The 144,179-nt window shown below is 36.7% G+C and overlaps 3 protein-coding genes, 1 long non-coding RNA gene and 2 other non-coding genes across 7 annotated transcripts; 3 read left to right on the top strand and 3 right to left on the bottom strand.

Annotated features, from left to right (window-relative positions):
• The first annotated feature begins 9,720 nt into the window (after positions 1-9,720).
• On the top strand, positions 9,721-10,163 carry LOC117337806. The gene is made up of 3 exons (XR_004534904.1): positions 9,721-9,785; positions 9,892-9,956; positions 10,063-10,163. It is a non-coding gene; the product is annotated as an uncharacterized LOC117337806 (long non-coding RNA).
• Positions 10,164-28,790: 18,627 nt separating this feature from the next.
• LOC117337028 (ubiquitin carboxyl-terminal hydrolase 10-like) lies at positions 28,791-61,344 on the bottom strand. The gene is given in 16 exon segments (XM_033897776.1): positions 28,791-35,461; positions 36,147-36,212; positions 38,552-38,696; positions 40,943-41,035; positions 41,583-41,708; positions 41,870-41,976; positions 44,257-44,368; positions 49,037-49,108; positions 49,478-49,553; positions 53,385-53,494; positions 54,399-54,490; positions 55,231-55,303; positions 55,305-57,232; positions 58,037-58,082; positions 58,498-58,602; positions 61,271-61,344. Coding segments are annotated over 16 exon segments (3,360 nt in total). The 5' UTR covers positions 61,289-61,344; the 3' UTR covers positions 28,791-35,270.
• Positions 61,345-61,440: 96 nt separating this feature from the next.
• Trnaq-uug lies at positions 61,441-61,512 on the top strand. The gene has a single exon. It is a non-coding gene; the product is annotated as a tRNA-Gln (tRNA).
• Positions 61,513-62,270: 758 nt separating this feature from the next.
• Trnaq-cug lies at positions 62,271-62,342 on the bottom strand. The gene has a single exon. It is a non-coding gene; the product is annotated as a tRNA-Gln (tRNA).
• A 239-nt stretch (positions 62,343-62,581) lies between these two features.
• Positions 62,582-135,018, top strand: LOC117337620 (WW domain-containing oxidoreductase-like). Of its 2 annotated transcripts, none has more exons than XM_033898688.1 (9): positions 62,582-62,695; positions 64,246-64,310; positions 64,464-64,521; positions 65,143-65,321; positions 65,905-66,100; positions 66,568-66,753; positions 68,159-68,417; positions 68,561-68,764; positions 134,575-135,018. In XM_033898688.1, the coding sequence occupies exons 1-8, from the start codon at positions 62,601-62,603 to the stop codon at positions 68,756-68,758; spliced, it is 1,236 nt and encodes a 411-aa protein (XP_033754579.1). In that variant the 5' UTR covers positions 62,582-62,600; the 3' UTR covers positions 68,759-68,764; positions 134,575-135,018. The 2 variants fall into 2 exon arrangements, with proteins under 2 accessions (XP_033754579.1, XP_033754577.1); XM_033898686.1 differs by lacking the exon at positions 134,575-135,018 and adding an exon at positions 80,431-81,218.
• Positions 73,456-90,345, bottom strand: LOC117338524. Its single transcript, XM_033899878.1, has 6 exons — positions 90,135-90,345; positions 88,582-88,723; positions 76,502-76,959; positions 75,859-76,434; positions 74,186-75,763; positions 73,456-74,087 (listed from the first exon to the last, which is right to left on the bottom strand). Exons 1-6 carry the CDS (start codon positions 90,343-90,345, stop codon positions 73,456-73,458), a joined length of 3,597 nt encoding a protein of 1,198 aa, XP_033755769.1.
• Positions 135,019-144,179: the final 9,161 nt, after the last annotated feature.

The raw sequence follows: 144,179 nt of genomic DNA, 5'->3' as shown, positions 1-144,179 counted from the left end.
TCTTATAACTTCCATTCATGATGCTTTTCCTAATTAATATACACACTTCATTTCTCTCCCTGCTCTATTAACGCTCACTGTGTTGGAGTGTATTATATTATAATTTTTATTCATAATGTATAATGGACTCTTTTACCTTTTTACTTATTGGCATGCATAAACATGACGCCAATGAGGTTTTAACATTACACTTAATAACACTTTGTCTGAGCTGTACAATTTAAAACGTCTGTACATCTTATCTGTGACGAGTCGCTTTAAGATTCTTGGCCTAGTATCTTAATATTTCCTCTGTGTTGTAGACAAGTGTTACGTGCCTAATTTTGTTTTCTGTGTACCTTTACATCGTATGTTTATATTTACTTATACTCCTTATGTTTGTGGCCCTTACAGCTCTATTTCTCTATTTCTCTGTTGAAAAATAATGATCATATGATGCGTATTGTTTATAATACTCGAAACGTAAAAAGATCATTCTTGTATATTTGTCTTGTAACTGTTGCTATTAGTTTTGACAGTGTCCTATTAGAGTAGTACTATGTCAATAACTTGTATGCCTATTTCCCCTTATCACTTACACTAAATTCCCTATAGAAAGTTTGCTGTTTAATAAACAAAAGAAACACCACATTGTCTGCACACAAGGTTAACTTTGAGCTCTTAATAGAATATGGCAAGAATGATAGAAATATCTTCAGTGACGATTTTTCGGTATCAACTTTTCAATATCCAGACACAAACTCTGGGATATCACAATGTAATCACTTCATTGTCGATTAGGTTGTACACCCAATTATGTATAACAACAAATGTATGTGTAAACCAATTATTTACTTATGTTTAACTATCTTCTATTCAATGATTTGACAATGGTTATAACGTTTTAGTGGACAATAAGCAAAGAGTTTATATTGATTCCTCACTACATGTACCCTTCGAAAGATAATATAACTAAACGATTCCCAGTATCTTGATTACTATTAAGTTGTGTCTCCTTTTTCTCTATGTCAGATCTAATCTATCGTGATACGATGACGCTGGGTTATAAATAATATCACCCAAATATGGGTATCATGTATAACCTTTTATGGTATGTGTGTGCGGTTGTCTTACTTGCAGTGTCAAGGTCACATGTAACGCTACGACACGGGAATGGCGTATCATCCGGTACACTATTATCACTAGGACAAACACGTGATCATTATATTGTGTAGACCAAATATTTTTGAAGCAGAATTATCAATAAACTTTTTTTAATGAAGTTCGCCTAGGAATTCGAAGTGGATGTACATTATACATTAAATCAAGTATTTCTATCAGGGGAAGTCATATATCAATTTCTTTTTTATTTTTGAAATTAATAAACGTGCATATATTTTACTCGATATTCTATACTTGCAAATTAGATTGTTAATTGTAGATATGATGGTTTATTATATGAAACTCTGTGAATGTATAATTCAATATATAAAATTTATAGTTTGATATATAAATCGGTAGACTAGATAGTAGAAAATTACAAATGAAGATTAAATTGTTTAACATATAAGCTGTAGATAAGATTAATTAATATACCACTGTAGATTAGATAGTTATATGATATATCACATGGTATATTATATTTTTACATAATATATAACTTTGTATATTAGATGGTTTATATATCAGTTTAATTTATGAAATTGAAGAATATATGGTTTGATGTATAAAACTGTACATTAGATATTTAAGAGAAATGATTATAAAATAGTTCAATTATATAAGTTTCAGGAAAAGCTGTAGGTTAGATTATTGAATATACAAAACTCTAGAATATACAATGAGATGTTTCTATATATGAAAATTTGCAGAATATGTTGAATATAGAAAAGTCTAATTGCCTGCCCATCGCTCAACCCAGATTATCAGACTCGTGCTAATTAGCTATAATGGTAGAATGAGTCGTAACTGACAAAAAATTGACTATATTATAACGCGTTAGTTAAATGCGTTTGCATATGATTAATAATTTATGTATTTGGGTTTCCTTATAATTATATGTGTGTGGTAAATAGCTATGTAAATTGCATAACACCGTCTGATGAAGACGACAGAGCATTGTCACTTAATTGTCTAGCCGATTATGAAACTTTAATAAATAATAAGGCACCTGGCTAAATCACAAGTGTTGCGTATCACAAAATTTGCTCTGACGTGAATAAATCACAAAACAAATCTAAACGAAACCATTGTATCGACGGACTAAATTCTATGAATTATCAAATATTGGCTAAAGTTTTCATCAAAAGGGCGCAGCGTAATCTATTTCATGCGAATAGAAATGGTATGAAAAGTGTAATCCAAACAGCAATTATATATGTACTTCCTTCTTTGGTAATGTTTGTAGATAGAAACGACACGTCCAAATGATATGGTTTTATTGATTATGTTCGTTTCACCTTTCTTCTTCTTCTTCTTCTGCCATTTTGCGTTTTTCATTTGTTTAGACTTAGTGTTGATGACAACTACTATAACAACAAATATTTGATGAACGCCATGTCTTCGATACTGAAACAAAGTGAATAGCAACATTGAGATACAATCGATACCGGACAATGCTCCTATACTGTCAAGCTATACTATATATGTGTGTGTATCTCATGTACTTTTATTGATCTTGAATATTGTCTACATCTCCTATACTGTATATCAAACACGAATATTGTCTACATCTCCTATACTGTATATCAAACACGAATATTGTCTACATCTCCTATACTGTATATCAAACACGAATATTGTCTACATCTCCTATACTGTATATTAAACACGAATATTGTCTACATCTCCTATACTGTATATTAAACACGAATATTGTCTACATCTCCTATACTGTATATTAAATAAGAATATTGTCTACATCTCCTGTACTGTATATTAAACACGCATATTGTCTACGTCTCCTATACTGTATATTAAACACAAATGCTGTCCATTTCTCCTATATTGTATATCAAACAGGAATGTTAACGGTTTTTCCTATACTGTATTTTGAAAATTGACTGTTGTCCATATCTCTAATACTGTATATTAAACAAGAACATTATCCATATTTCCTACACTATATATTACACTCGGACATTGGCTACGTTTCATAGACTGTATATCAAACACCAATATTATCCACATCTCCTATAATGTTTATAAAGACGGGTATTTTGAATATCTCCTTTACTGTATACTATTCACGAATGATATATATATCCCATATATTAAGAGCAAAACGACACCAGTCAATGTAGTAGTATGCTTATTCTACATTGTCCATATATCCCCATACTTCATTCCACGAATACCCCCACCATGATATAACTGACAGTAGATACACAACAACTACCCCATCAAATTCCTTTTATATGTTTTTATCATTCGTACATTATCATTTCCCCATAGAATACATGGATTTTACGTAGTCAGATCTGTTTGTTGAATTGTACTAATATGACTAGGAGACGTAAGATTAACCTGTTAGCTAAATTGTATTAACCTGACTAGGAGATGTAAAATGTTAGTTAAATTGTACTAATATGACTAGGAGACGTAAGATTAACCTGTTAGCTAAATTGTACTAATATGACTAGGAGATGTAAAATGTTAGTTGAATTGTACTAATATGACTAGGAGATGTTAGTTTAACCTGTTAGTTAAATTGTATTAACATGACTAGGAGACGTTAGTTTAACCTGTTAGTTAAATTATATTGATATGACTAGGAGACGTAAATTATACTAATATGACTAGGGGACATGTCTTATAGCTACTATAAATGATCAAAAAAGCCACGGGAAAGATGAGTTATGTACCATTGCTTTGATAGGACGTTTGTGGTTTATCTGTCTGTATTCTATATCTAAATTACAGGTATAATGATATGACTAGGAGACGTCAGCTTCACCTGTCACTAGAATCAGCAAAATCTAGGTGTAATGAAGAAATAATATATTAATCCTGCTTTATGTTAACAGTGGGGTTCCCATGACAATTACAACGTATTGATTAGTGTACGTGGGTGTTAGAAATGTCCCGATTGCTCCAGATCAGGGACACAACTTTGATGCGTTTTAGGCGTAAACGGCTAAAATAGAACCACAAGAACTCGGGTAGTCTTTAATATTTAACAGCTCATGTGTGAGAAACAGTGTATACACGTGGCCTAGATGTGACACAAATGTGAATCAATGATTGTAAGGAATATGCAAGTCAGTCGTGTATGTAAACACTTTGTAAACCAACATATCTTTAGTGGTGCAAGCCTTGTTAGTTTGATAAGCAAATCCATCTAGTGTATGTTAAAAGCATTATATGAGTGTAAATCCAAAACTATGACCGTCAAGTATCAAGATAGACACAGAAAGACAGGAAAATTTTACATATCGGTAGATTTCATATATTTCTTAAAAAATGGTTTTATATTCAGATTCAAGTATTTGTTAAAACGCTCATACTTTCAAAAATTGGTTCCGGGAAGTTAATGTCACAAGTATAATCGTAAAATGCTGACAAAAACAAGATGAGGTGCACGCTGAACAAATTGTTATATTACATAATTGTAAGTCCACACATTCCTGTACAATGTAATGATATGTCATGCATACGACAGTAGGAACCGAATGGGAACCTGAAACATGAATACACTGTGAAGAGTTGTGAACGGATTTACGTTGATTGCATCAGAAAGAGTAAACCAAAAACAACAGTTACCACTAAAAATAAATCTGTTAGCGAGTCGAGTGAAATGCCAATGGGTATAATACTGTGACGTAAGTAGGTCAAGAATGAAAATGTACTAAATAAGGTTTTGATGATAAGGTACGTTATAAAACTAAGACATTATTTCATCAGAATATTTAGTGCTTAAAAATACAGCATTACGAGCAGTGTACTACAGACACTGTAGCGTAAATGATGTTCTTAGTCACCAGTGTATGCCGGGTTAGTAATAATTTATCAGATACAACACATGATTTGATATCATTGATGACGTGAACGATAACATGATTTATTTTTAGATGTTCAGTTTAATTGCCAGTTACATGAGTGAGAATTCACCGATCGGTTATGATTTTGTACAAAAATACATTAGCATTTTTATACGTTTATTGTGACACTGCAAATGGTAAAAAACCTATGAACGTACGACGAATCTAATGTGAACAAAGTGACATAATATTACAAGTGTAAGAATCTAATATTGTATGGCGTGGACGTAAATGTATTATTTTCCAGTAAACACACTTGACATCATGCGCAAGATAATAATTTATATATACATGTATCTATACAAATGTGTTTTACCAGTATTTGAAGAACTTTAACATGTGAGAATATTGTTAAATTGTACAAGAAATTATATTGAAAGAACTACTAGAGCATATTGTCAATTAAAAACTGGTCTTATATCTCTTCTCAAGTCTGGTGCTCACCCTTGTGCCCTCAACCCTCTCACAGTAGCTAAATTAGCTAAAATTTAAGTTTATCCATCTGCTTTATTTTGATGCGAACGGTTACTTTCCAAAACAAATGTCTAATTCTGGAACGAGCTTAAATTTGTGCTGCTAAAATCTATCAAAAATCTTTTTAAAAGAATTAAGCAGAACAGACATGTGGGTAACATTGCTTGGCTGAACAAGTACTGAGTCATACATTAATATGATGAAATTATTATATCTTGGTCGAATTTATGGTATGGATAGAATATTTCTTACTAGATTTTTAATGTTCAATGTTAACACTGGAATGCAACAGGGGTTTATGCCCGATATTATACGTATCTTGAGGAAATATTCATTGTATGAAATTTTTGATTATTATATAAAACCATGGTCTTATCCAGGAAAGGACAGAAGAAAATGCACTATTAGAACGTATGATAAAAGATAACGATTATTTTTCAGATTTAAGCCCATTAATTGTAAGCTTGAATCGCATTGATTATGGAAACTAGTTATGAAACACCTCTAATATTATAGATATATTAATTGTATTCTTAGAGTATGTGTACGTTCTCGCTTGAAAAACAACATAGAATTATGTCATTACTGTGGTATGTCGTGCAGTGATATATCATAATACATATAATTCTTCACTGTGATAAAACTGCATATGTTAGAGACGAATTATGGTGCCATTTAATCAGAAATACGGGCATACATTTCTTTATACTATTACATCTACATCATTCATCAGACTTTGAGTTAACTTATATGTTTTTAGGAAGTACATTTAATTATGACCAAAAAAATGCATATTTCAGATTTATGATTTTTTTATCAAATGTTTTAAACAATCAACCACTTAATTATCAATACTTATCCAATGCCTTTTACTTATCAAATAACTATGTGCACTTGTGTGATCCTCGTATTATGTTGTTTGTACTTTAAAATTCTGTTGATGAAATCTTCATTAATTGGAGGAAATAAAAATAAAAATAATTGTGACCCTGTAGTTGGTAAAAAAAAAAAATCTGATGTACTAACTACGAATATGATATAAACAAAGCTATATAATATAGCTACTGTATATTACATGTGTAAAAATTCAATATTGTATGACGTGGATGTAAATGCAACAACATTAATTTGTCACGTACAGAAATACAATGATGTAATTCTGATATATAACAAAACAATTGATTTATAATGTTTCAAAAAATGTAATAGTATAGTCTGGTTGTTGCGCTAGGACCACAAACACATAAAAACAAAATAGTTTCGTTAACTAAAGACATTTACAACCTGTCTAACCGGATATCACCGGGACCAGCATATTTGACCGGTTTTCACAGGTGTCCGGTTTAATAAGATCGGTAATAGTCAGCATCTGAAAAATAGGTTTTGAATAAAGTTTAAAACAAAGGAAATGTACATTTCAGATAGAAAATTGCTTACTACAAGGGAGGAAACGTATATTGATAAATATTAGATAATATAACTAATATTTACCTCTATACTCTGTTCAGTTTTGCGTAGAAATAAGTTATGATTGAATTTTAATTTAGCTGTTGAGTAATATATCAATGACTGTTAGTATCCCGTGTGTTAAAGTGTAAGATCAAGCGGTTGAGACAGATAATGCCCGGGGGAGTATAGTTACAATACAACACGAATGCCATGTAAACGTTTAATACCTCATATCAAATCCGGCAAATTGAAATCCATATAAAAATCAAATGTACTCCATAGATGTGTTTTACTAGATGTGGCATTATGTATCATACCACACGATTACTGTCAACCATGTACCGCTGTTGATGTAAGTTCTTGAAGAAGAGTATGCCAAACAAGTATCGCGATTATTTCAAATGAATCTTAAATCAAAATATCATAATAACGCTATATTATATTGACAGATAAGGCCATCCTTCCACATGATTTATATAGTCAATATATAAAATCATCACATACCAAATGTATTATGAAAATGTATTGCCTTATAAGTATGAATGTAGATTAAACGTTAGCATAACTCAAATGAGAATCCAGGTCAATATAGTCATCACTTTATCATAAACCAACAGAATCAGATTAAATACAATTATCTAATTTGTGTAATTGATTTTACTTTGTGTATTCTAAAATTAATATAGTAAACATGCCAATATTTCCCCATGATAAACAATTGACAATCAGATCATAATTATACAAATACATGACTGGAGATAAACATAAATGAAATTCATGCCACATTTTAAATTCTTAGGAAAAGTGGTACCGACTCGGAATAAACCGTCTTTCATGGTTATTTCTTTTTAATTATTTTCTTTTTAATATCTTATGTTAAGATTAACTTTGATTTTCACGTCGTCCCCTCACCTGTAATGTGCAGGTGTTGCTAATTATGGTAGTGAGGTGGCCATTACTCCATTCTGTAAGGTGTAGCTGTAACCAAGGTTGGTAGTGAGGTGGTCATTACTCCATTCTGTAAGGTGTAGCTGTAACTAAGGTTGGTAGTGAGGTGGCCATTACTCATTCTGTAAGGTGTAGCTGTAACCAAGGTTGGTAGTGAGGTGGCCATTACTCCATTCTGTAAGGTGTAGCTGTAACCAAGGTTGGTAGTGAGGTGGTCATTACTCCATTCTGTAAGGTGTAGCTGTAACCAAGGTTGGTAGTGAGGTGGTCATTACTCCATTCTGTAAGGTGTAGCTGTAACCAAGGTTGGTAGTGAGGTGGTCATTACTCCATTCTGTCAGGTGTGGCTGTCATTTAGGTTGGTAGTGAGGTGGTCATTACTCCATTCTGTAAGGTGTAGCTGTAACCAAGGTTGGTAGTGAGGTGGTCATTACTCCATTCTGTAAGGTGTAGCTGTAACCAAGGTTGGTAGTGAGGTGGCCATTACTCCATTCTGTAAGGTGTAGCTGTAACTAAGGTTGGTAGTGAGGTGGCCATTACTCCATTCTGTAAGGTGTAGCTGTAACCAAGGTTGGTAGTGAGGTGGCCATTACTCCATTCTGTAAGGTGTGGCTGTAACCAAGGTTGGTAGTGAGGTGGCCATTACTCCATTCTGTAAGGTGTAGCTGTAACCAAGGTTGGTAGTGAGGTGGCCATTACTCCATTCTGTAAGGTGTAGCTGTAACCAAGGTTGGTAGTGAGGTGGTCATTACTCCATTCTGTAAGGTGTAGCTGTAACCAAGGTTGGTAGTGAGGTGGCCATTACTCCATTCTGTAAGGTGTAGCTGTAACTAAGGTTGGTAGTGAGGTGGCCATTACTCCATTCTGTAAGGTGTAGCTGTAACCAAGGTTGGTAGTGAGGTGGCCATTACTCCATTCTGTAAGGTGTAGCTGTAACCAAGGTTGGTAGTGAGGTGGCCATTACTCCATTCTGTAAGGTGTAGCTGTAACTAAGGTTGGTAGTGAGGTGGCCATTACTCCATTCTGTAAGGTGTAGCTGTAACCAAGGTTGGTAGTGAGGTGGCCATTACTCCATTCTGTAAGGTGTAGCTGTAACCAAGGTTGGTAGTGAGGTGGCCATTACTCCATTCTGTAAGGTGTAGCTGTAACTAAGGTTGGTAGTGAGGTGGCCATTACTCCATTCTGTAAGGTGTAGCTGTAACCAAGGTTGGTAGTGAGGTGGCCATTACTCCATTCTGTAAGGTGTAGCTGTAACTAAGGTTGGTAGTGAGGTGGCCATTACTCCATTCTGTAAGGTGTAGCTGTAACTAAGGTTGGTAGTGAGGTGGCCATTACTCCATTCTGTAAGGTGTAGCTGTGACCAAGGTTGGTAGTGAGGTGGTCATTACTCCATTCTGTAAGGTGTAGCTGTAACCAAGGTTGGTAGTGAGGTGGCCATTACTCCATTCTGTAAGGTGTAGCTGTAACTAAGGTTGGTAGTGAGGTGGTCATTACTCCATTATGTAAGGTGTAGCTGTAACCAAGGTTGGTAGTGAGGTGGCCATTACTCCATTCTGTAAGGTGTAGCTGTAACCAAGGTTGGTAGTGAGGTGGCCATTACTCCCATTCTGTAAGGTGTAGCTGTAACTAAGGTTGGTAGTGAGGTGGTCATTACTCCATTCTGTAAGGTGTAGCTGTAACTAAGGTTGGTAGTGAGGTGGCCATTACTCCATTCTGTAAGGTGTAGCTGTAACCAAGGTTGGTAGTGAGGTGGCCATTACTCCATTCTGTAAGGTGTAGCTGTAACTAAGGTTGGTAGTGAGGTGGTCATTACTCCATTCTGTAAGGTGTAGCTGTCATTAAGGTTGGTAGTGAGGTGGCCATTACTCCATTCTGTAAGGTGTAGCTGTAACTAAGGTTGGTAGTGAGGTGGCCATTACTCCATTCTGTAAGGTGTAGCTGTAACCAAGGTTGGTAGTGAGGTGGCCATTACTCCATTCTGTAAGGTGTAGCTGTCATTAAGGTTGGTAGTGAGGTGGTCATTACTCCATTCTGTAAGGTGTAGCTGTAACCAAGGTTGGTAGTGAGGTGGTCATTACTCCATTCTGTAAGGTGTAGCTGTAACTAAGGTTGGTAGTGAGGTTGCCATTACTCCATTCTGTAAGGTGTAGCTGTAACCAAGGTTGGCAGTGAGGTGGTCATTACTCCATTCTGTAAGGTGTAGCTGTAACTAAGGTTGGTAGTGAGGTGGCCATTACTCCATTCTGTAAGGTGTAGCTGTAACCAAGGTTGGTAGTGAGGTGGCCATTACTCCATTCTGTAAGATGTAGCTGTCATTAAGGTTGGTAGTGAGGTGGTCATTACTCCATTATGTAAGGTGTAGCTGTAACCAAGGTTGGTAGTGAGGTGGTCATTACTCCATTCTGTAAGGTGTAGCTGTCATTAAGGTTGGTAGTGAGGTGGTCATTACTCCATTCTGTAAGGTGTAGCTGTAACCAAGGTTGGTAGTGAGGTGGTCATTACTCCATTCTGTAAGGTGTAGCTGTAACTAAGGTTGGTAGTGAGGTGGCCATTACTCCATTCTGTAAGGTGTAGCTGTAACCAAGGTTGGTAGTGAGGTGGTCATTACTCCATTCTGTAAGGTGTAGCTGTAACCAAGGTTGGTAGTGAGGTGGCCATTACTCCATTCTGTAAGGTGTAGCTGTAACCAAGGTTGGTAGTGAGGTGGTCATTACTCCATTCTGTAAGGTGTAGCTGTAACTAAGGTTGGTAGTGAGGTGGTCATTACTCCATTATGTAAGGTGTAGCTGTAACCAAGGTTGGTAGTGAGGTGGTCATTACTCCATTCTGTAAGGTGTAGCTGTCATTAAGGTTGGTAGTGAGGTGGTCATTACTCCATTCTGTAAGGTGTAGCTGTAACCAAGGTTGGTAGTGAGGTGGTCATTACTCCATTCTGTAAGGTGTAGCTGTAACCAAGGTTGGTAGTGAGGTGGCCATTACTCCATTCTGTAAGGTGTGGCTGTAACCAAGGTTGGTAGTGAGGTGGTCATTACTTCATTCTGTAAGGTGTAGCTGTCATTAAGGTTGGTAGTGAGGTGGTCATTACTCCATTCTGTAAGATGTAGCTGTAACCAAGGTTGGTAGTGAGGTGGTCATTACTCCATTATGTAAGGTGTAGCTGTAACTAAGGTTGGTAGTGAGGTGGTCATTACTCCATTCTGTAAGGTGTAGCTGTAACTAAGGTTGGTAGTGAGGTGGTCATTACTCCATTCTGTAAGGTGTAGCTGTAACCAAGGTTGGTAGTGAGGTGGTCATTACTCCATTCTGTAAGGTGTAGCTGTAACTAAGGTTGGTAGTGAGGTGGTCATTACTCCATTCTGTAAGGTGTAGCTGTAACCAAGGTTGGTAGTGAGGTGGTCATTACTCCATTCTGTAAGGTGTAGCTGTAACAAAGGTTGGTAGTGAGGTGGCCATTACTCCATTCTGTAAGGTGTAGCTGTAACTAAGGTTGGTAGTGAGGTGGTCATTACTCCATTCTGTAAGGTGTAGCTGTAACCAAGGTTGGTAGTGAGGTGGTCATTACTCCATTCTGTAAGGTGTAGCTGTAACCAAGGTTGGTAGTGAGGTGGTCATTACTCCATTCTGTAAGGTGTAGCTGTAACCAAGGTTGGTAGTGAGGTGGTCATTACTCCATTCTGTAAGGTGTAGCTGTCATTAAGGTTGGTAGTGAGGTGGTCATTACTCCATTCTGTAAGATGTAGCTGTAACCAAGGTTGGTAGTGAGGTGGCCATTACTCCATTCTGTAAGATGTAGCTGTAACTAAGGTTGGTAGTGAGGTGGTCATTACTCCATTCTGTAAGGTGTAGCTGTAACTAAGGTTGGTAGTGAGGTGGTCATTACTCCATTCTGTAAGGTGTAGCTGTCATTAAGGTTGGTAGTGAGGTGGTCATTACTCCATTCTGTAAGGTGTAGCTGTAACCAAGGTTGGTAGTGAGGTGGTCATTACTCCATTCTGTAAGGTGTAGCTGTAACTAAGGTTGGTAGTGAGGTGGTCATTACTCCATTCTGTAAGGTGTAGCTGTAACTAAGGTTGGTAGTGAGGTGGCCATTACTTCATTCTGTAAGGTGTAGCTGTAACTAAGGTTGGTAGTGAGGTGGTCATTACTCCATTCTGTAAGGTGTAGCTGTAACCAAGGTTGGTAGTGAGGTGGTCATTACTCCATTCTGTAAGGTGTAGCTGTAACTAAGGTTGGTAGTGAGGTGGTCATTACTCCATTCTGTAAGGTGTAGCTGTAACTAAGGTTGGTAGTGAGGTGGTCATTACTCCATTCTGTAAGGTGTAGCTGTAACCAAGGTTGGTAGTGAGGTGGCCATTACTCCATTCTGTAAGGTGTAGCTATAACCAAGGTTGGTAGTGAGGTGGTCATTACTCCATTCTGTAAGGTGTAGCTGTAACTAAGGTTGGTAGTGAGGTGGCCATTACTCCATTCTGTAAGGTGTAGCTGTAACTAAGGTTGGTAGTGAGGTGGCCATTACTCCATTCTGTAAGGTGTAGCTGTAACTAAGGTTGGTAGTGAGGTGGCCATTACTCCATTCTGTAAGGTGTAGCTGTAACCAAGGTTGGTAGTGAGGTGGTCATTACTCCATTCTGTAAGGTGTAGCTGTAACTAAGGTTGGTAGTGAGGTGGCCATTACTCCATTCTGTAAGGTGTAGCTGTAACTAAGGTTGGTAGTGAGGTGGTCATTACTCCATTCTGTAAGGTGTAGCTGTAACCAAGGTTGGTAGTGAGGTGGCCATTACTCCATTCTGTAAGGTGTAGCTGTAACTAAGGTTGGTAGTGAGGTGGTCATTACTCCATTCTGTAAGGTGTAGCTGTAACCTAAGGTTGGTAGTGAGGTGGCATTACTCCATTCTGTCAGGTGTAGCTTACTAGGTTGGTAGTGAGGTGGTCATTACTCCATTCTGTAGGTGTAGCTGTAACTTAAGGTTGGTAGTGAGGTGGCCATTACTCCATTCTGTAAGGTGTAGCTGTAACTAAGGTTGGTAGTGAGGTGGTCATTACTCCATTCTGTAAGGTGTAGCTGTAACTAAGGTTGGTAGTGAGGTGGTCATTACTCCATTCTGTAAGGTGTAGCTGTAACCAAGGTTGGTAGTGAGGTGGTCATTACTCCATTCTGTAAGGTGTGGCTGTAACCAAGGTTGGTAGTGAGGTGGCCATTACTCCATTCTGTAAGGTGTAGCTGTAACTAAGGTTGGTAGTGAGGTGGCCATTACTCCATTCTGTAAGGTGTAGCTGTAACCAAGGTTGGTAGTGAGGTGGTCATTACTCCATTCTGTAAGGTGTAGCTGTAACCAAGGTTGGTAGTGAGGTGGCCATTACTCTATTCTGTAAGGTGTAGCTGTAACCAAGGTTGGTAGTGAGGTGGTCATTACTCCATTCTGTAAGGTGTAGCTGTAACCAAGGTTGGTAGTGAGGTGGTCATTACTCCATTCTGTAAGGTGTAGCTGTAACCAAGGTTGGTAGTGAGGTGGTCATTACTCCATTCTGTAAGGTGTAGCTGTAACCAAGGTTGGTAGTGAGGTGGTCATTACTCCATTCTGTAAGGTGTAGCTGTAACTAAGGTTGGTAGTGAGGTGGTCATTACTCCATTCTGTAAGGTGTAGCTGTAACCAAGGTTGGTAGTTTGGTGGTCATTAATGATATAATGTAGTAAATCTCATACCATATTAGTGAGATGACGAATACAAGTCATACTGAAGGTAAATGACTGTCACGTTGCGTCACTGAAAATTGTAATTAAAGTGAAGGGTAAACACAAACAATCAGGACAACAAATCTTGTTTATTTTTAATATCTAAATAGGTTTAGAGCTGGAAAAGGCGAGATTCCGAATAGCCCTCAATCACTTACTTTCTGTATCTATGATTACACTCGGAATATATACAGAGAAATATGCTTGTACTTTTCAAACATGATTGTCACCTTTTAATTCATTTAAACAGTGACATGTTCAAAATGTACATATGAACATAACGTTCTTTTGAAAATCAATATTGAAAATAATCAAGTTTATGGAATTATGCGTTTTACACCACCCAATAAATTGTTTGACATTTTACATTTCGACCCATGATCAATATCTCGTTGCATCACTCACGAGTCTTAGAAGGATGAAGCAGCTGATATTAATAATTTAGTTTAGTTTAATATTTGGCTCTACTGTATTTAGCTCTCAATTTGTTTTAAAATGTGCTTATAGCTGTTGTGCTCAGACAAAATTTCGTAATATCTATTACTTTTTTTCATTATCTTTATTTACTTTTGTCATAAAATAAACAATAAGATACTAAATGTTGTTGTCTATATATATGTATAAGATATCACCTGTTCAAACAACGATACGGTGTTACCTTGTCTACCAACACAAAGATGATAAAAGTGTAAATAGGTGTCAAAGTAACCGGGTCACGTCTGCGAACCATCAGGTGATTCTATGATGTACGTAAAACAATCATTGCGAAATAGATAACAGTAGGCGGGTGGCGTAGAGTCCATTTTCTTTTCAAACAATAACATTTTTTGTTTTGTTTTTTGTTTGTTTAGTTGGGTTTTTTTTCAAATAATCAAATGAACATTAAAACAGAAGCTATTAACATCTTACATTTTCTGCAGTCTATAGAATAGGTTTTAGTTGTGAAAAAGTTAGTTTAGGAAATATTCATAAGGACGTTTATATTCTTGTTTTAGTCGGGGACTACGTTTATTTACATCGGAACATGCTATTTCTAGGTTGGGAAATATGTTTAGGTTTTGTAAAAAGAATGTACTTCATGATAAACAACAAAAATGCTATCTTCTTTAGTTGACGGTGATCATGGAGTCACATGTGTAGATTTCGAACTGGCAGGTCAGGTCATCCTTCTCTAGTGAAGACAGTGGGCACTGATGTCATATGTACTCATATCTAAGGTCACAGAAATAAACATTTTTTTAAAGAATTTGGTTTATGATTTGTATTTTTCGTCAATATTTGAAGGTACATTAGATATCAATCAACCTCTACTCTGACTCTTTAGTTCGGTATTCAAATATCCTCTCTCCTTCCCACCCAAAAGGTGTTCGATCAATAAAAACTTCAACCCTGAACATCAATGATTCAATGCTTTTTTTATCGTTAGTATCAATTTGATAAGCAACAATAAGTTACCAATATGAGTATTTCTAAACATTTTGTTACTATGAAGGAAAGAAGGTTTATAGATATTCCCAAAGGAGAGTCCAGACAAAACATAATGGCGGATTTGGCAAATACTGCGACTGAAAAATAGATTAACTTAAAACCAACTACGAGTTTTATTAGTGTGAGGATGTACTGCTCACTAGTGTAAAAAAAATAAATGTATCAAAACTTGTGTCTATAATCCCAATAAAATTATTCATGCCATGATTACGCAATATATCAGATTCGTTTTATATCTTATTACCATGATACATCAACACGGTATTGGGTAATCACGAAGAATACCCTACCACAAAAGATTGCGAAACCATCATCAAAGCAACGAGTCGATTGGAAAAGCACTAGGTGGAAAAATAATTGTGATATACGTCCGTGTCATTATATAATAAATCATGTAGTAATTGTTGTTATTTTTCTTCATAAATTAATTTTGTACGAAAACCATAGCGACAAACAAACACAAAAAATCCAGAGAGCAACTATAATATAAAAACGCCCATCTAATTATGCATATGAGATTACAATTGTACTAACTAGCGATAAAAAAGGTAATTAGTATTCAGATTATCTTACAAAACATGGTTATTTTAATTTTTTGTCTACTTTCAGGTTTTTTCGATATAAAAACAAATGTAAAAATGACGGACGCTGCACAACACACGAGGACATCTTTTTATTACAGAAAGTATGTATGAATAAACCAGACAAGGTTATCTTATAATATTTTCAAAGGCACCATTTATGCCCAACCACACCCCCACGCCTACCTCCTATGTACACACCTTAACACAACTGGCACGGCTTTTTCTCGGCATAATTAATCCAGCATAATTCTAAAGAAACTCCTACTAAATGGATTAGATGAAAAAATAACCCTAGACTAACATAAAGAGTAAAATATTCAGCTAAACTTGTTCAAATTGAGGACTGATAATTACTCTAATACCAAATAAGTCTTTCCATGGCCGATCAAAACAAGATGGCGCTGGCTTGTACTGAAAACAATGATAATTGATAATTCTATGTTTCAATAATTCACGATGTGATAATTGACGCTATCATGATGAATACAACTCGACAAGGCATACATTTATTTATTTAGATCAGTTTCTCTGCTGTTATGAAGTTGATTCCAAAATAAAAACGACTACAAAACACTCCTAATACAGATACAATCACAAAAACAATCATTGGATAGCATTCAATTTCTCTAAGTCTCTAGTCCACTCTCGGACATATCTGCCTTGTTTTAGATGATGAAAACAATGAAAATGATTTAGAATTGTATTATCTTGTACATGTTAATCCACAGACTTGTCTTACATGAAAACGAAAAACCCTGAATGAACAAGACAAGTACAGTTAATATGAGACTTGTCATTTACTGTTATTTTTGTTAATTATGGATATAAAAACACACTATTCTGACTATAATAAAATTTCTCATGAAAATTAACATAATTACAACATTAGTGTATTTGCACGTTAATTTTCTTTAGACCATTTATGGAAAGGTCTGCCATTTTTATATAATGTTGTACAGCACATGTGGTCTTATCGAAAAAGAATCACTCCTTACTGAACCAGAAACGTAATATAAAATCGTCATTAACTGTTGCTTCTGTTAATTATCGAAGATACACTGTGCCGATTATCATTAAAGACAGTCATGAATATTGATACAACAATAACATCAATGTATTTGTACTTCAGCTTTCTTTAGATCGATAGTGTTTTATAGTTTTGATGTACAGAATCACAACAGGATAATTCAATAGATAAAATTACCTACATTTATTTGTGTTTATCAAACAATTAAACAATAATAGCATTCAACATTAAAATACACTGGAAGTGAGAAAATTAACACAAAATGGCGAAAAAAAAACATGGCGGCCTATGTCCGATATATATGCGACCTTCTCTCTTTTTCGTTGCTTTGCATTCAAAGACGCGTCCATAAATAAAGTAACTTGACCTGTTAATTATATTTTGTATATTACTAATTATGTTTGTTTTGTTTTGTTTTTGTTTTGTTTTTTTCAATTCCACTGAAATAATCATTGACTCTGGATTGGAGGTGTACATGTGCCTTGCAAGTGGTGGTTGGAATCAAGATGGCGTGTATCTCCCAAAGTGAAACAATCAGTGCTCATATATTTTCTGATCTACATCTCATTTAATCTAAATAATAAAACAAACAAGCAAATATGTCAAATGGTGTAAAAAGCGCATACTATGTTTCCATATCACAACCTTAATGCCCCAACACAACTCCAAGCCCCTTCCCCAATACACCTCAACACCCCTCCCAATCACACATTATTACCATCCGCATCATACCTGCTCAATAATTTATTGAAGTTTCTTGAAAGTAACAACTATTAAGTAAATGGAAATGAGAATTTTAGCACGGAATATTATCAAGGTTTATTAACGTGTTTTATCATTTCATGTCTGTAATTTTCCATGGGAGGGGCCGAATAACAAAATGGCGCTTGAATTGACCGAGATAAAATATTCAGTGTGTGTTAAAAGAAGAAATTCAAAACTAACAATTTTTTCATCATTTTATAAATAATATGCTATTTGTTCGGTTTGCAGTTTCAAAACAGCTTTAATTTTTTTTTACACTTCGGACCCTTTATGAGTCACATGTCCGTCTTGTGACTCGAGTGTTTCGCGCGACATTCAAAAACCGGAAACGCATGTTTTCAAATAGAATATGTTTCTACAGAATCTTAATTTTTTGTTTCTAAATGGTTTAAATTACATTTGAAAGTAACGAAAAACCTTACTTTCTAAATCATCTTTCACTAAAAGACTTGAAACTGATTTTATACGAAATGAAAACAGTAAGGCATCTGCAATGGTTTCATTGATAACCTTATCTTATGCATAACAACAGAAGTTTTATAGCTGAGTAAAATGTGTCGTTATTAACAACACTGAAATACATGTTTATTACACACTTTTAGATATGATTTAGTTGTAAATAAACAACGAACGTTTCAATGTTTAATAATACATCATATCAGGAGAAAATAGAGCTAGTTATCAATCCGACAAGTTAGTGTAACTATCACAATACAAACGATCTCTGTATCACAAATCACTATCATCAATAATATTCAGAGTGGAAGATTTATACATGTATCAAACAAAACATGGAATAGAGTCGATCGAATTGTATACACATGGAATATAATGTAGTTACTGAGGAATTAAAACAATAATTATAATCATAATGAATTTGAACTAGTCAACATAATTAAAATTAAGGCAAAATTCTGTTTCAATTTACATATAGAACATCTTACCTTTACAAACACAGTGTTATAATCCCAACCTAACAAATGACATCGTGGGTAGGCTACCAAGAAACATCAATGACCAATATTACGAAATTTTTCAAATTGTGAAATATTGACAGGATTGAAATTACTCAATCGGATGGTTACTCATAATCAGGGCACTTTCAAAGTGGATCTTATTTTCCTGACGTTAATTCACTTTTCATAAGATCTAGAGGTTGCAATATAATCACTTCTCATTATATGATTATAAGTTTTGATTTTGTAATCATGTAATTATGATAACTAGAATGACTTTGAAAGATAGCTTGGTCATATAGATATAGTGTGTTTGTTGATGTTTACTTAAATATACAATACAAGTGTGTATTGTGACCGTGACGAGTGAAACATCAAAGTAACTTGACAAAACACTTTAACAAACTAATACTTTGATTTATAGTTCTAAATATAAACAAATGTATTCATACAACGTCATCCGTTAACAAATACGTAATGTATTTTTGATACTTTTTCTGATAAACTTTTCGTTTGTAATGGGTTTTTTTTTATACCTTTTTGTTTGTTTTAGGGCTTGACCATTTGGTTTTAAGGGGGTAAGGGACACAGAGATACAAAACTAAATATTTACATGCTACATTATAAATTAAGTTAACTGTGATGTTATTGGATAAGGGGCGATAATCAGTATGTACATATCCACCGTAATAAATGTTTCCCTACTGTTCAGTTCTTCCCGTTGAACTGGCCTGTTAACCGGTTCAGCCTCCTGAAATATTAAAATCTTTTTATAGAGTCACACTAATTCAAATCACCCAACACAATAACAAATATCTAGTTGATACAAACACTTATTAACTCCATGCTTGAGTAATTCTGTGTATCTCTACTTGGTATTTGTTATTAGGAGTATAGACTCCAGTACAGGGTTCGCTCTGGGTAATATAACACCACAGTAAGATACTGTCCCGGAAATAAAAGACGTTTCTCTCAATGAAAATAATATTCAAATGAGTAAAAAAAAGAGAAATGTTTATTTAAATTTAGAAGGTATCAAGAATCAAATACCTTTGGAAATCGGTGACACGTACCCCTTGATAGTTTTTAAGGGGACATTTCGTAAATAACAAACGGAGGATAAATCAGGTGGTCGGAAAGGGGAAATACGCCCTGTACTACATTTGGTATATAACAAACGGAGGATAAATCAGGTTGTCGGAAAGGGGAAACACGTCCTGTACTACATTTGGTATATAACAAACGGGGGATAAATCAGGTGGTCGGAAAGGGGAAATACGCCCTGTACTACATTTAGTATATAACAAACGGGGGATAAATCAGGTTGTCGGAAAGGGGGAACACGTCCTGTACTACATTTGGTACATAAATTAACAGAGGATAAATCAGGTGGTCGGAAAAGGGAAATATGCCCTGTACTACATTTGGTACATAACAAACGGAGGATAAATTAGGTTGTCGGAAAGGGGAAATAACAAACGGGGGATAAATCAGGTGGTCGGAAAGGGGAAACACGTCCTGTACTACAGTTGGTATAAAACAAACGGAGGATAAATCAGGTGGTCGGAAAGGGGAAATACGTCCTGTACTACATTTGGTATAAAACTAACGGGGATAAATCAGGTGGTCGGAAAGGGGGAACACGTCCTGTACTACATTTGGTATATAACAAACGGAGGATAAATCAGGTGGTCGGAAAGGGGAAACACACCCTATATTCAATCGAAGATATATTTTAGAATTTTTCAGAATTTGGTTGGTGATTTGGTATTCTTCTTAATATTTGAAGGTACATTAGATATAAATCAACCCCTACTCTGACTCTTTAGTGCGGTAGTCAAATATCCCCTCCCTCACACCAAAAAGGTGTTCGATCAACAATTTCTTCGACCTAGAACATGAATAATTCAATGTTTTTTTTTGTTTTTTTTGTTTTTGTTTTTTGTTTGCTTTTATCGTTAGTATTAATTTGATAATCAACAATAAGCTACCAAGATGAGTATTTCTAAACATTCTGTTACGTATGAATGAAAATAAAGTTGATAGATATTCCCAAAGGAGAGTCCAGACAAAACGTAATGGCAGATTTGGCAAATACTGCGACTGAAAAATAGATAAAATAAGACTACTACGAGTTTTATTAGTGTGAGAATGTACTGATCACTAGTGTAAAAAATAAATGCATTAAAACTTGTCTATAATCCAAACAAAATTATTCACGCCATGATTACGCAATATACCAGATTCAACCATGATACATCAACACTGTATAGGGTAATCACGCAGAATACCCTACCACAAACGATTGCGAAACCATCATCAAAGCAACGAGTCGATTGGAAAAACACTCGGTGGAAAAATAATTGTGATATACTTCCGTGTCATTATATAATAAATCATGTCGTAATTGTTATTTTTCTTCATAAATTAATTTTGTACGAAAACCATAGCGACAAACACGCAAAACACACACACACAAAATCCAGAAAGCCCATCTTATTATGCATATGAGATTACAAATGTACTAACAAGCGATAAAAAAGGTAATTAGTATTCAGATTATCTCACAAAAACATGGTAATTTTCATTTTTGTCTGTTTTCAGATTTTTTCGATATAAAAAAATGTTAAAAAAATGACAGACGCTGTACAACACACGAGGACCTCCTTTTATTAAAGAATAAACCTGACAAGGTTTTATAAAGTTAACTTATAACATTTTCATTTACTATATTTTCTGGGTAGGTACCATTTATGCCCAACCACAACCCTACGTCCCTCTCCTTAACATACCTTAACACAACCGGCATGGCATTTTCGTGGCATAATTAATCCAGCATGATTGAAAAGAAACTCATACTAAATGGGTTAGATGGAAAAATAACCCTTAACATACAGAGTAAAATATTCAGCTAAACTTGTTTAAATTGAGGACTGATAATTACTCTAATACCAAATAAGTCTTTCCATGGGCGTGGCCGATCAAAACAAGATGGCGCTGGCTTGTATTGAAAACAATGATAATTGATAATTCTATATTTTAATAATTCACGATATGATAATATTGTGTTGACGTTATCATGATAAATACAACTCGACAAGGAATACATTTATTTATTTAGATCAGTTTCTCTGCTGCTATGAAGTAGATTCCAAAACGAAAACGCCTACATAAACATTCCTAAGACAATCGCAAAAAAAAACAACAAAAAAAACAACTCATTGGTAGCATTCAATTTTTACACATCAAGGTCTCTAGTCCACTCTCGGACATATCTGCCTTGTTTTAGATGATGAAAACAATGAAAATGATTTACAATTGTATTATCTTGTACATGTTAATCCACAGACTTGTCCTACTTGAAAACGAAAAACCCTGAATGAACAAGACAAGTACAGTTAATATGAGATTTGTCATTTACTGTTATTTTTTGTTAATTATTGATATAAAAACACACTATTCAGACTTTCATAAAAATTGTCATGAAAATTAACATAATTACAACATTAGTGTATTTACACGTCAGCTTTCTTTAGACCAAGAGTGTTTTACTTTTTTGGCCTAAACCTTAATGGGGGCAATGCTATAACATAATTATGTGCATCTTTATCGAATAATTAATCAATAATAGCATTCCACGTAAAAATACACTACAAGCGAGAAAATGAAAACAAAATGGCGGCCTAGAGAAATGTATATTAGTGTGATATACATTGAACGTATATGGGACCATAGTTCCTTTTCATTGTTTTATTACACACATTTACAAATAAAGACCCTATATTTCACTTTTTCTATTACTAATCATCAGGACGACCTTGTAAGGGTACCATGACACAACTATAAAGTATATTACAATGAGAGATTTTGTTAAAATTTAGTAAAAACTTAAAATGGCTCTTCTGCAAAATCATTAGCTTAACGTCTAAAAAAGTAATTATTATATCTGATAACCAGCATTGTAATTAGAACACTTTTCGTTTGAAATGGTGGCTGGGACCAACATGACGTAATTCCTGAGTTTCAAACAATTAAATGTCTTCTTCTTTATACTAAAACCTTAATCCATCAAAATAGCATAATAATCATATCAATTCACTAGAAGTTACAAACGAAACCAAAGTATCTTAATTCGTTTATTTCCTTACCTACTTTTCATTTCGATATAAGCTGAAACTGTTACAGTGGGTTTGCTAAAACAAAATGGCGAAACGATGAAAATGGCGTCAAAAAGCATTCATGTCCATTCGGTAATCACTATAGTATGCTCAAATTCAGACGATTTAATTAGTATCCCTGTTTGAAATATTAAAATGTGTCAACAAATAACGAAAACCAAATGCAATAACAAACGAACATGACATTATTATTTATTTTTTTTTGACAAAAAGAAAAACAACCCAATTTTTGGTATTGACTTTGTTTTGTTATAAAAAACAAAACCAATATGTATTATGTTACCTTCTATAATTCTACGTCCCTACACACCCCCAACGTCCCCTCCCTAACACACATTAACCACACCCTCAATGAACCTTCTCGCCATATTTAATAAAGCATAATCTAACAGAACCTCCCAAACAAAAAGGAAACCTAAACTAACACCAAGAGTAAAACTTTCAGCTTAAATTGTTCATTTAAAGACTGATTTATTGATTTTAGCATTTACTATTTTCCATGGGCTGGGTCCATCAAAACAAGATGGCGCCGGCATTAACCGAAATATACCATCCGGTTATGTTACTGTAGACGCTTAAAATTAACGATTCAACATTTCAACAAATTACGAATTAGTGTTGTACGCTGACACATGACAATCGATAATTCATGTAATTTTATCATATTCTTTTTGCTGTTCTGTAATTGATTTCAAAATGAGAGCGACCAGAAAAAAAAATATGCATACTACAATGCCTAATAGGATATCGATCTACAAACCCGAATATCGTTAAAACTGACTTGCACAGAATTCAAAATATATCATACACAAGATATGGTCTCTAATCCATTTATGGAAAGGTCTGCCATTTTTATATAATGTTGTACAGCACATGTGGTCTTATCGAAAAAGAATCACTCCTTACTGAACCAGAAACGTAATATAAAATCGTCATTAACTGTTGCTTCTGTTAATTATCGAAGATACACTGTGCCGATTATCATTAAAGACAGTCATGAATATTGATACAACAATAACATCAATGTATTTGTACTTCAGCTTTCTTTAGATCGATAGTGTTTTATAGTTTTGATGTACAGAATCACAACAGGATAATTCAATAGATAAAATTACCTACATTTAGTTGTGTTTATCAAACAATTAAACAATAATAGCATTCAACATTAAAATACACTGGAAGTGAGAAAATTAACACAAAATGGCGAAAAAAACAACATGGCGGCCTATGTCTGATATATATGCGACCTTCTCTCTTTTTTGTTGCTTTGCATTCAAAGACGCGCCCATAAATAAAGTAACTTGACCTGTTAATTATATTTTGTATATTACTAATTATGTTTATTTTGTTTTTGTTTTGTTTTTTTCAATTCCACGGAAATAATCATTGACTCTGGAGTGGAGGTGTACATGTGCCTTACAAGTGGTGGTTGGAATCAAGATGGCGTGTATCTCCCAAAGTGAAACAATCAGTGCTCATATATTTTCTGATCTACATCTCATTTAATCTAAATAATAAAACAAACAAGCAAATATGTCAAATGGCGTAAAAAGCGCATACTATGTTTCCATATCACAACCTTAATGCCCCACCACAACTCCAAGCCCCCTCCCCAATACACCTCAACACCCCTCCCAATTACACATTATTGCCATCCGCATCACACCTGCTCAATAATTCATTGAAATAAACTTGAAAGTAACAACTATAAAGTAAATGGAAATGAGAATTTAAGCATAGAAGAACATTATCAAGGTTTTTTTAACGTGTTTTATCATTTCATGTCTGTAATTTTCCATGGGAGGGGCCGAATAACAATATGGCGCTTGAATTGACCGAGATAAAATATTCAATGTGTGTTAAAAGAAGAAATTCAAAACTAACAATTTTTTTCATCATTTCATAAATAATATGCTATTTGTTCGGTTTGCAGTTTCAAAACAGCTTTAATTTTTTTTTACACTTCGGACCCTTTATGAGTCACATGTCCGTCTTGTGACTCGAGTGTTTCGCGCGACATTCAAAAACCGGAAACGCATGTTTTCAAATAGAATATGTTTCTACAGAATCTTTTTTTTTTTTTTTTTCTAAATGGTTCAAATTACATTTGAAAGTAACGAAAAACCTTACTTTCTAAATCCTGTTCTACTAAAAGACTTGAAAATCATTGTATACGAAATGAAAACAGTAAGGCGTCTGCAATGGTTTCATTGATAACCTTTTCCTTTGCATAGCAACAGAAGTGTTATAGCTAAGTAAAATGTGTCGTTATTAACAACACTGAAATACATGTTTATTACATACTTTTAGATATGATTTAGTTGTAAATAAACAACGAACGTTTCAATGTTTAATAATATACCATATCAGGAGAAAATAGAGCTAGTTATCAATCCGACAAGTTAGTGTAACTATCACAATACAAACGATCTCTGTATCACAAATCACTATCATCAATAATATTCAGAGTGGAAGATTTATACATGTATCAAACAAAACATGGAATAGAGTCGATCGAATTGTATACACATGGAATATAATGTAGTTACTGAGGAATTAAAACAATAGTTATACTCATAATGAATTTTAACTAATCAACATAATTAGAATTAAGGCAAAATTCTGTTTCAATTTACATATAAGAACATCTTACCTTTACAAACACAGTGTTATAATCCCAACCTAACAAATGACATCGTGGGTAGGCTACCAAGAAACATCAATGACCAATATTACGAAATTTTTCAAATTGTGAAATATTGACAGGATTGAAATTACTCAATCGGATGGTTACTCATAATCAGGGAACTTTCAAAGTGGATCTTATTTTCCCGACGTTAATTCACTATTTATCAGATTTAGAGGTAGCAATATAATCACTTCTCATTATATAATTATAAGTTTTGATTTTGTAATCATGTAATTATGATAACTAGAATGACGTTGAAAGATACCTTGGTCATATAGATATAGTGTGTTTGTTGATGTTTACTAAATATACTATACAATTATGTATTGTGAAAGTGACTAGTTTAACATCAAAGCAACTTGACCAATCACTTTTAACAAACTACAGTGTAATACTTTAATTCATAGTTATAAATGTATACAAATGCATTCATACCACGTCACCGTTAACAAACACGTAACGTTCTCATTTGATACTTTTTCTGATAAACTTTTCTTTTGTTATGTTTTTTTTTTTTATACCTTTTTGTTTGTTTTAGGGCTTGACCATTTGGTTTTAAGGGGGTAAGGGACACAGAGATACCAAGCTGAATAATTACATGCTGCATTATAAATGCATTTAACTGTGATGTTATTGGATAAGGGGCGGTAATCAGTATGTACATATCCACCGTAATAAATGTTTCAATACTGTTGAGTTCTTCCCGTTTAACTGGTCTGGTAACCGGTTCAGCCTTGAAATATTAAAATCTTTTTATAGAGTCACACTTACCCAAATCACCCAATACAATAACAAGTATCTAGTTGATACAAACACTTAATAACTCCATGCTTGAGTAATTCTGTGTATCTCTACTCGGTATTTGTTATTAGGAGTATAGACTCAAGTACAGGGTTCGCTCTAGGTAATATAACACCACAGTAAGATACTGTCCCGGAAATAAAAGATGTTTCTCTCAATGAAAATAATATTCAAAAGAATGAAATGGTATCAAGGGTCAAAGACCTTTGGATGTCGGTGACAACCCTTGATAGTTTTAAAGGGGACACTGGTATTTCTGGCAGGAATCGTCAATGGTGCAAGCTCTACTTTTCATCATTAAACTGCTTTTCCATCAATTATTTCGTTGGATGATACCGTCCTCCATCTGTGTTAATATCATAACATTAAACACAAAGATCAATAATGTTGTCAGACAGGGGAGATAAATCAGGTGTCGGAGGGGGGAAACGCCCTTTACTATAAATAAGATGGTCGGAAAGGGGAAACATACCCTGTACTACATTTGGCATATAACAAAAGGATAAATCAGGTAGTCGGAAAGAGGAAACACGCCCTGTACTACATTTGATATAAAACAAACGGAGGATAAATCAGGTGGTCGGAAAGGGAAAATACGCCCTGTACTACATTTGGTATGTAACTAACAGAGGATAAATCAGGTGGTCGGAAAGGGGAAACACGTCCTGTACTACATTTGGTATATATAACAAACGGGGATAAATCAGGTGGTCGGAAAGGGGAAACACGTCCTGTACTACATTTGGTATGTAACAAACGGGGGATAAATCAGGTGGTCGGAAAGGGGAAACACGTCCTGTACTACATTTGGTATATAACAAACGGATAATAAATCAGGATGTCGGAAAGGGGAAATACGCCCTGTACTACAGTTGGTATAAACAAACGGAGGATAAATCAGGTGGTCGGAAAGAGGAAACACGCCCTGTACTACATTTGGTATAAACAAACGGAGGATAAATCAGGTGGTCGGAAAGAGGAAACACGCCCTGTACTACATTTGGTATAAAACAAACGGAGGATAAATCAGGTGGTCGGAAAGAGGAAACACGCCCTGTACTACATTTGGTATGAAACAACGGAGGATAAATCAGGTGGTCGGAAAGAGGAAACACGCCCTGTACTACATTTGGTATAAACAAACGGAGGATAAATCAGGTAGTCGGAAAGGGGAAACACGCCCTGTACTACATTTGGTATGTAACAAACGGGGATAAATCAGGTGGTCGGAAAGAGGAAACACGCCCTGTACTACATTTGGTATATATATAACAAACGGAGGATAAATCAGGTGGTCGGAAAGGGGAACACGCCCTGTACTACATTTGGTATGTAACAAACGGGGGATAAATCAGGTGGTCGGAAAGGGGAAACACGCCCTGTACTACATTTGGTATGTAACAAACGGAGGATAAATCAGGTGGTCGGAAAGGGGAAATACGCCCTGTACTACATTTGGTATATAACAAACGGGGGATAAATCAGGTGGTCGGAAAGGGGAAACACGCCCTGTACTACATTTGGTATGTAACAAACGGGGGATAAATCAGGTGGTCGGAAAGGGGAAATACGCCCTGTACTATATTTGGTATATATATAACAAACGGAGGATAAATCAGGTGGTCGGAAAGGGGAACACGCCCTGTACTACATTTGGTATGTAACAAACGGGGGATAAATCAGGTGGTCGGAAAGGGGAAATACGCCCTGTACTACATTTGGTATATATATAACAAACGGAGGATAAATCAGGTGGTCGGAAAGGGGAACACGCCCTGTACTACATTTGGTATGTAACAAACGGGGGATAAATCAGGTGGTCGGAAAGGGGAAACACGCCCTGTACTACATTTGGTATGTAACAAACGGAGGATAAATCAGGTGGTCGGAAAGGGGAAATACGCCCTGTACTACATTTGGTATGTAACAAACGGAGGATAAATCAGGTGGTCGGAAAGGGGAAACACGCCCTGTACTACATTTGGTATATAACAAACGGGGGATAAATCAGGTGGTCGGAAAGGGGAAACACGCCCTGTACTACATTTGGTATATATAACAAACGGAGGATAAATCAGGTGGTCGGAAAGGGGAACACGCCCTGTACTACATTTGGTATGTAACAAACGGGGGATAAATGAGGTGGTCGGAAAGGAGAAATACGTCCTGTACTACATTTGGTATGTAACAAACGGAGGATAAATCAGGTGGTCGGAAAGGGGAAACACGTCCTGTACTACATTTGGTATGTAACAAACGGGGGATAAATCAGGTGGTCGGAAAGGGGAAACACGTCCTGTACTACATTTGGTATATAACAAACGGTGGCAAGGAGCGTCAATTTAAAATGACCTGATGACGTATAATGCTATCCTGTCCAAGTGTGTTTTTTCAGTCTGATAGAACTATAAAAATGTCCATCAGTGGTCTCGTCATTTGTGGAAATCCTTGATGACCATATTGCGTTCTATTTTAAAAAGTAAAAAAGTAAAAACTCGAGATATTGTGGTCTTTTATCATTGCGTGAAGTTTTGATAACGGAATGAAGCCGCTAGAGCGCTTGCAAATTTTGGCGTCACGTACATAGTCGACATGATTTCTAAACAAATTCAGGAAAATCAATAATCAATCGAGGAAAATCAATAATCAATCTTTGAAATAAAAAGGAAAAAGACAAAATTGACAAAAGAAGGTTTTTATTCAATTTCATTTAACGTTAACTTGGACTTTCTCTCTCCCTCTCTCTCCTTTTCTGATAGACATTCATACTTCTCCACACTAGACTACAAAACTAGCAAAAATAAGTCATTCCTTAAAAACGTTGGGAACACTGCTGAGAGATTAACAACTAAAACACCTTTCTTTTTATTACAAAGACCTCATATTTAATATGCGTCTTCATATCATAAAAATGTTTGTTTTTTTCTACCAACAAATTATCTAATAAAGGAACATAAAAATCTAAATAAAATAAGAATTGACCATTCTGTGAACAAAATCTTTTCTTTCAATTTATGATTTAAACATTCTGATAAGAAACCAAATGTAGGAACATACCATGGACAAAACAAAGACAGCTTCTTTAGGATGTAAGATTGTTATATTGGTAGAATCCACAATCGGAAAAACCACCACCTCCGGGGATAAAAAAAGGTTATGGATAGCTAGTAGAGGGGTTCTTGAATTTCCTCTCCCAGGGCAAATATACTGGTAAAAGTAAATTTTTAAGAGCATTGCATAATGTTGGTGGTATTTATAATACACTGGAAAACTAGAAAATGCTTTAAAGACATAAATGCCCCCACCCTTAAGCAACAAAACGCCACATGCAGATGCGGTCAAAGGTGACCTTCCACCCTTTAACTTTAACCAATAACCACCAGAATTTGATCAGGTGTAGAACTTGATATGATACTGTGGTGTAGATATCAACTAAATCTGTTGAGGGGCTCTCAAGATTATGACACTGATTCGAAATGGAACAGGACAGATAGACAGACAGACAGACAATGGTAGCACTACACCTCGAGCTCCCACCCTTCCCCGATAAAATGGTGCGGGGCATAAAATTAATAATTATTGGTACCTTATAATTTGGGGTCCTGTAATATCCATCGGGGACAGTACACTTATACCAATAAGAGAAAATTAGCTAGGATCATAACTTTATATGATTAGCACCCTTTTTCATCAGAATCTACTCACCGTAACGATAATGGTACCCGACTACCAGAATGGATTACACACAAAATTAACATAGAAACAAACAAGATGATAAATTACTCAAAAGATATTACAAACACCATAATTAAACATAGTTATCATGATTGATTTACCTGTCAATATAAAGAAAGAAAATGATTTATGACTAATAAGACAGTAATCAACAAATTGTATACCACAAATTAGGAGATGTAGCTTTTCAATTATTGAGAGAGCCAGTTATTAATTGTAAATCTTTATAAAAGATTTAAAATTACATAATTATGAGTGCTACACAAAAATGATTTACATGACAGGAAATTTCAATAGTCACCTCTCTTGTCAGTTAAATTAATATTTAACTTATTGAAATTTCTATAGCCATCTCTCGACAGTGAAAATTGGTATTTAATTTATCACTACTTTTTCCTGTTGTTTTTTTTTATATCCAAACCATGCTGTACACAATTTCATAGTTAATTTGGTGCAGTACTTTAATTTTCCACCAATGATCTCTGTTCCACTCTAGGACCACAAGTGTATTTACTGGAATAAATACTGTACCCCAAAGATCTCTGTTCCACTCTAGGACCACAAGTGTATTTACTGGAGTAAATACTGTACCCCAATGATCTCTGTTCCACTCTAGGACCATATGTGTATTTACTGGAGTAAATACTGTACCCCAATGATCTCTGTTCCACTCTAGGACCATATGTGTATTTACTGGAGTAAATACTGTACCCCAATGATCTCTGTTCCACTGTAGGACCATATGTGTATTTACTGGAGTAAATACTGTACCTCAATGATATCTGTTCCACTCTAGGACCACATGTGTATTTACTGGAGTAAATACTGTACCCCAATGATCTCTGTTCCACTGTAGGACCATATGTGTATTTACTGGAGTAAATACTGTACCTCAATGATATCTGTTCCACTCTAGGACCACATGTGTATTTACTGGAGTAAATACTGTACCCCAATGATCTCTGTTCCACTCTAGGACCACAAGTGTATTTACTGGAGTAAATACTGTACCCCAATGATCTCTGTTCCACTCTAGGACCATATGTGTATTTACTGGAGTAAATACTGTACCCCAATGATCTCTGTTCCACTGTAGGACCATATGTGTATTTACTGGAGTAAATACTGTACCCCAATGATCTCTGTTCCACTCTAGGACCATATGTGTATTTACTGGAGTAAATACTGTACCTCAATGATATCTGTTCCACTCTAGGATCACATGTGTATTTACTGGAGTAAATACTGTAAAAGGAATTACAGCAACAGTAGGCTCCAACAAACATACAAATGCATTCAATATTTGTTTAATATATATCTTCTTCATATATACAATTAAATACAAACTATCCATGGAGGAGTTAGTATTGATCACCTCAACACCATATTCCATTTACCACCAAAATGATAATGAAGTCAATCACAAAGGAAGGATTCATCCTCCATTTGAAATACCACACATCACTACATAACACTGCAAACCTACAAAATACTTCAATTATCAACAAATTCATCAGAAAAAATATATATTTCATATATACATTTATGATGGATACCCTAACACTAAGATTAAACTCACACCTTTCAGTATAGACAGTATTTTAACACAAAAGATCAATCCGTTGAACTTTCATCTTTACAGAGCACACAATTCATCCAGACTGTGTAAAGACAATCCGTCACACATAGACTGTACACAACAAACCTCCATCAGTAAGCAAAACATACCAACATTATGCCATTCCCTTCATATTTACATTCTACATGGTACAATAGCATAAAAATATATCTATGGATTCTGAATATATTTTGTATGGATATGGTATTACCACCCCTTTACAATGTACAAATACCTAGACAATTATAAACCTCCTCATATAGATCACCTCAAGCACTGCTTCCTCAATCATTCTTATACATAGCAGTCTACCGTATGTAGGTTACGAAGATTATATAACATTATGGCTCACATTCACATCATCATGAGGTTGTGTAACAAGTCGTGTCCCTTTAAATAAAGTTACATTATCATGAGGTTGTGTAACAAGTCGTGTCCCTTTAAATAAAGTTACATTATCATGAGGTTGTGTAACAAGTCACGTCCCTTTAAATAAAGTTACATTATCATGAGGTTGTGTAACAAGTCGTGTCCCTTTAAATAAAGTTACATTATCATGAGGTTGTGTAACAAGTCGTGTAACAAGTCGTGTCCCTTTAAATAAAGTTACATTATCATGAGGTTGTGTAACAAGTCACATCCCTTTAAATAAAGTCACATCATCATGAGGTTGTGTAACAAGTCGTGTAACAAGTCGTGTCCCTTTAAATAAAGTTACATTATCACGAGGTTGTGTAACAAGTCGTGTCCCTTTAAATAAAGTTACATTATCATGAGGTTGTGTAACAAGTCGTGTCCGTTTAAATAAAGTTACATTATCATGAGGTTGTGTAACAAGTCGTGTCCGTTTAAATAAAGTTACATTATCATGAGGTTGTGTAACAAGTCGTGTCCGTTTAAATAAAGTTACATCATCATGAGGTTGTGTAACAAGTCACGTCCCTTTAAATAAAGTCACATCATCATGAGGTTGTGTAACAAGTCGTGTAACAAGTCGTGTCCCTTTAAATAAAGTTACATTATCATGAGGTTGTGTAACAAGTCGTGTCCCTTTAAATAAAGTTACATTATCATGAGGTTGTGTAACAAGTCACGTCCCTTTAAATAAAGTTACATCATCATGAGGTTGTGTAACAAGTCGTGTCCCTTTAAATAAAGTTACATTATCATGAGGTTGTGTAACAAGTCACGTCCCTTTAAATAAAGTTACATTATCATGAGGTTGTGTAACAAGTCACGTCCGTTTAAATAAAGTCACATCATCATGAGGCTGTGTAACAAGTCGTGTCCCTTTAAATAAAGTTACATCATCATGAGGTTGTGTAACAAGTCGTGTCCATTTAAATAAAGTTACATCATCATGAGGTTGTGTAACAAGTCGTGTCCCTTTAAATAAAGTCACATCATCATGAGGTTGTGTAACAAGTCACGTCCCTTTAAATATAGTCAAATCATCATGAGGTTGTGTAACAAGTCACATCCCTTTAAATAAAGTTACATCATCATGAGGTTGTGTAACAAGTCACGTCCCTTTAAATATAGTCACATCATCATGAGGTTGTGTAACAAGTCACGTCCCTTTAAATATAGTCACATCATCATGAGGTTGTGAAACAAGTCACGTCCGTTTAAATAAAGTCACATCATCATGAGACTGTGTAACAAGTCGTGTAACAAGTCACGTCCCTTTAAATATAATCACATCATCATGAGGCTGTGTAACAAGTCGTGTCCCTTTAAATAAAGTCACATCATCATGATGTTGTGTAACAAGTCACGTCCCTTTAAATATAGTCACATCATCATGAGGTTGTGTAACAAGTCGTGTAACAAGTCACGTCCCTTTAAATATAGTCACATCATCATGAGGTTGTGTAACAAGTCACGTCCCTTTAAATATAATCACATCATCATGAGGTTGTGTAACAAGTCACGTCCCTATAAATAAAGTCATGATCACATCATCATGATGTTGTGTAACAAGTCACGTCCCTTTAAATACAATCAACTTATCTATCCAGTCTATAGTGGCCAGGCAGTGGAAACTCTTACACCTAAATGGCAGAGGTACAATTCCCAGATCAGAAATGATAATGTACCTGTCCGATGACGTGGGTTCTCTATGGGTAATCCAGTTCCCTCCCATAGAAAGATCCCCTTGCAAACTTCTATCCCTACTAACAAGCGTGATTAATATAACTTTAAAAAAACTTGTTTTGCAATTGTAAAATAAATTAAGTTTTTATATATCTAGTGGGAATAAGTTTATATATAAATGCAAAATCATAACTATAGAAATTATAATTTTGTTTATACCATAGATAATTAAACCATATTATGTATCTACAAAAGATATTAAAACCATAATATCTACCATAGATCTAACACCATGTATCATTATTGTATAGGAAATAATAACTTCAAGATACTCAATACTGAACTGATTATAATATAATTAACTTAAAGAGATATGTTCATTATGATACAGAAACTCTGGAGATAAAAAAACTGTTTACAAGGGACAAAGACTCTGTTAAGGACAAATGAAGTATAAAGGTATAAAATGACTGCATTAAACTTCTTTAAGAAAACAATAATGCACAACTTTTAAAATATTATAATTTTTTCTTTCATGACAATCCTGAAGAGCAACATCCATTAATGAAAATATATGTACGGACTTATTACTGTAACACATTTACCATATTTACACACAAACTATTGTATGCAATTAAAATACAGATAAATAACTGACAAAAATATAACCACAGTGACAATGCCTCATTAGACGGATAGTGGAAAAAAATAATAATAATAATAATGAAACAAACTTGAAATATTCCTCCCTAGTACAGGTATTAACATCTATCAAAGTATAATTGTCTTCATTAATGGACAATGTACGCACTGAAAATGCATTTGAACGCAACATACATCACCAAGTCATAAACTGTTTGCTTTATGTTGAATCATCGCCATACCAAAATAGTACACCTCTTTCAGGCACAGCAATCAGATATAAGGCAATTTATATCTATCACAACATCTCGTCACAGTACCTGTTAATTACACGGGTATCCACCAAGTTTTAACATATGATTATTACTCAAGTCACTGTCCACTTCATCATATATCACACTTCTTCATAAACAGTCTCACTGGTACATACCAAAGGTATCTTAATGAGAGAAACTAATACATATATACTACTTTTTTTCCACATGCACTCAGGGCAATCAGGACACATGTACTCAAACATCAAAAATGCAATGTACATGCTTCAGAAAAAATATCACCTTAGTGAAGGCCGCATCTATAATCAAGATTCGCAGGTCTAGTGAACTCCTGTGAAGTTAGCATTCATATCAAACTGAAAAAGCCAATGAATACATTTAGGTTTAGCCTCAGGTTGTTCATTCTTAGGAATTAAAACCTTATGTCTGTATGTAAATCAGGGCTGGAAAATGTCAAGAATCTTTAATATATAAATATTAAGTTGTATGTGTAGAAATGAAGCCTGTACAATACTAATCTGTTTATCAATTCTCAACATACATGTCTATTGTCTCTATACATGTTAACATCACATTTGAAAATTGGTATCCACTGCGTGAATTGTAAAGACATCCTTGCAATTTCATTCCAAGAACACATTTGATTCTGTTGCAATTCATCAATTTTGTATGTGACTTTTCTTCCTAACTTGGTACAACTCCAGACACCACATGTCAGCATTATCTTGTCCGTTACAAGTTGATGCTTGATCTTGTTGTTATGACACTGACTAGATCCTTGGCAGTGAGGGCCTAGTGGACATCGGTTCGCCTATAGTACAGGAGATATGGTACGCGGGGAGGATTGTACCGGAGAACAAATGGTAAGCCAACAGGCTTCACTATATTATCGTCAATGCTGATCCAGCCATTAATGGCAGGATGGAATACTGTTGTTGTGTAATGGCCGCCGCCAGTGGCCATCTTCCCATGGTGGAACACGACTGGAAAATATGAAATATAAGTCGGTGAAAACTCTCCAGATAACACCATAACAAGAAACCTAACAGGCCTATATCGCTTACCTGCTTTTCAAGCAACTTTAAAGTTGATCTAGGTCATTTATGCCGATACTAAGCTGATTACAATTTTTTACAAATCTTACAACAGGCTAGGTTTATTTATCTAAATTAATCTTGGTCATTGAGAAATCAATGTTTAAAGATTTTAACGCATTTGAACTCTGTGACCTTGAATGTAGGTCAAGGTCATTCATTTATAAGAATTGGTAACCCTTCATCCTTGAATGATACAGGTTCAATATCATGTCTCTGCGCCTCTTGGTTATTGAAAAGAAGTCATTTAAAAGAAAAGTTGACACCGGACAGCCAGATACCAGATGCCGCACCAGGGCATAAGGTCACTTGCCCTTTTTATGAAACTAGAGCTGAACACAAAGTCTTACCAAAGTCAGCAAGCAGAAAATATAGGTCACAGTGACTGTCATCCAATATACTGGTTTAGTATTTGTTCGAGTGTATTTACCTGTGTTGATGGATGAGACTTTTAGTTTAGGAAAATAGACCTAAACACAAAGTCAAAAAAAATTGTATATATTGTTTTCTAAAGCACAGAGTAATAGTTGATTAAACATACAGAGCATACCTATGAACAGTGTAATATACATACCTGCAAATAATTTGTATGATCTCTGGTGAAGCTGGAGCTTTGATTTGACATTAGGAGAAAGAAGATCTGTGGAATAGAAGACAAGGTATGACATTAACAGAATAAATAATAAAATATTCAACACTTGCTTATAGTTTGGTGTAATGTTAAAAATTACTATCAGATAGCATATGGTCCGATTTTACACCATTCTCATTGTCTAAAACATGGCCATGTGGAAGTCAATATTTTGTAATACTCTTCCTGATATTTCTGTTTTTAGTAACACAGAGTCAATATTATATATAAAGAAGTTTCACATCTAATATAATCAAAGGGCCAAAGGCCCTGAGAAACGTCAGGGTCTGAGGTCATATAATAAGAAATTTAAAATTGGATTTTAGTCAGACAGTAACATTTGTATCAGATGAAATGTCTTAATCTGGTTATTCCTATTCTATATATATTCAAGAAAACATGTATAACATATTTATCTGCCGACAACTTTCCAATAGCTGAGTATAGCTATTTCCCTATTTCTTTAATGCTTGTGGAAGATTATTGATATACTCCTGAATCAGTAAAGCTGCTTGTAAACTTTGAAAAAAATCCAACTGAACGACAAATCGGTCTATTAACAGAACATGTTGTACAACCAAAGATAAAATCCAAGATGTACACAGCCCAAGTTTTTTTATTTTATTTATACTATAAGATGTTAATTAGGCCTAGCAAACATGACCCCTAGTAACATATTTTAACTCCGATAGAAAACTGCGGTCGCGTTGTCCGACAAGACATATCTAGTTTTGACATTGACGCCAGTACATCAGTCACGGATCATAATCATTAGATTCTGCAATATAGTTTGTTACAACTTGCCTTCAATTCCTGGTGATATTTCTTGCGTATTCTAGCGACATACAAATGAATATGAAACTGCAAACGGTCATTGGTTTAGTTACATTAGACATAACCGGAAGTTATCTCGTGGAATGCTCGGGTGCATTTGACTACGTAAATAGGGTTGGTTTTAGGCTTATATGAAATGTTCCTGCATATGAACTCAGGATGAACATATGAGTCTAAGACATGTGGATAGTTTCTCTGAATGCATGTAAATTTCCATGACAATCAAACTGATTTTTTACTTTCGTTTTCAAGGCAGGATCGAGACAGAACTACGTAATCCTACGCCAACAAAATTGCATATACTGACGAGGAAAATGTTTATATTTATACTCTAAAATAGTCTAGAACACAAAAAATTCATATTTCATTTTAAATAATTGTAGTAAACACGGTTTACATCAGTTAAATTGTGTCAATAATTGCATCAAAATAGGAACTATATTAGGCTGCGGATGTATATCATTTGTATGACAGAAAAGAGGAATTGTTAGCCGGAAACAAAAGTGTCACTAACAACATTTTCCCACCACGACTATAACGGCAGGTGCCAAAGGCGTCCTGACGTTAAAAATTAATGACTTTTGAATTGGTCAATATTGTGTTATACCGACCTATTAGAATCTAAAATATTGACCTGAGGGTATGTGATTCTACAAGGTCTATATAACACCATATTGACCCCACCAAAGGTCCATAATTGATAAATATACAGTAAAGTTTTAGTCAACAAACCATAACATAATGACCTAATGTGTTCTGTTTACTGTTTTCATACATGACTGCCGCAATATAGAAGGTAAAAATAAACAATTAATAACATATCATCCTGAAACATGCACATTTAAAATACTGTCTGCGACTGATTTAATTATCTATGCCAAAATTCTGAATACACCGATTTAATAGTAAAAATAAAATGCGGAATTATTTTATCTTATGCAAAACCTCGTGGCATATCATGCAACCGATAAACTCTGACCAATCATTGTAAATCTTGTCTCAGTTGTCACACTGCGTATTTTAAACCATGTTATCAAGCATGTATTCAGCATACAGCCTATGCTCCTCGGGTCAGTAAAAAGTCATTATGTCTCCGAATACACAAGGACATGGATAAGTCGAACCATTAGATAAGTGGAATATTTTGCTTGGTCCCGTCGACTTCCAACTTATCTGAGTTTTAATGTATTTCATTTCCCTTTATCTTCAGTACAAGTCTACCTTTTGGTACTTCTGTATGTGAAAAAAACATTGACAGTTGTCAACTTTACTGGGAATACGTTCAAAACATCTGGTTGGTTCTATTCACAGGAAAGTTTACAGAAATGACTGACACACTGATTTATGGCTGTGTTCAGTCAGAATGCAGCAATATGAAATAATGTTGTAGTCAATGATCCATGAGTCAGCAACTCTTGAACATTAAAAACAATAGAAAGTCTAACAGGTTTTATATGAGTAAGCAACAAAATCCCAATAATCTATGTATGAGGAGATAACTCCAGACAACTCACCTCTGGTGATTTCCAGGTCTATGGGGTAGTCTATCTTTTTAAGGAGTTTCTGACAGCCACCATCTTTGTTGAAGACAAAATACTTGAGGTGCATGACAAGTACAGGTGGAAGTTCTTCTAAGGTGACTTTCTTTGCTACCTCCAACTGTAAAAATATTATAAAGAAAATTCTGTATTTACAATAAATCTGTTTCCACTTGTCATAAAATCCTTTCTACTACAGAAAGTACTATATTTACGGTGGAGTCACTACCATAATCCCCTGTGTAGACCCTGAAGGCTATACAATGGGTTTTTTTGTGGGCTATCTGGTGAAGTGGGCCATCTGTAAATTCTTTTACATAGAGGTGTATACATGCATACTAGATGTTGTTTTAATTTCCTTCAGTGCATATGAATGCTAGATACATATAAGTACAAAAGGCAAGGGGCCTGTATCATTTACCTGCTTCTAATGCACCTTTGCTCAGGTGAGAATATGCCATTATTCGAATATAAGAGTACTGAGATATAAGAGTATATTGATAAGTCCTCAATTAAAGATTTGAGCATATTTGACCAGTGTGACCTTGATTGTAATTCAAGGAATTTGAACAAACTTGGTAGCCCTTCACCCCAGCATTTGACAGTAACTTTGTAAGTAACTTTGGATGCCAGCAAGGACTACCAAAAATATATGGATTGTCACTTTTGTAGAAGTAAAATTCAGCATATTACCCAGAGGTAAGTTTGATCAGCAAAATTTGGACCTATGTCATTTACATATGCTTGTTACACTAATAACTCCAATATGATCAGAAAAAAGTTGCTTGACTTTGATACTTTAAATGCTTAGAAATTAAGCAATAGTTGAAAACATATAAAACAACAAAATCTCCTGGGAAATCAGTATGACTAGACTTGATGTAATAGCTGAACTTAAGCCCATGTCATAATGTATACTACTTATTTTAGCACACCCAAATTCTAGCTGATTTTCAAATTTAAACTGATTTAACAAAGCAAATTATTGAACCCATATATATATACAGTGGAACTTCGTTAACTCGAACTCGATGGGACCACGAGAAAACTTCGAGTTATCCGAGTGTTCGAATTAAGCGAGTTGTCATTTTTGGTGCAAAATTTGGTCAATATTTGTCAACATTATATAATCATTATTACTCCGCTCTGTCGCTCATCAGTTCAGTGTAAAGACTGGTCAATACATGTAAATGTGTATGTAATATTTTGTTCTGTCACTCGTAGTGTGGTGTAGTTTTGCCGATATACAGTCTCGATAAAGTTTCTTTCGCTTAGTCACTTCAATAACGATCTGACGTTCATGTCATGTTTGCAAAAGGTATAACGATAAAATGGAATTCAACTGAATAACAATTTACTAATGTTATATCAAATAACCGTTTAAATTTAACACAGATTATATGTAAAACGTAACAGAACCATTACCTTATATTGGACATATAAAATACTGTTTGATAGTCCAACTTACGATTTACCGACAACCACGCCATTTCCATGTGTATTAGCACAGGAAGTTGGTACTGCCCATGTGCGTATAAAATGTTACTGTTACTGAGTTGGCGTTTTATCCAATTTAATAGACAGCACTGACCGTTACAGTCGTACTCTGAACACCTCGGCAGTAATTACGCTATTGTTTCAGCAGTTTACAGATTTAATAGGCACCGGTGACTGTTTCATTTCTACACCTGTAAAAACATCAGCCGAGTAGATCAGAGATTAATTCCGCTTGAGCGAGCGGGTAGATGAGTTGTTGACTATCGTGTGTACTATTATCGGCGACCGCCTTAGGAAATTACCTGATGTAAGTAAAACAGTAATTTTTATCACCGACAGTTATTGTTATAAGATTTCACCGACAATTTCTTATATGAATTTATGAAACACTTATAATCGCATATAATAATCGGTAGAATTGTAGTGCCGATACAAACGGAATTTTGATGTTAAAAAAAATGTCGGCGCTTACAACCGATCGTTGTTGGACACAAACATGATACTTCGAGTTATTCGATCATTTCAAGTAGGATTTTTATTGTTGGACCAAATTTTCACTTTGTATTTTCCGAGTTTTTCGAGTTTTCTCGAGTTTTTTATACTAGGATAAAGAGAGAATTCGGCCGGGACTGACGAAGTACTTCGAGTTAAGCGGGGTATTCGAGTTTTCCGAGTTCGAGTTAACGAAGTTCCACTGTATATATATCGCTATAGAAATAATATAGAATGTATATGAAATGTGATTAAAGCAATCATAATTTAGTGCAAAAGGTTCTTGTGTGAAAAGCATGAAAATTGAATTACTACAAAATCTTAGATGTTTACAGTAAATATTTCTATTGATAGACAGATCTACTAAGTAATACAAACCTCCTGCTTTGTCTTGGTACAGGTGTAACCACTGATGGATTCCTTAATAACTAATCCCTCCAGGGCCTCCCGCACACTGTACACCTTGTCCGTCTGTACACACAATATCATACACATATTTTCTCTACTTTTAAAAAAACACACTCATCTCAACATATTTTAATACTTAACATGGTAAAATTAATTGGATCAAATAACGGACAGGCTTTTATATGTGACAAATGTTTATAAACAACACAGCACTTCAAGGGAGGTAACTCCTTTATAATATAACTGAAATACACTTACAATGCACATACAAGCAATATTTATTTATACACCATCAGAAGTTAAGAATCAGTGCTATCACCTCAAAATGTTAAGTCATAAGCAAAATCCAATGAGTAAGAGCATAATTTGTAAATTGCACCTGTATGTTCAGCGTCCAGCTGAATTATATATTTTGTACCTGCATGTCCAGCTGAATTAATACATTTGTACCTGTATGTCCAGCTGAATTATATATATTGTACCTGTATGTCCAGCTGAATTATATATATTGTACCTGTATGTCTAGCTGAATTAGATATATTGTACCTGTATGTCTAGCTGAATTATATATATTGTACCTGTTTGTCCAGCTGAATTAAATATATTGTACCTGTATGTCCAGCTGAAGGGTGAAGAAAGGCTGGAGAGTGGCAGACTCCTTAGCAGCAGATTTGAATACAGCTGACCTCATGTAGCCCACAAAGATATCTGCTATAGGGCTCTTTGAAAACATAGCCTGTCAGGTAAAAGGGCTATAGTCATTACATTGATAAATTTATGTTTTTTACGTAAATAGTTATAAAAATTTTGGTTTCTGTAACATTTAATGATGAAAAAATCCCTCAAATGAAACTTTAAACACTGAACAGGCTCACTTGAGATCTGACAGTGAAATACCTTGCGTGTAAGAGCGCTGCGTTTCTTGGGCCCAACCTGTTCCCAGGAGTCCTCAGATATCTCGGATTCAGCGTCTTCTTCATGATCAAAGCCATTAGCCTCTGCTTCTGTAATGATAAAAGAGTCCAAGGGTTACCGTAAGTAAAAGTCAGACATTCTTTAAGCTACATAATACTTCCAATGTAATAATTGATATCCAGATCCCTTTTTTCAGGCAAAAATCAGTTAAATCTATGTTATTTTGGAAATCAGTAAGCCTCCCATGAGAGTTTCTAAGTTAAGTCACCAATATCATAAATGCTAATTATAATATGTTATTATTTAGCCGTGCATTTTTTAAAGAGGATATAACTTGAAACAAGAGATCCCAGAGGGATCTTGGCGCCCACCATTGAATGATCTTTATAGGTTCCATGTCAGATAGATCTTTTCTCTACTTTTCCCTTCCTCTAAGTCTTACTAATCTGTGTAAATTCAGAAACAGCCCTCTTGTACTTTTCAAACAAGGGGAACCTATATATAAAATTTAAGATTTAGCGATAATGGCTGCCTGTCGGCCATGTTGTTTTCCGATTGGTTACAAAATGCAATATGCATAACTAGGCACCAAGGGGAACCTATATATGAAATTTGAGAAAGATCCCTTCGGTACTATCTGAGAAATAGCGATAACAAACTTCAATTGTCAAAATCCAAGATGGCTGCCTGTCGGCCATGTTGTTTTCCGATTGGTCTCAAAATGCAATATGCATAACAAGGCACCAAGAGGAACCTACATATGAAATTTCAGAAAGATCCCTTTATTAGTTTCTGAGAAATAGCGATAACAAACTTCAATTGTCAAAATCCAAGATGGCTGCCTGTCGGCCATGTTGTTTTCCGATAGGTCTCAAAATGCAATATGCATAACTAGGCACCAAGGGGAACCTATATATGAAATTTGAGAAAGATCCCTTCTGTACTTTCTGAGAAATAGCGATAACAAGAATTGTTTACGGACGGAGGGACGGAGGGACGGACGGACGGACGGACGGAGGGACGGACGGACGACGGACGACGGACGCAGGGCGATTTGAATAGCCCACCATCTCATGATGGTGGGCTAAAAATAGCGATAACAAACTTCAATTGTCAAAATCCAAGATGGCTGCCTGTCGGCCATGTTGTTTTCCGATTGGTCTCAAAATACAATTTGCATAACTAGGCACCAAGGGGAACCTACATATGAAATTTGAGAAAGATCCCTTTAGTACTTTCTCAGAAATAGCGATAACAAGTTTCAATTGTCAAAATCTAAGATGGCTGCCTATAGGCCATGTTGTTTTCCGATTAGTCTCAAAATGCAATGTGCATAACTACGCACCGAGGGGAACCTACATATGAAATTTGAGAAAGATCCCTTCAGTACTTTCTGAGAAATAGCGATAACAAGAATTGTTTACGGATGGACGGAGGACCACGGACGCAGGGCGATTTGAATAGCCCACCATCTGATGATGGTGGGTTAAAAATCTGCTATTTGGGATAAAGCAAATATTAAGACAAATAAAGATAAATTATTTGTTTCCCAGGTCATTTTTTTTAGTCTAATGAGGCAGTATTATTTATTGTCATCAAAACAAAGGGGCAACTATGTTAAATCTTTTTTAACAAGTGGCATATTAATATTTTTATGTTGCCAATAAAGTTGATCATTACTGTAAAGATGTTTTGTTTGTTTCTTGTAATTAAGTGTCCTATCAACAGCTGTCAATAAGATATATATAAGCATATTGGCTTCTAGCATCATTGATGAGTCTTGTAAAGATGAAATACTAACAACTGTATGATGCAGTTCAATGATTCACTGTATGACAAACTGAACTGAATTGTAATAATCAGTACATCTAAAGGTGTTGTATAAAGGTGTATCTTTAGTTCAGCATCTTATAAGGGTCTGACATCCATGTGCATTGCATGTTTGCTGAAGACTTTTTCTTTCAGACTAAATGAACTTTTAAATGATAATGCCTCCAACACATACTTGAAGCTGCCATCATTTGTTTTTTTCCTACACATTCAGACACTTTGAAGTTTTCATATTTATTGAGAATGCTCCAATCCAGATCTATCTCACCCTTAGATTTTGCATCAAACAATTTCCAAAGCATACAACTGCAGATAATATTCCATGGAAAAATTATTTTGGAATTTTCTGTTATAGAGATGGAAAACAGCAATAATTTGGTGGCGGAGGTGCAACTTACTAAACAAACCAACTCCTAGGCATTCTATAATTAAATCTGGCAAATCCACATTTTTATTTTTAGTTATTTTTGTGATTAAAATAGGCAGAAAATATAATAACTTTTTTTTGGCCTCAATGATGTCCATATATATGACTGTACCTGGTGTGGAGTCTTGGTTACCGTTGACCAGTTGTATGACGGAGGCCATCTCCTCGTGTAGTCCATCAAGAATACAGCTTAGGAACTCTTCAGCATCCTCCTGTCTACCCAGCTGTAAACAAAGTTATCTCCTCTTGAATTTCATTCCAAAATACAAAGGTACTCTAGAGAAAGCATTAAATTTCACAATTAAATTTAACAGATTTTTCAAAATTCTGAGGAATTCTAACATATTTTGATGTGAACATATCAATTACACTGTGACATCATCATACATCATGTTTAGACTCGCAGTGTGACATCAACATACAACATGCTTAGATACTGCTTCTCTATCACTAACAAATCTGTGCCCACAGAAACCATTATTAATTTCTAATATAATGCCACAATAAAAGATTTCTACAATAAAATCACCATCTCATTTTACAATACCTCTTAAACATACCATTACCACTCTAAGCCTGTAAACCTATCCTGAATGTTTCGTTGCCCTACAAACCTACTGCTTATATTCTGTAGGTCTGAAAACCTACCCTAAATGTCAGGTAAGCCAGCACACCTAGCCTTATTGTCTAGTTAGTCAACACACCTGACTGGTTAGTCAGTACACCTAGCCTAAATGTCTGGTTAGTCAGTACACCTACCCTAAATGTCTGGCTAGGTGGCACACCTAACCTAAATGTCTGGTTAGTCAGCACACCTACCCGTAATGCCTGGTTAGTCAGCACACCTAGCCTAAATGTCTGGTTAGTCAGCACACCTAGCCTAAATGTCTGGTTAGTCAGCACACCTAGCCTAAATGTCTGGTTAGTCAGCACACCTAGCCTAAATGTCTGGTTAGTCAGTACACCTAGCCTTATTGTCTAGTTAGTCAACACACCTGACTGGTTAGTCGGCACACCTACCCTAAATGTCTGGTTAGTCAGCACACCTAGCCTAAATGTCTGGTTAGTCAGCACACCTAGCCTAAATGTCTGGTTAGTCAGCACACCTAGCCTAAATGTCTGGTTAGTCAGTACACCTAGCCTAAATGTCTGGTTAGTCAGTACACCTAGCCTAAATGTCTGGTTAGTCAGCACACCTACCCTAAATGTCTGGTTAGTCAGTACACCTAGCCTAAATGTCTGGTTAGTCAGTACACCTAGCCTAAATGTCTGGTTAGTCAGCACACCTAACCTAAATGTCTGGTTAGTCAGTACACCTAGCCTAAATGTCTGGTTAGTCGGCACACCTACCCTAAATGTCTGGTTAGGTGGCACACTTATCCTAAATGTCTGGTTAGTCGGCACACCTACCCGTAATGCCTGGTTAGTCAGCACACCTAGCCTAAATGTCTGGTTAGTCGGCACACCTACCCTAAATGTCTGGTTAGGTGGCACACCTACCCGTAATGTCTAATTAGTCGGCACACCTACCCGTAATGTCTAATTACCGTAAATATTCGGGTATAGTGCGCACTCGCGTATAGTGCGCAGGTACGTTTTTGAGGTTCATTTAAAAAAAAAAAAAATTAACAATTTTTTTTTCAATTTTCAACTGAGCGGTAGATGAATTCTAAAGCATAAGATGATAGGAATTTGTAACTAATGAAAGCTTATTTACAATGTACCACATTTAATTGGAATCACCGGTCAGATTTGACACATTGGATTGACAGGTTGTTTACATTATACCGCCACAGGCCTAGTCAGCTTGCAAATTGTAGCGGTCCCATCTACGCTGTTGTACCAACAAAATAATTAATCCTACCCTCAATTACCTTGTGTTTTTCATGCAGGTATGATCTCTTGTGGTATCTGTCCACGAACATACAAAGCTAATTAAGCTCAATTATAACAAGATTGACTAGTAAGCTGACTGCTACGTAATGTAACACAGGCCGCCATTTTGTATACAGTACGGAAACAGGTCTGCAGTCGTCGTGCTGGTCACAACTTTTATATCAATGAATTAACATGTGTAAAGGATAAATCTATAGTGCAGACGATTAATAAGAGTACCCCGGTAGTTTTCACAGTCATATCGTATTTTATATGGCCAGATGGTCAGTGACTGCCGCACGAGATCAAGGCATTAGTGTTACCCGTGCTAATTGCGCATGCGTGCTGTTACAGCTTCCGTAAATAAACAAGTTGAACGTTATCAGTTTCTGGCAACATTCTGGATTTATAAGGTGATTAATTTAGAAGTATGAAATAACTAAGTACTGCTATATCATTTCAAGTTTTGTTTGATGTTAATTGAGATGTTATACATCGTTTTGGATCTGAATACGGGAACATGCTCAAGTGAGATTGTATGAATCCACGTAATTGCTGATAAATACACAATTTCAAGAGATTAAACATTTAAATAACTATTCATTTCTTTGATTATTTGTTAACTATTACTTTCTTAATGCTTTATATATGTTATATATACAGTAAACTCCGGTTTTCAAGAAGTCAGTCGGACCATGAAAACAACTTCGTAGAAACCGGACTTCGTGAAACACGACCAGTCTAAAATTAGTCTCGATATATATACCGTTCACCAGCTGGCTAGCTAGGCCTAGCGTAAATGTGTAAACACTAACTGTATGATCAGTATTTAAAAACAACAATCACTGGACATTTTGTTAAACTTGTTTTACATTTTGATTATTATTTACAAATTGTTATTAACACAACGTAAGCTAAACGCATGCATTGAATCATGTGTACATTAGCCTATATACAGTACACGTGTACGTATCAGTTACACAGGAAAATATACCGGCGAGCGATCATCGAACATTTTTTTTCATACTTTCGTAAAAAAGTCAGTCATTTGTTTCTGTTTTGAAGAATAATGACACTTGTCAGCAAAGTCAGAAAGTTTGGTGATACACGCAAACATTGTTTCATCGACATTCTCGCGTGACTCTACGAACATTTTTATTTTGTCAACACTGTCCACGAACTCTACGAGAGTAGTTGTTTTTTATTTCCTCAATAACATCACTCTGTGTTGTTTGTTCAGTGGTGACAATATCCTCGTTGATCGTCACAAAATCGGCAAGCGAGATTTGGTCCTCGGAGATTGATCTCCATTCATTGGCTAACGTTGCCAGAGGGATGTTGTCATCTTCGCTTGATGAGCTGTCACTCATCGAGGTCACGACCTCGTTATGCACGATTCCGGCCTTCAAAAAACAGTTACGAATCGTGGTGGGCGTGACACACTTCCACGCTCGGTATATCCAGTCTACCGCAAGTCGAAGATTGATTTCAGGAGTGAGACTTTTATCAAAACATTTCAGCAAGTATTCAATGAGGAATCGACGGTACTTCTGTTTCAAATTGTTTATTATGCCTTGGTCCATCGGTTGTAATTTCGATGTCGTGTTTGGAGGCAAAAACACAAGTTTGATTGAACTCAAACCCTCCACATGCGGATGAGCAGTGCAGTTGTCTAACAGCATCAAAACCTGACGACCCTGTCGATTGAACTTACGATCAAGTTTTAAAATCCATTCTCGGAATAGTTCCGTCACCATCCAGGCTTTCTTGTTCGCGTGGTATTCCACGGGAAGACTTTTTACATTCTTAAAACATCTGGGATTTTTAAATTTCCCGATCACCAAAAGTTTTAATTTTTCGGTTCCCGAAGCATTAGCTCCAACCAAAACCGTGATCCGTTCTTTACTTTTTTTACCCCCATGACAGTTTTCACCTTTTACTGTAAGTGTTCGATTAGGCGTCAGTTTAAAAAACAGGCCGGTTTCGTCGGCATTAAACACATTGTCTAGAGTGTAATTAGAAATGATGTCACCAACTTTATTTTTCCACTCATCCACAGTTTCCTCGGAAACGGAGGAACTTTCCCCAGAACTCACTTTGCTTGAAATACCCCTTCTTTTTTTGAAACGTTCAATGAAACCATTCGAGGATTTGAAGTCACTGTATCCGAGATCTTTCGCAAGATCCTCTGCTTTCGCGGAAAGTATTGGTCCATTGACGGGAATATTTTTATCACGCACATTGTGGAACCATTTAAAAAGCGCTTCCTCAATATCTGAGTGGTTTGCTGTCCGTAAATACTTGCGTTTTGGACTGAAAGTTCCAGTATTAAAAGCTTTCTCTATTTGTGCCCGATTTTTCAACAACGTACTCAACGAGTTTTGCGGTATGCCATAAGCCTCCGCTATGTTTTTTTTTGATTGAATTCCTTTGTCGACATCAATCAAAATTTGGTGTTTCGTTTGAAGATCCAATATCTTTCTCTTTTTCGGAGTAGCCATTTTGACACCTTCCTTCGTGTATAAAGTGACAAACAAATGAACAGTGACTTGTTTTTACAGCGATTTATATCGGGTAGGGTTAATGAGTTGTTTTCACAGTTCGTACATACAGGTAAATTATCCCGTGGGGACCCCCAGACCATATCGCACAAAGCGATAGTTCGTACATAGCGACTTCGTGAATACAGGATTAATTTACAAAGGTTTATATAGAGGCTCAGAAGGGGGTTTTTAAAGACTTCGTGAAATGCGGTATATCGTTAAATCCGACTTCGTGAAATGTGGAGTTTACTGTATATATATATATAAGTATTAAATCAATCCTGCTGTGAAAGGAAACGATCACAAATCTCAGTCAAATCACATTCATTCTGACTGGGAAAAGGCTTGTACTTGCGTATAGTGCGCAGTGGTCTTTTTCACTTGTCAATTTTTGAAAAAAAGTGCGCACTATACGCGAATATTTACGGTAGTTAGCACACTTACCCTTAATGTCTGGTTAGCTGGCACACTTACCCTAAATGTTTGGTTAGCTTGCATAACTTGCAACATCTTGTAGACATTGACTGGCTCAAACTCCTTCCCTGGGTAATATCCTGAAACATCCTACGGCCTTTTTGTGGTCCTTTAAAACAATATCACAACATTTGATAGTTAGAAATATGTTCTATCAAAGATATTTACATATTCAACAATTAAAATAGTTTAGTATTGCTTATCATCCTATCAACAGCCATGGTCATTTAATGATGACCTCCCTTGCATATTTTTGGAGTCTGCAGTATTTTCGTGTTTGTCTCCTATGATAGTACCAAAATGATGCCGAATTTATAGTGCGACCTTACTGAAAATACTAACGAAGTCACAAGAATGTGTATTTATGATTGCATCAAATATCATTTCATTTTTCGAAATCTCCTTTTTATCAACAGTACTGGAAAACTTTTCTGTAGAGATTCTGTGTTTCTATAATATTGGCTTACCTCTGTCTGTATTCCTGGCATATGGTGAGAATTCATTCACAAACTCCACCCTGTAGTAACAGATGAATGAATTGTTATCAATCACATACTTCAGTAATTGTTATCATACAACTAGCATGTTCTGTTATGTCATCAATAAATTGTTTGGCATACATTTGTGATAATGATCCTGGTCTCATAAATAAATGGCTGAAAACTGACTGATAGAGCTGAAAACTGACTGAGAGAGCTGAAAACTGACTGATGGAGCTGAAATCAGCCAGTCTCAAACAGAATCTAATTTGAGACTTTCCTTACTTTTTTATAAATGCAAGTTGTTACCAATAGAATCTAACACTCTTGTCAATGCACTACAATACACAGGAGTACTGCTAGCTCCACTCTGTTATACTTACATACAGCCTAACACAGGAGTACCGCTAGCTCCACTGTGTTATACTTACATACAGTCTAACACAGGAGTACCGCTAGCTCCACTGTGTTATACTTACATACAGTCTAACATAGGAGTACCGCTAGCTCTACTGTGTTATACTTACATACAGTCTAACACAGGAGTACCGCTAGCTCCACTCTGTTATACTTACATACAGTCTGACACAGGAGTACCGCTAGCTCCACTCTGTTATACTTACATACAGTCTAACACAGGAGTACCGCTAGCTCTACTCTGTTATACTTACATACAGTCTAACACAGGAGTACCGCTAGCTCCACTCTGTTATACTTACATACAGTCTAATACAGGAGTACCGCTAGCTCCACTGTGTTATACTTACATACAGTCTAACACAGGAGTACCGCTAGCTCCACTGTGTTATACTTACATACAGTCTAACATAGGAGTACCGCTAGCTCTACTGTGTTATACTTACATACAGTCTAACACAGGAGTACCGCTAGCTTGTTATACTTACATACAGTCTGACACAGGAGTACCGCTAGCTCCACTGTGTTATACTTACATACAGTCTAACACAGGAGTACCGCTAGCTCTACTCTGTTATATATATACTTACATACAGTCTAACACAGGAGTACCGCTAGCTCTACTGTGTTATACTTACATACAGTCTGACACAGGAGTACCGCTAGCTCTACTGTGTTATACTTACACACAGTCTAACACAGGAGTACCGCTAGCTCCACTGTGTTATACTTACATACAGTCTAACATAGGAGTACCGCTAGCTTGTTATACTTACATACAGTCTGACACAGGAGTACCGCTAGCTCCACTGTGTTATACTTACATACAGTCTAACACAGGAGTACCGCTAGCTCTACTCTGTTATATATATACTTACATACAGTCTAACACAGGAGTACCGCTAGCTCTACTGTGTTATACTTACATACAGTCTGACACAGGAGTACCGCTAGCTCCACTCTGTTATACTTACATACAGTCTAACACAGGAGTACCGCTAGCTCCACTGTGTTATACTTACACAGTCTGACACAGGAGTACCGCTAGCTCCACTGTGTAATACTTACCTACAGTCTGACACAGGAGTACTGCTAGCTCTACTCTGTTATACTTACATACAGTCTAACACAGGAGTACCGCTAGCTCCACTGTGTTATACTTACATACAGTCTAACACAGGAGTACCGCTAGCTCCACTGTGTTATACTTACATACAGTCTGACACAGGAGTACCGCTAGCTCCACTGTGTTATACTTACATACAGTCTGACACAGGAGTACCGCTAGCTCCACTGTGTTATACTTACATACAGTCTAACAAAGGAGTACCACTAGCTCTACTGTGTTGTACTTACATACAGTCTAACACAGGAGTACCGCTAGCTCCACTGTGTTATACTTACATACAGTCTAACACAGGAGTACCGCTAGCTCTACTGTGTTTAACTTAGTCTAACACAGGAGTACTGCTAGCTCCACTGTGTTATACTTACATACAGTCTAACACAGGAGTACCGCTAGCTCCACTCTGTTATACTTACATACAGTCTGACACAGGAGTACCGCTAGCTCCACTCTGTTATACTTACATACAGTCTGACACAGGAGTACCGCTAGCTCCACTGTGTTATACTTACATACAGTCTAACACAGGAGTACCGCTAGCTCCACTGTGCTATACTTACATACAGTCTAACACAGGAGTACCGCTAGCTCCACTCTGTTATACTTACATACAGTCTGACACAGGAGTACCGTTAGCTCCACTGTGTTATACTTACATACAGTCTAACACAGGAGTACCGCTAGCTCTACTGTGTTATACTTAGTCTAACACAGGAGTACCGCTAGCTCTACTCTGTTATACTTACATACAGTCTAACACAGGAGTACCGCTAGCTCCACTGTGTTATACTTACATACAGTCTGACACAGGAGTACCGCTAGCTCTACTGTGTTATACTTACATACAGTCTGACACAGGAGTACCGCTAACTCCACTCTGTTATACTTACATACAGTCTAACACAGGAGTACCGCTAACTCCACTCTGTTATACTTACATACAGTCTAACACAGGAGTACCGCTAACTCTACTCTGTTATACTTACATACAGTCTAACACGGGAGTACCGCTAGCTCTACTGTGTTATACTTACATACAGTCTAACACAGGAGTACCGCTAACTCCACTCTGTTATACTTACATACAGTCTAACACAGGAGTACCGCTAACTCTACTCTGTTATACTTACATACAGTCTAACACGGGAGTACCGCTAGCTCTACTGTGTTATACTTACATACAGTCTAACACAGGAGTACCGCTAGCTCCACTGTGTTATACTTACATACAGTCTAACACAGGAGAACCGCTAGCTCCACTCTGTTATACTTACATACAGTCTAACACAGGAGTACCGCTAGCTCTACTCTGTTATACTTACATACAGTCTAACACAGGAGTACCGCTAGCTCTACTGTGTTATACTTACATACAGTCTAACACAGGAGTACCGCTAGCTCCACTGTGTTATACTTACATACAGTCTAACACAGGAGTACCGCTAGCTCTACTCTGTTATACTTACATACAGTCTAACACAGGAGTACCGCTAGCTCCACTGTGTTATACTTACATACAGTCTAACACAGGAGTACCGCTAGCTCTACTCTGTTATACTTACATACAGTCTAACACAGGAGTACCGCTAGCTCCACTCTGTTATACTTACATACAGCCTAACACAGGAGTACTGCTAGCTCCACTGTGTTATACTTACATACAGTCTAACACAGGAGTACCGCTAGCTCCACTGTGTTATACTTACATACAGTCTAACACAGGAGTACCGCTAGCTCCACTGTGTTATACTTACATACAGTCTAACACAGGAGTACCGCTAACTCCACTGTGTTATACTTACATACAGTCTAACACAGGAGTACCGCTAGCTCCACTCTGTTATACTTACATACAGTCTAACACAGGAGTACCGCTAGCTAGACTCTGTTATACTTACATACAGTCTAACACAGGAGTACAGCTAGCTCCACTGTGTTATACTTACATACAGTCTAACACAGGAGTACCGCTAACTCTACTCTGTTATACTTACATACAGTCTAACACAGGAGTACCGCTAGCTCCACTGTGTTATACTTACATACAGTCTAACACAGGAGTACCGCTAGCTCTACTCTGTTATACTTACATACAGTCTAACACAGGAGTACCGCTAGCTCCACTGTGTTATACTTACATACAGTCTAACACAGGAGTACCGCTAGCTCCACTCTGTTATACTTACAGTCTAACACAGGAGTACCGCTAGCTCCACTGTGTTATACTTACATACAGTCTAACACAGGAGTACCGTTAGCTCCACTGTGTTATACTTACATACAGTCTAACACAGGAGTACCGCTAGCTAGACTCTGTTATACTTACATACAGTCTAAAACTGGAGTACTGCTAGCTCCTCTTTCCTCTCGGCTGTACTTAGGCATACGACGTAGGAGATCACAGAATGGTGGACAGGCCACCAAAGCCTGAAGTGTCTGAGGCAGGTCAAGGCCAACAAATGTTTCAAGGTCGTAAAAGGTACCAACATTAGCATAAATAATAATTGTGAATGAATGTCTCAAGGTCAGACACGAAACTATTGTGAGCTATCACAAATATAGATGTATAACAGTGCATTTGTACATAGACCAAACAAGAGTTGTAAGAAGACAACATAGCTCATTGAGTGGGTTGAAATTCAGAAGTAGTTTTTTTAAAAGTTTGTCAAAGAATGCAGTCATGGTCAGCAGGTCTCCAAAAGTAGCACCAATAGAAATATAGGTCTTATGACAAGGAACAAACATGTCAAATATGAAAGCCCTATCTCATACAGTTAATACAATGTAGCCAAGCCCACAAATGTAATACCAATGGAAAGGTTTGTTTTAATATTGTTTAATGTCCTATCAACAGCTAAGGTGACTGTGTGTCATTGAAGGAAAGGTCTTGTCACACACAGCACACATGTGAAAAACCTCAGCTCTAGATCTATCATCCTTAGTATTGACACAACACTGTTTTATCAAAATAACTTTAACCTAGCTGTCTATGGAGGCCGATGCTGGGGTATAGTGATAGTTTCTCTAGACTCTATTCCGGTGTCATAAAAACCACAGGCAGAAATAATCGTTTCTATGTATGCTATACAGTAATTGATATCTATATATGAATAATCTTCTTCATATGTTATATAATTAACTTTCATTGTATATTTCAACACTTGGTAAAAATCAATGACATTTGAGGGTTTGTTTCATTTGAGAAAACAATCTTACTAATTAATTTCTTTAAATGTGCCAGGTATTTGGAGGATCCATTTCTTTAGAGGATAAGAAATGATGGTGATGATATTTTTCTTACAGTTTATAAAATTTACACTTAATACAAAGTAAAGGATACAGCATTGATGTAACACCAGTTGCCACGATTGACCAGTCCACGTGGGGTCAGTCCTACCTGGACGTGACTCACTCTCAAACTACTCAAGGCCTCTATAACAATAAAGTACATATATAACATCAAAATGCCTGTTAATTTAGTTCATTTCTTGATTAAAAAATACAAAATCATGCCAACAAAATGATTTTTCTATGTTCCAGTCGAAAGGATCAATTTTAAAAAGTTACAATTCAAAGATGAAGCTCTGTCATCACAAAGAACTGACAGATTTGCTAATGAATATTGATTAAATGTTAATGAATATTGATGGAGATGCTGATTGATATTGATGAAATGCTGATGAAGAATATTGATGGCAATGCTGATGAACATATCTTCATAATGGAAATTGGAACCCTGATTGGTTAAAACAGTTATCGAAAAATATCTAGTGTTAAGTAATTTATCTCCACAAAACACTTATTGAATCAATAGTTTGACATTATATCCAATACCATAGATTATATCAAAACACTCTTAACAAGTTATGTATTAGATTAATTCCTTCAGCAAGGCAATAAATACCAGCGATAAACAATCATTTTGCCTTGCCGATTTGTCTACATTATGTGGAAGTGAAGATTTGTTTATAGTCACTTAAATGTATGTGGAACTCACCTGGAAAATTGACAAATAATACAGGTAGCAATATATAATTTTGAATACATTAATAAACCACTAGCTAGTACTTTCATCATAGCCGATATAGTGACTAGATTTTGAAATACAGATATTTTTACAGGGTCAAATGATAACCAAATAATCAGGCCATATATATTATGGTCATTATTACCTCCAAAACTGCTGGCCAGCTGGTCATCTTCAGTAGACACTGGATCATTGGGTACATTAGGAGTCTTTATTCACATTCTGCTTCACCTCGGACGGAGCAGGTGTGTTATCAGTATGAGTAACACTGTAACTTACAGGACCTGTTGTGGCTGGGGTCACATTTTTGAACAATCCAGCCCACGATGATGCTTTAACAGGTTTTGGTTGTTCTGACTGAGTTGGAGGACTAGGATTACATTCATCTGCGATCTTCAGATCGCCACTTCCTTGTTTAGCTTTTTCTACATCACTAGAGTCTGGTAATTCTTTAACTATTTTATTATCATTACTATTAATACTTTCTACACTTGGTTCTGGTGTATTTTCACGAACATGATCACCAGCTTGATAAACTGGTTCACTGACTTTGTGATAAGGTTCATCAACCTGGTGATCAGGTTCACTACCTTTTTGATCTGGTTCACTGACTCTGTTTTCAATGTATTGTTCACTAGATGACACCACTCGTTCCTCAACATGCACTGTTGAAGTATTTCTTGTTGATGAGGACTGTTTATTGTAAGTGTCTTGTATATTGATGGAATTTATTGAAATTGCAGCTGCCACTGGTGGGTTAGGATAACTAGGAACATTAAATCCGGGGGGTCTGTTTACACGTACACCTGTATTAGGTCCTGTTGGATTATTGTCTACGATAGGCATTCCATTGTTAGAACTATAGCCTGCATTACCAGCCTGTGGACCCGGATGATGATGATGATGACGATCATGATGATGTGCATGGTAAGGGTTGCCTCCCCTTGTGTTTTGTGACACACTGAGATCAGACATTTGGTGCGACACCTTGTCTACCAAATTCTGATCCACTGGTTGATGTGTGCGATGCTGAACAGTCTGTGAATTAGAGATCTGATGTGGAACATAGGGTGCAGACAAATTTTCCTGCGGCACATTATGACTACGTTGGTCCATATGATGGGAGCCCTGGGGAGATGAACTGTACGTATAATTTACAGCTGAATTCTGATGTGATGGTGGAATACTGCTCATGTTTCTGTTGATGTTCTGTTGGACAGGAGTGGGATATGATCTCAATGCCATGTTACCCATGGGTGGTGGCTGGCCATGACCAGAGAAAGAGCTTTCATGATATGTCTGAGATTGGTCCACTACGCCCATGTGTGCTCCCTCCCTTGGGAGAGAGGCTTCTCGCAATAGCGGTGGGGTATTCACTATCCCTATATGGGCTCCCTCCCTTGGGAGTGCACTTCCATCCCTGGCACCAGGAACATTCTCTGTGGTCATTATAGCAGGATTCTGCTGAGGGATAGAACCTGGATGAATCGTCTGTTGGGGATGGACACCAACCATAGTGGGAGGGGTACATTGCTGGGGAAATGGCCGCTCCTGGACAACTGGGGGAACCATGCTAACAACAGGAGGTCTCTCCTCATGGGCAGGAGGCTGTGTACGTTGTGAAACAGGAGCCTCAGCATGTCTTACTTTTGGAGGTAAAGACGGGTAATTCAATGGCATAAAAGCAAAGCTCTGTGGCGAGACCTGTCCAACTGCACTGTCTGCCCAGTTTCCTACATTTTCTTGGACAATGTCAGGATGAGACTGCCTCTCGGCCTCCTCCAACTTTTCATAATATCCAGGAGGACGTTTCTTTTTGTTCCTACGCTGTTTGCCACCTCCCTGCGACATTTCTGACTGATTTGGATCATAACCAAATTCAACTGAAGAAGCTCGGTAATTTTGCCCCTCTCTAGGGAACTGGTTTTCATAAACTTCATTCTGTTGACCACCCTGATAAGCATGTCTATCTCCTTCAAACTCTGGAGAATTCCTGGGTTCATGATTGACGTTCATATGCTGTGGATATTGTTGCTGTGGAGGGCCTTCACCAGCATGGTATTGTTGAAAGTTAGGCATAGGATCTGTATTCATATTCACTGGCATACAGTTTGTCTCAGCTGGGACAACCATGTCTCCTCCCTGAGCTGTAAACATTCAATCAGAAAATAAAGCTTAAGCATTCAAACAGCAACATTAAATTTAATTTATAATGCAGCCATTCCCTTTAAAAGAGCAAGAACCAACAATTTTTTGAGAAAAAAAAATTTGTTGGTATATTTCTGGATGAAAAAATACAGACACTGTATTGTCATTTTGTTTCAGTTATTATTTGGGGCCAAATTAAATAGCAGCTTAATTTCAATCCAAAATAGCTTATATGTCCTAAAATGTTTATAAATTAATCTAAAATCAATTATAAGTTGTTTATTGTGCAGCAGTTAAAACCTGGAAATGTAACCAAAGATGTACTTGAATAACTTTATATTCTCTACAAACATCCATGTGGCAAATAGTTATGAAATGAAGCTACTTTCCTGAAAATTAAAAATACTGCTTTATCACGTACAAAAAAAAATGTATATAATTACATGCACCTATTGTGAAAGACTTATATATAGTAACCTCCATAAGATTGTGATATCTAATTGGAACTGAAATAATCATCAGTCATTATTTTTATATTAAACAATAAAAGAGTAGGCTGTGAACATACCAACAATCAACAGGAAAGTTTGCACTGGTAATTGAGGAGTATAGACAAACTTTCACTGGATTTCAAACCAAATCAACTCTTTGACCTCTTACTATAGAAACAGAACATTTTCTTGTACTGAAGTAATTTCCTTGGAAAAAAATCATTTTCTTAATTTGTTAGGAACGATGTACATGTATATTTTAATTTATAACACAGAAGGGGATCATTCATGTTATGCGACTGTTAAACTTACCAATGTCAGGCTGGAACATTCCAGCTCTTGTTTCATCCCAAGGGAACTGTAACATAACAGAGGTATTGTATCTATTGTAACAAATTAGCACAGTATAGGGGAAGTAGGTACGAAAGGTGATAAACACTATAGTCTATACAGTGAATTAAGTATGTATACACCGAGTATTATACTTTTAATACATGAAACTGAAGTTTGAATTTTAATTGACTTGATAACTGTAGGTACTTTTGAACTGCAAATATTGCTGGAGTAATTGTAATCATTAACAGACGGAATAAAACAGTGACTAGGGACTCTAGATAATATAAGTGATTTGGGATAAATATCTCAATGACTGATACTGTGTATATGTAAGGCAGCTAGGTGTTGTCATAACAGATATCTGACACATATAAATGTTTACTACATATGTTAATTAATGAGGTTTTTTTAACAAAGAGATAAGTGTATGGACTTACCTCCACTTTCCTATCCTCATTCGAGCTGCGAGGCCCATACAGAATCTTTCTGATGTTGTTCTGCTCATGTTGGTCCAGGGTATCGAAATCCCCAAACATTAAATCCTACAAGTAAAAATATATTTCACTCTGGAATATAACATTAATTTGTTATCGGAATATTATATTAATTTGTTAATTTAGTTGATGTAAATATAATATATCCCATAACAGCTATAGTTATCAGAATATACACTGTTACATATCAGGTGTGATTCTAATGTTGTGTACATGCAAAATGTTTGTCATCTCAAAGATCATGTAAAAATTTCCTGGTTGGGAACAATCTTTGTATCATGATTATTTGCATTAACTCCTATTTGGTATTGTTCAGTGGCAAGTTTGAATCACTGGAAAATCCAGGACAATAAAATGTGGAAACATACGATTTGTGAATGGGACATATAAATTAATATTTTTTTTTGATAAGTCACCGATCAATAATGACTATGGGAGGGCATCTATAGTGTGTTGTAGCATACAATGTATTTTTGTACAGCTCTACACATGTACATTAACTTCCCAAAACAGTATACATATATGACTATCTTTGCAAGTTTTCAATATAATGCACTCTGGCCCCAAACCATTTTTGTATCACTATATATTTATACCTGTGAAAGTGAAAATATTCAAGTTTAATGGTACTGTATGAACAGATGAAAACAGATGGAAAAATGCAAGGCCAGACTGGGCTTTGAACCCGGGAACTCTATCGATTGAGCTACCTGGTCGCCGATGATCAACCCGCCCCTGTTCCGCACCACTCTTCGATTAATTCCCTCCCTTTTTAAAAAAAAAAATCTTTGACCCTGAAGACCTAACAACTTCACAACCCAGGTTCTGGTATCCCTTTGCCACCTCACTTGAAATTAAACCTCACTTGAAACAAGGTTAGGTCACCAGTACCAAATGTAGTAAGAATGGAAAAATGCACGGCCAGACTGGGATTCAAACCCGGGACCTCCGAACACTAGACGGATGCTCTACCAATTGAGCTACCTGGTCCAGTTCTGCTACACGTGTTTAGGAAAAAATTTATTGATTTTATCAAATTGATATTTAATCTCATTTTGGATGTGGGATTTTTAATAACTTAATTAAATTTATAAGTTTAAGGATAATTTACCCGACTACTTATAATTAATTCTGCTTTGAGATAACAACAAATGATTGTTGACATTATGTTCAAATAGATTGTCATAGACAACCATGAAATCATCCTTCAGGATAATTTTGGTTTGTTTTTGTTTAACGTCCTATTAACAGCCAGGGTCATTTAAGGACGTGCCAGGTTTTGGAGGTGGAGGAAAGCCGAATTACCCGGAGAACAAGAATTCCACGGAAGTGGAGGTGTCGCCTGTGTATGCGAATAATTAAAGGGTCATAACTCTTTAAAATTAGGACTTGAAAAAATAAATGGCTATAACTCTTTTAAAAACTTGCGAAAGACTTCCCATGAAATTTTGAATTAATTCCAGTAATTAAAGGGCCATAACTCTTTAAAACTAGGACTTGAATAAAAAAAAACAATAACAAACTTGTCCACAGTATTATGGTAACGAACATTCTATTTTCGCAAAAAAAATTTAAAGGGCTATAACTCTTTTAAAAAGGTCCGAATAAATTTGGTTAATGAACTTGTCCACAGTATTATGGTAACGAACCTTCCCATGCAGTTTCAAATTAATCCAGTAATAATTATTCAAGTTATTGAGTGGAAACCATTTTCGCAAAAAATTAAAGGGCCATAACTCTTTTAAAATGGTGCGAATAAATTTGGTTAACGAACTTGTCCACAGTATTATGGTAACGAACCTTCCCATGAAGTTTCGAATTAATCCGTTCTAAACTACTAAAGTTATCGCACGAAAACCATTTTCCGGACGACGCCGACGCCGAAAAGTAATACCTATATGTCTCCTTTTTCAAAGGCGACACAAAAACCACCGGCCTACAGTCAGTACCTGGCAACTGCCCCACGTAGGTTTCGAACTCGCAACCCAGAGGTGGAGGGCTAGTGATGAAGTGTCGGGACACCTTAACCACTCGGCCACCGCGGCCCCTTCAGGATAAAACATAACTTGCGTATGACTGCAGGTACTTGTGAACAGGAGTGTGATTTTTCATAAAATAATGGCGAGAAGGGAATCAAACATTTTAAAGCAATCAGATGCTTAATTTCGAAAGTTCAATTTAAACATAGACATCACCCATTTCTTTTATATATAACTGACCATTTGTTTCTTTACTCTGCAAATTGATATATGTGTGTACAATAACAGTTCAGACTCTTGTTTGCATTGACAATGATATACATCATATGTTTGATACGTCAAGGAAAGTGTCACTTGATTTCGAACACTGCTAAATGTGAAGTGCAAGTCATTAGAAAGTCCTGGTATACGTAAATACAGAAGTTCCCATGACAAATTATCTACGATATCTGCGAGCACAAGCATTGCAAGCAACCCCGATCAGCGAAATGTTATAATACCAATGCATTAGAAATTTTGCAAAATTGATTTTGGCTACACATAAACAGTTTACAAAGCATTCATAAAACAGTCAAACATGCACCCCCCCTCCCCCTCCCTTCCGCATGCGGCACATTTGTTTCAAAACAAAAGTTTATCAGTAACATGAAGAAGCGAACATCCGTGACAATGGTATTTTGAAACATTTTCCTTAATACTAATTGCGAAGGAAACGTAGTGTGATGTAATCAAATAACCTGTGTTTGGTAAGCCATAATGGGAAAGAATTTATGATGTGTCACAAAACATGCTTCTTTGCCGCCATGTTGGGTAAAATTTTCGACCTAATCGTGAAATCACTTCCGGTAGAGATGGTTGAAAAGGGAAATAACTTTATTTAGTTAATATGCATGCGCATGTGCATGCCGGTCCTATGGTGTAATGGTTAGCACTCTGGACTTTGAATCCAGCGATCCGAGTTCAAATCTCGGTAGGACCTTTTTATTTTTTTTAATCATTTCCCCCATTCTTAAATAATTGTTAACATGGTAATTTGAACTATTTTTTTTAAAGCAAGGTGAAGCAGAGACCTATATACTAGTATATAGGTCTCTGGGTGAAGGTATGCAGTTTCCTGACATTTTTAAGTTAGAGACCTCTACCTGCTATATTATTATATTTACATGCTGTAAATATAAAAGTTTACATCGCAAAAAATCATTAAAAGAAATCCTAACTCATATCAATCTACACCATCTCTGTATATTTGTTACCTATAATCTGTAGCCTCTGTTTTATATATTATTGCAATCATCCTTAGATGTCCAAGGAACCTATATATTAATTCCCTGGTAGCATCCTTACAACTAAGACTTAGGAATTTGCAGATAATTTAATAAAGTTTAATTAATCTCCTAATGATTACCTGGTTATATCACTCCCTGTGTTATATGTACCATACTATACAAAGGACATATACGTGTGAGTCCTTACTTATTTGAGACCTAATGCACTAATCATGTACTACATTTTACTGGTCTAGATTATGGATTTTTATTTTTGTATGTTAATGCCTCAAAATTTTGTGAAGAAATACCTGTTCGGATGGCGTGTTACTCCCAAATGTATCATGTATGGAAATTGTAGATAAATCTAAAATATAAATCTAAAATAAATAATTATTGTTCTCATTGAAATATATTTCATTGCCGAATAGAAAAGAAATGCAGTGGAAGAGGGGAAAAAAAATAACTTATCAGGTTCTACCGAGATTTGAACTCGGATCGCAGGATTCAGAGTCCTGAGTGCTAACCATTACACCATAGAACCGGTTATGCCCTAGATAGAAAAATATCAAATAGTTATTACTTTGAATAATATCAAGTAATATTCAACAGATTGAAAATGAAATATAATCAAGAATCAATATATTTTCACTCGCCATTCATTTTCAATGTGAAGTTGATGGCAAACATAATGTAGAAGCATAGAAATCTAATAACCGACAAACACACTTCCGGATTTTCCTAAATGACGTCACTAGATTTATCTAGTCGATTGGGAACTCCCTCCAAAATAAAAACAAAGATGTCTGCGCCTATGTTTGACACAGACAGTGAGGATGAGCTGCCACCTGGCTGGGAGGAGAGGGTGACGCTGGAAGGGAAAGTTTTCTATGCAAAGTATGGTCATATAGAAACTCAAATGAGTTTAAGAATGCTACAATGTCCACGCTATTTAGTTGCGACGGGTGCACCTAATGAGTGACCAGGGAGTAATGAGTGTCTAGGGAGATATTTTTCACGACAAGTTCACGGTCCAGGAATTCATTAATGAAGATTTTTTGATAATTTTTTCTGTAACGTACATATTATCCCATTATCTACCACTATGCAAAATCTCACTTCGATCGGACCAGTGCATATTATGAAAATGCACCGATGAAGTTGCAGTGCAGCTAGCTGCGATAACATAGCTCTGGACGACGGACGGACAATTTCTGACAGATGGTCGTCGTCAGAATCATCAATTTACATGTGTTTTTTTATCCGAGAAAATTATAATCATAGCTAAATACTACCCGATGTGAATCACATCGGGGCTTGCTACACTATCGGCAATGTCGACTTCATACACTGCCGGAGAGCAGTGTAGGCAGGGTATGAATATTCGTTCTAATGGGTATTATATAAATATATACGAGATGTATCGCACATACATATAATCCTTACAGGGATTTTCCTACAATTTTTCAACTGGGTCCAGGGTCCATTGAATTGGGAATTTCTACCACAGGTACTTGTGGACATGATTATGATGTTTTTAATTAAAATATTACATTATAGACGAGTTAATTGTTGTATTACAATCACATGCTTAATTTGTAAAAAATATATCATATTTTGGCCTTATAAATAATGTGATTTCTACGCAACAAAGTGTGACATTGGGAAAAACAAAAAATAGTGAAATTCATACTAATTTCAGTTTTTCTTTGAAGAATATTGCCTTTATATTATTTTTGATTTAATTTTGTTATCTATAGCTGTCTTTTATTTTTCAAAAGTACCTTCAATTAGTATAGGTCTTTGTAAATAAAACTTATTTAATCATTCAAAAGTGACTTCAAAATTGGGAATTTTTCTGTGGCAAATTGGGAATTTTCACAAGATTGTTTTAGGGGAATGGGTCATTTTAATGGACCCTATTTCTATTGTAGGAAAATCCCTGCCTTATGCGACCCATTTCATATATAATATTATTTGTAACGAACCACTGTGGTCTACAGATTAACTGATTAAAGTTTGAGAACAGGAATCAGATGTTCTCTGATTAGATAATTAATTTATTAATATAAATATTAGCGCTCAAAGTATAGCATGGTTTTTTTAAAGTAAGGAACTAATGTTTGTATTAATAAATTAATTATTTAATCACAACGTCCGATTCCTGCAGGGTTGGCTGAGACACAATATTGCAACAGGGTAGTATGTAGACCGCCTGACGAGTAGGTTAATTTCAGGCATACCATGTAAAATCTGTTCTTTATCCGTGGTCACTGTATGTTTAATCAAATGGAAAGCATAAACACCTACCCCTCTGCAACATCTCTTCAACCCCTGAACAGACTCACCTCTATCCCAGTCATGCAATGTACCTATCATCAAGTGTCATCCTTCATACCCGAAAAGAATAAGATATAGTATTTTTAAAAAAATGTGTCCATTTTCAGTCATGGAACCAAGGCAACTCAATGGGAGCACCCTGGATCTGGGAAAAAGAAAATTGTCAAGGGAGGTAGGCACTGCTATACTTTTTTATTGTTGACTCAATTCTTTTTGGTAATCGTTTGTATCAATAATTATAGTGCTTTATGAGGTTGTCCAACTATATAAGAACTTAGAAGGATAGTTTTATCCATATTTCATACCTAGATGTTTCCCTTTGAAGATTTACCATTTGGCTGGGAGAAGAAGTTGGCTGATGATGGAACTGTGTTCTATGTCGAGTAAGTACTGTCCAGCATACACTGGTCAAATGTAGAAACATATAAAGGCTCTAGAAACTGATTTATTTGACCACACTAACAGAATATCATATTTATCTGATATCCATGTTATATAAGGCAATGTCTAGTAATATAATAAGCCAATGTCTAATAAGACCATGTCTCGTAATAAACCCATGTCTGATAATAAGCCTGTGTTTGGTAGTAAGTCCACTTATGGCTATTGCAGTTTAGTAAAAATACTAACAAATGCCATGAATCATTGTCCTGCAATAATTGGCCCACTGGGCTTATTACATGATAAACACAGTACAAGTGAATCACAAACAGAGAACTGTTATTGTTTTAATGACCATATTATAATGGTCTTATAAAGGTTGATAATGTTACTGTGGAAAAATTAATCTTTTGTTAGTGATGATCATGTTAATAATCAAGTTAATCATGACTTTATGAAGGTTTCTAATGGCCCTCTATATAATAACTACCATATTTTGTTGTTAACGATCATGTCAGTGGTAATGTTAATGACTTTATGAAGGTTTTTAATGGCCCTCTATATAATAACTATACAGTACCATATTTTGGTATCGACGATCATGTCAATCATTTTCTTTCCAGTCATATAAACTCCAGGACAACATATACTGACCCTAGACTCGCATTTGCAGAGGAAGTGAAGAAATCAAGATTTGACATTCGCCAAAAGTTTGATGGAAGTAGCACAGCAATGCAGGTCATTCAAGGTCGTGACCTATCGGGAAAATATGTGATAGTTACTGGGAGTAACACTGGAATAGGTACTTAATGTCTGTTGTAGCCATGATCAGAGATTAGTAAATATTAAAGGATAATTTTATATTAAGGAGACTACAGCACAGATTCAGATACTGCTCATCTCAAAAATGCATGCAATGACACCTGTGGTATCAAAATAGATCTAATTTACATTAACTTATCAAATGAAAGATAATAACAGCATCCGTAAAATGATTGCTTCTAGATCAAAAGTTACCTATAGAATATAGAGGAGTAAAAGTGATTTCCTCGAGATGCAATTAAACATTTGTTCCCTTAAAATTAAAAGATAGAAGAATCCCAGATTTTTGGAGGGTGGTAGTAGCATTAAGTGCATAACTAATGGTGTTGTATTAAAATAAACAACAAGCTATACTTTCAGATTGTGAGATGCCAAGTGCGAATTTTATTTAGGATTATCTCCCTTTAACCGTAGTGATTCTCACATGGATGGCTAACAATATTTTTCAAGGCCAAAAGCTATTACCTTGAATTGATTGTGATTTTAGAAAAAAATTGCTATTATTCACTTTTATATATTACCAACAGTAAAGTACATGCTTTATAAAATTTCTGTCGCTGAAGGTTTTGAAACAGCGAGAACCCTAGCACTTCACGGAGCCTTGGTGGTATTGGCCTGCAGAAACACTGCAGCTGCAGCAGAGTGTCAGGCAGCCATATTGAAAGAACGTCCTTTAGCCACTGTAGAGGTCATGACCCTTGATTTAGCCTCTCTGAGTAGCGTCCGTGCCTTTGCTGAAGAGTATAAACGCAAGAAATGGTAATTAAAGTTACTGTTGATCTGATGTATACATGAAAGATAGACATTGCAGAATATATATTTTTTGTTATTTATTACATAGATTTTGATCAACTCTGTGTTTATACAGAGTATTTACTTTTTCTTCTCCTCACACATGTTCATGCTCAGTACTTTTCTTCTCTGTCATATATTGTTATTCAATGATTGGAAGTGATTTTCTAGGCCCCCTACATCTGTATATACTCAGTAATTGTGTGTTATTTTCTAGGCCCCTACATCTGTATATACTCAATAATTGTGTGTTATTTTCTAGGCCCCTATATCTGTATAAACTCAGTAATTGTGTTATTTTCTAGGCCCCTACATCTGTATATACTCAGTAATTGTGTTATTTTCTAGGCCCCTACATCTGTATATACTCAGCAATTGTGTTCTTTTCCAGGCCCCTACATCTGTATATACTCAGTAATTGTGTTCTTTTCCAGGCCCCTACATCTGTTGATCCTCAATGCTGGGGTGTTCGGACTACCCTACACAGCCACAGAGGATGGCCTAGAAACAACCTTCCAGGTGAATCACCTGGCTCAGTTTTACCTGACCAAACTATTGAGGGATGTCCTGGTATCCTCACAGCCAGCTCGTGTAATCGTAGTGTCTTCAGAGTCCCACAGGTGAGTAAACTGGGTCGTAGTGACCTAGAAAATCTTACTCGGATTCCCTCAATTAGTTAAACTGATACTGAGGAACTTAGTTATCTACTCAGACTTCAGGCATACTGTTTTATCTAGACCTTGGTTTTCTTGAGGGTAAACAAATATAAAGCTTTCAATATATATCAAACTAAAGACTTTTTATACACCTGTCATGTTGTCTGTCTGTCCATTCAGTCTCTTTCTAAATTTTTTGACAAATTTCTTTGAAACTTATTAGGCTTTATAGTTATGATATGATGCTGTATCTCCCTGAAAAAGAATTTTGTTTCGTTGGTTTTTAAGTTTTTTCCCTTTGTATAATTTCAGTATATTGAGTATTTGATTTTTGTCTGGCAATCTCCTCTTTCATTTTTTGATGGATCTCTTTGAAACTTGGAAGACATTATGATTCTGATATGAAGTCGCGTCTCCATGATAAGAATTCCAATTCAACTGTTTTCTCAAAAGTTATTGCCCTTTGTTTATTTTAGTATTTGTTCTTTTTTGTCCGGAGTTGTTGCTGTCAATTTCTGATGTTGAAGACTTGAGTACATGTTTTCCTCAAATTATCAGAAAATTAGATATTCACATGTAATGAAAAGTGAGATTGAAAGCATTCCAGATAGCCACCCTTAAGATGATGCAAATCTTATTTTAATGCAAGATATATTTGTTTTTTAACTCATTCATGTTGAAATATCTGTGAAGTTATGAAGTTTACACACCTATAAACAATAAAAAAGAAAAACCATTTCTTGTATTTACATTTGGACTTTTTTTTTTATTTATGCTACTTAAAAAAAATCAATAATCATCATTCATTGGGTGTTATACCCACTGATAGAACAGCCTGGCAACTGATGGAATAGAAAGACAGCTGATTACAATTGATCAGGAAAGTAAACAGAATATAATTCCACAATAACATCATCTTTTTATTCCATTTCCTTGGGATATCATTAACATGTTCAAGTCACATATTGTTTTGTATTTTTTATTCAGATTTTTTCCCACATAATCAAATACTTCTATATCATACATGTAAATGGATATATTATTATTCACATGATATTTTTGATTAGACTATATTGTTTTGATTTGCATCATATGTTATGAAAAATAAATTCAAAAAATGTAAAAATTAAAACAAAGCGTGTGTGTGCTGAATCAGGGCCAGCCTGACCTGACATGACCTCACTCACTGTCGCATTATTAATTAGCCGAAAGTTATACCCTATGGATTGCTTAATTTGAAAAAATCCTCTAAGTACAAAATTGGAGTAATCAGAAAATTGATAACATTTCAGAATTAAGATTTGATGGAGAATTTAATTTCAGAATTAAGATTTGATGGAGAATATACCTGGTGCTGATGTTTTTCCAGGGCCACCGACCTAACAGTAGAGAATATCTGTGTGGAGAAGTTATCACCAGGCAAGGCTAAGTACAGTGACCTTTGGGCCTACAACCTCAGTAAACTTTGTAACGTCCTCTTTGCTGCCCACCTCAACAAACTACTGGCTCCTCAAGGAGTTGTCTGTAACTCCCTTCACCCCGGCAACCTGATGAGTTCAAGTCTGATGCGAAACTGGTGGCTGTATAAACTTCTCGCCCTCATTGCAAGGCCCTTCACAAAGGACATGGTAAAGAACAGTGTATTGTGGTTATTCTTCTACAAAATTATTAAAAAAAAATCTGTTTAAAAATTGTACCCCTTGACCTCAATGTATTGCTAATAATATCATTCTTAATCTCCTCATTAACAGAGGATTTTTTTTCTCTTCAGCAACAGGGAGCGGCAACAACAATCTACTGTTCAGTGTCCCCAGATCTAGTGGATTGTGGGGGCCTGTACTTCAACAACTGTTGTCGCTGTGAACCTTCTAAAGCAGCCCAGGATAGCCAGCTTGCTCAGAAACTGTGGGACATCAGCGAAATGATGCTGGCATCGAAAACTTTAACAGAGAAGATGACAGACACATAACACGAGGTTAGTCATAAACCTTACACTTACTGCGAATTTCTTAACTTTTTTGAGGTTTATTTTCTCACTTACAAGAAATACTTTGATCTTGGTTTTTAAACGAACATGACATTACTGTTGGTTTATGGAATGTTCTTGATTTATATACTCATCAACTCCAAATCATTTATTTAAGGAATCTAAAAATCTTTTCACCATTTTTTTTCCAAAATGTATTTGACCTTGAAGTTGTTAGATGTGCAATACTTGGGATTCATTGTTGGAATATCTAGGCTAACTCACACAATAATGTGAAAATACAAGCCTCACTTAAAATGAGTGATTCACATAACAATAATGTGTAAATACAAGCCTCACTTAAAATGAGTGATTCACATAACAATAATGTGAAAATACAAGCCTCACTTAAAATGAGTGATTCACATAACAATAATGTGAAAATGTAAGCCTCACTTAAAATGAATGATTCACATAACAACTAGTAATTTTTGTGGATGTTTCTTTATTCTTGTATGCATATTTCCGACGGTTGATTGGGTAATTCAATTTTAGATGGATTCTGGTTGTAAAGGAACTTAAACAACATATGACCATTCTCGTCTGTTGCATGGGTGAAAATTTTGATATTAATACTGAATTCAGCATTTTGAAGAAAAAAAATTCATATGATTCATATGTCCAAGTTAGATAACAAGCTTTTTCAGTTTTTCAAGAATCTGACACTTTCACCTTTGCTGGTGTGTAAACATGTATTTCAAAGTAAAATTACTGTTTGTTTATAAAGCATGTCCTAAAGAAATATCCATAGAGATTACCAGTATGGAGTGTCCTTAAAAGTTTTATCGTTTGTTATCAATTGTTTGGGTTCAAGGATGTTGTTAATGATTTTGATGAAATGATATTAGATATTTTTACCATATCGTGTATCTGTATTGTAACAATATCTTAGACAATTGTTTTAAAACTTATCACAAATTCAATTTTCCTGATCATAAGAGGCACTGTCAAAATATAGTTCAAAAGAAAAATGATACACACTGACCTACAATGTGTCTTTAAAAGTTTTGAGACTGAAAAAAATGGCCTCATGTGGCATGTTTAACTTTAAGACCAATAGGAATGCAAAATGGCTGTCTATACGTATACATTGACATTGGTTTTTCAGTTTTGATAAAGATAAGATGGTCGCCCGGTGTACCGTGGAAATCTTGGTCATGGACAGTCATAATTTGTTTTGGAAAGGATTTGATTCAAATTACTTATGCACATTCTCCATGATTAACTAGCTGTGCATTTCCAATATTATGACTGATTAATAAAACAAAATGTTGACAGATTGCCATCATGAATTTGGATTGCTGAATTTTGTTATCAGTCTTTCTTCTCTGTGAATCTTTAGCTTTTTTCATACATTATTTCCCATTGGTCTGATGCGCGTTCAGTAATGAGACTTATCATATAACTATTTTCATAAAATCTAGCGATACTGGAGTGTCACCTGCCATAGTCAGGTTTCGATCACTATGTACAGAGTTATGGGCCTTGGTTCACTGTTTGATATGTTACCTATAACTGTCAAATTTTGTACGTGTATGTGGATCACATGTCACACACTATAAAGTTACAGCCTTTCATTTTTGATACAGAAGTTCAGCCAGAGGTAATGACCTATATATTAGTAATAGGAGGAAATTAAGTAGTGAAAAGATTACATGATTTTACTTGCTGGGATCAACCCAACGACTCCAGACTCCAGCTAAAGGAAAGTTGGTTTTTTTCAACCATTGCAGTAAAAGCAAATTTGACACTGTGTATAGTGTAATTGTTGATATGTTGCTTGCAATGCTTACCTAGTTTTGTGTGTTGGCAATATGATATCTAAGTTTTTTTGCCTTGACCGACTAAAAACATGAACACATGCTTATCATAGGTATGGTGTAAACGCCACTTAATAAAATCATTTCACAAGAGAAAAAGACTTTATCTGGTTTGGAGATTTTTTAGGTTAAAGAAATTAGGATGTTTCTGTCCAGGGTACCCCCCTGGTAAGAAACTAGCTGCATTGAGCCACAGTGTACCGACTCGGTCTGGGACAATTTACCTTTAGCTCATTCAGTAGATTGTCAAACTATCAGACAGTGCCCCCAGGATTCACAAGTAGATGTTTTTGGAAAATTATTGTCAGTTACAATTTGTATACATTTTAAACCAGCTGTATAATTGATCTATATTAAAACATTTTGTTGTCAAAAGATAAATCAATGAAAATTAAGTTCTTGCAAATTCTTATATAGACTCTCTAATAGTGATTGCCTGATGGTGAAGAGAACTCTGCTGTCTTTCTGATATGATTGATGCTTTATAGCTAGTTCATCACTGTCGGGCCGCGGTGGTCGAGTGGTTAAGGTGTCCCGACACTTTACCACTAGCCCTCCACCTCTGGGTTGCGAGTTTGAAACCCACGTGGGGCAGTTGCCTGGTACTGACCGTAGGTTGGTGGTTTTTCCCCGGGTACTCTGGCTTTCCTCTACCTCCAAAACCAGGCATGTCCTTAAATGACCCTGGCTATTAATAGGACGTTAAGAAATAATTTAAAAAAAAACCCAACATCATCACTGTTTTCCTTCAGGTTTCTCCCCTTCCCTTAGAATCGACTCAACCAGTGTCTAATGATTATGGGTAGGCAGACTAAACCATTGTCTGGACTCTTTCATCTATAAAGGTATTCAGACTAACCCATTGTCTGACCTGGACTCTTCCATCTATAAAGGGTAGACAGACTAAACCATTGTCTGACCTGGACTATTCCATCTATAAAGGGTAGACACATACATGCCAAATTTTCCTAGAGGTGGTAAGGGAGATTGACAACCATTTTAAGGGATTTTTGTCTGAAATAAGGGAGGTATACGCGCGGCAAAAATATCGGCACATTTTGTAACATAACAATATACAAAATAGAAAACAAACACATAATTTCATGTTCAGTCACATTATTGCTTCATTTTTGTATCACTTTTGTATCATTTTCACATGACATAAGCTTTCTTAGCTTTATGAAGTACATCATTTGTCGGAGTGTAATTGAAACAGTCTGAATGCACATTTAATTTCACAGACATCAAAGAATGTATAGTCTTGTTGGACAAGTTTCCTCTCCAATCAGTTTGAATTTTTCTTAGAATGGAAAAACTCCTCTCAGATGCAGCATTTGAGTGGGCCATGCTGCATAATGTAAGGCCATCTATAAAGGGTAGACAGACTAAACCATTGTCTGACCTGGACTGTTCCATCTATAAAGGGTAGGCAGACTAAACCATTGTCTGACCTGGACTGTTCCATCTATAAAGGGTAGGCAGACTCAACCATTGTCTGACCTGGACTGTTCCATCTATAAAGGGTAGGCAGACTCAACCATTGTCTGACCTGGACTGTTTCATCTATAAAGGGTAGGCAGACTCAACCATTGTCTGACCTGGACTGTTCCATCTATAAAGGGTAGGCAGTCTAAACCATTGTCTGACCTGGACTATTCCATCTATAAAGGGTAGGCAGACTAAACCATTGTCTGACCTGGACTATTCCATCTATAAAGGGTAGGCCTCTTCTACTGTACCCAAACTGATGGATAATTTAAAGTGACAATAGGACCTACAATCAGTAGGGAAGTTAGGAAGAGGAAATATATTCAGAGATATAGATTACAAAATAATTGGTCACTTAATCTGCGGGTCAAAGATTACAAAACAATTGGTCACTAAATGTGCGGGTCAATTTGTCACTTAATCTGTTGGTCAATTATTGGTCTATTTCAAATCAAAATTGGCGGTACATTTATTGAAAACTGTTTGTTTCGCTAGGATTGCTAGTGTAGAGTTGGCTTACTACAATTTATCCATCCCCTGTTTTAGCATGTCACTTCCATGGACACATTCTGTCTGATATTATACTACAGTAGACAAAACAAAATGTTAGATGTAATGATTTAAAAATTCTTAAGACATATTTATGTGAAGAACAACCATATGAAGTCCTTTGAGATGAAAAGTTTTCATGAGGGCTATTTCTATGTTCACCAGATGTGGAGTTCATTATAATCATTATAATACAAACACAAACTTACAAGATGTCCAGAGAGCATAAGCTGATAAATAGGGACTAGGCATCGAGAACTTCGTCCACCAGACAAATCATAAATTCAACAGTGTTAATTTGATACTCTGAACTAATAACACATACCGTAATTATTTTCCATTATAACAGGAAGTTCAGATGGATATCTGTTTACAATAATATCTCTGGATTTGATACATCAAGTCTACTGTATATTAGCTGTGGTATTGCTGAATTGTTATCAATGTGTTGACATATTTTGATGTATTATTTGATGGACATTAATTTTTGACTTTTGTAATTAAAGATAAACTCTTGATTTACAGCCTACATTACAATAGTACTAAATAACACACCTGTTAGTGCTATCTGTTTCCTGTTTGAACCTTGCCATCTGACCCTTATGCTGTATCTGGTTCACTGAGATAATTTTCATTGAGGGATTGGCCATATTTGATTACAGACACACTTATGTATAATAGTAATATTTAATACAACTGGCTAGTTTGTGTTCCTCTCTTACTAACAACCTGGTGTTCCTCTATGTTACTAACAACCTGGTGTTCCTAAATGTTACACACAACCTAGTGTTCCTCTATGTTACTAACAACCTGATGTTCATCAATGTTACCAACAACCTTGTGTTCCTCTATGTCACTAACAACCTGGTGTTCCTCTATGTTACTAACAACCTGGTGTTCCTCTATGTCACTAACAACCTGGTGTTCCTCTATGTCACTAACAACCTGGTGTTCCTCTATGTTACTAACAACCTGATGTTCATCAATGTTACTAACAACCTGGTGTTCCTCTATGTTACTAACAACCTGGTGTTCCTCTATGTTACTAACAACCTGGTGTTCCTCTATGTTACTAACAACCTGGTGTTCCTCTATGTTACTAACAACCTGGTGTTCCTCTATGTCACTAACAACCTGGTGTTCCTCAATGTTACTAACAACCTGGTGTTCCTCTATGTTACTAACAACCTGGTGTTCCTCTATGTCACTAACAACCTGGTGTTCCTCTATGTCACTAACAACCTGATGTTCATCAATGTTACTAACAACCTGGTGTTCCTCTATGTTACTAACAACCTGGTGTTCCTCTATGTTACTAACAACCTGGTGTTCCTCTATGTCACTAACAACCTGGTGTTCCTCTATGTCACTAACAACCTGGTGTTCCTCAATGTTACAAACAACCTGGTGTTCCTCTATGTTACAAACAACCTGGTGTTCCTCTATGTCACTAACAACCTGACGTTCCTCTATGTTACTAACAACCTGGGTGTTCCTCTATGTTACTAACAACCTGGGTGTTCCTCTATGTTACAAACAACCTGGTGTTCCTCTATGTTACTAACAACCTGGTGTTCCTCTATGTTACTAACAACCTGATGTTCATCAATGTTACTAACAACCTGGTGTTCCTCTATGTCACTAACAACCTGATGTTCCTCAATGTTACAAACAACCTGGTGTTCCTCTATGTCACTAACAACCTGGTGTTCCTCTATGTTACTAACAACCTGGTGTTCCTCTATATTACTAACAACCTGGTGTTCCTCTATGTTACTAACAACCTGGTGTTCCTCTATGTCACTAACAACCGGGTGTTCCTCTATGTTACAAACAACCAGGTGTTCCTCTATGTTACTAACAACCTGGTGTTCCTCTATGTCACTAACAACCTGGTGTTCCTCAATGTTACTAACAACCTGGTGTTCCTCAATGTTACTAACAACCTGGTGTTCCTCTATGTTACAAACAACCTGGTGTTCCTCAATGTTACTAACAACCTGGTGTTCCTCTATGTCACTAACAACCTGGTGTTCCTCTATGTTACTAACAACCTGGTGTTCCTCTATGTCACTAACAACCTGGTGTTCCTCAATGTTACTAACAACCTGGTGTTCCTCAATGTTACTAACAATCTGGTGTTCCTCTATGTTACTAACAACCTGGTGTTCCTCTATGTCACTAACAACCTGGTGTTCCTCGATGTTACTAACAACCTGGTATTCCTCTATGTTACTAACAACCTGGTGTTCCTCTATGTCACTAACAACCTGGTGTTCCTCTATGTTACTAACAACCTGGTGTTCCTCTATGGTACTAAAAACCTGGTGTTCCTCTATGCCATTTACACCCTGGTGTTCCTCTATGTTACTAACAACCTGGTGTTCTTCTATGTTACTAACAACCTGGTGTTCCTCTGTGATACTAACAACCTGGTGTTCCTCTATGTCACTAACAACCTGGTGTTCCTCTATGTTACTAACAACCTGGTGTTCCTCTATGTTACTTACAACCTGGTGTTCCTCTATGTTACAAACAACCTGGTGTTCCTCTGTGTTACAAACAACCTGATGATCCTCTAGGTTACTAACAACCTGGTGTTCCTCTATGTTACAAACAACCTGGCGTTTCTCTATGTTAATAACAACCTGGTGTTCCTCTATGTTACTAGCAACCTGGTGTTCCTCAATGTTACAAACAACCTGGTGTTCCTCTATGTTACTAACAACCTGGTGTTTCTCTATGTCACTAACAACCTGGTGTTCCTTTAAGTTACTAACAACCTGGTGTTCCTCTATGTTACTAACAACCTGGTGTTCCTCTAAGTTACTAACAACCTGGTGTTCTTCTATGTCACTAAAAACCTGGTGTTCCTCTATGTTACTAACAACCTGGTGTTCCTCTATGTTACAAACAACCTGGTGTTCCTCAATGTTACTAACAACCTGGTGTTTCTCTATGTCACTAACAACCTGGTGTTCCTTTAAGTTACTAACAACCTGGTGTTCTTCTATGTCACTAAAAACCTGGTGTTCCTCTATGTTACTAACAACCTGGTGTTCCTCTATGTTACTAACAACCTGGTGTTCCTCTGTTATTAACAACCTGGTGTTCCTCTATGTCACTAACAACCTGGTGTTACTCCATGTTACAAACAACCTGGTGTTCCTCTATGTTACAAACAACCTGGTGTTCCTCTGTTATTAACAACCTGGTGTTCCTCTATGTCACTAACAACCTGGTGTTCCTCTATGTCACTAACAACCTGGTGTTCCTCAATGTTACTAACAACCTGGTGTTCCTCTATGTCACTAACAACCTGGTGTTTCTCTATGTCACTAACAACCTGGTGTTCCTCTATGTCACTAACAACCTGGTGTTCCTCTATGTTACTAACAACCAGGTGTTCCTCTATGTTACTAACAACCTGGTGTTCCTCTATGTCACTAACAACCTGGTGTTCCTCTATGTCACTAACAACCTGGTGTTCCTCTATGTCACTAACAACCTGGTGTTCCTCTATGTTACTAACAACCTGGTGTTCCTCTATGTTACTTACAACCTGGTGTTCCTCTATGCCATTTACACCCTGGTGTTCCTCTGTGATACTAACAACCTGGTGTTCCTCTATGTTACTTACAACCTGGTGTTCCTCTATGTTACTTACAACCTGGTGTTTCTCTATGCCATTTACACCCTGGTGTTCCTCTATGTCACTAACAACATGGTGTTCCTCTATGTTACTAACAACCTGGTGTTCCTCTATGTTACAAACAACCTGGTGTTCCTCTATGTTACAAACAACCTGACGTTCCTCTATATATGTTACTAACAACCTGGTGTTCCTCTATGTTACTAACAACCTGGTGTTCCTCTATGTTACTAACAACCTGGTGTTCCTCTATGTTACTAACAACCTGGTGTTCCTCTATGTTACTAACAACCTGGTGTTCCTCTATGTCACTAACAACCTGGTGTTCCTCTATGTCACTAACAACCTGGTGTTCCTCAATGTTACTAACAACCTGGTGTTCCTCTATGTCACTAACAACCTGGTGTTTCTCTATGTCACTAACAACCTGGTGTTCCTTTAAGTTACTAACAACCTGGTGTTCCTCAATGTTACAAACAACCTGGTGTTCCTCTATGGTACTAACAACCTGATGTTCCTCAATGTTACTAACAACCTGGTGTTCCTCTATGTTACTAACAACCTGGTGTTCCTCTATGTTACTAACAACCTGGTGTTCCTCTATGTCACTAACAACCTGGTGTTCCTCTATGTCACTAACAACCTGGTGTTCCTCTAATGTTACTAACAACCTGGTGTTCCTCTATGTTACTAACAACCTGGTGTTCCTCTATGTTACTAACAACCTGGTGTTCCTCTATGTTACAAACAACCTGACGTTCCTCTATATGTTACAAACAACCTGGTGTTCCTCTATGTTACAAACAACCTGACGTTCCTCTATATATGTTACTAACAACCTGGTGTTCCTCTATGTTACTAACAACCTGGTGTTCCTCTATGTTACTAACAACCTAGTGCTTTATCAGTCAGAGTTTGTCACCCATCAGTACCATTGTATCATTTTTAAGCAGTTGTATTGTTTTTCTGTGAGGTATACTGCAGTCAACCTTCTTATTTTGCAAAATCAATTTTAACTTGCAAAAACTTACTGCCATATATATGTATGTATATAATACCTTATCAGTAATGATTCTGTTATACTAGATATAGACCCAGGACGATTTTATTGGATTTCAGCAAAAAGTATTTAAAACTGTATGTAAACTTTATGTAGTTGGCAACATCTAATGGCCTGACAGTTATGTGTTGTGTTTTTGTCCAATTCTCTATCTTTCCATAACGGACAAATTACTACAGCAACATGAATATAGGGGTCAACTGGCTACTTATATCAGAATCTTTTAATTTTACCTGGCAGCGGTAGAAAATTGTAACCATGTACTCGATAATGTTTAACTCTCTCATGGAAGTTAAAAATCTCCCAGGGGGAAGGCTAGGGTCAAGGGAAAATTCTCTATTGAAGTTTACAACACTGGGACATTCAATTATACTAATGGTTTCTTACCAGACACGCATAGATTTTATTCAGAGTGTAGAATTTCTTATTTTTCAAATTCCTCTGTTGTTAGCTCAGATTTTATTCAGACTGTAGAATTTCTGATTTCACAAAATCTGCTGTATTAGGCACAGATTTTATTCAGACTGCAGTATTTCTGAAAATTCTGCTCTTGTTGGCTCAGATTTTATTTGGACTCTAGAATGTCTTATTTTCAAAAAATGGTTAATATATATATATTATCAGCACTTGAAATTGACTATAATAAATCCATTTTCGATGTGTACAGATTCCAAGTTTTTGATGTGTATTATAACATGAACCTTACTGATCATTTTATAAATGTACCAGGTTAATATTTGTATCATAGAAATGTTATTTTTCGGGTTAGTCCGAAATCCAAGATGGCCGCCATATCCGCCATCTTGAAAACACATTTTAAACTTCTTCTCAAGTTCCACTAGTGCTATTGAGCTGAAACTTGTCTGAAAGAATCCTGAGATGATCCCGACCAAGTGTTGTTATTTCTCGAGCCGATGCAAAATCCAAGATGGCCATCATAGCAGCCATCTTGAAAAACACATTTTAAACTTCTTCTCAAGTTCAACCATTGCTGTGGAGCTGTAACTTACCAGAAATGATCCTGAGATGATCCCGACCAATTGTTGTTATTTTTGGGTCGATCCAAAATCCAAGATGGCCGCCATAGCCGCCATCTTGAAAACACATTTTATACTTCTTCTAAGTTCCACCAGTGCTATTGAGCTGAAACTTGCCTGAAATGATCCTCAGATGGTCCTTACCAAGTGTTTTTTATCTATTGGGTCGGTCAGAAATCCAAGATGGCCACCATGGCCACAGTGCCACTATATACTTGCTACAGAGAATACATACTACAATAATATAAGGGTTTTAATTTAGAGTCAGATGACCGTTAAGGCCCTAGGGCCTCTTGTTCATTCAAGTGATTTCATTAAATTTACCTTCATGTTGACACCAGTGTGATGATAATGACGATGATGATGATGATGATGATGATGACAGTGTGGTGATTAAAAGTGTGTCGATGATGACGGTATGCTAATGATGACTTTGTGATATAAGGTTTATGATACTGATGATGGTTGCTGATGGATGTTAATAGATGATGGTGTAAGGTTACCAGTGCTGGCCATGTAACCTCAGGTGAGGGGCTCACAATAGCTCTGTGGGTTAGAGTGCAGGCCATGTAACCTCAGGTGAGGGGCTCGCAATAGCTCTGTGGGTTAGAGTGCAGGCCATGTAACCTCAGGTGAGGGGGTGGCAATAGCTCTGTGGGTTAGAGTGCAGGCCATGTAACCTCAGGTGAGGGGGTGGCAATAGCTCTGTGGGTTAGAGTGCAGGCCATGTAACCTCAGGTGAGGGGGTGGCAATAGCTCTGTGGGTTAGAGTGCAGGCCATGTAACCTCAGGTGAGGGGCTCGCAATAGCTCTGCGGGTTAGAATACAGGCCAGGTAACCTCAGGTGAGGGGCTCGCAATAGCTCAATGAGTTACAGTGCCAGTCATGCAACCTTAGGTGAGGGGGCCGTGATAACTCAGTTGGTTAGAGCGCCAGCCACTTAACCTTGGTTGAAGATATGATGACATGGTTCAAGGCTCCTTACCCATATCAGTTTGTGTTTCTCAGGAAGCTGAGAAATGGGCCAGTCTGTACTGTCGTGGTTGTGTCCTTGGGCAAAATACTTTACCCTTATTGCTCTGGATGGCCTGAAACGGGCCGCCTGTATGTTGTTCAGTGAGGTAATCACCAACTACTACAAAGAGACCCGGCATCGAAATTACCCTGGCTGATCACGGGGTGATAAACCCAACAAACAAACAAACAAATCCTTAAAGTGGCAAGAGCTATACACCTTATTTAATGGTAATCATTCTTTAGAAACAGTACGAATGATTCTAATGTCATGTTTTATAAGAAGATGCATCATTTGTTATGTGTATTGCTGTCAAAACTGATATGCTGCAAGGACATTTGAAGTTTTTAATTGATATTTTTTCCTCATCGTATCGAAACATTTTAATTATTTCCCCTCTTTTTTTTCCTCGCCTTATAGAAGCCTTTGATATTTTTTCACCTTTTTGCTGTTTCTCGTCATATTGAAACTTTTAATGTTTTTATTTGCATGGTTCAAAATCTCCATAAAAAAAAATTCATGTCTGAACCATGTATAAAACCGATGAAAATATTTTGCATACCAGAAAACTACTGAATTAACATAAATATAGGGCATTTTAATTTCTAAAACTTTCACCATAACAAAAAATGCTTTTGTAGTAAGGCTTGCCTTACCAAGAAAACAATAGAGCTTTTCAAAAATTCAAACAATTTCAGGGAAAAGAAACTGAACTACATTGTATTTAGTTTAACTTACCCTACATCAACAAATTACAAAAATGCTACATGTGTACATGTACAAAAACCTGTTCCGGTTTTTTTGAAAATGAAGATTTATTGAATAAGAATGACCGGCATTTCCAAATTACCAGTATTAGGATTTAGAAATGAAAAATAAGAATCAGATTTAAATTGAAATAGATGACTATAAGGACTATCTGCTAGACTGAACAACCAACACATTACTATAATGCTGGTTTGTAACCTTACTTTTGTTTCTTTTTCTTTTGCAGGACAATCTGCCATCCACTGTGAAACAATCTATATCTGTGATATATCATCGACTGTCTGTGACATTCCTCTGGATCAGATACATTTTCATCAGTCAACTAACTTATGGTTTAATCATCAAATCACTACTGTATTATAACTACAGACAGACGATATACCCCATGTCTATTCTTCTACATCCAAATTCCATATCGGCTATACTTTACTATAATTATACAAATTTTCAGTTCAGTGATAACATGCTCCGCCCATTTATATATATTGTGCCCTGCATCAGTGAATATTTTCATTTCTATATCTGAGTCAATTTGGTTAAATAACTACAATAACTTCTAAATGTTGATAATATCTCGTACATCTCCTGCATATTTATAAGCACATGAAAGTGGTGTAAAGAGGAGGTTGTATGTAGGTATTGTTAGATACTGGTACATGTACACCAGTAAATAATTGTCTGCTGAAAGGTGAGAAGAGATGGCTGTAATTAACAAGGCATCACATCCACCATGTTTTTATTCCGGGCGATGATGGGAATAAATAGGTAAACATAGTAAGAGTATGTTTTATTGGATCAAATTTTCTTTAAAAAGAATATCAAGTGCAATATTTGTGTAAAAATCAGGCAAACAAATCTCGAACACACACCAAAAAAAATGGAAACAAATACCTGTATAAAAAAGTGATGTTGTGATTTGTTTTAATTACCTAGAATTATTACCTAATTATCATTTTACAATGTAATTAATAACAAAAATGATTTAGTTGAAATAAATGAAATTGATAAGTAAAATTGCAGTTGTTGTTTTTGTTTTTTGTTGGGGTTTTTTGGTAAATTTCCATAAAACACAATTGTCCATGTTTCATGATTTTCTATACCTTTATAACCTATATTAAGATTAAACTTTGCACTCATTGCAGGAGATGTAAACATTTGCTTGCCTGATACTGTTTTATTTTATTTTTTTGCTGGGGTTATTTTTTTGCTGGGGTAATTTCCAACTGTTGGTTCACTTAAACATTCAGTGTATTAATAAAATAAATATCTGTTATTATGCATGTACATGGATGGAAACATATTGACAAAAAATATTTTTATTTGAGTTTGTAAGAGATATTCATGGCAATTAATGAAAAAAAAAAATTGTATGAAATAACTGTAGGAGACTGAAGTAAAATGCACTGAAATTTGAAATATGAAATATTTAAAACAAAATCTCATAGAACCTCACTAAATCAGGGTTATTTTTGTGTTTCATTTTGTATCAAGTTTATGACTGTGGTGACCTAAAAATATGCAACAACATGAAGATAATACTTTCTAATTTTATACAAAAAAACATGTTTGTCCTGTAGACTCACATGAAATAATATACAAAAATATAAATGAAAAAATAAAATATTGTCCTACTGGACCCTTGTATAAAAATGTGCAATAATGAAATATGTTTGTATTGAGTAATTAATATTGAACTGTTAAACATAAATGAGTTGTGTCTAGAAAGTTTTTAATTTAAGTTGGAAAGAATATAAATCATGTAAGTAAACTTAAGTTCCTCTATGCATTATATATATATATATATTCATTGATTCCCATGTATGTTATGTTAAAGGCATGAAAATAATCATACATTTTAATAGTATTTCATGATTTCAAAGCAATTGCTTTAGATGAATATACAATCAAAATCAGAAACAACTAACATTTCTTGGTTATGTTTTAATCCAACAATTGATCAAAATTGATAGCATTAAAATTTCAAAAGATTCTTTGTAACATTGACATCAAATGATATGTCTACCTTCTAAGGTCAAGGCCTAATGATCCAAATGTTGTCTCCTGCACACAATTTCTGACTGTCATAACAAGTTCTGGCCGCACACGATTTCTGGGCGTCCTTATACACCCATAATGCACCCCATTATTACCGACCACCGTCTATAAATCTCTCAGGGTCAAAAGAAGAACTGGACAGTTGCAAGCTTGGATGCACTTGCTAATAATGTTGTTTTTTTCCCCTTTGAATTTTAAACATTGTAGTTATGTGGTTTGGAAACACTTGGGGAATTTCCCGTAACTACTGGTTTTTCCAGGCAGGTAGGTATTATTGTTAGGGGCGACAGATATGTAGGAGTGGCCTGATACAGTTCTATAAGGTCATAATCCAGTGTAGAGAAGTAGTTTGGGAATTCCAGATGTTATGTTTGTATGGTTGCATAGTGATTATTGTTAAAATGTCAAACATTCTCCAAATAAGGATATCTGTAGGATTGGCTGGAGAGCTCAGGCTGGTATTTGGGAGACGAAATTGAGCATTTGCATTACTGAGGGTCATTTCATAGTAGGCCGCCGATCATAAATGACCTATATTCAATTGACCTCTATTGAATACCAAAATTTGTCTTCCATGACGTGAGGTCTCTTCTTGCTTATTGCACTTAATTACATACATGATTTGTACCTCAAAAATCTTAATGTATTATTCACAAACTTTGATATTTAAGTAACTGTTTTTGACTTTGAATCGTGTAGTAAATGTCCTAACGGTCTCTGGAGATATGTCTGTGATTGGCCTATGTCGGAGTAAATTCTGTTTCCTGTTAGGACATGTAGCATTCTTGTCCACAATGGGTTAAGGTCCTGTATAGATGTGGGGTTGACAGTGTTATCAGGGCCCTGTGTCCCCATCCCAATGGACAATTTAAATGTTGGGGGAGTTTTTATATCCTGATGAGATAAGAGAAGATCATTGATAAATGTCTTCCTGTAGACTACAGTACTGAGGTCACGTCTGTCCTTGGTGCTATTCAAATTGTCTGTGTCTATGTTCTTCAATGGTAATCTGTTTACACATTCAAACAGCGCAATAGTGGATACAGAAACTACTTTGTTAAAGTAGGATACCAGGGATACTCTATCTAAAGTAGGGGCTCTAGGGGTACTTCAGTAAATGTGGGTTATTAGAGATATTGTAATGGTGGGATACTAGAGATATTTTAAAGTGAAATACTGTAAAGTGGGATAAAAGTGAGACACTGTCATATGGGGATATTATAGCTAAAGTTGGATACTGAAGATAATGTAGATAAAGTTGAATACAAGAGATACTGTAGATAAATTGAATACAAGATATACTGTAGTTAAAGTTGGATACTAAAGATACTGTAGATAAAGTTGGATATTAGATATACTGTTGTTAAGTTGGATACTAGATATACTGTAGATAAAGTTGGATACTAGAGATACTAGAGATAAAGTTGGATACTAGATATACTGTTGTAAAGTTGGATACTAGAGATACTAGAGATAAAGTTGGATACTAGAGAAACTAGTTAAAGTTGGATACTAGAGAAACTTGTTAAAGTTGGATACTAGAGAAACTAGTTAAAGTTGGATACTAGATATACTGTAGATACAGTTGAATACTAGAGATACTATAGATAAAGTTGGATACTAGAGAAACTAGTTAAAGTTGGATACTAGAGATACTGCAGTTAAAGATAATTGTAAAAAACTGATTAAGGCTGAGTAACTTTATTGTAAAGACTGACTAAGACTGAGTAACTTTATTGTAAAGACTGACTAAGGCTGAGTAACTTTATTGTAAAGACTGACTAAGGCTGAGTAATTTTATTATAAAAACTGACTAAGGCTGAGTAACTATTATAGAAACTGACTAAGGCTGAGTAAATTTATTATAAAAACTGACTAAGGCTGAGTAAATTTATTATAAAGACTGACTAAGGCTGAGTAACTTTATTATAAAGACTGACTTAGGCTGAATAACTTTATTATAAAAACTGACTAAGGCTGAGTAACTTTATTATAAAAACTGACTAAGGCTGAGTAACTTTATTATAAAAACTGACTTAGGCTGAATAACTTTATTGTAAAGACTCACTAAGACGGAGTAACTTTATTGTAAAGACTGACTAAGACTGAGTAACTTTATTGTAAAGACTGACTAAGACTGAGTAACTTTATTGTAAAGACTGACTAAGGCTGAATAACTTTATTGTAAAGACTGACTAAGACTGAGTAACTTTATTGTAAAGACTCACTAAGACTGAGTGACTTTATTGTAAAGACTCACTAAGACTGAGTAACTTTATTGTAAAGACTCACTCAGACTGAGTAACTTTATTGTATAGACTGACTAAGGCTGAGTAACTTTATTGTATAGACTGACTAAGACTGAGTAACTTTAATGTAAAGACTCACTCAGACTGAGTAACTTTATTGTAAAAAATGACGAAGGCTGAGTAACTTTATTGTAAAGACTGACTAAGACTGAGTAACTTTATTGTAAAGACTGATTAAGGCTGAATAACTTTATTGTAAAGACTCACTAAGACTGAGTAACTTTATTGTAAAGACTGACTAAAGCTGAGTAACTTTATTTGAAAGACTGACAGAGAATTGCACAAGTTTAACTGTTGTATATTTTGTGTTTCTAGCCATGTTAGTGACATGTAGTGTGTATATGAGGATGACATAGTGTAAGTATATGTACAGTTATGTGTATGTCTGCATTACATGGATAAGTCTGTTTAATAAATCTAAACATTAAGAATGAAAGATTTATTGTTCCTTCTTGTCAATGTGTTAAATGTTTTGAATATATGAAATTTGATGAAACCAGGTGCATTCAACATCAATCTTTGAGCTGGATAGTAGGGCTAATTTTCTTCACAGAGATGACAATTGTTGCATACCAAGTTATTTAAACCATGGTGTACATGGATAGAGGAAGTTGATATAGGCACATGTATGAATTTTGTACCAATATTTCTAAAAAAAAATTAACAAATATTTAGTTACTGACATTTCACAACCTCATTGCTGTTTATAAAAAAATAAATAGATAAAAGTTCATATCAAATTCTTTACATTCAAGTGTTGTAACATAAAAAAATACAATTCATACAAAGCCTATTATCATATATATGGTAACATTTTAGGGATTTTCGACATTTCTACACAGCATGGACTAACATTATGTACGTTCAGCAATAAACCCCTCCTCTGTTCTAATTGCTGAATACATGATTGGTATGAAACTGACTTTGGAACAAAGGAGATACTCAGTAATAAATCCCTTTATTTTCTTGTAAGGGTGGGGAGGTTGGGGCTTATTGCTGGTCGAGTATGGTAGATGACAAAATGTATGAAATAGCCAGCAGATTATGAAAAAGTGAAAAAAAATATGTGACCAAATACTTTGTTGTGTTATTTTTTAAATGCCATATCTTCTCAACAAAATCCGCCAATCTCAATGGATTTTTAAGTATAAAATTTGAAGTGTTTATTTATAAATAGAATTGTTTTAAATTATGAGGTATTTTAGTTTTAAATTCTAATAGAACCATCTTTCTATACATAGACTGTGTGGGTGTACAGGGTTGGGTATGGAGTGAAAACCTGAAAACCTGACGCCTCCATACCCCTATCTTAGCCTGGCCGCACAAAAAAACTAAGCCCTGTCACATGTATGGACATGTGCTAACCTTGAATTTGAATAGCTCACCTGTTTATTTGCTGTTGTTTTTTTTTAAATTTGGTGCCAAAACACAAAAAAGTTGCGTTTCTTGCAACATTTTTTTTTTAATAATCTTAATTAAATAAATATATAAAAAGTACCTTATACAAGAAAGAATGAAAAATTCTCAAAAAGCAGGTTATAAATATAATTTGGTCATTAAGTTCTGATATAAAAGTACATTATTAATGTAATCTGACAAATCTAACGTTTACATACCTCTCTGGGGATTTTTAGTTTGGAAAGATTCACAAATAAACTGGAGATTGCTTAAACATCTTTATGGGTATTACAATCTTGTGTACTGTAATCAACTCAGTTTGCAGGAAAAACACATTAGATAAGTGAAAATAATAATTATCTCAAGTTAGAGACCAGAATTTTGCACTGGAGATTACTAAATTTACCGAAATAAATCAGAGGCACCAGACCCACTGCAGACTTTACTGGTAAGCATTTTGGTATGTTTGATCTGAACCGTAGCTTTACTATTGAATAAAAATGTAGTAGTATATTTAATTGGTTTGATACTTGAATCATTGTTATTAAATTATTATTATCATAAGATTTTAAAAATTAAAAAATAAAAACTAGTAAGATACATTTTACATTCAATAAAGTTTGATTGCTGATTCTGTTTACCGAGGAAGTTGAATTTATAATTGACAAAAAATCAGACTTTCTTATTTCAATTGTACATGTATTTTATTTGCTAATGTACAGATGTAGGGGATATATTTGCTAGTTAATATGCCAGGTGTCAAATAAACCACAGCCAAAGTATTCCAATAATCAGTATATTTGTTAATTAATGTAGGAGATATAAAATCAAGGAAAAATTGTTAATTTATTTAAAGGATATAATACATTTGTATTGCTCATGAATTTATGTGTTGAATTTTCAAATTTACATTATCTGGTAAGTTTATTAATTGATTCAGGGAATATATTTTCAAATTAATTCAGGAATATATTTACAAATTAATTCAGGGAATCTATCTACAAATTTGATTTAGGAAATATATTTACAAACTAATTGAGGGAATATATTTACGAAATAATTCTGAGAATTTATATACAAATTAATTCAGGGAATTCATTTTCAAATAGATTCCGGAAATATATTAACAAATACTAATTAATTTAGGGAATTTATTTACAAATTAATACATGGAATATATTTACAAGTTAATTAAAAACATTATATAACTCTGTATTTTAATTATAATATATATATACTGGGATACACATGCATTTTACTTTCTTTTTCAGAAAATTTATTTCAGATTGATAAAGGAGATATTTATTTAGTAGTTATTCAACTACATGTAGGTGAAAAATTTATTTTGATACCGCAATGTAGTAAAGTTTATCAATTAGATAATTGAAATAACATTGATGATCAATTAGTTGATTAAATGCAAAAAAAAAAAAAAAAATCTCTTCATTGTTATTTTATTTCATGAATTCTTCCAGTAGTTAGATACTGTCTGATTCTAATCAATTTTGAGTTTTCATCGAGCCGTTAAATTGTGATATCCATATCACAGGTATGATTTTCCATTAGATAAACTTGTCATGGATCAGCATTTAGTCGGATAGATTCAATTTTAAAACTGCCATAGTCATAGAACCTTATCAAATCTAATGAGATGGACTCTATATTGGCAACTACAGTAGAAATTTTATTTACACATGATTGATAATTGAAAATGCAAGTTTTAGCAATTTACTGAATAAAACAATTCAAATCTTTCTTTTGACACCTCCCCCTCTCCTACCTCCCTCCAAAGCTGACATCCCCACCCCTACTCCTGTCAAACCCGACACTCCACCCCACTCAACCTCTCTCCAAACCCGACACTCCACCCCACCCAACCTCTCTCCAAACCCGACACCCCACCCCACCCAACCTCTCTCCAAACCCGACACCCCACCCCACCCAACCTCTCTCAAAACCCAACACCCCATCCCACTTCCAGGTCAACTTCCATTGAAAATTAAATTTCATAATAATTACTTCTTAAAAGTTTTGTTTCCACTTTTATAATTACATCATGATTTATTGTTAAAGATTATTGGTTACAATAATGATACTGAAAAAACAACAAAGTAAAGATCTGAGTTTAACAAAAACATATCCCACAGCTTCATCAACTTCGAAAAAGAGTATTCAATACGATACTCTCTTTTTCACACCCTTGGTTCCTACATGTACTTACCCAATCCTTTATAATTATTTAAAGATTTTTTGGGTACATTCAGGGGATGTTAACTGAACTTATATTTTTGTAAAAGGAACTGGTTGATGTGGCTTGTACATAGTGTTAAATACAGTCTTTGTCACTCAGCTGATGGAGCATGCTACTTTGGCTCAGGAGGTAGAGCTGTGGCTTTTCACGTCGGAGACCCGCGTTCGATTCCTGTCAGGGCACTCGACAGCAATGTGTTTTTCCCACAATGATGGTATTGAGAGCCTTGGGTTGAGATTTGGGTAAATCTCAAGAAAAACTGGGAGTAGTGTAAAAGGATTGGGTCATGTATATATATATAGTTAGTGGCTTGTACATAGTGTTAAGTAAGTCTCTGTCACTCTGCTGATGGAGCATGACTTACAGCTGTGACTTATCACACCGGAAACCAGGGTTTGATTCCTGTCTCACGCTGGAGACCAGGGTTTGATTCCTGTCCAGGCACTCGGCAGGAATGTATTTTTCCTGTTCTTTAACAATTTTATCAATTGGCACATTTGCATTAGCTATGTAACAAAAAGCCAAAAATGGAAACTTATATTCAGGGTGAGATGTCTTGAACATTATTCCCATCACTCCGATGCCTAAATCTCAGACCAGTTAACATTGAACTTTGAACTTTGACACCCAACCTCTTCACCGACTTCCGTTGATGGCAGTTAGCTACTTCTTTATATATTTTATTTCTTTTTAATATATAAAAGCCAAGTGACTGTTTAATCATAAGATAAAGGTATAGTTGAAGCCAAACAATATGGCAATGCGGTCTCTCTTTCCGACATGGAATATTTGTATACAAAGTGTAGTTTGTACTTAGCTGGCTGACCACATCAAAGGAGAAGTGTTTTATCGAGATCTGGTGTATGTTATGTATTAAAGATAATATTTATGTTTAAAAAGTGTCTGCTGTGTGATATTTGGTGTTTATTGATAAATCGTGATTAACCGTTTATTTACTCATGAAGTTATGATACATAAACACTTAAGTGTATGTTAGCTTATATAACAAAACTTTCTTAAAAATTTTGAAGAAAGATTTTTTTACCAACCTTTGAAGTGTTATTTAACAGGCTAATAAGATGCATTCAAGTACATAACTGTGGGAATGTTTTATGTTAAGTGTTTTAAATTTAACACAGCTATTTTGAAATTAGCACTAAAACTGCATGAACATCAATCAATTGTCTAGATAGCAAAACTAATTATGCATGTAGAAAACATATTTTATGCTTTCTATTAAAACTTGTTTTTCACAAAAAGGAACATCAACAATCTTTGCAGTAATAAGTTCCTTCCACTTATCACCATGGTAAACAGGAAGTCTGTACCTACTCCAACACACACCATGGTAAACAGGAAGTCTGTCCCCACACTGACACACACCATGGTAAACAGGAAGTCTGTCCCCACACTGACACACACCATGGTAAACAGGAAGTATGTCCCTACACTGACATACACCATGGTAAACAGGAAGTCTGTACCTACACTGACCAACACCATGGTAAACAGGAAGTATGTCTGTACACTGACACACACCATGGTAAACAGGAAGTCTGTACCTACTCCAACACACATCATGGTAAACAGGAAGTATGTCCCCACACTGACACACACCATGGTAAACAGGAAGTCTGTACCTACACTGACACACACCATGGTAAACAGGAAGTTTGTACCTACACTGACACACACCATGGTAAACAGGAAGTCTGTACCTACTCCAACACACACCATGGTAAACAGGAAGTCTGTACCTACACTGACACACACCATGGTAAACAGGAAGTCTGTACCTACTCCAACACACACCATGGTAAACAGGAAGTCTGTACCTACACTGACACACACCATGGTAAACAGGAAGTCTGTACCTACACTGACACACACCATGGTAAACAGGAAGTCTGTACCTACACTGAAACACCACCATGGCAAACAGGAAGTCTGTACCTACTCCAACACACACCATGGTAAACAGGAAGTCTGTACCTACACTGACACACACCATGGTAAACAGGAAGTATGTCCCCACACTGACATACACCATGGTAAACAGGAAGTCTGTACCTACTCCAACACACACCATGGTAAACAGGAAGTCTGTCCCTACACTGACATACACCATGGTAAACAGGAAGTCTGTACCTACACTGACATACACCATGGTAAACAGGAAGTCTGTACCTACACTGACACACACCATGGTAAACAGGAAGTCTGTACCTACACTGACACACACCATGGTAAACAGGAAGTCTGTACCTACACTGACATACACCATGGTAAACAGGAAGTCTGTACCTACACTGACATACACCATGGTAAACAGGAAGTCTGTACCTACACTGACATACACCATGGTAAACAGGAAGTCTGTACCTACACTGACATACACCATGGTAAACAGGAAGTCTGTACCTACACTGACATACACCATGGTAAACAGGAAGTCTGTACCTACACTGACATACACCATGGTAAACAGGAAGTCTGTACCTACACTGACACACACCATGGTAAACAGGAAGTCTGTACCTACACTGACATACACCATGGTAAACAGGAAGTCTGTACCTACACTGACACACACCATGGTAAACAGGAAGTATGTCCCTACACTGACATACACCATGGTAAACAGGAAGTATGTCCGTACACTGACATACACCATGGTAAACAGGAAGTATGTCCGTACACTGACATACACCATGGTAAACAGGAAGTCTGTCCCCACACTGACATACACCATGGTAAACAGGAAGTCTGTCCCCACACTGACATACACCATGGTAAACAGGAAGTCTGTCCCCACACTGACATACACCATGGTAAACAGGAAGTATGTCCGTACACTGACATACACCATGGTAAACAGGAAGTCTGTACCTACACTGACACACACCATGATAAACAGGAATCGGGGAATGGGTATTCATTCGCGAGCATTCGAACATTCGTTTCAGCTCTACTGTCAATGTATGTTTTCCAGCTCTTGTCCACTGTTCTCCACCAAAGTCAGCTTAACATTTTGTTTAATGATCATGAAGCAAAGTTGCTTGGAATCACACAAGGTCAACCCAAGTGACCAAATCTGTAGTTTATTAGGTATAAATGCAAAATATTTGAAATATGTTACTTTGCAAATTATATGTTGACTGGGAACATCAGATATTAATCAAACTCCTTGGTGTACAAAAAGAAAAGTCCAGTGTGCCAGTTACAGTGGTTAGCTGATTGCGGACGTGTCTAATATTACTGATTTTCTTCACATTTGGCATGTGTTTCTTCAGCAAACCCTTGATATTAGTTTCGAATCAGTCGTCAAGACCTTTTAAGATCACTTTTCCAAACAATGATGATAAGGTTGAGGCATATATGGAGGATCTCTGATGACTGTGTTCTAGTATATCTACAAACTATGAAGACCAGACATGACAAAGACATAGCTCAACAACATATAACAACTACAGTTGTATTTATCTACTGAAGAGTTTTTGTTAAATGTCGTTTATCCTGCCATACATAATCTGTAACTTGCCAACTTCAAGGAATTTCCATGATTGAAAATGAAAGTGCATAAAATTTCCAGCCACAGAAATGAAATTAAGACCTCTTGACAAAAATCAAACCCGAATTATGCATCTCTCTCTCTCTCTTTCCTTCTCTCTCTCTCTTTCCTTCTCTCTCTCTCTTTCTCTCTGTTCTTGACTAGTTGACATTCATGTCATCAGACTCGTAGGGTCAATATGACCTAATGCCATCATACTTTATCTCGGTAATCATTTTTATGAACATTGACCATCCAGACTCTAAAGGTATTTTAGTATTATCATTGTTACAAACATTGACCGTCTAGACTTTAAAGGTAACATGGTAATCATTGTTACAAACATTGACCGTCTAGACTTTAAAAGTATCTCGGTAATCATTTTTATGAACATTGACCGTCTAGACTTTAAAGGTAACATGGTAATCATTGTTACAAACATTGACCGTCTAGACTTTAAAGGTAACATGGTAATCATTGTTACAAACATTGACCGTCTAGACTTTAAAAGTATCTCGGTAATCATTTTTATGAACATTGACTGTCTAGACTTTAAGGTATCTTGGTAATCATTATTACAAACATTGACCGTCTAGACTTTAAAAGTAACATGGTAATCATTGTTACAAACATTGACCGTCTAGACTTTAAAGGTAACATGGTAATCATTGTTACAAACATTGACCGTCTAGACTCTAAAGGTAACATGGTAATCATTGTTACAAACATTGACCGTCTAGACTTTAAAGGTATTTTAGTAATCATTGTTACAAACATTGACCGTCTAAACTTTAAAGGTATTTTAGTAATCATTGTTACAAACATTGACCGTCTAGACTCTAAAGGTAACATGGTAATCATTGTTACAAACATTGACCGTCTAGACTCTAAAGGTAATATGGTAATCATTGTTACAAACATTGACCGTCTAGACTCTAAAGGTAACATGGTAATCATTGTTACAAACATTGACCGTCTAGACTCTAAAGGTAACATGGTAATCATTGTTACAAACATTGACCGTCTAGACTCTAAAGGTAATATGGTAATCATTGTTACAAACATTGACCGTCTAGACTCTAAAGGTAACATAGTAATCATTGTTACAAACATTGACCGTCTAAACTTTAAAGGTATTTTAGTAATCATTGTTACAAACATTGACCGTCTAGACTCTAAAGGTAACGTGGTACTCATTGTTACAAACATTGACCGTCTAGACTTTAAAGGTATCTTGGTAATCATTATTACGATTAATAAAAGTTTTCTGATGGTTTATGTCCAAATTTAAGGTGAAAATGTCTCCTGAAGAGAAAGAGCATACCCATGAAGACCACTTTTAAATAATTTATATTGATAGAACCTGTGTAAAGAGATCACCACTATTAGGACATTATACCTGTGTAAGGAGATCACCACTATTAGGACACTATACCTGTGTAAGGAGATCACCACTATTAGGACACTATACCTGTGTACAGAGATCACCACTATTAGGACACTATACCTGTGTACAGAGATCACCACTATTAGGTCAATATACCTGTGTAAAGAAATCACCACTATTAGGACATTATACCTGTGTAAAGAGATCACCACCATTAGGACACTATACCTGTGTTAAGAGATCACCACTATTAGGACATTATACCTGTGTAAAGAGATCACCACTATTAGGACATTATACCTGTGTAAAGAGATCACCACTATTAGGACACTATACCTGTGTAAAGAGATCACCATTAGGACACTATACCTGTGTAAAGAGATCACCACCATTAGGACACTATACCTGTGTAAAGAGATCACCACCATTAGGACATTATACCTGTGTACAGAGATCACCACTATTAGGACATTATACCTGTGTAAAGAGATCACCACTATTAGGACATTATACCTGTGTAAAGAGATCACCACTATTACGACATTATACCTGTGTAAAGAGAGCACCACTATTAGGACATTATACCTGTGTACAGAGATCACCACCATTAGGACACTATACCTGTGTAAAGAGATCACCACTATTACGACATTATACCTGTGTAAAGAGATCACCATTAGGACATTATACCTGTGTTAAGAGATCACCACTATTAGGAGACTATACCTGTGTTAAGAGATCACCACCATTAGGACACTATACCTGTGTAAAGAGATCACCACCATTAGGACATTATACCTGTGTATAGAGATCACAACTATTACAACATTATACCTGTGTTAAGAGATCACCACCATTAGGACACTATACCTGTGTTAAGAGATCACCACCATTAGGACACTATACCTGTGTAAAGAGATCACCGCCATTAGGACATTATACCTGTGTAAAGAGATCACCACCATTATGACACTGTACCTGTGTAAAGAGATCACCACCATTAGGACACTATACCTGTGTTAAGAGATCACCACTATTAGGACATTATACCTGTGTTAAGAGATCACCATTAGGACATTATACCTGTGTAAAGAGATCACCACTATTAGGACACTATACCTGTGTAAAGAGATCACCTCTATTAGGACATTATACCTGTGTACAGAGATCACCACTATTATGACATTATACCTGTGTTAAGAGATCACCACTATTAGGACATTATACCTGTGTTAAGAGATCACCACCATTAGGACACTATACCTGTGTTAAGAGATCACCACTATTAGGACATTATACCTTGCCAAGAGATGTGACCTGCTAAATGAGACCAGACTCTCAGAAGGTGGTCACTGAATATGGTTTGACAACTACATTGGATTTTATATTTTACTTTATTTTATTGAGCAGTATTTGCATTTCAGCAGACTGAAATATTAACATTGATTGAGACTGAAGTTAGAACAGCCATTCTAGCCTCAAAGAGTTTTTGAATCTTGAAAGAAAATAAACTGTATCACTTCTGATGAGGAGGAAGGGTGCTGATGTGGTGTGGATGAGGAGGAATGGTGCTGATGTGGTGTGGATGAGGAGGAATGGTGCTGATGTGGTGTGGATGAGGAGGAATGGTGCTGATGTGGTGTGGATGAGGAGGAAGGGTGCTGATGTGGTGTGGATGAGGAGGAAGGGTGCTGATGTGGTGTGGATGAGGAGGAATGGTGCTGATGTGGTGTGGATGAGGAGGAAGGGTGCTGATGTGGTGTGGATGAGGAGGAATGGTGCTGATGTGGTGTGGATGAGGAGGAATGGTGCTGATGTGGTGTGGATGAGGAGGAATGGTGCTGATGTGGTGTGGATGAGGAGGAAGGGTGCTGATGTGGTGTGGATGAGGAGGAATGGTGCTGATGTGGTGTGGATGAGGAGAAATGGTGCTGATGTGGTGTGGATGAGGAGGAAGGGTGCTGATGTGGTGTGGATGAGGAGGAATGGTGCTGATGTGGTGTGGATGAGGAGGAAGGGTGCTGATGTGGTGTGGATGAGGAGGAAGGGTGCTGATGTGGTGTGGATGAGGAGGAAGGGTGCTGATGTGGTGTGGATGAGGAGGAAGGGTGCTGATGTGGTGTGGATGAGGAGGAATGGTGCTGATGTGGTGTGGATGAGGAGGAAGGGTGCTGATGTGGTGTGGATGAGGAGGAATGGTGCTGATGTGGTGTGGATGAGGAGAAATGGTGCTGATGTGGTGTGGATGAGGAGGAAGGGTGCTGATGTGGTGTGGATGAGGAGGAAGGGTGCTGATGTGGTGTGGATGAGGAGGAAGGGTGCTGATGTGGTGTGGATGAGGAGGAAGGATGCTGATGAGGAGGAAGGGTGCTGATGTGGTGTGGATGAGGAGGAATGGTGCTGATGTGGTGTGGATGAGAAGGAATGGTGCTGATGTGGTGTGGATGAGGAGGAAGGGTGCTGATGAGGAACAGGAAACAATAGTTTGACAGGTGAAATATTGGTGTGAGGATTCCTCTACCAGACTAAATGGCTGATGGCTGTAACTCTCACACATGTTCTTTATTAGCCTCACATCCAGGAGACATTTAGACACTAGAATTGTGTAAGATCAAATTTAACAAAAACTGACAGCAACTTAAAGTTTTATGAGGTTCTGTTTTTTAAATCTACCAACAGCAGTCAGAGGCAGGCAAAGTTTTGCAGGGTAAATTAACCAAAAAGTTATGAGATTTCACTTTTTTTTTTCACGCATATTTCTTTCTGTTGGAAGTGTAACTTTAATTTATTGCTGATTGGATACATGAGTTTCCTGAGTCGGCCCAGTCCGAGACAAGTGTTTTGAATGAGATGGTTTGCAGTATAGTGGTCACGTGCTCTTGGCATTATGTAATAATCAGCTTCACAGCATGAAAACTGAAGTCATAAAATTTCATGCTTCAATAACATTAAATGAAACGATAAAATTTCACACTGTAATAAAAGTTTTATTATAAATTAAATGAGTACTAAATGTGAGTGGCAATAGATATAAAAGAAATATATATAAGAAATTTGTACAGTGTGGTTAATGTAAGAGTGGTGTTACAGCTAGTCAGTGTCAAGGTCAATGTAAGAGTGTTGTTACAGCTAGTCAGTGTCAAGGTCAATGTAAGAGAGGTGTTACAGCTAGTCAGTGTCAAGGTTAATGTAAGAGTGTTGTCACAGCTAGTCAGTGTCAAGGTTAATGTAAGAGTATTGTTACAGCTAGTCAGTGTCAAGGTTAATGTAAGAGTGTTGTTACAGCTAGTCAGTGTCAAGGTCAATGTAAGAGTGTTGTTACAGCTAGTCAGTGTCAAGGTCAATGTAAGAGTGGTGTCACAGCTAGTCAGTGTCAAGGTCAATGTAAGAATGGTGTCACAGCTAGTCAGTGTCAAGGTTAATGTAAGAGTGGTGTTACAGCTAGTCAGTGTCAAGGTCAATGTAAGAGTGTTGTTACAGCTAGTCAGTGTCAAGGTCAATGTAAGAGAGGTGTTACAGCTAGTCAGTGTCAAGGTTAATGTAAGAGTGTTGTTACAGCTAGTCAGTGTCAAGGTCAATGTAAGAGTGTTGTTACAGCTAGTCAGTGTCAAGGTTAATGTAAGAGTGGTGTTACAGCTAGTCAGTGTCAAGGTTAATGTAAGAGTGGTGTTACAGCTAGTCAGTGTCAAGGTTAATGTAAGAGTGGTGTTACAGCTAGTCAGTGTCAAGGTTAATGTAAGAGTGGTGTTACAGCTAGTCAGTGTCAAGGTTAATGTACATGTCAAGGTTACTGGTTGATACATCAGGTATAGGAACAAAGGTCAAGGTTACTGACTGATACATCAGGTATAGGAACAAAGGTCAAGGTTACTGACTGATACATCAGGTATAGGAACAAAGGTCAAGGTTACTGACTGATACATCAGGTATAGGAACAAAGGTCAAGGTTACTGACTGATACATCAGGTATAGGAACAAAGGTCAAGGTTACTGACTGATACATCAGGTATAGGAACAAAGGTCAAGGTTACTGACTGATACATCAGGTATAGAAACAAAGGTCAAGGTTACTGACTGATACATCAGGTATAGGAACAAAGGTCAAGGTTACTGACTGATACATCAGGTATAGAAACAAAGGTCAAGGTTACTGACTGATACATCAGGTATAGAAACAAAGGTCAAGGTTACTGACTGATTCATCAGGGATATGAACAAAGGTCAAGGTTACTGACTTATACATCAGGTAGAGAAACAAAGGTCAAGGTTACTGACTGATTCATCAGGGATATGAACAAAGGTCAAGGTTACTGATGCATCAGGTATGAGAGCAAAGATTGAGGCTACTAATGCATCATGGATTATTGAATTGATGAATTATAAAACCATTGATATTTTCTGAAACCTACTTTTGTCCTTGAGTGGAAACATCTGCCACCCATCCGTTTGTCTGTTGTCTTAGCTACAACAATGTCAGGAGACAAGCCATTTCATGTAAATTATCAAATCTTTCAAATGTCAGATTGTTTTGATAAAAAATATTAAAAATCAGGCATCCTTGAGAGTCTGAATAGAAATAAAGATTGAATTATCTGAAAGTATAGTTATCACAAAATGTTCCATACATATGCCTTCAGCTTGTACATGGCTCTATGGCTGGATATCATGTTGAGTTCATACAAATTGTTAATTTCTTGAAATTAGAAATGAAAGCAACAGCTTAGTTTTAAAAGTGGTCTATTATTCAGGGTATGCTTGCCTACCTCCATATTTTGGAAGGTGACTTTACTCTTGTGCAAGTTTGTTCAAATGAAGGACAATGTCCTACTTTCAAGGTTACATATGTCAAATGTGTTAAAATCTGTTAACAACTTCTTCTCAATAACATAAAAGCTCAATATCAAAATATTTGGCCTGTGCAACATGGTAGGTTGAAAGGCTTTCAAGGTTTTTTTTCTAAATGAATAAATTTAGCTTACTCTCATATTTGAATAAAGTCATGTTCAGCTTTAGCATCTACTACAGTAACTGACATAAATCAATTTTAAAGTTGTATTATATACAGGTGAGCAATATAGGCCCAATAAGCCTCTTGTTTTGTAACATACATTTGTCCATCCATATTTTTGTGTACCATATATAAACTGGTGTAGTGACATCGTAATGAATTATGACAAGTTGTAACATGCAGTGAAACCTGATTTCATCACCATGTCATTGTGTCAGATATGTCAGTAAAGTCAGTATTGGCAATGACAGTGGAGTAGGTAGTCATTTCGATGGATATAATCCGATATCACAGAATTCAGGTTTGACATTACTTCATGTAGCTCGAGTTTTTGTGATGTTGAAACATAAAAACAGAAAGTATTGTAAAAGCCAAACTATTTTCAAGAATAACACTAAGAAGCAGGATTTTGCAAAGTTTGATTATTTAAAAAAAAATTATTTCATACAAAATACATGAATTTGATTTTGTCCCAAACTTTCAGATGGGTTTTGTATGTGAGAGAAAGAACTGTGTGTTATTTGCAGTACTGTATATATATAAAGTAATACTATCTTCTCCACATATGATTTTGGGGTATATTATTATCCTTAGTGTATCAGACTTTTAATGATTTACAAATGGGAGGGCTGTTCACATTGTGTCTACAGCTATAAAAGTTTAACAGATTGTAAAACCTGAAACATGTGTCTGTTACCCAAGCACATAAATCACTGCTATCACCATGGGAACCAAGTGTAACAAATCCAGCAGGAAAGAGGGTCAGTGCCCACAAATTTTGGACCAAGTAGGTTCTTAGAGTTTTGAGGTTTTGTTAGCTGGGAAATGTACTTAGGTTTCACAAGTGTTTCCAAAATGTTCACATATATTTGTGTTTTCTGACCGATGATTCAAATAAAACCCTTTAACAGTCTCACAGAGCCGCATAGTTTGAATTTGAAATATTATATACGATATCATTTAGATTTGATATTAGTCTTTTGTAGGTTTAAAAAATGGAAGTACAGCTGTATAAATGAAGGTCTTGAGTCTTGCTATGTTAAAGATGTGAAATTCTAACAGACAAATGGTTGATTTAGGTCACATATTTCTTACAATTTAAATTTGTAATTAAGGTCCTACATTCAAAGATATCTTTATTTTAAATATACTTTAGTGACCTTACCAAAATTGAAATAATTAAGACTTTTAAATCAAATTTTCATTGAATCAGAAAATGATTTACTTGAAATGTGAAATTTATAATAACAGAATTATACTTTTTCCAAAATGAACAGGAAAAATTTCTCTATGAATTATAAAAAAGTTGTAAGAGATAACCTATATTCTATATATACCATGTGTCTATTGGGTACGCAGGAAATAAAACTCATATGTTAAATGTCATATCTTTATTGTATATTTCATCAAGTTTCACCACTTTTCCTCCCTGTCAATTAAAACTTAATTTGTTTACCACCTAAATATCGGTCAGTGCTCCCTAATGACGTCAGTCAGTGACCTCAATACTATCTGGTAACATGTGACCTTTCCTGACTTCATGACCTTTCTTATTCACCAAGACAACCTGTCATGTGATGTTGTTTAGAAATCCTGTGTTCCATGTCAAAATACCTACTGATCAAACCTTATTGTTTCTTTATCTGGCATGAAACCTTGATTGACAAAAATACTGAAACATTGAATTAACTTCCAATATTTTTTAGCCCACTGCTGTATAAGCCCATCCATTAAACAAGAGGCCCAGAGGGCCTGTATCGCTCTCCTGGTTTTCATGAGATATGAAACAAGAATGATGCTTAAGTATATTTGTCACTGGTATTGCTATATCAATATATTATAGGCATTTTATATGGGTATGTGAGGTTTTTATGCCAAAAAATGCATTAATCCATGAAATGAAATTGACTTTTTGCGCAACCCCATAGGGATGCTACCACACATATGTGAGTGATATTCATTGATTAGTTTCAGAAAAGAAGTTGTTTAAACCAATTGACCCCGCCCTCTGCCCCCTTGGTTAGTTCCTTCCTTTATAAAATTTTGAATCCCTACCCAAAAGGATGTTATCAGACAAATATGAGTTATTTCAGAGAAGAAGTTGTTCATACCAATTTAGCCAAATTGACCCCTTTTGGCCCCGCCCCTCAGCCCCCAGGGGTCGGCCCCTGTAATTTGTACAATTTTGAATCCTTAACCCAAGGGGATGCTACCAGTCAAATATTAGAGATATCCATTGCTTAGTTTCAGAGAAAAAGTTGTTTATATCAACTTAGCCAAATTGACCCCTTTTGGCCCCGCCCCTCAGCCCCCAGGGGGATCAACCCCAACATCTGTACAATTTTGAATCCCATCCCCTACCGATGCTACCATACAAGTATGAGTGATATCCATTGCTTAGTTTCAGAGAATAAGGGTTTATATCTATTCAGCCAAATTGACCCCTTTTGGCCCTGACCCTCATTCCGAGAGAGGTAGGCCCCAACATTTGTACAATTTTGAATCCCGACCCCAAAGGGATGCTCACAGTAAATTATGAGCAATATCTACTGCTTGTTTTCAGAGGAGAAGTTGTTTATATCAATTTAGCCAAATTGACCCCTCTTGGCCCCGCCCCTCAGACCCCCGGGGAGTCAGCCTCACCATTTGTACAATTTTAAATCCCCACCCCAAAGTTATGCTACCAGGCAAATATAAGCGATATCCATTGCTCGGTTTCAGAGAAGAAGTCGTTTATATCAATATAGCCTAATTGACCCCTTTTGGCCCACCCCAGAGGCCCCTGGGGGGTCAGCCCCATCATCTGTACAATTTTGAATCCCCACCCCATAGTGATGCTACCAGGCAAATATGAGCGATATCCATTGCTCGGTTTCAGAGAAGAAGTCGTTTATATCAATATAGCCAAATTGACCCACTTTGGCCCCGCCCCTCAGACCCCCGGGGGGTCAGCCCCACCATTTGTACAATTTTGAGTCCCCACCCCATAGGGATGCTTCTGACCAAATTTGGTCAAATTCTGATCTGTGGTTATGAAGAAGAAGTCAATTGTTGACGGACGGACAGATGACGGACGGACGGATGACGGACGGACAACGGACGGACGGACGACGGACGACAGACGCTACGGTATGGCATAAGCTCACCTTGGTCCTTCGGACCAGGTGAGCTAAAAACTCTTGTTATATTGCTGTCTGTTTAGGTTCATAAGAAAAAAAAAAGTCAACGGATGCTGTTTTGGATTTTAACAATTGAAGTTAACTACCACTCAGAAAGTACTTCAAGAATCGTCCCCAAAGTTCATGTGTTGACTCTACACGGTCCCTCCCCTAGTTGTGCCTATTCAGTTTTGAGAGACTGTTTGACTGAAAAAAGAAAAGGTTTAAAGTTCAGATCTTTAGTCGTGTAATTTGCAATAAATGAGCATATTTTGATGAAAATTTATTGATGCATATATTATGACTAGTCAATAAGTTATGGGACATTTTGTTATTCATGGCTCAGTACTTGCTGACAGAAAGGACAAAATCCATAGTACTTCAGAGTCAGTAACTATTGATGACTGTGTAAAATATCACCTGATGTTTCCACAACAGGATAAACTGTTTATTACACTGTCTGACAGATGGAGATCTTCACAGACTAGTCTATAAATTGTAAAGACAATAGCTACCCATGCCATTGTTAAATTAATTTGTGTGTAAGGAGTAATGTATTTTGTATTTGTGGGTAGTTTCTGTATAACTAAGGAGTAATGTATCCTGTATTCGTGGGTAGTTTCTGTACAACTAAGGAGTAATGTATCCTGTATTTGTGGGTAGTTTCTGTATAACTAAGGAGTAATGTATCCTGTATTTGTGGGTAGTTTCTGTACAACTAAGGAGTAATGTATTTTGTATTTGTGGGTAGTTTCTGTATAACTAAGGAGTAATGTATCCTGTATGTGTGGGTAGTTTCTGTATAACTAAGGAGTAATGTATCCTGTATGTGTGGGTAGTTTCTGTATAACTAAGGAGTAATGTATCCTGTATGTGTGGGTAGTTTCTGTATAACTAAGGAGTAATGTATCCTGTATTTGTGGGTAGTTTCTGTAAAACTAAGGAGTAATGTATCCTGTATTTGTTGGTAGTTTCTGTATAACTAAGGAGTAATGTATCCTGTATTTGTGGGTAGTTTCTGTATAACTATAAGGAGTAATGTATCCTGTATTTGTGGGTAGTTTCTGTATAACTATAAGGAGTAATGTATCCTGTATGTGTGGGTAGTTTCTGTATAACTAAGGAGTAAATGTATCCTGTATTTGTGGGTAGTTTCTGTATAACTATAAGGAGTAATGTATCCTGTATTTGTGGGTAGTTTCTGTATAACTAAGGAGTAATGTATCCTGTATTTGTGGGTAGTTTCTGTATAACTATAAGGAGTAATGTATCCTGTATTTGTGGGTAGTTTCTGTATAACTATAAGGAGTAATGTATCCTGTATTTGTGGGTAGTTTCTGTATAACTAAGGAGTAATGTATCCTGTATTTGTGGGTTGTGTCCCGATGTCATGTCTTAATCTGGTTTTAATTGCATTTATAAAGAACTACTATACTAAAGAGTCTCATATTATATCATCATTAGGGTATATATTCTATCATATTATATCATCATTAGGGTATATATTCTATCATATTTATCATATTTTTGTATTAATAATTCATATATTATGAAAACAAAGCTCTTTAGAGACAGTTGTTTCACAGTGCATGTACTTGTGATGAGGAGAGATAAAGAGCCTCATTTAATAAGCTAGCTAATCCTGCAGATAGGCCTTCAATCTGAAAAATAATTAATCACATTTGTATAACTACTGAAAATAAAGCTTTGAAATGGCTTGTAATATTATATAAAGTAATTGGTATCTGTTATTTTTATAAAACAATCAATATCTATTATTCTTTTGTTTTGTGTGATGCTTTTGTCCTATTTTCTTAACTATTGGCAGTGCATATATTTGTACATATATAATTCTGTCACACTTAAGCCATCCAATACACATGTGTGTATGACAGGTAATTGCAGGCCCCTTAGACCTCTTTTTTTTCTGCACTAACAAGGTGTACTCAATGTCTAAGCCCTGCTACACAGCTGATAGGTATATTATGTTTTGATCTGCCTGTGTATACATACACTCAGCTAACTTCAGGGAACAACAGGACCTCTGTGCCTTTTATCGATGACCTGGATATGTTCCAATTTAAAGAAAAGACATGGTATTGAGCCTTGACAGGCCTTTAATTAGTACTTCTGTACATTTTACCAGTTTTTACTTTTGAAATTAGCTTTCAATCTTAAATGAAAAATTTGTTTTCAGTGCAATAAAATAAAGGCAAAAACTTTGTTTCTACTATCTAATAATCTATTTTAAATGACTGAAACAAATCCGTTATAAATACACTGTACCATAGGAAGCAGACAGACATTCTAAGTGGCAAGAAATGTTATGGCTTAATATTTACCAACTTCTTACAACTTCATATTTTTAACATTCTTAGTGGCAAGAAATGTTATAGCTTGATATTAACCAACTTCTTACAACTTCATATTTCCAACTGATCCAATATGTTTAAAGACAGTGGTATAACAGTGGTCATTTCCTGTCTGAAAAAATTGATGTGTTTAGGCAGATTCTGATAGTCTTTCTGAATCAAAATTATTATATTTCTGCAAGCTCTCTTGGTTTTTAATTAGGTTCTTTGGATGTTTTCCCCTGCTTGAAGACTGTCTTTTTTCTAACTGGAGAATCCATATATTTCATCATTTTATTTCATTTCAATCAATTTTATTGTAAACACAAAAGGATTGGGCAACAGGCTATGCCTATATAGGCCATCATCTAGCCACAGATTGTACATACAAACATAAACACGATGTAAATAGAATTGTGACGATATTACAGACAAATACAGTTTAAATAAAGCTAATGTTTCTTTCAGATCAGGTCTTTTTATTCTCTCTGGAAGATTGATGTATGTTTGACAGGCTCTATGGGCCTTTTCCTGGTTTGAAGCTTTATCTGTATGTGGAGTCTTTGTTTTTCTATTGTTTGTTTGGGAGATTGATGCTTTGTAGTCTTCCTTTTCTGAAAGGCGGATCAACATTGGATTTTTCTGACTGGAATACTGATATATTTTTAAATGCTTTGTGGGCCTTTCTCTGCATGTTAGATTTCTAGATGTGCAGTAGGCTCTCTGGGGTATTTTCCTGATTGGTATTGTTTCTACAGGCTCTCTTGGCCTTTTCCTTAGTGGCAGATTGTTATGTTTATACAGGCCCTCTTGGCCTTTTTCCTGATAGTAATTAATATTGTTATGTTTTTCATGCTGTCTGGACCTTCCCTTAATTGTATATTGCTATGTTTCTACAGCTTCTAGTGGTGTCTTTTCCTGAGTGGAAGATTGCTATGTTTTTACAGGATCTATGGGCCTTTTCCTGAGTGGTAGATTAATGTATTTCTACAGGATCTGTGGGCCTCTTCACGAGTGGTAGATTGCTATGATTCTACAGGCTCTTCAGGCCTTTTTGCGATTGGTAGATTGTTGTTTCTACAGGTTTTTTGTGGTCTTTTCTTAGTGGTATATTATTGTTTCTGCAGGCTCTGCTTGACCTTTCCATTGTTGGTAGATTTTATGTTACTACAGGCTCTCTGGACCTTTTCCTGATTGGAAGATTGTGTTTCTATGGGCTCTTTGGACCTTTTCCTGGCTGAAGCTTGATTAATTTCTACCACACTTTTAGGGCCTAATTTTATGAATGGCTGACTGATTTCTAAGATGACACTTGTATTTGAGTTGAAGTTATAACAGATAAAAAATAATCTAGTTTGTATTTAAGATACACACCATGCAACTCAGATACATTTTTATCAATTAATGAAAGATATATTAATTAGGTCAACAAGCTTCCTCAATGAACTGACAAACACATTACCACCCAGATCTATATATATCCCAACAGGGAGTTTTTAACCTACCATCGACAATGTTGTTATCAGTTTTAATCTTGAATATATCCCACATAGAATGCATGCTTGACTTTCTGAAAATATTGAAATAGAAAAAAAAATTATCAGTAAATTCATGTCAAATTATCAATATTGTACAATCATGATTATGATGTAGTGAAGTTGGAAGAAGCCGGACTTAGGTGTGTTATGAACAGCCTGTTTGTGACACCAGATATAAGTAAATGGAGATATATGAGGCCTTAATGGAGATTGATGATCCTGTTCTCCCCTACCCTACTGCCATGGAGAGGCTGGTTTGTCTGACCTTGACCCTTCCATCAGGGCCTAGTCTGCTGGTTGTGTGAGAGCAACATGTGCCAGTTTACTCTACATGATGGTATACAGTTGTAACCCAAAATTTCACACACTTCTCTCTTGCCAAGATATAGTAGTTTTATAACACATGTTTTTTTTCATAATTGTTTATTCTTCTCTTTAAAGTCATATACTCTTCTATTTAGATATTCTTTTTATTTTAGCTTGCTTTTTCAAAATTTCTGTCAACTTCTGAATTGACAATTTGTCCATTTCTTACTTTTTTTCTTAAAACAACTTTAATATCATATTTAATGTATACCTTGCTGGCCTGGACCATCATCAATGTTTTATAATTCAATGTCACTTGGATCAGATACAGAAATCTTCTTTTAAAAAATCTTTTACAAAATTATGGGTCCTATAGAGTGTCACATCATGTGATTTGTAGCAAGCTGTGTTGAAGGTTCACAAACTATAGATATTGACCTTCAATAGCGTTCAAGGTCAAATGTGCCAAACATGTAAATTCATCAACAGAACCATGAGTTTTTAAATCAGGATATATTCTTGTAGTTTACTGGATCTAAATGTTAATCAAACTGCTTCAAATGAACGACCTTGGCCTATTTTAAGATTAAATATGAGAATCACTTAAACAAATTTTTTTTTTAATGTTAAAAAAGAATCAGGTCAATGGTGCATTTAGTAAAGTAGGTGAGGTAATGTATATCTATACAGGGGTGTTCTGTAGAGTAGGTAAGGTAATGTATATCTATACAGGGGTGTTATGTAGAGTAGTTAAGGTAATGTATATCTATACAGGGGTGTTCTGTAGAGTAGGTGAGGTAATGTATATCTATTACAGGGGTGTTCTGTAGAGTAGGTAAGGTAATGTATATCTATACAGGGGTGTTCTGTAGAGTAGGTAAGGTAATGTATATCTATTACATGGGTGTTCTGTAGAGTAGGTAAGGTAATGTATATCTATACAGGGGTGTTCTGTAGAGTAGGTAAGGTAATGTATATCTATCTATACAGGGGTGTTCTGTAGAGTAGGTAAGGTAATGTATAGCTATTACAGGGGTGTTCTGTAGAGTAGGTAAGGTAATGTACATCTATACAGGGGTGTTCTGTAGAGTAGGTAAGGTAATGTACATCTATACAGGGGTGTTCTGTAGAGTAGGTAAGGTAATATATATATACCACTGGGGTTTCTGCAGGCTGTATATTTAGATAAGATGTGTGGTTCTGCATCACAAACAGGCTACCATTTGAGTAATGGCTGGCTCTAACACCAAAGGGATGGACAAGGAGATGTAGTCCAACTTTAAATTGTGTTTATTTTCTTTTGTTACGCTAGTGGTAAGCTGGACTATTTCTGACTGTCTTTAAACAGGACAAAATATTCATAAAAATTGTTTTTCCTCAATTCAAAGGAAACGTTTTTCATCAGTTATGATAAATTGTCATGCATACAGTTTGAAATAAAACAATCAGCTTATAAAGGTCTGTGTATTATGATGTGGGTTACCAAAGGGGCTATGGGGGTGGGGGAAGGGGGAGGTTTAGAGAGGATACTTATAGGGTGATCTAAGTTGGGTTGATATAAGGATATTGTGTTACCAAGAGGGTTATCTTTGTGTGGTAAACATATGGTTACCTGTGGTTATAGGCCATAAGATTATTTTAAGGGTCACACATGGGTTATTTGAGGCCCTGCAGGTAGGGCATATGACCATAGCTGTCGATGGGACATTAAGCAATACAAACTAAACAAATATTGAATGGGTAGTACAAGGAACACATGGGTTATTTAAATGAATGAGTACAAAGAACACATGGGTTATTTAAATGAATGAGTACAAGGAACACATGGGTTATATAAATTGGTACGTAGGTACATATGGAACACATGGGTTATATAAATTGGTAGGTACATGGAATACATGGGTAACATATTTAGATTGATAGGTACATGGAATACACGGGTAACATATCTAAATGGGTAGGTACATGGAATACATGGGTAACATATCTAGATGGGATAGGTACATGGAATACATGGGTAACATATTTAGATTGATAGGTACATGGAATACACGGGTAACATATTTAAATGGGTAGGTACATGGAATACATGGGTAACATATTTAGATTGATAGGTACATGGAATACATGGGTAACATATTTAAATGGGTAGGTACATGGAATACATGGGTAACATATTTAAATGGGTAGGTACATTGACACATGGGTAACATATCTAAATGGGTAGGTACATGGAACACATGGGTGACATATCTAAATGGGTAGGTACATGGAATACATGGGTAACATATTTAAATGGGTAGATACATGGAATACATGGGTGACATATCTAAATAGGTAGGTACATGGAACACATGGGTAACATATTTAAATGGGTAGGTACATAGAACACATGGGTAACATATTAAAATGGGTAGGTACATGGAACACATGGGTAACATATCTAAATAGGTAGGTACATGGAACACATGGGTAACATATTAAAATGGGTAGGTACATGGAACACATGGGCTTTTTCAGAGGAACCTGAGACTGACAGTACCAACAGAGTAACCTATGATCATGGACACTATTGATGTGTAGGGACAACTTTGAACCTGTGACCTATAACCCACACACTCCAGATCACCTTCCTACTAAATACAGCTGAAATAAGTTTGACAAGAGAGGTGTATTAGTAAAATGTTCTGTAAAAAGCTCTGATGTAGAGAGGTAGAGAGCTCTGAGGTAGAGAGGTAAGAGAGGTAAGAGAGGTAGAGAGGTAAGAGAGGTAGAGGTAGAGAGGTAAGAGAGGTAAGAGAGGTAGAGAGGTAAGAGAGGTAAGAGGGTAGAGAGGGTAGAGAGAGAGGTAGAGAGGTAAGAGAGGTAGAGAGGTAAGAGAGGTAGAGAGGTAGAGAGGGTAGGAGGTAGAGAGAGAGGTAGAAGTAAGAGATTGGGTAGAATGAGTACACGGGTAGAGAGTGAGTGAAGAGGTAAGAGGTACAGAAGACAGGTAGCAAGTGTAGAGAGGTAGGGACATGGAGAGTAAGTAGAGGTAAGATTAGTAGGAGGTATAGTAAGATGGAGAGGTAGGAGGTAAAGTGAGGTTAAAGAGGTAGTTGAGGTAGCGAGGTAACAGGTATTTAGATGAGGTAGAGTAGGGACGAGGGGTGAGAGTTAGAGTAGGTAAGAAATTTACATTAATGAGGTTAACTGGGGTAGGGTTAATGGTTAGGAGGTAAGATATCTAAGGTAGAGGGTAGAGGTAGTATAGAGGTAGGTATAGATAGGGTAAATGTTAAGATGAGGTAGTATGAGTAAGGTAGATATCTAAGGTAGGTAAGAAATGGTAATCATAGTTTAAAGGGTAGTAAGTTGACCATGTGGTAAAGGTTAAGATGTAGGTACATGACCATGGTAACAATGTAAGATAGGTTAGGGTAAGAGATAAGAGGTAATTAGAAAGGTAAGAGACATGGGAAGAAGGGCTATTCAGAGGACTGAGGGTACCAGAAGGTAAGATGAGGAAAGATGGTGAGGAGAGGTTAGAGACGGTAGAGACTGAGGTAGAGAGTTCTAGTAAGAGGTAGAAGAAGGTAGAAAGAGAGGTGTATGGTAAGATGTTGGAGGTAGAGAGGTAGAGAGGTAGAGAGGTAGAGAGGTAGAGAGGTAAGAGAGGTAGAGAGGTAAGAGAGGTAGAGAGGTAGAGAGGTAAGAGAGGTAGAGAGGTAAGAGAGGTAGAGAGGTAAGAGAGGTAGAGAGGTAAGAGAGGTAGAGAGGTAAGAGAGGTAAGAGAGGTTCTGAGGTAGAGAGGTAGAGAGGTAGAGAGGTAAGAGAGGTAGAGAGGTAAGAGAGGTAGAGAGTTCTGAGGTAGAGAGGTAAGAGAGGTAAGAGAGGTAGAGAGGTAAGAGAGGTAAGAGAGGTAGAGAGGTAGAGAGGTAAGAGAGGTAAGAGAGGTAGAGAGTTCTGAGGTAGAGAGGTAAGAGAGGTAAGAGAGGTAAGAGGGGGAGAATCGGGTAGAGATGAGAGAGGTAAGAGCGGTAGCCAGAGTTAGATGGTTCGAGGGTAAGAGGTAGAGGGTAGAGTGTATTAGAGTCGGGTTAGAGTAGGAGTTCTGAGTAGAGAGGTAGGAGCGGTAAGAGAGAGTTAGGGTAGAGTTTGGGTAGAGAGGTAGAGGTAGAGAGGTAGAGAGGTAAGAGGGGTAGAGAGGTAGAGAGGTAAGAGGGTAGAGAGGTAGAGAGGTAGAGAGGGTAGAGAGGTAGAGAGGTAGAGGTGAGAGAGGTAGAGAGGTAAGAGGGTAGAGAGGTAAGAGAGGTAGAGAGGTAAGAGGGGTAGAGAGGTAGAGAGGTAGAGAGGTAAGAGGTAGAGAGGTAAGAGAGGTAGAGAGGTAGAGAGGTAGAGAGTAGAGAGGTAGAGAGAGGTAGAGAGGTAGAGAGGTAGAGAGGTAAGAGAGGTAGAGAGGTAGAGAGGTAGGTAGGAGGTATAAGCAGAGGTCGAGAGTTCTAGGTAGAGAGTAGGTAGAGGGTAAGAGAGGTAAGAGGTCGCGTTGAGTAGAGTAGAGGTAAGAGAGGAATAGAGAGTAGTAGTCAGGTAAGAGAGGGGTAGAGAGGTAGAGAGGTAAGAGGGTAGAGAGGTAAGAGGTAGAGGTAGAGAGGTAAGAGAGGTAGAGAGGTAGAGAGGTAAGAGGGTAGAGAGGTAAGAGAGGTAAGAGGGTAAGAGGGTAGAGAGGTAAGAGGGTAGAGAGTTAGAGAGGTAAGAGGGTAGAGAGGTAAGAGAGGTAAGAGGGTAAAGAGGTACGAGGTTGTTCTAGAGGTTAGACGAGGTATAGTGGTAGGGTAGAAGGGTCAGGGTCGGATGTAGAGGGTAGAGAGGTACGAGAAGTAAGAGGGTGAGGTTCGAGAGGTACGAGAGAAGATTCTGGGTAGGTGGTTAGAGGGTAAGCGGGTTCAAGAGGGTAAGGGGGTCCTGAGAGGTCCACTAGAGAGGTTCTAGGTAGAGAGGTAAGAGGTAAAGAGGGTAGAGAGGTAAGAGGGTAGAGAGGTACGAGAGGTAAGAGGGTAAAGAGGTACGAGATGTAAGAGGGTAGAGAGGTAAGAGAGGTAAGAGGGTAAAGAGGGTAGAGAGGTAAGAGGGTAGGTTAGAAGGTAGGGGTCGAGGTACAGAGGGTCAGCGGGTAGCGGGTAGCGAGGTAAGGGGTAGAGAGGTACGAGAGTAAGAGGTGGGTAGACGGTAAGAGGTGGTAAGTGGTAGAGGTCGGGGGTACAAGGGGTCGGTTAGAGGGTAGAGAGGTACGAGAAGTAGAGAGTTCTGAGGTAGAGAGGTAAGAGGGTACGAGGTGTTCAGGTAGGAGGTAAGAGAGGTAAGAGGGTAGAGTTGGTACGGGTGCTGGGTCGCAGGGTCTGAGGTAGAGAATTCTGAGGCGGTAGGGGTTCTGCGGTCAGCGGTAAGCGAGGTAAGAGGGTCGAGCTGGTCGAGAGGTAAGGAGGTGACGAGGGCCGCGTAGGAGTGCTGAGGTAGAGAGGTAAGAGTCGGGTAGGGGTTTGGGTAAGAGAGTAAGCGAGGTAGAGAGTCGAGGTAGAGAGGTAGAGAGGTGAGGTGCGGGTAGAGAGGTAAGGAGTGCTGGTAGAGAGTTCTGAGGTAGAGAATTCTGAGGTAGAGAGTTCTGAGGTAGAGAGGTAAGAGAGGTAGAGGGTAGAGAGGTAAGAGAGGTAGAGAGGTAAGAGAGGTAGAGAGGGTAGAGAGGTAAGAGGGGTAGAGGGTAGAGAGGTAAGAGAGGTAGAGTGCTGAGGTAGAGAGTGCTGAGGTGTAGAGAGTGCTGAGGTAGAGAGTGCTGAGGTAGAGAGGTAGAGAGGTAGAGAGTGCTGAGGTAGAGAGTGTAGAGAGGTTAGAGAGGTAAGAGAGGTAGAGAGGTAAGAGAGGTAGAGAGGTAGAGAGGTAAGAGAGGTAGAGAGGTAAGAGAGGTAGAGAGGTAGAGAGGTAGAGAGGTAAGAGAGGTAGAGAGTGCTGAGGTAGAGAGGTAGAGAGGTAGAGAGGTAAGAGAGGTAGAGAGGTAAGAGAGGTAGAGAGTGCTGAGGTAGAGAGGTAGAGAGGTAGAGAGCTCTGAGGTAGAGAGGTAGAGAGGTAAGAGAGGTAAGAGAGGTAGAGAGTGCTGAGGTAGAGAGGTAGAGAGGTAAGAGAGGTAGAGAGGTAGAGAGTGCTGAGGTAGAGAGGTAAGAGAGGTAAAAGAGGTAGAGAGCTCTGAGGTAGAGAGGTAGAGAACTCTGAGATAGAGAAACATTACTGTACATTCATGAGGATAGCAGCAAAACTCAAGGCTACTAGACACAATGATTAATACATACATATTGCAAGGTGCATTAATGGCAAAGTACTTGTATCTAGACAGACACTTACCACTACACCAAGGCCAATACATGTAACATGTCACGATAGTCCTTGTTGTAATCATGAGAAAGGATTCATCCATCAGGGCAAGGATCACACACAAGGGCAAAGGTCGGCCTTCTAGTCAAGGGATTTCATCAGGGAAATGGTCACCCAAGAGGGCAAAGGTCAGTCATCAGGTCAAAGATACCTGTTAGGGTAATGGTCAGCCATCAGGTCAAAGGATTACTATCAGGATAATGGTTTCCCACAAGGGCGAAGGTCAGCCTTCTAGTCAAAGGATACCCATCAGGGTAATGGTCACCCATGAGGGCAAAGGTCAGCCTTCTAGTCAAAGGATACCCATCAGGGTAATGGTCACAAGGGCAAATCTTCATACCCCTCACTATCATACTCACAAATCCTCATCCCCTCATTTTCATTCTCACAAATCCTCACCCCCCCCCCCCCCCCCCCCCCCCTCCCCCTTCCCTCGGCACAAAAATTAACAAAATACATGTGTAGAATACAGTGTCTTTCCTTTTCCTTTAGTACAACATATCTGTTAACTCCACATGTCAAACAGCATCTTTTTCTATTTCTTAGTGTTAAATTTCCAGAATCAAAATCTGAAGTTGCATAGGGGTCAATTTATCAAACACTTGTATTACCCAGCTGTCGTTACAACTGCAATAAATGTCCTGACATTAAAATTGATCAAAAACTCATACAATTGTGATATTATTTGTCTTGGCATGCTACCCACATCAAGTTTCACCTCCATAATCTGTACATAGCTCACATTTAAAACCCCAATTACAATAAAATTTATGAATGACTTTATTTTGCTATGTGTTAGTTCAAGCATGAATATAGAAAAGAATTGAGATTTCTAGCCACACACAGTGGGAGCCAACTTGATTGAGATACAGCGAGTATTGTTACACAAGGCTTCATATGACTGACATAACTCAGTATGAGATGATAACTTGTCACATAGCGAGTTCTCTATTGTACTTATACACATTCAATGCCAGATGTAAGAATATATGTATACTCATTTGTATAATAACAATGACATTATATTTAATGTCTGTAGTGTCATTATGATAATAATTATGTATTATTTCTGAGTGGTATCATGTTGCTGTAGTATTGTATTGTATCATTAATCTATCTGCACTGTGTATATGATACGATAAGTCTGAAGACTTGAGGAATAAAGAACTTAAGAACTCGGTGTAACAGTTCTTTACAAAGATTGCTGGTTTGCTGGATCATATTGAGGCAGATTTTCTTTGTAGCAGCTGGTGGCTACCACACTGAACAACATACATTGCAGAGAATTGGAGTAAAGTATCTTGCCTTAGTTAACAACTATCACAACACAGGGCAATCTGTGTTCTCAGCTTTCTGTCCTGTGTAGAGATGAATGGACCATACCTTTCTTCTGTCAGTAAGGTTCTATAACTGTGTCACCTCTTTATAAAGAACACCATTTGATGAATTATATGGAAGGTCGCATTAAATTTCTATAAATGTGGCACCTATTTATAAAGAACATATTTTGATGAATTATATGGAAGGACTAAAGTCATACTTGAACTGAAATTGATTTCCCCTGATAATGGTATAGAGCCTTATGTAATTGGGGTTGAAAATTTTCTTTAAGGAGGAGTAAAACAGAACTTGACTGCAGGGCTGATCACAAGTAACCGTGCAGGTAGTTCATTTGGTTTGAGGGTTTATTTAGAGCTTGCAGGTTGAGATTGTCCTGTGCACTGTTTTATGTCCTAGAACTTCAGTATTCCTAACCCACGTATTTGATGCCTACAATGTATATTTCTACTGAAGTCAAAATCTACCTATCTAACAATTCTTTTGTCATTGAAACCAACTTTCCTATCTTTTACCCCAAAAAAATCAACCTTGATCTTTCCATTTAAAGTTTGAATTCAGCCTTCCTCTCATTCAGCAATTAGCTTCACACCTTTCTTCAATTTGACCCATTTACAAAACACCATATTTATTTACTGTGTGGCATTCTTTTTATGGAGGACGTAGATACAAGGTAAAGTCTATAGAGCAGGAGACATAAGAGCTAGGCGATAGTGTCCTTACAATTTATATCGTCTTTTCAGGGCTGTTTCAATACAGTCGTTTGTTCTCTAAGAAAGCTACACTAAAGCTAGCTGTCAGATAATATCATTCACACTGTACACCTGGACAATCTACAATTTATCTTAAAATCTATTTTTTTTATTATTATTATTAGTTGTTGCGAATTTCAATATAACTTTGATACACCAGAATGTGCATAAAGTGGTGCCATTGTACGTCAGTGTTATAGGTGAACAAAAACATGCAGGCCTGCATATATATACAGTATCTACGGCAGAATTTATTAGGCTTAGATTCAAAACCCAGTATATCAAATTTTGAATGCACCTTTTTTGGGTGGACAAACATGCATTACCAGTGGTAGATGTTCTTGTCAACATAGACAGCTGTAGTACTGACACTGCTAGCTTATAAGGCTACACAGATCTTAGTCAACCAGCTGTCAGACTTATCTACTATGGCATTAGTAGCTGTCACTTTCACTGTTGACCAAATCCTCCCAGGATCCCTGTATGTCTGCTATAGATCTAGGATATTTTACTCACTCCATTTCTTGCCCCATGTATATACTTGTCTCGTTTGTCCCCTAGAATTTAATTATGTAAAGATTTTTCCCTCTCAGGTCTATGGAATAAACTAATGCTTTCCCTCTATTTCCTCTTGATTTCTACTGACTAAAATCATTCCTTCCCTAAAACCATGCCTTCTATCATGTGTCCTTAGGATTAACACTCCCTTCTTGGTCTCACTAGGATTTGTGCAAATTATAACTTAATCTATTTCTTCTCTCTAGAGTAAGGTAGCATACAGCCTTAAATAAATCAGGACTGTTTTAGTGCAGTGTTTCAATGTCAGAGTTAGGTAGCATACAGCCTTAAATCAGTCAGGACTGTTATAGTACAGTGTTTTAATGTCAGAGTAAGGTAGCATACAGCCTTAAATCAGTCAGGACTGTTTTAGTGCAGTGTTTTAATGTCAGAGTAAGGTAGCATACAGCCTTAAATCAGTTAGGACTGTTGTAGTACAGTGTTTCAATGTCAGAGTAAGGTAGCATACAGCCTTAAATCAGTCAGGACTGTTTTAGTACAGTGTTTCAATATCAGAGTAAGGTAGCATACAGCCTTAAATCAGTCAGGACTGTTTTAGTACAGTGTTTCAATGTCAGAGTAAGGTAGCATACAGCCTTAAATCAGTCAGGACTGTTTTAGTACAGTGTTTCAATGTCAGAGTAAGGTAGCATACAGCCTTAAATCAGTCAGGACTGTTATAGTACAGTGTTTCAATGTCAAAGTAAGGTAGCATACAGCCTTAAATCAGTCAGGACTGTTATAGTACAGTGTTTCAATGTCAGAGTAAGGTAGCATACAGCCTTAAATCAGTCAGGACTGTTTTAGTACAGTGTTTTAATGTCAGAGTAAGGTAGCATACAGCCTTAAATCAGTCAGGACTGTTATAGTACAGTGTTTCAATGTCAGAGTAAGGTAGCATACAGCCTTAAATCAAGCAGGACTGTTATAGTACAGTGTTTCAATGTCAAAGTAAGGTAGCATACAGCCTTAAATCAGTCAGGACTGTTTTAGTACAGTGTTTTAATGTCAGAGTAAGGTAGCATACAGCCTTAAATCAGTCAGGACTGTTTTAGTACAGTGTTTCAATGTCAGAGTAAGGTAGCATACAGCCTTAAATCAGTCAAGACTGTTTTAGTACAGTGTTTCAATGTCAGAGTAAGGTAGCATACAGCCTTAAATCAGTCAGGACTGTTATAGTACAGTGTTTTAATGTCAGAGTAAGGTAGCATACAGCCTTAAATCAGTCAGGACTGTTTTAGTACAGTGTTTTAATGTCAGAGTAAGGTAGCATACAGCCTTAAATAAGTCAGGACTGTTTTAGTGCAGTGTTTCAATGTCAAAGTAAGGTAGCATACAGCCTTAAATCAGTCAGGACTGTTTTAGTACAGTGTTTTAATGTCAGAGTAAGGTAGCATACAGCCTTAAATAAATCAGGACTGTTTTAGTGCAGTGTTTCAATGTCAGAGTAAGGTAGCATACAGCCTTAAATCAGTCAGGACTGTTATAGTACACTGTTTCAATGTCAGAGTAAGGTAGCATACAGCCTTAAATAAATCAGGACTGTTTTAGTGCAGTGTTTCAATGTCAAAGTAAGGTAGCATACAGCCTTAAATCAGTCAGGACTGTTTTAGTACAGTGTTTTAATGTCAGAGTAAGGTAGCATACAGCCTTAAATCAGTCAGGACTGTTATAGTACAGTGTTTCAATGTCAGAGTAAGGTAGCATACAGCCTTAAATAAATCAGGACTGTTTTAGTGCAGTGTTTCAATGTCAAAGTAAGGTAGCATACAGCCTTAAATCAGTCAGGACTGTTTTAGTACAGTGTTTTAATGTCAGAGTAAGGTAGCATACAGCCTTAAATCAGTCAGGACTGTTATAGTACAGTGTTTCAATGTCAGAGTAAGGTAGCATACAGCCTTAAATCAGTCAGGACTGTTTTAGTACAGTGTTTCAATGTCAAAGTAAGGTAGCATACAGCCTTAAATAAATCAGGACTGTTTTAGTACAGTGTTTCAATGTCACAGTAAGGTAGCATACAGCCTTAAATCAGTCAGGACTGTTTTAGTACAGTGTTTCAATGTCAAAGTAAGGTAGCATACAGCCTTAAATAAATCAGGACTGTTATAGTACAGTGTTTTATTGTCAGAGTAAGGTAGCATACAGCCTTAAATAAATCAGGACTGTTATAGTACAGTGTTTCAATGTCAGAGTAAAGTAGCATACAGCCTTAAATCAGTCAGGACTGTTAGTACAGTGTTTTAATGTCACAGTAAGGTAGCATACAGCCTTAAATCAGTCAGGACTGTTATAGTACAGTGTTTCAATGTCAGAGTAAGGTAGCATACAGCCTTAAATCAGTCAGGACTGTTATAGTACAGTGTTTCAATGTCAGAGTTAGGTAGCATACAGCCTTAAATCAGTCAGTACTGTTATAGTACAGTGTTTCAATGTCAGAGTAAGGTAGCATACAGCCTTAAATCAGTCAGGACTGTTTTAGTACAGTGTTTCAATGTCAGAGTAAGGTAGCATACAGCCTTAAATCAGTCAGTACTGTTTTAGTACAGTGTTTCAATGTCAGAGTAAGGTAGCATACAGCCTTAAATCAGTCAGGACTGTTTTAGTACAGTGTTTCAATGTCAGAGTAAGGTAGCATACAGCCTTAAATCAGTCAGTACTGTTTTAGTGCAGTGTTTCAATGTCAAAGTAAGGTAGCATACAGCCTTAAATCAGTCAGGACTGTTTTAGTACAGTGTTTCAATGTCAGAGTAAGGTAGCATACAGCCTTAAATCAGTCAGGACTGTTATAGTACAGTGTTTCAATGTCAGAGTAAGGTAGCATACAGCCTTAAATCAAGCAGGACCATTTTAGTAAAGTGTGATAGCTAGTGTCAAAGTAAGGTAGCATACAGCCTTAAATCAGTCAGGACTGTTCTAGTACAGTGTTTCAATGTCAGAATAAGGTAGCATACAGCCTTAAATCAGTCAGGACTGTTCTAGTACAGTGTTTCAATGTCAGAGTAAGGTAGCATACAGCCTTAAATCAGTCAGGACTGTTCTAGTACAGTGTTTCAATGTCAGAGTAAGGTAGCATACAGCCTTAAATCAGTCAGGACTGTTCTAGTACAGTGTTTCAATGTCAGAGTAAGGTAGCATACAGCCTTAAATCAGTCAGGACTGTTTTAGTACAGTGTTTCAATGTCAGAGTTAGGTAGCATACAGCCTTAAATCAATCAGGACTGTTTTAGTGCAGTGTTTTAATGTCAGAGTAAGGTAGCATACAGCCTTAAATCAGTCAGGACTGTTTTAGTGCAGTGTTTCAATGTCAGAGTAAGGTAGCATACAGCCTTAAATCAGTCAGTACTGTTATAGTACACTGTTTCAATGTCAGAGTAAGGTAGCATACAGCCTTAAATAAATCAGGACTGTTTTAGTACAGTGTTTCAATGTCAAAATAAGGTAGCATACAGCCTTAAATCAGTCAGGACTGTTTTAGTACAGTGTTTCAATGTCAGAGTTAGGTAGCATACAACCTTAAACAAATCAGGACTGTTCTAGTACAGCTTTTTTATTCAATTCATATCAACATAAACATGTTTTCAAAAATAAACTACTACAAATATTTATCAAGTGATAATACTCTGACAGATGATTTCATTCAGATTTGAGAATTTTTTTACCATATTACATTGTGACTTAAAGGTTAATATATTAATTTATAGCCTCATTAAAACTGTAAAAGAACAAACGTTTGTGGTATGATTGATGTGCTTCTTTGTTTTGAAAATTATTGATATAGGGTAAGAGCGTTGAAAATTACTGCTTCAAGCCATTTCAAAACACATCATATCCTATTCATTATAACACAGTAAAATTACTATACAATCATTTGAATCATTAGAACAGATTAAAGGGTCACAAAATTAATCCTGGCTTCTTTTATAATGTCAGGGACCTATTGTTGAGAACCTAGACATAAGTTCATTCCATTAATTATATTTGTAAACATTTACCCTGTGTATGTTGATTTAAAATCGTTGATGTTTGTCAGATGTATGATACAATGATCTGTCAACTCTGTTAGAGCTAAGAAGTTCAAAAGTCTTGCTCTACCAGTTAGACTTACACATCTTAGTCCAAACTAAATCAAAGTATTGTAGAATATCTCCCTTTTGTTTTATTTTTACATTGTTGTAGCCAGTTGATGAGAAATATGAAACACTACTTATAACAAATATCTATAAAGAGTACTATAATATCATTGGAAGTTATACTCAATACTATAGATTACATTTGAGAAATATAAGTTTGATAAAACACATTTTAATATTTTGTCGAAGAAGTCGGTCAGTATTTGTTTCTAGAAATATGTGTCTCTGGAAGATTTAACTAGATGGACGGAAATCATGTTTATTATTTAAGAGTTGTTGATTATGATAGTCTCTCACTACAAAAAGCTACTTAACAAATGACTTGAGGAATTATGGTTCTTAATAAGAAGTCATTGTATGTTCTGCAGCATTTTGACTCCTGTGATCTAGGAATTTTAGTTGATTACTGTCCCTAGTTACTATGATATTATAAGTATGATCTACTCTCTATAGGTAGGACCTATGTATGATAAATCTGTCGGTAATAGTATATCGTTATATGTATTTTTGAACTTGTAGAAAACTTTCCTCTGTATATTTTAGACACCTGTTGTACTAAACCATCTCCTGCTGGCTGTTATTCCATTCTGCCCCTTTAGGAAACCTGCCTGATAAGTGTAATAGTTTGAAAATTGTTATGAAGTATGATAAATCAGTTCTCAGCTTCCTTGCACTTTATTAATTATGAGAGCGTCTACAACTTTATCAGCCTGCAATACGAGGCAGGTTGAAGTGCGCTGTGGGATGTCCCAAGCTGGAAGTGAAACCCAGGCTTGTTACATGCAGTTTAAATTTCAAATTAAAGTCTGGAAAAAAAGAGGGTGAAGGTTGTGAGGGAGAGAGAATAGGCATTGGAATATAGAAATTTACATTTAAACATCTGTGCGGAAAAGAAACAGACACTGGAACTTGTACAGTGAGAGGGGGGTGTTTTGTACAATAAAGAATATTCAAGAAATTGATACCTACCAAATGTATACCCTAGGACGTCATGCTAAGTAGTCTAGGCTTTCTACAACATATGCTTTTCTCTTTTTCTTCTCAGTTAGATTCTTGTACAAAACAAAGAAGACAATATTTAGAATAAAGGAAATAAAGAAAAAAATTGAAACAATAAGCTTGATATATGGAGAATCCCTGGCGCTATAGAGAGCTTGAGTGTGTAACGTATAGCTAACCAGGCCTGGTGTACCAGGCCCGATAGGATCTGTAATGAGCTCTAAGGAAACATAATGTCAAACTGGCAACAGCCAATGCAGGCAGGTTGTCTAGACTTACTCAAGTTTTTCTTTTTTTTTCTTTAAATGCCTATTTAGTTATCAGCAATGTAAATTCATTAGAGATCTCCACTGTAGAAGCATGTATCTCCAGTAGAGACATACTGTTTAAAGTTAGAACCGACTGATACCAAATAAATGACAAAATTAGAAAATGAATGAATTAGAATAAGATATAGAATATTTCCGTTGGAATAAATAAGGATTTGTATAGAGACTTGATTGTGAGATATGCCTTCTTCATGACATGTTTATTTAGGTGATCATTAACACACTTTTAATGTCAAATTAAACCATTTTGCAATGAAATGTGAAAAGGCCTGTGTTATCTACTGAGGGAGTTTCAGTTCATTTCAACATAATGTCAAGGTCAGAGATCATAGTCAGATTGAGAACCCATCGGAGGGAAATCAGAGTGCTGATATCACACTTAATATGTTTTAAGTGTATATATATAAACCCTAGCCAAACCTAGTAAGGGGGCAGGAGTATACTAATTTCTTCATCTGTGTGCACCAGTGGTTGTGTGTTAGTCTCTGCTTCTATCCACCGAGCAAATCACAAAGTTTGTGAACAAGATATTTCATAATCATAGCATCATAACAATAAGCTTTACACCTGATGATATCTGGGTTATCATAATTGAAGGATAAAGGGTCAAAGGTCACTTAGCCCCATTGTAAACAGGAGAAGTTACTGTATTAGGTTCAGAATTAATAAAGTACCTTCGGAACAGAACAGCTAGGGCTCTATATTACAGTACATTGTGAACAGGACAGTATGACTTATTTGGTTTAGGATAAATATGGTACATTGTGAATAGGACAGTATGACTTATTTGGTTTAGGATAAATATGGTACATTGTGAATAGGACAGTATGACTTATTTGGTTTAGGATAAATATGGTACATTGTGAATAGGACAGTATGACTTATTTGGTTTAGGATAAATATGGTACATTATGAATAGGACAGTATGACTTATTTGGTTTAGGATAAATACAGTACATCACTACATTATGAATAGGACAGTATGACTTATTTGGTTTAGGATAAATACAGTACATCACTACATTGTGAATAGAACAGTATGACTTATTTGGTTTAGGATAAATATGGTACATTATGAATAGGACAGTATGACTTATTTGGTTTAGGATAAATATGGTACATTATGAATAGGACAGTATGACTTATTTGGTTTAGGATAAATATGGTACATTATGAATAGGAGAGTATGACTTATTTGGTTTAGGATGAATATGGTACTTTGTGAACAGAACAGTATGACTTATTGGTTTAGGATAAATACAGTACATCACTACATTGTGAATAGGACAGTATGACTTATTTGGTTTAGGATAAATATGGTACATTATGAATAGGACAGTATGACTTATTTGGTTTAGGATGAATATGGTACTTTGTGAACAGAACAGTATGACTTATTGGTTTAGGATAAATACAGTACATCACTACATTGTGAATAGGACAGTATGACTTATTTGGTTTAGGATAAATACAGTACATCACTACATTGTGAATAGAACAGTATGACTTATTTGGTTTAGGATGAATATGGTTCATTATGAATAGGACAGTATGACTTATTTGGTTTAGGATGAATATGGTACTTTGTGAACAGAACAGTATGACTTATTGGTTTAGGATAAATATGGTATCTGAACTGACTTAATGTGTGTGGTGTTTGTGTTAAATAGGTTGGCATTATTTCAAGTTAGGTGGATTGTGGATTGAAATGAAGAATAGATGTATGAATGAATGTGTCAACAAGCTTACAACATAAATCCAGTCCAGCCTTATTATTAGGGGTAGGTTGCCCCGGGAATGTTAAACCCCTGGGTCATCACTACTAAAGGTTTACTCAAGCTCAAGGCCATGACTTCATAGTCAAAGAGTGTACCAATTAAGTGTGGGCAGGTCAGGTTTGGTTCTCAGCCAGATTAGAAATCTAGGTTGGAGTCTACGCCTCACATTAACTCTATATAAATATGTAGTAAGACTCGGGACTGATCCGTGGCTATTATTAGGGGACAACAGACTCAGTGGGAGGAGGAGGAGGATAACAATGACTTTATCTGTAAATGGTGTCATATACACAAAGTTAGAACTGAAAATTTCATTATAACTGGAGTAAATCACAAATTAATTGTCATGTAAACTATGACGTATTAATTAATTAGCCATTAAATTTGCATATTGTACTTACATATTAGGTATTGGACAAGTCTACTAATCTCTCTTGGTACATTTGTAGTAATGGACAAGTCTATTGATCCCTCTGGGGTTATCAGGTGTGATTGGATTAACTAGCATGTAAGATTGATTACCGTAATAACGAAAGAATAATTCTCATCAATGGACAGAAACAGATGACGTGTTGTGATGTGTATTGCTTAAGGCAATATATGTTAGATTTTAAAATACTAACATATCGCACACATATTAACTAGGTCAATGTAAAAGTTAGCTACCAGATATACCCAAATAAACTAGATCAATGTAAAACTTAATTAAACACAGATAAACTGGTCAATTTAACACTTAGTTACACACTAATAAACTAGGTCATTGTAACACTTAATTATGCACAAATACACTAGGTCAATGTAACACTTAATTATGCACAAATAAATTAGGTTAATGTAACACTTAATTATGCACAAATAAATTAGGTTAATGTAACACTTAATTATGCACAAATAAATTAGGTTAATGTAACACTTAATTATGCACAAATAAATTAGGTCAATGTAACACTTAATTATGCACAAATAAATTAGGTTAATGTAACACTTTAACTATACACAAATAAACTAGGTCAATGTAACACTTTAACTATACACAAAGAAACTAGGTCAATGTAAAACTTAATTATGCACAAAGAAACTAGGTCAATGTAGCACTTAATTATGCACAAAGAAACTAGGTCAATGTAACACTTAATTACACTCAAAGAAACTAGGTCAGTGTAACAATTAATTATGCACAAATAAATTAAATCAGTGTAACATTTAATTACACACAAAGAAACTAGATCAATATAGAGCTTAACTATACACAAATAAAATAGGGTAATCTAAAGCTTGATTATAGATGTACACAAATATAGTAGGTCAATGTAAAGCTAAACTGTACACAAATTAGCTAAGCCACTCTACCTCTACACAAATTAGCTAGGCCACTCTACAGATTAGCCACTCTAACGCTACCCAAATTAGCTAAGCCACTCTAACTCTTCACAAATTAGCTAGGCCACTCTAACTCTACACAAATTAGCTAAGCCACTCTACCTCTACACAAATTAGCTAAGCCACTCTACAGATAAGCCACTCTAACTCTACACAAATTAGCTAAGCCACTCTAACTCTACACAAATTAGCTAGGCCACTCTACCACTACACAAATTAGCTAAGCCACTCTACAGATAAGCCACTCTAACTCTTCACAAATTAGCTAGGCCACTCTAACTCTACACAAATTAGCTAAGCAACTCTAACTCTACCCAAATTAGCTAGGCCACTCTAACTCTACCCAAATTAGCTAGGCCACTCTACAGATAAGCCACTCTAACTCTACCCAAATTAGCTAGGCCACTCTAACTCTACCCAAATTAGCTAGGCCACTCTAACTCTACACAAATTAGCTAGGCCACTCTAACTCTACCCAAATTAGCTAGGCCACTCTAACTCTACACAAATTAGCTAGGCCACTCTACAGATAAGCCACTCTAACTCTACCCAAATTAGCTAGGCCACTCTAACTCTACACAAATTAGCTAAGCCACTCTACCTCTACCCAAATTAGCTAAGCCACTCTACCTCTACACAAATTAGCTAGGCCACTCTACCTCTACACAAATTAGCTAGGCCACTCTAACTCTACACAAATTAGCTAAGCCACTCTACCTCTACACAAATTAGCTAAGCCACTCTACCTCTACACAAATTAGCTAAGCCACTCTACCTCTACACAAATTAGCTAGGCCACTCTACCTCTACACAAATTAGCTAAGCCACTCTACCTCTACACAAATTAACTAAGCCTCTCTGACTCAATACAGATTAAGCATTTTGTACATAATATCAAATGGTCACACTTAATTTTATTACAAGGCTGGTATTATCTTTTCCTCGTCATGGATTTGATTAGTGAATGTACAAGTAGATGTTACAGTTGTAAATCCTCTGTGTAAGATAGAATTAAGGTCATCTGTCCAACCTTGTGGGGTTTTTTTCTGGACAGTCTGCTTCCATCCATATTAAAGCCCACTTATGGTATTCCATCGTGTCCAACAAAAATTGCTTAAACTTGTTTTGTAATTGGTGTAAATTGAATTATAATTATAGTTTAACAGAATTTGATAAAAAAGATTGAAGGTTGTAATGTCTGGTATAGGATGCTTACTATTTGTATACTGGGGACGGATGGTTGTTCATGATTGATAATACGGTATTACATGTATATCAAGTATATGTTGGACTGAGTTCAATACACGTATTAGGTATTTAATTCATGCAGATTTTATTCTAAGAAAAAAATATTATTCAAACAATTTTATTTTTTTATTAAATTTCTAGAAATGTTATCTTTCTGCTAAGATAATATTATATTCGTTAAGAAGTGTTTGAGCATATCTTTAAACCAATGATAAGCTTTAGACGTTATTAAATATCAAATATTATAATATGAAATTGTTTGCCTGATGTCAGCCATATTAAATCCCATTTTGTTCAACTTGATACAAAACTGACACTATAAGTAAAACAGTGAAGCTAACAGATCTACCACTACGTGAACCAGCTGTAGCGTAGTTTATCAGCTTACAGATACCTAATACAGAATCTATAACATCAAACAAAACACATACACAATGCTTCTATGTCCCAGTATTTATAAATAAGATACATTCAGTGTGAGAATGTTAACCCGTTATACAAAGTAAGCTAACAATGTTTAACTTTCAGAGTTTCAACACTAAAGTATAAATGTTCACAAACTCTTGCATGGTTAGCTTAAGTGCTCCTATATATTTATACATGCACATATTTTGCACATTCTGACACTTGAAACCTTACCATCCGAGATCAAAGCAAGTTTGATTATGCGTGACAATTCCCCCCCCCCCCCCCCCCCCCCCCCCCCCCCCCCCGAGTGGCTGTATGATATGTATGGTGGCATTAAAGTTTAGTTTGCTTCAATGATTAACAATATAGCGAAAAAAAAAATATTACAATATGTACGGTAACGATGACAGATAATTATTTGTGTAAAATTCTCATAACCTCGAAGTCTCTACCAAATAGATCCTAGGACAAATAGGTTAATGATCATTATAATGTTGGAAGGAATTTAAACATTTAAACTTGAACAGTTAACTGGTGCATGCTATTCCGTAGATATAGTTATGAGTATATATATACAGTATATTAGTCATGGTAGGTTTATAGGTGGTAAAAGACGAGAGAATTAGATTGTTGATCTTACCCTGTCAGGCTGTTAGGACTTGCGCCTGTTATACCAAGTATTTTAATTTCAACATTTAAGATAAAACTGTCAATTTGTCACGGCTGGATTTATGACTACACAATGACTGCTTGTGAGCAGACCATTTTTCCAAATAATTACACACAATTAAACACATAACTTTTGGAAATGTATGTTTCCGTGACACTTACAGGCATTCAGATAAACTTCACACTAATCTAATTGATACTATCAAAGTTAATTCAACGCTTACTTGTCACATATTTCTTGACAATTATTTTTTCTCTAATCAAAGTTTTGTCAATAACAGCATTGGAATTGGATATGATAGCCATTACATTTGTGTACGAGTAGAACACATCCTTACTGGACCATTAGGTACCCAGTGGTCATCTCGGAGATAAAATGTCCAGTTAAACTGGTCATTATAAGGATCAGTGTATTACCTACGTGTCACTGGTGAGGAAGTGGTAGATGTAAGATTTGTGTAGATTCTACCTGGGTGTCCTTAAGCTAGCATATTTGATTGAACATGTCACCTAGATCCTATCTTTAAATTCTGTCCGTTCTCATCCAAACTGAAACTGCCTGATTAATATTTCCTCTTCAATATTCATCAAGACTTACAAATTACGATTAACTTTTGTCTTCACCATCTATTATTGCAATCTTCTTCTCTTTGGCATTCTCTTGAAAGTGTTTTCCTTTTCATCCTCCTCCATACTATGCTTTGGTTGTTTTCTTCTTTTACCTGCCAACCTCAAAGTTCAGTGATCTCCCCTTTATCAAGTCAACTTATATTATAAATAAAGGTTCCATTATATCAGTATTTATGGTAGTAAAGTCACCTTATATTATACATCAAGGTTCTGTTATATCAGTATTTATGGTAGTAAATTAAGTCACCTTATATTATACATCAAGGTTCTATTATATCAGTATTTATGGTAGTAAAGTCACTTTATATTATACATCAAGGTTCCATTATATCAGTATTTATGGTAGTAAGTTGGCTTATGATCCATCAAGGTGTTGTCTAGTTCCTTAAGTAATGTCAAGGTATAAGATTCTGTTACATAGGTGTTTATTGTGGTAAAGTTCACTTTCAATACATCAAGGTACTGGTATTTTGGTATTTACGGTAATAAAGTCAGTCCTGAAAACCACACACATCAACTTTGGTAATATTATCTCATTTTTCTTATATGTGTGTTTGAAAGTAGGTTGAATTGAGCAGTAAGTATTGGTAAACATTGGTGATGGTGGTATTTAGATGACAATGAACATGTTTGTACAATGTTTGTATGTTAGTATTCTGATCAATACACTGCCTACATAATGTATAATTTGCTCTCGGTAATGATCACACAGGCTCCACACCTTATACCTACAGTATTATACTGATTTCCGTGAGACAGGACAGTCAAGGCTATATACCATGGTCCTACCTAAATGTACCTTGACCCCAGTGTCCAGAGCCTTGTCAGCTTATAACTCAAATTATATACCTGTATATATGTATCGTAAGTCTTGTGTCTAGCCTATACATCTTAATTTGTAAGCCTGCATGGTCAGCTTACAGCTCAAATTTGTATCTTCATCCCTCTGTAAGCCTTGTCAGCTTACAACTCAAACTTGCACATGTGTACCTGAACTCCACTTACTCCAGTCTCTATGTCCTTCCTCTTTAAGCCTTGTTAGCTTACAAACTCAAACATTTATGTTCCTCCCTCTGTTAAGCCTTGTCAGCTTACAAACTCAAACGTTAATGTTCCTCCTTCTGGCCTTGTCAGCTTACAACTCAAACTTGTACATGTGTATGCCACTGTACCTGAACTGCACTTCCTCCCTTTGTAAGCCTTGTCAGGTTACAGCTCAAATTTGTACATCTGAAGTTGTTCCTGGCCTGAATACCATCTACCTCTACAAGCCTTGTTAGCTTACCATATGAATGTAAAACACTGTTTTATTAAATTTTGAATGAACAGGAAAAAATGCATTCCAGCTGTACATGTGCACGGAATCGAACCACGGGCCCCCGGGAGGTAATCCACAGCTTTCCAAAAAAAAAGACTGTTCTGTGTCAGCTAACTTACTAAGACCTTATCAAGTGGAATGAAATACCACACCTAAAAAACTACTCTAAATGACCAGCTAAATTATGTTGGCATTATAAAGAGGTTTGTGTTGAAGATTTGTTAAAAAGGAAACCTTCAATATTAAAATGTTGGAATATACTTGAAGTAGGTGAGCATTGAAGCATGGTGCATTACGTTGGAGGTTTATGGTATTTTAGGTACATATGTATAATCGCCTGGCCTTGTCAGCATACAGTTACAGCATGTGTATCATATACTGTCTGTTAAAGCTAGTTGTATGAGGTATTTTATAATCAATGACCAGACAAAATTCTGATTAAATATATCAATATGGTACGGTATATGTTTAAAATGTGTGATAGGAATCATTATCTACATCGGCCAGGTGTTCTCTTAATTTGTTCATTACACAAATTACCTGGTATATCTATCAATGTTTTTCTCTGTTGGTAAATAATTAAATCTTGTTTGTTTCCAGGTATATTTACCTACATGTACGTAGGTATAAACCATGATAAGGTGCCAGCAATACAAGAATGGGGACAAGAATACTGTGGTGGGGACAGGTTTACTGGGGATGGTGACAGGAGTACTGGTGGGGTGGGGGGACAGGTTTACTGGGGATGGCGACAAGAGTACTTGTGGGGCGGGGGGACAGGTTTACTGGGGATGGTGACAGGAGTACTGGTGGGGGTGGGGGGACAGGTTTACTGGTTGGAGTGGGGGACAGGAGAACTGGTGGGGTTGGGGGACAGGTTTACTGGGGATGGCATCAGGAGTACTGGTAGGGGTTGGGGGGACAGGTTTACTGGGGATGGTGACAGGAGTACTGGTGGGGGTGGGGGACAGGTTTACTGGTGGGGGTGGGGCGACAGGTTTACTGGGGATGGCATCAGGAGTACTGGTAGGGGTTGGGGGGACAGGTTTACTGGGGATGGTGACAGGAGTACTGGTGGGGGTGGGGGGACAGGTTTACTGGTGGGGGTGGGGGGACAGGTTTACTGGTGGGGGTGGGGGGACAGGTTTACTGGGGATGGTGACAGGAGTACTGGTAGGGGTTGGGGGGCAGGATTATTGAGGATGGCAACAAGAGTACTGCTGGGGGTGGGGGACAGGATTACTGAGGATGGGGACAGGATTACTGGGGATGGCGACAAGAGTACTGGTGGGGGTGGTGGGACAGGAGTACTGGTTGGGGTGGGGGACAGGATAACTGGTGGGGGTGGGGGACAGGATATCTGGTTGGGGTGTGGGGACAGGAGAACTGGTGGGGTTGGGGGACAGGATTACTGCTGGGGTTGGGGGACAGGGTTACTGGTTGGGGTGGGGGGACAGGATTACTGGTGGGGGTAGGGGGACAGATTACTGGTTGGAGTGGGGGACAGGAGAACTGTTGGGGGTCGGGGGACAGGATTATTGGGATGGTGACAGGAGAACTGTTGGGGGTCGGGGGACAGGTTTACTGGGGATGGTGACAGGAGAACTGTTGGAGGTGGGGGACAGGTTTACTGGGGATGGTGACAGGAGTACTGGTGGGGGCGGGGGACAGGTTTACTGGGGATGGTGACAGGAGTACTGGTGGGGGTGGGGGGACAGGTTTACTGGTTGGAGTGGGGGACAGGAGAACTGGTGGGAGGGGGGACAGGAGAACTGGTGGGGGTGGGGGGACAGGTTTACTGGGGATGGTGACAGGAGTACTGGTGGGGGTGGGGGGACAGGTTTACTGGTGGGGGTGAGGGGACAGGTTTACTGGGGATGGTGACAGGAGTACTGGTGGGGGTGGGGGACATGTTTACTGGGGATGGTGACAGGAGTACTGGTGGGGGTGAGGGGACAGGTTTACTGGGGATGGTGACAGGAGAACTGGTGGGGGTGAGGGGACAGGTTTACTGGGGATGGTGACAGGAGTACTGGTGGGGGTGGGGGACAGGTTTACTGGGGATGGTGACAGGAGTACTGGTGGGGGGGGGGGGGACAGGTTTACTGGTGGGGGTGAGGGGACAGGTTTACTGGGGATGGTGACAGGAGTACTGGTGGGGGTGGGGGGACATGTTTACTGTGGATGGTGACAGGAGTACTGGTGGGGGTGGGGGTACAGGTTTACTGGGGATGGTGACAGGAGTACTGGTGGAGGTGGGGGGGACAGGTTTACTGGGGATGGTGACAGGAGTACTGGTGGGGATGGGGGACAGGTTTACTGGGGATGGCATCAGGAGTACTGGTGGGGTGGGGGGACAGGTTTACTGGGGATGGTGACAGGAGTACTGGTGGGGATGGGGGACAGGTTTACTGGGGATGGCATCAGGAGTACTGGTGGGAGTGGGGGGACAGGTTTACTGGGGATGGTGACAGGAGTACTGGTGGGGATGGGGGACAGGTTTACTGGGGATGGCATCAGGAGTACTGGTGGGGGTGGGGGGACAGGTTTACTGGGGATGGTGACAGGAGTACTGGTGGGGGTGGGGGGGACATGTGGGGACAGGTTTACTGGGGATGGCGACAAGAGTACTGGTGGGATTGGGGGACAGGTTTACTGGGGATGGTGACAGGAGTACTGGTAGGGGTTGGGGGGGACAGGTTTACTGGGGATGGTGACAGGAGTACTGGTGGGGGGTGGGGGGGACAGGTTTACTGGTGGGGGTGGGGGGACAGGTTTACTGGTTGGAGTGGGGGACAGGAGAACTGGTGGGGTTGGGGGGACAGGTTTACTGGGGATGGCATCAGGAGTACTGGTAGGGGTTGGGGGGACAGGTTTACTGGGGATGGTGACAGGAGTACTGGTGGGGGTGGGGGGACAGGTTTACTGGTGGGGGTGGGGGACAGGTTTACTGGGGATGGTGACAGGAGTGCTGGTGGGGGTAGGGGGACAGGTTTACTGGGGATGGTGACAGGAGTACTGGTGGGGGTGGGGGGACAGGTTTACTGGGATGGTGACAGGAGTATTGGTGGGGGTGGGGGGACAGGTTTACTGGGGATGGTGGCAGGAGTACTGGTGGCGTGGGGGGTGGGGGGTGGGACAGGATTACTGGTGCGGTTGGGGGGACAGGATTACTGGTGGGGGTAGGGGGACAGATTACTGGTTGGGGTTGGGAACAGGATTATTGGGATGGTGACAGGAGTACTGGTGGGGTTGGGGGGGGGGGACAGGTTTACTGGTGGGGTGGGGGGGGGGGGGGACAGGTTTACTTGGGAGGGGGGCAGGAGTACTGGGGAATGGTCAAGAATTCAAACTTTGACTGAAGCTGCAATTGTTATTGACAACATCAATAATCGAATGACATCACATCACCGGTTCCCGGCCATCACCTGTACAATCTAATTAAAATCTAGATGGTCATTCTCACTACATTACATGAACATCTAACAACATCCCATAAGGGGTCACGTCAGGGTGACCTTTTGGATTAGCCAATCAAATGACTACTTCCAGAATCTTGGAAGTGAATTTCATATGTCCGAATTAGCATGACTAGAGTGCATAGCTTCTATAATCTGTCAATTTGTTTGAAGTCATTTCGTCCCAAAAAGCATATAGCTATATACTGTGCCGAAATGGTTTGCTTCCGATGCATTCTGTGACGAAATGTTTTGCTTCGACGACATCGCAAAAATGCTAATTCGCCCTGAAAGTGAAATACACACATCTCACAGGTCATCAGAACGTGACCCCTTATGGGATATTGTTAGATGTTCATGTAACGTAGTGATAATGACCATCTAGATTTTAATTAGATTGTCACCTGTACACCTTATTTGCATACGCGAAATAATACTTGGCCACGTTTCCCTTTGATTCAAGCCGATATTATTGTGGTAGTAACAGGTCACAAGACTCATGATTGTTGGATATGGAATTTATTTCACACTCGAAAATTATCTTGTCACCAAGATTGCATTCATATTGACAATGAACACAGTCTAACGAGAGTTTAATGTTAAATTAGCCACTGACTGGTAATAAGGCTACATCTACCCATGTTTATCATAGTTCAGTAAAACTTCCAATCAATTGTTTATGTGACCTCCTGGGCTTATTACAGGGTAAATATGAACTTGTATTATTCAAACAGGCGACCTTAATGCTAAACTATATATATATATAACATTACTCTATAATTGTCATCTCTGTCAATAAATTAAATTAAACACTCAGTCGCCCAGACTTATTTTTATTATCTTGACAGGTTGAAGGGTCTTCATTGAATTTCTTCACTCACATGATAAATCATTAACCCGTCAAAATAACTTGAAAGCAATATTTCCTGTGTGAAAAAGTAACCTGGTAATTATCTGTAACTTATTTTTTCCCTAAATATAGATTTTCTTCTCATGCTGGCATTTACTTATTGGTGTATATGGATTCAACCCTATACCACATTAAGGCAAATCGCCATATCATACATATACCACAGTAAGGTAAATTACCGTATTATACCTATACTACAGTAAGGTTAATTACCATATTATACCTATACTACAGTAAGGTTAATTACCATATTATACCTAAACCACAGTAAGGTAAATTATCGTATTATACCTAAACCACAGTAAGGTAAATTACCGTATTATACCTAAACCACAGTAAGGTAAATTACCGTATTATACCTAAACCACAGTAAGGTAAATTATCGTATTATACCTATACCACAGTAAGGTAAATTACCGTATTATACCTAAACCACAGTAAGATAAATTATCCTATTATACCTAAACCACAGTAAGGTAAATTATTGTATTATACCTATACCACAGTAAGGTTAATTACAGTGTTATACCTATACCACAGTAAGGTTAATTACTGTTTTTATACCTATACTACAGTAAGGTAAATTATCGTATTATACCTATACCACAGTAAGGTTAATTATCGTATTATACCTATACCACAGTAAGGTTAATTACCGTATTATACCTATACTATAGTAAGGTTAATTACAGTATTTATACCTAAACCACAGTAAGGTAAATTACCGTATTATACCTAAACCACAGTAAGGTAAATTACCGTATTATACCTAAACCACAGTAAGGTAAATTATCGTATTATACCTATACCACAGTAAGGTAAATTACCGTATTATACCTATACCACAGTAAGGTTAATTACTGTTTTTATACCTATACTACAGTAAGGTAAATTATCGTATTATACCTATACCACAGTAAGGTTAATTATCGTATTATACCTATACCACAGTAAGGTTAATTACCGTATTATACCTAAACAACAGTAAGGTTAATTACAGTATTTATACCTATACTACAGTAAGGTAAATTACTGTTTTTATAACTATACCGCAGTAAGGTAAATTACTGTTTTTATACCTATACCACAGTAAGGTAAATCACTGTATTATACCTATACGTACCACAGTAAGGTAAATCACTGTATTATACCTATACCACAGTAAGGTAAATTACCGTATTTGCACCTATACTACAGTAAGGTAAATCATTGTATTTAAACTTATTCCACAGTAAGGTAAATCACTGTATTAATACAGAAATATGCCCCTGCCAACAAATAAGCCCACATCTTCATTAAAGCTAAATGTGCTTTGCAAATAAGCCCTCCCCAAACTTGTTCACAAGGGGAGGGGGCTTATTTGAGGATAGTTACGGTACTAAACTTTTACACAAGAGGATGGGGATTTTTTGAGGATAGATACTGTGTTATTCTTAAACTCAATTTGCTGAACCAAAAATAAATTATTTATTATAAAAACACTGAAATGTTTGGTCTCCAAATGTTATCATCTTTATTAAACAAATTTAAATGTAATAAAACAGAAACAGTCCTTTCATCATTCTTCAGTTACTGTCATTTTGAAAATCTGGAAAAAGGTCTTCAAAACCTTTGTTAAAGAGCCTCTGTATTTAATGAAAAAGAGTTATTCAATAAAAAAAATATTTAATGAAAAAGATTTAGCATCAATATTCAGTCAAACAAAACATACTATAAATTGCCAAAGCATCTTATTGGCACTCAATTTCATTTACACCTGTTTCAAGTATATTATAAGACAGCGTTTTCCATGGTTACCTGGGTCAATATGTACATAGATAAATACATGTGTACCTATTGTATTCCAACAGCAGTGTGCAGTGACTTATATACATGTATAGTAAACAGCTCAAATATGTACCTCTATTACACCCATGTAGTACTGACCTTTGACCTTAACCTTATTGTGTGTAGCAACTTTCAACTCTTCCCTGACAACATGATATGTTCTATAAATAAATATCAGCATGGTATACATGTAATCAGATGTACAGTGTATATATAGAAGAATTTTATAATCTCTCTGATAACCTCACATCACCTTGACCCCTGACCTGTGTCGTAGGTCAGAGTGTATCTGTACTGTTACCAGATGTTACCTGTACATGGTAGACATAATGGCCTGATCATTTCTGTGTTAGAATTTAAATCTTCTGAATTAGGAGTATATTGTTAAACTTCGTCATTCTGTGTACAATATGCTGAATGTTGGTGATTCAGAGCTGTTAATGATTTCATCTTTATAATTATTAAATTCTTTTGTCACATTGTGCCAACTTGCAGGTAATTAAAATAGAGGGGCAAAGCACTCTTGTGTATCTCTAGGGGGAAAAGTTCCATTGCTATGTTCTGCATTATTTTGTCAAAGTTTTTTAAGCCCATTCGAAAATATATTTATAATTTTATTTTCACAGAAATATTTCTTTACAAGGATTCAATCTCCAGACATGTTAAGTGTTAAGCGGAGGGTATCCACTGCAGTGTATATAAAACTTTACTGCAGTATTACTGGAGATGATATTAGAGCAGAACTCCCTCAAAATCATAAAGTTCTGTAGCAGAAGAAAAATATTAGAAAATTACCTTAATGAGTCAACTGAAAGCTTCTTGAGAACTGGTCAACATTACATAAAATACAAGTTCTCCAACCATATGACCAAGACCATCAGCAGATAATCAGGGGGTACATCAGATGTTTTCTGTGTTTCAGTACAAGATAAAATGGGGAGGAATCCAGGAATGAAAATCAGGCTGGTCCAAGGACTGGTCACTGTATGGATCTTAACCACTGTCTCCTAAGTTCGACCAATATATTGATCAATATCCCAAGTACAAATTCAAGGTCAAATAACCACACAGATCAGTATCCCAAGGTGAAGGTCAGATCATTGCATTACCTTTCTAGGCTTCAACTGTAGACAGACTATAGAGCGTGTGTGTCACTGACAAGACAGGTGAATAAGTGAAATGTCAAGGTCACACTGACAAGATAGGTGAATAAGTGAAATGTCAAGGTCACATCAGCGGCATTACAGTATCCTGACTCAGAGCAATAAGTCAATTATCAAATGTTTGTAATTGCTGTATATGGACCATACTTTAACATTTAATTATATTACACAATATGCATTAAAAATGTTTTATCAATACTAAATTTCTTATGTGTTATATCTGTACAGATTTACATCAGATATTGACCTTAATTTGCATGATCACAATAGTAGTTTGAGGATGGCTGAATTTATTTATTGAGGAAACAACTGCCTCTCATTCTAAATGGCCAACACCTCCTCCTCAGCAATATCTTTTAACAAACATATGCAGCAATACCAGGTACATGTATATATCATTTGAGAATTTCGAGGCTAGATCAACCTTGAGGTTGAAACCTGGACAAGGCACGAGTCAAAAAATGTCTCATCATTTCTGTTTCTATAGAATTTGAATTTAAACACAGTTTATCATTAGTGTTGTTTATTTAAAAGTCTAATACAGGTATGTACAGTATTTTATAATGATCAATTCCATCGCACCTGCTATATTTGCTATATTGGAAATTTGTTACAGGATTTTGAAATACATTACGTATGTTGAGCCGAATCTGAGGATTATGATTTACTTTGTAATAGGCAGAAACTGATATCAAGCCTTTTCACCCTAGGGAAGATTTACTGGATTAAGATTTACTTGATTAAGAATACCTGGATTAAGATTTACTGGATTAAGAATACCTGGATTAAGATTTACTGGATTAAGAATTACTACTGTGTGGGTACATTAAGATTTACTGTGTTATAAGGTTTACTGGATACAGATTTACTGGATTAAGATTTCCTAGATTTAGATTTACTGGATTAAGATTAACTGTATTCAGATTTCCTAGATTTCATCATTTGGTGATTGATTGCTACTTAAGATAAGATAGGTAAGATATCAGATTCCAGTCCTAATTAGACTGTTTTATATTTTCATCACATCACATGATTTTACGCAGGTAAATCTTTGTTTTCTAGGCAATTATAGAATATATTTTCTAATTATGTACAACCTTTTACCAATTAAAGGTCGTTGATTACATGTTGGCATTGCCAAGAGAAGATCGATGTAATGATGCTGTTTTAAACACAGTTCAGACTCTTAAGGATGTTACTAGGTGTATCAACATATCACAACATGAGGCAGTTGTTAATATATTTAAGACATACATAGATGTTTAGTTTAAGCAGTATTTTATTTCGTAAAGTTTTTCCAATATTCCTGCACTGACACTGGCACTTTATCTATATTTAAAAAAGATATTTTATAATAGAAATCGTGAAGAGTAAACAACATAATGATATATTGTTACATAGGTATAATCATTGGCAGGGTGCAAATTGAAGTTTTACCAAAGAATATAAGAAGAAAGTCTCATACAGTAGGAAAGTCATGTCTGAAGTGAAAGATTTATTTTCAAAGTATATTAGATATATACATTAATGTTTATAATCTAGATCAATGAATGTTAACGTAGGTAGAATTAGAAAGCTTTTCTCCGAGCTCCCTACGTACTTTGGGAGACAGTATATAATAGAGAGGGATCTAACAGTATGTACCAGTATAGAAGGGTATACAAGTCAGTTTCATTCATGTGAAAAAATCAATGTAAAAACCAGGGACAGTCACCAAAGAGTATTGATCAACTTGTGTATAGAGTACAAAGGTAAATTGGAAATCTATTATTTATCTTCGACTATAGCTGAGTAGGTATACAGTACACCTACCTGTTATACCAGACCAGGTATGGCCCCAATACCTGTGTACCATAGTATTCCTCCAACATTACCTGTACCTGGTTAACCATGTAGTGTTGGTTGTTAACCCTGAACTGTCAGTTGTTAACCCTGTACTGTCAGTTGTTAACCCTGTACTGTCAGTTGTTAACCCTGTACTGTCAGTTGTTAGCCCTGTACTGTCAGTTGTTAACCCTGTATTGTCAGTGGTTAACCCTGAACTGTCAGTTGTTAACCCTGTACTGTCAGTTGTTAACCCTGTACTGTCAGTTGTTAACCCTGAACTGTCAGTTGTTAACCCTGTTCTGTCAGTTGTTAACCCTGTACTGTCAGTTGTTAACCCTGTACTGTCAGTTGTTAACCCTGAACTGTCAGTTGTTAACCCTGTAGTGTCAGTTGTTAACCCTGTACTGTCAGTTGTTAACCATGTACTGTCAGTTGTTAACCCTGTAGTGTCAGTTGTTAACCCTGTACTGTCAGTTGTTAACCATGAACTGTCAGTTGTTAACCCTGTACTGTCAGTTGTTAACCATGAACTGTCAGTTGTTAACCCTTTACTGTCAGTTGTAAACCATGAACTGTCAGTTATTAACCCTGTACTGTCAGTTGCTAACCCTGTACTGTCAGTTGTTAACCCTGTACTGTCAGTTATTAACCCTGTACTGTCGGTTGTTAACCCTGTACTGTCAGTGGTTATCCCTGTACTGTCAGTTGTTAACAATGTTATGAACCCTGTACTGTCAGTTGTTAACCCTGTACTGTCAGTTGTTAACCCTGTACTGTCGGTTGTTAACCCTGTACTGTCAGTTATTAACCCTGTACTGTCAGTTGTTAACCCTGTACTGTCAGTTGTTAACCCTGCACTGTTGGTTGTTAAACCATGTACTGTCAGTTGTTAACCATGTACTGTCAGTTGTTAACCATGTACTGTCAGTTGTTAACCATGTACTGTCGGTTGTTAACCATGAACTGTCAGTTGTTAACCATGAACTGTCAGTTGTTAACCATGTTCTGTCAGTGGTTATCCCTGTACTGTCAGTTGTTAACCCTGTACTGTCAGTTGTTAACCCTGTACTGTTAGTTGTTAACCCTGTACTGTCAGTTGTTAACCATGTTCTGTCAGTTGTTAACCATGTTCTGTCAGTGGTTATCCCTGTACTGTCAGTTGTTAACCCTGTACTGTCAGTTGTTAGCCCTGCACTGTCAGTTGTTAACCATGTACTGTCAGTTGTTAACCATGTACTGTCAGTTGTTAACCATGTACTGTCGGTTGTTAACCATGTACTGTCGGTTGTTAACCATGTACTGTCAGTTGTTAACCATGTACTGTCAGTTGTTAACCATGTACTGTCAGTTGTTAACCCTGTAGTGTCAGTTGTTAACCATGTACTGTCAGTTGTTAACCCTGTACTGTCGGTTGTTAACCATGTACTGTTGGTTGTTAACCATGTACTGTCGGTTGTTAACCATGTACTGTCGGTTGTTAACCATGTACTGTTGGTTGTTAACCATGTACTGTCAGTTGTTAACCATGTACTGTTGGTTGTTAACCATGTACTGTCAGTTGTTAACCCTGTACTGTCAGTTGTTAACCCTGTACTGTCAGTTGTTAACCCTGTACTGTCAGTTGTTAACCCTGTACTGTCAGTTGTTAACCATGTACTGTCGGTTGTTAACCCTGTACTGTCAGTTGTTAACCATGTACTGTTGGTTGTTAACCCTGTACTGTCAGTTGTTAACCATGTTCTGTCAGTTGTTAACCATGTACTGTCAGTTGTTAACCCTGTACTGTCAGTTGTTAACCATGTACTGTTCAGTTGTTAACCATGTACTGTCAGGTTGTTAATCCATGTACTGTCAGTTGTTAAAACCTGTACTGTAAGTTGTTAACCATGTAATTGTGCAGTTGTTAACCATGTACTGGTCAGTTTGTTAACCATGTAACTGTCAGTTGTTAACCATGTTACTGTCAGGTTGTTAACCCTGTAGCTGTCAGGTTGTTAACCAGGTAGTGTCAGTTGTTAACCATGTACTGTCAGTTGTTAAACCATGTACTGTCAGTTGTTAACCATGTACCTGGTCAGTTGTTAACCATGGTACTGGTCAGTGGTTAACCATGGAACTTGCAGTTGTTAAACCATGTATCTGTCAGTTGTTAACCATGTACTGTCGGTTGTTAACCATGTACTGTCAGTTGTTAACCATGTACTGTCAGTTGTTAACCCTGTACTGTCAGTTGCTAACCCTGTACTGTCAGTTGTTAACCCTGTAGTGTCAGTTGTTAACCATGTACTGTCAGTTGTTAACCCTGTACTGTCAGTTGTTAACCCTGTACTGTCAGTTGTTAACCATGTACTGTCAGTTGTTAACCATGTACTGTCAGTTGTTAACCATGTACTGTCAGTTGTTAACCCTGTACTGTCAGTTGTTAACAATGTACTGTTGGTTATGAACCCTGTTCTGTCAGTGGTTATCCCTGAACTGTCAGTTGTTAACCCTGTACTGTCGGATGTTAACCCTTTACTGTCAGTTGTTAACCATGTATTGTTGGTATTTCTGTTGACAATATATTCCCTGTACAGTTGGTTATAAACATTCTTCATGGTTGAGTCAGTTGAAATTTTAGAAAAGAAACAGGAAATTGTTACCTTTGATTCATGATGATGTTAGCTGTAAATACGTCAGGTTATTAGTTAAGCTATAAATTGATAATTATGTTTGCATTAATATTAAAGAAGAAACTGATTTTAGTGTTTTCATGTTTTAGTTATGTGATAATATATAAGTTCAAAACCAAAAATATTCTAAAGAATTAGAAAGACCCTGGTCATGTCATACATGTTACAACAACACTGGAGTGGAATAAGAATATAAGTCAAACTGAGCTGGCACCTGTCCCATTGTGTATAGCTATATCTATACCGAGTACATTATAATTGTACAAACGACACTGGCAATCCAGCTATAGCAAATACCTCAATAAAAGTCACCTGTGTTTAATAATGCTTGTCAACCTCTAACCCTTTAATGTATGCAGTCCCTGTCTATAAAGGCCACCTCTTTATTACAATACATATCTAAAAAGGAGAGCTCTGTAAACGATACTTGTCTATCTTGGCTACTAATGTCTCCTCTGGTAATATATCTCAGCAATACCTGTCTATAAAGACCAAATGTGTGACAATAAATACCTGTCTATAAAACCCACTTCTCTTTACAATACCTGTCTATAAAGACCAAATGTGTGACAATAAATACCTGTCTATAAAACCCACTTCTCTTTACAATACCTGTCTATAAAGACCACCTCTCTATACAATACCTGTCTATAAAGGTTACCTCTCTATACGATAAATGTCTATAAAAGCCACCTCTCTATACAATACCTGTCTATAAAGACCAAATGTGTGACAATAAATACCTGTCTATAAAACCCACTTCTCTTTACAATACCTGTCTATAAAGACCACCTCTCTATACAATACCTGTCTATAAAGGTTACCTCTCTATACGATAAATGTCTATAAAGACCACCTCTCTATACAATACCTGTCTATAAAGGTTACCTCTCTATACGATAAATGTCTATAAAGACCACCTCTCTATACAATACCTGTCTATAAAGACCACCTCTCTATACAATACCTGTCTATAAAGGTTACCTCTCTATACGATAAATGTCTATAAAGACCACCTCTCTATACAATACCTGTCTATAAAGGTCACATCTCTATATAATATCTGTCTATAAAGACAACCTCTATACAATACCTGTCTATAAAGGCCACATCTATATACAATACCTGTCTTTAAAGACCACCTCTCTATACAATACCTGTCTATAAAGGCCACATCCCTATACAATACCTGTCTATAAATTTTACCTCTCTTTACGATAAATGTCAATAAGACCACCTCTCTATACAATACCTGTCTATAAAGGTCACATCTCTATACAATACCTGTCTATAAAGACCACCTCTATACAATACATGTCTATAAAGACCACCTCTCTATACAATACCTGTCTATAAAGACCACCTCTCTATACAATACATGTCTATAAAGGCCACATCTCTATATAATATATGTCTATACAGATCACCTCTCTCTACAATACCTGTCTATAAAGGTCACATCTCTATACAATACCTGTCTATAAAGGTTACCTCTCTATACGATAAATGTCTATAAAGACCACCTCTCTTTACAATACCTGTCTATAAAGACCACCTCTATACAATACCTGTCTATAAAGGCCACATCTATATACAATACCTGTCTATAAAGGTTACCTTTCTATACGATAAATGTCTATAAAGACCATCTCTCTATATAATACCTGTCTATAAAGGTCACATCTCTATACAATGTCTATAAAGGTTACCTCTCTATACGATAAATGTCTATAAAGACCACCTCTCTATATAATACCTGTCTATAAAGGCCACATCTCTATACAATACCTGTCTATAAAGGCCACCTCTATACAATACCTGTCTATAAAGGTCACATCTCTATACAATACATGTCTATAAAGGCCACATATCTATACAATACCTGTCTATAAAGGCCACCTCTCTATACAATAAATGTCTTTAAAAGCAACTTCTCTATACAATACATGTTTATAAAAGCAACTTTTCTATACAATACTTGTCTCTTTACCAAACCGGTCATAAAGGCCACCTTTCTATCAAATACCTGTTTATAAAGGCCACATCTCTATACAATATCTGTCCATAAAGGCCTACTTGTCTATAAATGTCACCTCTTTATTACCTGTTTATAAAGGTCATCTCTCTATATTACTATAAAGGCTACCTGTTTACAAGTACCTGTCTAGAAATTTCAGCTTTTTATTACAATACCTAGGCCTGTATATAATGAAAACCTTTGCATGAATTACCTGTCTATAAGTCTGTCTCTGTATATATAGAATCTAAATGATATTTCATTTGATGAAACTTGTCTTGAAGTTTTTATTTTTGCTCACCAAGGTTTGCAAAAAAAACAAAAAACAAAAAACTAAGACTTGTTTCATGAAATGAAAAGAAATTTAAGATACTTTTTATAACATAGTTCATAAAACTTACATTTTGACAGAAATCACACCAAGGCAGCTGTTTTGTTCCCCATTGTACAATTCATGATGTAATGTCATTGTCCATATTATTACGTCACAATAGATTTTTGACTCTCACAGCCAATGAAAAACACTCCAAGGTATATTACACTAGTGACATATATACAAAAATACTGCAGAGTTTGAATTTACAGGATAACAGGCGATTTTTGTGATAAAACAATACACATACATGTCAATAATGGCTATCTGTGTATAACAATACCTGCTAAATCTACCTCTTTAATGAAAAACCTGTACACACCAGTCTGTATGTTTAAGAGAACTGTTTCATAGCACCTCTGTATTCAACTATAACATCACCTGTCAATAAAGGTCGTCTTTTTATATAACAGATAGTTGTTGGTACTTCTGCAAATCCTTGTTTTATCAAGTTAAGCTGGAGTCATCAGTTCTTCACATAATGGCTATCTAAGAGTACTACTGATAGCCATAACCTGTCTATAAAGATCACTTGTCATCTGTCCGTAAGATTATTTGAGATAGACGTAACCTGTCTATAAACATCACTTGTCATCTGTCCGTAAGATTATTTGAGATGGCCATAACCTGTCTATAAACATCACGTCATCTGTCCATAAGATTATTTGAGATAGCCGTAACCTGTCTATAAAGATCACTTATCATCTGTCCGTAAGATTATTTGAGATAGCCGTAACCTGTCTATAAACATCACTTATCATCTGTCCGTAAGATTATCTGAGATAGCCGTAACCTGTCTATAAAGATCACTTATCATCTGTCCATAAGATTATCTGAGATAGCCGTAACCTGTCTATAAAGATCACTTATCATCTGTCCATAAGATTATCTGAGATAGCCGTAACCTGTCTATAAAGATCACTTATCATCTGTCCATAAGATTATCTGAGATAGCCATAACCTGTCTATAAAGATCACTTATGATCTGTCCATAAGATTATTTGAGATAGCCGTAACCTGTCTATAAAGATCACTTGTCATTTGTCTATAAGATTATCTGAGATAGCCGTAACCTGTCTATAAACATCACTTGTCATTTGTCCATAAGATTATCTGAGATAGCCGTAACCTGTCTATAAACATCACTTGTCATCTGTCCGTAAGATTATCTGAGATAGCCGTCACCTGTCTATAAGATTATTAGCTCACCTGGTCCGAATGACCAAGGTGAGCTTATGCCATACCGTGGCGTCCGTCGTCCGTCCGTCGTCTGTCCGTCCATCAACAATTGACTTATTTGACTTCTTCTTCATAACCGCTGATCGGAATTTCACCAAATTTGGTCAGAAGCATCCCTATAGGTAGGGGACTCAAAATTGTACAAATGATGGAGCCGACCCCCTGGGGGCCTCTGGGGCAGGGCCTAAAGGGGTCAATTTAGCTATATTGATATAAACGACTTCTTCTCTGAAACCGAGCAATGGATATCGCTCATATTTGCTTGGTAGCATCACTATGGGGTGGGGGATTAAAAATTGTACAAATGATGGGGCCGACCCCCTGGCGACCTCTGGGGCGGGGCCAAATGTGGTCAATTGGGCTATATTGATATAAACGACTTCTCCTCTGAAACCAAGCAATGGATATTGCTCATATTTGCCTGGTAGCACCCCTTGGGGGTAAGGATTCAAAATTGTACAAATGATGGGGCTGAGGGGCGGGGCCAAAAGGGGCCAGTTTGGCTAAATTGTTATAAACAACTTCTCCTCTGAAACTAAGCAATGGATATCTCTCATATTTGACTGGTAGCATCCCCTTGGGGTAGGGATTCAAAATTGTACAAATGATGGGGCTGACCCCCCCTGGGGGCCGAGGGTTGGGCCAGAAGAGGTCAATTTGCCTAAATTGATATAAACAACTTCTTCTCTGAAACTAAGCAATGGATACCGCTCATATTCGCCTGGTAGCATCCCCTTGGGGAAGGAATTCAAAATTGTACAATATGGTGGGGCTGACCCCTGGGGGATTGAGGGGCGGGGCCAAAAGGGATCAATTTGGCTAGATTGACATTTTTAGAATTACAATAAAACCAATGTTCATGTACCCACATAAAATGCTATGATATATTGACATAGCAATACCAGTGACAAATATACTTAAGCATAGTTCTCATTTCATATCTCATGAAACCAGGTGAGCGATACAGGCCCTCTGGGCCTCTTGTTACAGATAGTGGTAACCTGTCTATTAAGATTATTACAGATAGCCGTAACCTGTCTATAATGTTATTACAGATAGCTGTAACCTGTCTATTAAGATTATTACAGATAGCCGTAACCTGTCTATAAGATTATTACAGATAGCTGTAACCTGTCTATAAGATTATTACAGATAGCTGTAACCTGTCTATAAGATTATTACAGATAGCCGTAACCTGTCTATAATGTTATTACAGATAGCTGTAACCTGTCTATT

This window comes from Pecten maximus, chromosome 11, assembly GCF_902652985.1.
Source record: "Pecten maximus chromosome 11, xPecMax1.1, whole genome shotgun sequence".
Classification (NCBI taxonomy): domain Eukaryota; kingdom Metazoa; phylum Mollusca; class Bivalvia; order Pectinida; family Pectinidae; genus Pecten; species Pecten maximus.
This window is presented reverse-complemented; position numbering and strand designations above follow the sequence as displayed.

Bases quoted from the DNA above. Each gene is read 5' to 3' on its own strand.
- LOC117337620 (XM_033898688.1), top strand. From the start codon at position 62,601: ATGTCTGCGCCTATGTTTGACACAGACAGTGAGGATGAGCTGCCACCT. The intron at 62,696-64,245 runs GTATGGTCATAT...GTCCATTTTCAG, and splicing joins GGGAAAGTTTTCTATGCAAA to TCATGGAACCAAGGCAACTC. The intron at 65,322-65,904 runs GTACTTAATGTC...CTGTCGCTGAAG, and splicing joins TGGGAGTAACACTGGAATAG to GTTTTGAAACAGCGAGAACC.
- LOC117338524 (XM_033899878.1), bottom strand. From the start codon at position 90,345: ATGGTGTATGTCAGTGTAGGGACAGACTTCCTGTTTACCATGGTGTGT. The intron at 76,960-88,581 runs GTAAGTCATGCT...CCAGGTTGTTAG, and splicing joins CGGTGTGATAAGTCACAGCT to TGACATAGAGGAACACCAGG. The intron at 76,435-76,501 runs GTAACATATATA...TTTGTAACATAG, and splicing joins AGAGGAACACCAGGTTGTTA to AGGAACACCAGGTTGTTAGT.